At 45.5% G+C, this 144,179-nt stretch overlaps 2 protein-coding genes across 2 annotated transcripts; one reads left to right on the forward strand and one right to left on the reverse strand.

The window, feature by feature from the left end:
• The first annotated feature begins 3,370 nt into the window (after positions 1–3,370).
• On the forward strand, positions 3,371–16,675 carry LOC116636765 (5-hydroxytryptamine receptor 5B). Its single transcript, XM_032411871.1, has 2 exons — positions 3,371–4,519; positions 15,702–16,675. Exons 1-2 carry the CDS (start codon positions 3,740–3,742, stop codon positions 16,032–16,034), a joined length of 1,113 nt encoding a protein of 370 aa, XP_032267762.1. The 5' UTR covers positions 3,371–3,739; the 3' UTR covers positions 16,035–16,675.
• Positions 16,676–25,129: 8,454 nt separating this feature from the next.
• CCDC93 (coiled-coil domain containing 93) lies at positions 25,130–113,932 on the reverse strand. Its single transcript, XM_032411886.1, has 24 exons — positions 113,751–113,932; positions 109,287–109,400; positions 107,750–107,844; positions 100,069–100,180; positions 95,344–95,442; positions 94,502–94,558; positions 85,173–85,273; positions 77,440–77,476; positions 74,309–74,401; positions 73,972–74,022; positions 73,031–73,117; positions 57,848–57,964; positions 54,940–55,002; positions 51,323–51,396; positions 50,045–50,126; positions 49,474–49,545; positions 48,166–48,219; positions 46,714–46,776; positions 43,757–43,865; positions 39,929–40,011; positions 37,898–37,935; positions 36,411–36,495; positions 31,612–31,725; positions 25,130–26,824 (listed from the first exon to the last, which is right to left on the reverse strand). The coding sequence occupies exons 1-24, from the start codon at positions 113,790–113,792 to the stop codon at positions 26,771–26,773; spliced, it is 1,896 nt and encodes a 631-aa protein (XP_032267777.1). The 5' UTR covers positions 113,793–113,932; the 3' UTR covers positions 25,130–26,770.
• Between the last annotated feature and the right edge of the window lie 30,247 nt (positions 113,933–144,179).

Below are 144,179 nucleotides of genomic sequence, written 5' to 3' on the forward strand. Positions count from 1 at the left end.
GGCGCCCTGAATACCCAACTTTTACATCAACATGGATGGGACTGGAGGAGATTATGCTAAGTGAAATAAGTCGAGCAGAGAAAGTCAATTATCATATGGTTTCACTTATTTGTGGAACATAAGGAATAGCACGGAGGACATTAGGAGAAGGACGGGAAAAATGGGCGGGGGGAATTGGAGGGAGAGATGAACCATGAGAGACTATGGACTCTGAGAAACAAACAGGGTTTTGGAGGGGGGCGGGATTGGTTAGCCCGGTGATGGGTATTAAGGAGGGTACGTACTGCATGGGGCACTGGGTGTTATACGAAAACAATGGATCGTGGATCACCACATCAAAAACCAATGATGTATTGTATGGTGACTAACATAATAAAATTTAAAAAAAAAAAGGTAAAATTAGGATATTTAGAATCTCCTTTTTTTAATGATAAGCCTCTTTCCTGTTGGAAGTGATATTTTGATTCATTGATTCTTCGTTGCTCATTTCTTCTTCCTTTTGTTTATTTTCTTCATCCGAAAGTGTGTTCCTCTGTGTTGTTCACGCTTTACATTCCTCCCACATATTTCAGAGTTACTTTCTCACTTTGGTTTTAAGCAGATAGAACACCTTCAGAGAGAGGAATAGATGGTTGATCGATGGTCAGGGGAGGCCCGAAATGGTGACACTGGAGCAGAGACCAGAATGGAGTCAGACCAGAATGAGCCTCGCCTGAGGGAAGAGCATCCCAGGGACAGAGAGCAGCACATCCACCAAAGCCCTGAGAATGGAATGTGCTTGACCCGTTCAAGAAACCTGAGGCCAGGGTGGCTGGAGTGCAGTGAGCAGGACGAGAGGAATCTGAGATGACGGGGGAGAAGCCCAAAAGCCCAAGCTGACTTGTAATTGAGACAATAGAGTTTTCTTTCTTTTTTTCTTAGAGAGAGAGAGAGCCTGAGAGTGCACTCAGGGGTTGGGAGGGGCAGAGGGAGAGAGAGAATCTTAAGCAGGCTCCACACCCAGCATGGTGTGGGGCTCCATCTCACAACCCTGACATCATGACCTGAGCCGAAATCAAGAGTCGGACCCTTAACCGACTGAGCCACCCAGGTGTCCCAGAGACAATATAGCTTTCTAACATAACAAACAGACTTTTTATATAAAGTAATTTCTAGAAGAGGGTTAAAGGAAAACAATCAGACTGGACCCCAGTCCAGTGTATAGAGGGCAGCTTGGCTTCATGGACACATGGGGTGGGGGGTGGGGGAGGAGTCGGAAGAGCTGAGTCCCAGCTGTGAGGCACCAGGCAAGTCCACAGACCTCTGTTCTCCATCTGCAAATGGGAGTGAGGCCTAAAAGGGGTGTGGGTAAGATCAAGTGAAATAAAATGCGTGCAAGAGTTTTCTTGTTACAGATGTTCGAGGGATTGCAATTGTGCAAACAGGATCTACATCAAAAGATCACAAGAGAGCTGAATGGAAGGTTTAAACTCAAAGTTAGATAGTCGCAACTAGTCACCACGTACTGAACACTTCCTCAGCCCTCTGTAACTATACAGTTCTGTGATCCTCTCCCGACAGATGAAATGAGGAAACAGAGTCTAAGTTGCTCAAAGCCTCTTAAGTAATAAATGGTACAATATAAAAAGCGCAACTATGAGGAGAATATATAGCAACATGGAAAGTGTTATGAGAAATCTACAAAAGAAAAAAATTGATTTTAGGCTTTAAAAATGTATGTGGCTGGGAGCAAAGGCAAGAGAACAACAGCGAGCCAGGCATCTGACTGGGGCAATATGAGTACTTTTACATTTTTGATATTCTGTGTTCTCGTTACAATTTTGTCCAGTAAAATGGGGAGAACATTATTGTGAAACTATTTCAAAGGCTAGTCCCCATTTTCTGTTAAAGGACTGTCCTCATCATGTGAGTTTTCTCAAAACCATCCAATATCCAGCTTCTTCCAAGACCAAATGCAAAAACCCTGCTCCTTGGCATTTGCACCTGCAACTTTGTCTCGTTGACCCCAAACTTTCATGCCAGGTGCAACCCTCCATTCATCTTGCCCAACATCCACACTTCCTCCCTGCGTTTCAGGAAGTGGGAAGCCTTCTCCGACCACAGCACCCCCATCTTTGTGACCCCTGAAAAGCCCATTTCTGGGGTTGACACTTACGCCTGTAAATACGTCTGTATGTATTTTTGACTTCTTTGCATGTTGCTTTCTCTGCCCTACGAGTGTGCTATCAAGTCTGAGTGTGTAAGCAAGGACCGCCGTACACAGTATGCAGAAAGCAGAAAGTACCTACTTAGCAAACGGATGAAGAAGGGAGAGCAGAGGAGAAGGACATTCTGGGGTGTCCTTCCTGCTGGGTCCAGATCCCCAAACATTGCCCCAGGTGCCAGGGGTGGGACTGCTTAGGAGAAGAAAACCCTTCCACCTGCTACAGCCTCAGGGGCCCTTCCAGAAAGCGCCTCTCTGAGAGCTGACTCTCATTGCGCGGTGCCCACTCTGGCTGTTCTAGGATGTTAGCAAGAAGCCAGTGGATGACTTCCGGTCTGCTGCAGTGAAAAGAAAAGGGCCCTTTTGGCTCTGCGTTCATGTTTCTATCCTACGCCCAGGAACAGAAGTAATGCAGCCTTGGGTTGAATTAATTATGACTGAACTATTTTTTAAAAGCATGAGACTGAAAATGGGGGGCCGGGTGGAAGGTTAGGGTGATTTCGCCTCCTCCAATTGGTTTCTACCTTTGCCTAAGGGTCAACAAAAAATAATTCCAACCTGGATGTGAAAGCCTGGAAGGTATATAATACAATCAGGAAAGCTAGCAAATGCAAAGGCGGTGTGGGGTGGGGTGGGGAGGTCGGTGCGGCAGGGTTAGGGATGGCGAGGACGGGTTGTAATCGCTCCCTCTTCTGGGACCTCGGCCAAACTGCCTAGAGGCTGCCTTCTTTCTGCCCAGAGCCAGAGTGAACTTGTCAAGGCACCGTGAACCCCTGTGTCGCGGGTGAAGCTGCAGGATGGGGCCGGCTTTAGGGGCGTCCTGTTTGGGGTACCTCAGTACCCAAACCTCCTCTTTCAGGTATACGTGGGATCGTGATTCGATGAAACTAGAACTCCTCCGTCCAGGAGAGGGGTTGGGGCGCGCCTCCGTTTCTCGATGTCAAACCGAGTCCGAGGGATCCGCGAAGGTGGCGGCTACGGAATGGCTGCGCGATCGTGAACCTTCTCCGGAGACAACCGCAGTTAGGGTTCTCTCCGCAGGGGGGAGGCGGGGAGCCCGGCGGGGCGGCGTGAAGGCCTGGCTGGTGTTGTGGCGGGTCCCTGGGCCGCCAACCCCTCCCCCGCCCGCCCTCCCCTGTGCAGCCGGGCTGTGGGTGGGGGCACCTCTCCAACCCGCCCCTGCGCGCGGACACTCCGCGGCGCTCCCGGATTCCCAGCCCTGTGACAGCCCGTTGCCCCGGGGACGGCGCGGAGAGGTGGGAGGGACGGGCGCGCCGAGCCCAGCTGGACTCCTGAGGGGGTCCCACTCTCTTTTTTTCTTCCACTGGAAAGGAGGTCCACGAGGGTTCAGAGCAGAGGAGCCAAAAGGGGGCTGCGACCCAAGGAGGGACTGGGTAGGGCGACCTGGACCCCTCACTGTCCTCCCGGGGGCACGCAGCGACCCCTTCCACGCCCGCACCCGCCGGGTCCCCACGAGCCCGGGGCGGCGCGCGTGTGTCCCCTGCCGGGAAGCCCGGATCCCGCGCGCCGCGCGCCATGGAAGCAGCTAACCTCTCGGTGGCCGCCACCGGCGTCGCCCTTCCCCTGGGATCCGAGGCCTGCAGCATCGGCCCGAGCCCCGGCGGGGTCGTCGGGTCGACCCCCGGCGGTGCCGCCCTGCCGGGCCGCGAGCCGCCTTTCTCCGTCTTCACGGTGCTGGTGGTGACGCTGCTGGTGCTGCTGATCGCGGCCACTTTCCTGTGGAACCTGCTGGTTCTGGTCACCATCCTGCGCGTCCGCGCCTTCCATCGTGTGCCGCATAACTTGGTGGCCTCGACGGCCGTGTCGGACGTGCTGGTGGCGGCGCTGGTGATGCCCCTGAGCCTGGTGAGCGAGCTGTCGGCCGGGCGGCGCTGGCGGCTGGGCCGGAGCCTGTGCCACGTGTGGATCTCCTTCGACGTGCTGTGCTGCACCGCCAGCATCTGGAACGTGGCGGCCATCGCCCTGGACCGCTACTGGACCATCACGCGCCACCTGCAGTACACGCTGCGCGCCCGCCGCCGCGCCTCGGCGCTCATGATCGCGCTCACCTGGGCGCTCTCGGCGCTCATCGCCCTGGCGCCGCTGCTCTTCGGCTGGGGCGAGGCGTACGACGCGCGGCGCCAGCGCTGCCAGGTGAGCCAGGAGCCCTCCTACGCCGTCTTCTCCACCTGCGGCGCCTTCTACCTGCCGCTTGGCGTGGTGCTCTTCGTCTACTGGAAGATCTACAAGGCGGCCAAGTTTCGTTTCGGCCGCCGCCGCCGCCGGGCCGTGCTGCCGCTGCCCGCCACCGTGCAGGTGAGGGGCGGGCCGCCCAACCGGGGCGCGGGGGGCGGGGGGCGCTGCGGGAGGAGGCGGCTCGGCCTGCCGGAGAGTCGGCGGCGGAAGCTTGCACACTTGGGCCGCGCACCTGGAGCGCCCGACGAGTTTGGCATCTGCTGTCCTGGAGCGCGCCCCGAGGGGCGCCTCCCCTGCCGCTGGCGCGCACGCGTGGGGCTGGCGGCCAGCGGACCTGGCGCGCGGGGGAAGGGCTTTCAGCACCCGCGCACTAGGGCTGGCGGGGGCGCGGGCGCCGCGGAGGCACGCGGCTGTAGGGGGTCTGCGGGGGCAGCGTTTCTGGGGAGTGGTGAGGGCACCACCGATGAGCCGAGCCCTTGGGGCTTGCCCCAGGAGCGACTGTGTCCCTGTGACACCGGCAGCCGCCAGCTTCCGGGTGACGGGACTGCGGCGGGCTGGGAGCGCGTGCAGAGGACCACATCCCTGCGTTTTCCTTCGCCGCCGCACCCAGGTCCACCCTCTGCAGTCCAGAAACGGAATCTCCAACTCTGTCGGCCAGCTCCCTGCCAAAGAGGGAAGTGAGCGGAAAATAGAGCCCAAGTATCATGTTCCTCTCACTTACCCCAACCTCAGGCTTTTCCTCTAGCGGCTTTGGAAGGAGATAGAACCGTCCGCTCAGATCCCAGCTCGGGACATTGGGGGCAGTTGCTTAACCTCTGCGGGCCTCTTTTCCACGTCTTTAAACAAGTTCATTCCTGCTTCATAGGGCTCTTGGTGAGGAAGGATCTCACGAGATGGAACATGTGAGGCCCCAGCACAGTGCCCGGCACCCCGGGGGGGCAGAGCTGGCTGGGGTAGGGATCACCGGGGTGTTGCCTGGCAGTCCGCAATGGGCCAGAATCAAACCCTGGAAATGAATGAGACAGAGGAACACGTATTTGGCAGAACGTCTCTGATTGCATTTAGAACTGGAGCTTTCTGCCTTTTGGCAAGACCCTAATAAATATCAGCTCCCTCCTCATCCTAGAAGCCCCAAACTTTCCCTTTTTTGGGGGGGGGGTGGTGGTCAGGCTCCAAGTCCTGGAGAATAATAATAGGACTTACTGCCCCTTTCCAAATACAATAAAATAGTTGCCCTTTGTCCTCAGGCATACCTTCCAGGACCCACAGTGGATGCCTAAAACCACAGATATGCTATTTTTTCCTATACATACATACTGAAGATAGAGTTTAATTTATAAATTAGGCACAGAGGTTAACAACATACCTAATAATAAAATAGAACAATTTTACCAATATACTATAATAAAAATTATGTGACTGTGATCTCTCTCTCAAAAATATTGTACTGTACTCACCCTTCGTCTGGTTATGCTATGAGATGATAAAATGCCCATGTGAGGAGATGACATGAGGTGGTGACGTAGGCATCGTGACGTAGTGTTAGGCTACTACTGACGTGGATGAATCAGGAGGATCATCTTCCAGACCTCGGTTGATCACAGATAACTGAAACTTCGGGAAGGGAAGTGAAACCATGGCTAAGGGGGTGGGGGTGGGGGGGTGAGACCACTGTGCATGGCCCAAGGAAGGACTGCCGGTGGGCGGGGGCAGGGAGAAAGAGACAGTAAGTTTTCTGTTGTTAGTTTTGTTTTAATTTTGGAAAGTTAACTCAGATACGTAGGCTACGCAAACATATGTGTTTTAAAAAGGCAGGATTTTTCCTCTTCATTAAATGGCAGAGGGATTTTGTAGCATAAAATAGGAATGTCAAGACTAGAATTGGAAAGTGTTGGTAGGGGAGAGCTTTATTCAGAATTAATGATGTTCTTTGAAAGGTCCCTTGGAAATGCCTGGGGTGATTATAGCTTTTCTGTCTGATTGCGGAGGTAGGACTGATTTTTAATAGCTACATCAACCCAATGTGCACCTAGAGAAATCATGGCGGAATGGATGCCAGAAAGGCTTGCCAAACCTGAGTTGGGCGTTCATTTTTGAAAGACCCCATCCAGGCAGGTGATACCGAGAAGAAGACAGTGAACAGGAGCCTGGCCAATCCGGGGTGGCCGTGGGTGGGGAGAAAGAGCTCGGGGAGGCAGGGCCAGTGTTGTGATTTTCCACTTGCTGGCAGTGGGACCCGGGGCAAGCCCTTCCCCCGGTCTGGGCTGCAAGTTCTCTTCTCTAATACACAGTATGGGTCTAAGCCCTGGCTGGGCCTCTCCAGTCATGTGATGCTGAGATTGTAGAGGGGATTGTGTTGGACAGCATCCCGCTTCCTTAGGCTTCGGCCAGCCCTCACTCAAATGCCTGAGTAATGCTGCTCCGTCAGCATCTACAAGGTTTCTGACCACAAGACACCCAAATGGAAACTTAAAATAATATGTCCGGAATACTATCTACCTTTCCCCGGCCCCTCCTGCTGTTTCCTGCACTCTAGGGAAAATGAGTTGAATTTAGGTCCTGAAACGTGTCTGTACTGCTTTCTGTGGGTGATGGAAGCACTTACGGAGTCTGAAGGCTCTGGTAATGGGGCTGTGTACATCCTTCATCTTTTCCGCGATTCTGTGGCCAGGTCCCAACACTGAGATATGATCAGAAAGGGACCAGCAAGAGTTCCTGTGCAGTGATTTAATTCTCTGGGGCAAAATGCAGTTTTTGAAAGTAGAGCCGGAAACCAACGTTTACTAAGTGAGTCCTATAATCCAGACACTGTGTTTGATGCTCTACATCCATCTTCTCTTTCATCTCCATGACCCAGCTGGGTTGACCCTATCGTCTCTATCAGTCTGGATCAGCTGAGACATGCTCAGCCACATATGACCGCGAAATGGACAGCTTATCTCACTCTCAGAGTTCAGTGTGGGTCCCCTCCTGCAGAGCTCTCCACCAGGCAGCAACTCATGGATCTGGACCCCTTGCCATCTTCTAGCTTTGCGGTCTGGAACGACTGGCTTCCAAGGTTGCCGTGTGAAGGCAAGAGATAGATGGAAATATAGCAGCTTTTAACTGCCTTCCCCCAAAGCGGACACATGTCAGCTCTGTCCTCGGCCCATTGGCCAGCCACTGGCTGTGACATCCAGGGAAACACGTGGATTATTTGGTGAACACTGTCTTTAGCACCAACCCTCATTTTCCACTTGATAAAACTAAGTCGCCACAGAGTCAGTTCATTTAAGACCACAGAGTTAAAGTGTGCAGAAGCTGAGGTCACTGTTCTTTACTTTGTCATTCCTCCACGCTGTCTGTCTCCAGGGATTTAACTGCTGAGCACTGTTCCACTGCCCTCAGGTACCTCACCTTCATAGGAAGGAGGCAGCCATATCTCAGTCAAGGTGGGGCAGCATGGGATCAGGGTCTCAAAACTCTGCTCGTGAACTCTGTCCTTTCCAGGAGAGCTGACCACAGCTGAGCACGGAGGCACTCCCCCCCTTCTCTCAGGAGACAGGGTTCATTCCTACCCTGCCCTCCTTTCTTTCAGCTTTCTAGAATGAGCACCACATATAGAGTATGTCCTGCTCGCCCCCCCCCCGAAGCAACCCCCATGGGTCATGATTGTTTCCCATTGGCCTGTGCCCTTTACTATTGAGAAGAAGAAAAAAGCAAAATCAATGGAGATTATGTAGTTGGCTTTTAAAATGTGACATCAAAAACTGTTGTTTTTTTTTTCCAATTGTTTGATTACCGTGCACAAGCTGATAAGCAGGGTCTGATTATTCATTAGGCACAGTAGGTGCACTACCCAGAGCCGCAGTACTTTTAGGGGTCCATGGAAATGGTTCAATTTTAATTTCTTTTAAAATTAGGGGAAGAATGAATATAAGAGCAATGAATATATAATAATGTATCCGGCCTCAGTTATATTAGTCTTCATAATAATATGGTCATAAAATATAATTTTTAATATTTTTTAATGGAAGAAGGGGCCCACAGAGGCAGAGATGCCTAGGGCTCATGAATGTGATAATGCAGCCCTGGCTGACACCCTTCACTCACTCACTCACTCACTCAATAAACATGTGGTGGGAGACAGTGTGCCCAGTGGTTAAGAGCATGGGATTTGGAAGCAAGGAGACCTGGATTTCAATTCTTTTTGTGCCACTTATTAGCACTGTAGCTGAGTGACTCAGTCTAAGCCTGCATTTCCCCATAGGTAAAATGGAAATATTGCCACCTGCCTCATAATATTCTTGTGATGAGTAAATGAGATAATGGTGTATACAGAGTCTCTAAAATAGTAAACCATAAATGCAAGCTGCTAGCATCTTCATTATTGTTCTCTAAAATTCCTCTTGTAAGTTCTAAAAAATGAATGATGATTTTATTCCTCTTACTGCTATTACTCACCATCCTAATAGGGGAGTTACTTTTCACTTGTTTAACAAATTAGCCCAAAGCTTAGTGGTGTAAAACAACAAACATGTATTAAGTTTCTGTGGGTCAGGCTTGGGAATGGCTTTGACCTTCTGGGCCCAAGGTCTCACGTGGTTGTAGCCAAGATGTCGGGTGGGGCAGCAGTCATTCCAAGGCTTGACTGGGGCTGGAGACTGCTTCCAAGGTGGTTGACTCACAGGGCTGTTAGCAGGAGGTCTCCCCAGGGCTGCTTAAGCGTTGTCACAACATGGCGCCTGGCTTCCCTTCTTCCCGGAGAGCACAGTAAGGAGGAAACTGCAATGCCTTTCACAGACTAGTCTCAGAAGTTACATGAGATCTCTTCCCCTATAGTCTAGTCACTAGAAGTGAGTCGCCAACTCCAGCCCACATCCAAGGCAAGGGGAATTAGGCTCCACCTTTGGAAAAGTATCAGTGAACTTGTGAACAGATTTTAAAACCACCACCGTAAGACACACAGATGGTGTTCAGAATTATTTGAGCGACTGTTACTGACCTGCATATTAGGCACTGTCGTAGCCTCTGAAGTTTCAAAGAATGAGTGAGCAAGGTCTCTATTCTCAAGGGATTAATTTTAATAGACCACAACTATATAATTAAAAATTCAATAAAATCTTATAGGTGCTCTGCTGGAAGTCTGTCCAGAATACAGTGAATGGTCCTGAGAGCCTGAATATGGGAAAGCACTTTGTACATGGTCAAGGGCAAAATAGATGTGTAATATTGAGCTGTAGGGTTTGCGACAACTTCGATCTGAGTGTTAGATAATGTTACGTTATAAAATATTGGCCTCTCTAAGCTAACTCTCTGTATTAGCATAAATAAGTTTTTGTGTTGTCAGAAAAAAAAAAAATAAGTTTTTGTGTTGTAAGCATACAGTACCTAAGCCTTGAGTGACCTGAAATCTGTACAGAGCCCTTTATGTTTTTGTCACTTGTCCAATGTTTAGTTGTCATCTGGACCACCCCAAAGACTAAGCTGCTGGTGGGCCTGCGGGCTTGTCGGAGACAGGAAGAGGGTGGTGGAAAATCACCACCCTCGTTCTGATTCCATCTATTAAAAGAACTGTGGGCTCAAACACATTCTCATGCCAGACTGCAAGCTTATTTTAACTTTAGGAAAGCACATTTTATGAATCAAATTGTATCAGTGGTAATAAAAAATCTGGTTTATGGTTTGATTCTTTAAAGATTGGCACCTAAGAGTCTGCGAGTTTCCGGAAGTACTTGGATGTGTCAAGGAGTGTTTTTAAAATCTGCACCTTCAGAAATGCCCCTGGCCTTCCCGTCCCTACAAACTTCTCCCTTGCTGTTTCCTTTACATTGTTATGTTCATTCTGTTTCTTTACCTCTGCTTCCATTTCTCTTTTCTCTCTGATTGGATTGTTGGAGAAGAGTGGAGGGGGAGAAGGAGAAAGGCGGGGTGGGGGGTAGGCAAATACGGTGCAGGGACCATGTGTCTTCACCAATGACCTTGCAATGATCTACTCCTCAAATCTGTGTGGTTCTTGGAATAGATTGAGCTTCTCAGTGGAACACTGAGATCCAAACTCCATGGTTCTTAACCTTTGGGTAGGTCGCAGATGCCTTGGGCTTGCTGCCCAGAAAGGTATGTAGGTGCTTAGTCACCCGATTTGCATAGGGCAATCCCTGAAGCCCATCTCTGAAGACTGATGCTGAGCCTTCCTTCCCCTTGGCTTTTCTGAGAGATGGAACCCACAGTGTAATAGTAACTGTGACTCTCTGAAGCAGGGCTGTAGTTGTCAGGGCATGGCCCCCAAGGGGGGCAAATCAGAACGCTGAGTCTGGACAATACATGTGCAAAAGGCAAAGCCTCCCTTCTTTCCACTACTCCCTCCTCCCTACCCCCCGTGCCAAGAATCTTTGGCTTGGGCTTCCAGGGATTCCAGGGTATGAACTCTTGCCTCAACAGAGGCCCTTCCATTGGCATCCACTCGTAAAGTGGGGATGACTTCGGATCAGATGATATTAGAACAGAAAACACAGATGTATTCCCCTTCTCCGAATTAACTCCAGTGGATCCTTAGCCAATCCACGGTAACTAAACTCCCCACAAAAATCCATGTTCTCCAAAAACAAGAAAGATAGCAACTGTACCTTATGTTATGATCACACGCAAGAGCTCAGCAAAACTATACTCTATACTCTGTTGTGAATATAATTACACTGAAGGAAAAGTTATTTTTTTTTCAAGCCCAGCATGCTCTGCTTTTTTTGTCTGTAAGAAAACTTCCTGAATTTCATTTCTTTTCTCTTCTTTTCTTTTTTCTTTTCACACAAGAGAAGCAGCTGAGAAAATTTCCTGATCTAGTTTGTCAGACATGCCAGACAGATTCTGTTCACTTTGAGGGGCTATTTTGGTTAGTTAACTTCTTAAAGTGCCTTTGGGAAATGCACCGTGGAGCTTGGTTATCTCAGTGAACCCTGGGCAGAGAGATTGGAGCCCCAGCTGTCCCAAGTCCTGACCTGCCGAGCTCTGGATAGAAACAGGGAATTCCAGTTACAATCCAGATTGCCTTCAGCCCGAGTCAGAAATCTCTCTGTGTCCTCTCTCCCTCTCTCCCTCTCTCCCTCTCGGACGTTGTAGGGCTCAATTCATCGCTAGGATCAGTATGGGCGCCCAGACACCAGGCTTAGTAAAGAGTCTCATTGCCATACTTGCATGCCTGACCCGATGGGTCGCAGTGGAAACTACTGTTTGTTCCACCAGTGATTAGGACCCATCTTTCTTCTTTTTGCTTGTCTCTCCTATTTCTTATTAGGATGTTTAATTGACAACATTAGAGGATTACAAATGTTTGTGGGTTCTTTCTGTGGCAGCTGGGATTTTTTTTTTTTTTTTTTTTTTAGAGAAGAAGGAAGGGACAAGGGGTCGGGAAGTTGAGGTTTCGGTGGGGCTCCCGTGTGTTCCTCACAGTAAGCCCGCAGCCAAGGCTCTTCACAGTTAGAGGTGTAGAAGTGAGGGCATGGCGGGGCTCTGGTTAGAATCCTGTCTGGCCACTGACTTGCTCTGAGCCTCGCTTCCTTGTGCCTTCCTTACTGGTTGCTCTTCTTACTGAGTAAGATAGCGGGGGGAGCCACCCAGTCACGTACCAGACCACTGTCAGCAACCTGGAAGTCGGCCTGCCACAGCTCACTGGGCACTGGCAGGAGCCAGGAGACTCCGAATCAGAGTCAGAGGACTTTATTACGCTCGGCACACAGGCCCACACGAGCGTCATATGGACACTGGTTCCCCTTACCCTCAGACTCGCACGGGAGTGACCTGGAGCGGCCCAGATGGATCTGCATCACGGCAGAGAAACTCCTAGGTGAGAGGGCTCAACTCTGTATTGCCCGGTGTTGGACAATCGATAAACCTGCCTTGTGCTCTTAGGAAACCTGAATCTTTTGTAGGGGGCTGCAAGCTAAGCTGCTGTTTTTCCACTGGGAGACACTATCTCTATCTTCCAAGGTTGTTTGCTTTACAAACATCCTCGATAAGCCGGTCTAAACTTGGGCTGTCTGCCTTCGTTAGCAAAATGTGCATAAATGCAAGAGACCTGCGAGAGAATTGTCTCCCCGAAACATCTCCCAAGTCAATAAATTTTTACTGTTTTTACTATATGCCATTCATGATACTAGGTGCTAGGGACTCTTCAGGGGACAGGACACTCATGGTCCCTGCCCTGCTGGCCTGTCCGTGGTGACTCAGAATCCTTGCCCTGACATCGGAGTACTGATGGGGACAGTGGGACAGAATATTTCAAATTGGGACTTGATGGGAAATTCTACTACAGAGTCCCCAGACACACAGTGGGTGGTAAATAAATGTTTAAGCATATATTGTATGGCAGATTTGGTCCTTAATTAATCTTAGATGAAAAAGCCTCAGATTCTATGGAAGGTTAAGGTAAACTCATCCTTTAGGTCGCGTCCCAGCATGGCAGAGAGAGGCCATAGAGGCCTGGAACCAGACTGACCAGGCAGGCGACTTGGTTCTGCGTTCGTCCCTCCGACTTGTGTGGTCTTGGCCAGGGCATTTGGTGTCTCCAAACTTCTGTGTATTCAGAGCACCTTTCCTTTTACAGCAGGACCCAAAAGTGCCAGGGACTACTGGCTGTGTGTATCCAACAGCCTGGACTCTTCCCTGCATATTGGGGAGCAGGGGGAGGTTTCTAGCCAGAGGTCAGAGGCCCCTTAAAGCCTGAATGGTCAGTGTTAAGACAGGTGTGCAGACGGAAGTTGGGGTGAAGAGGTGAGGAGAGAGAAGACCAACGAGGAAAGATGGAGAAGCTCAGGGATGGCTCCAGAGCTGGTGGCTAGAGACCCTAGAAATCGCCAGGAAGACATACATGTCCATTCTGAAAAAATCTCAAGCATATGTATTCTTAAAATAGATTCTACTGGGGCGCCTGGGTGGCTCAGATGGTTAAGCGTCTGCCTTCGGCTCAGGTCATGATCTTGGGGTCCTGGAATCGATCCCTGCATCGGGCTCCCTGCTCAGCGGGAAGCCTGCTTCTCCCTCTGCCTCTGCCCCTCCTCCCACTCATGCTCTCTATCTCTCAAATAAATAAATAAAATCTTAAAAAAAAAAAAAAAGATTCTGTTGGAACCCATCCAGATCAATCACCTTTTCTAAAGGTGCAAAACAGGTAGGGATTAAGAGTGTGGTCTCTGGTTCAAAATACTCCCGTTTGACCTCCAGCTCTTACCATAAGCAACTGGGTGATCTTGGACAAAGTATTTAACATCTCGGAGTGTTTTCTCAACTCTGAAATGGAGATAATAATACTCCAAATGTTGATGTAAGAATGAATTCAAATCATCCCTTACAAGACTTAAGCATAGTGTCTGTTTATGTCTGTTTTACAAGACTTAAGCATAGTGTCTGTTTTATGGTTAACTTCTCTGGAGCTGTTCTTAGCCTCTTTTGGCTTTCTATTGGATATTACATTTCAAACGACAAAAGCCAAGGTAGTCAGTCTCCTTGCAAACCGGAATCATCATCCCAGGCTGTATGGCCTCTCTCTGCCACTCCGTTTCTTTGAAGCCGTTTCTGGAAAGATTCCACGGTCTTCCCGCATCTCTCTCTGTGAGGGGTGTAGCAGGCTCAGGAGGAAAGCTGGGAACACGGGCTTCTAGCAAACAGATGCCGTGGCGGAGCGGAGCTGGATGCTGCTAACCGCCGCAGTGCTGGAGGCCAGGTCCTTTAAACCAACTTACTCCATGAACTTGCCTTTTGTTTCTTTCCCCCAGGAGCCCCTTTGAGCTGAATTCACCCCATTTCTTTGCATCAATAGCATACCAAGGATTTGGAATTTCCGTTCCCCAGGGGAGGGACTCAAGTGCCTGGGAGGCCATTTAGGTCAGCAGAGAAGTGGTTGGAAAAGTGCCCAGTCCTGAGCCCGGAGGGAGGAAAACGACCACGCCACCTTCCACTTCGGCTCCTGCTCGGATAAGATGGTTCCGTCCCCAAGACACGGCTCAGTATTCATGAGGTGGTTTCAGGATGGCACGTCTCTGTGGCTCAGACTTGTCTGGTGACTTGAGGATGGTCCGCTATGAGGGGATGGGTCAGCGCGGTCTCTTCTAAAGGAGAAGGGAGACGCAGGTGCGGACCTTTCTGTTGTCATGATCACTGGTTCACTGAGCAGCCGTTTCCTGAGCACCGGCCAGGCACCAGGTGCTGCTGCCGGACAGCTGTGTGTACAAGGGGGACAGTCCCAGCGCCGGTTCAGCTTGGCCCAGGGTGGGTGGACAGGTGTAATCGCCATCGCTGCAGAAATTGCTACAGAAGAGGAGAAAGGGGTGCCAAACAGGGAGATGTGTTTGAGTTGAGAGGGTTAGAAAGGCCACTCTGAGAGGCCACTCAGCCTCCAAGCTGAGACCCGAGAGGTGAAGAGGAGCTGACCAAAGGATGGGGGTGACAGGGTGGACGGTGCACCAGAGGCTCCTGAAATGGTAGTGAATTATTACCACAATGGCATTTACAGTTTTTTGTTTGTTTGTTTTTTTAAGCTAGGCAGTACACAACTACTCCAGAATCTAAATCTGGAATCCATTTAGCACATCGTTGTATAATTTCTTGCAATATTGATGTTTATAGGCTGCCTCGCCAGCTGCGAACTTTGTGCCTGGGCTGGGCTGGGATCTGTTCTCTTTGGGGTCCAAGTCCCAGCCCCCAGCCCACCCCATGATTGTCGAATGGGTGCATGTGCCAGGAGTTGTGCCGGGCAGCCAGCACATTCCCAGTTCACGTCATCTCCCCGGTGGCCTTACGATGGGGGGAGAGGACTTTGTCACCCAGCTTCACAGGGGGGAAAAGCAGGTTTGGCCACTGGGGCTGGGACTCAAGCCAGAGTCTGACACTGAGGCTCCTGCTCTTATCTGCCACCTTCCCTTTTTATATCTTATTATCTGACATCGTGGGGACCACCACTCTCACTCCAGGAAGAAACTTCAGGACTTATTATTTTTTTAAGATTTTATTTATTTGTCAGAGAGAGAGCATAAGTAGGCAGAGCAGTAGGCAGAAGGAGAGGGAGAAGCAGGCTCCCCGCTGAGCAGGGAGCGGGATGCAGGACTCGGTCCCAGGAAGGCAGATGCTTAACCGACTTAACCGACTGAGCCACCCAGGCACCCCCTTCAGGGCTTATTTTAACCTACAGTTTCAGGAACGTTTTCACCTAACATTTTGGATGCATTCTGGTATAAGCGCATCTTGAGAGGCTGCAGGAGAGGTGTTGGCCACACTGGATTTATCATCCCACGTCAGGTTTTATGTGTTAATCGCACGTTTCCCTTGTTCCAAGGTGAAGGAGGCCCCTCAGGAGGCTGAGATGGTGTTCGCGGCGCGTCGCCCAGTGGTGGCCTTTCAGATGAGCGGGGACTCGTGGCGGGAGCAGAAGGAGAAGCGGGCAGCCGTGATGGTGGGCATTCTCATCGGCGTGTTTGTGCTGTGCTGGATCCCCTTCTTCCTGGCGGAGCTCATCAGCCCCCTCTGTGCCTGCAGCCTGCCCCCCATCTGGAAAAGCATATTCTTGTGGCTTGGCTACTCCAATTCTTTCTTTAACCCCCTGATTTACACAGCATTTAACAAGAACTACAACAACGCCTTGAAGAGCCTCTTCAGCAAGCAGAGATAAACCCAGGGCTCGGGGAGACCTGCAGGTAGGGCCGTGGGCAGGGAACTGGTATTTCTCCCCGCCCCAGGTATCTGGGAGCCTGGCCCCACAGCAGAGTGCCGATGACATCAGAGCCGTACCATCGGGCCTGGACGGTAGGAGCAGCAGTGCCAAAGGCTCGCCGGGAAAGACAGCGCATGCGTGGCAAGCGTGCAGCTACGCCCTCTTCCCGGGTGTGTGGCAGACATTGCTAATCGATCGTGGCACGTTTCTCCACGGAGCGGGACCTCTGCCTCAGGATCCTTATCAGCGCTCTAGGTACTGCTAACTGGCTGGAATGGACACAGGAGTCGAAGCTGACTTGCCTTTCCTTTATTTAATACCCTATTCCTCCGAGGGGATCCCTCGGCACAGAGCCCCAGGTGGCCTGTTTTGGGGCCCACTCAGGAGGCTGTCTCCTTTGTGAAACAGCCCCCACCCCGTATCCACCTGATTCAACTTACCTTCCTCAATCTCCAAGGCGGTGTATCCCAACTGGGGAGATGGGAATCATCTGAACGTTGGTTTTTTATAAAAAAAAAAAAAAAGTGTCTGGTGCAACCCATATCTACTGAATCAGACTTTCGGAGAAGTCTGATAATTATGAGTTCTTTTTTCATCAGTGAGAGACAGTGCTAGATGCTTAGATTGTTCTTTAGACCAATTAAATTGGCCTTTGGCGGGGGGCGGGGGGGGGGGAGACTCAGGCAGGAGTGCTTTTTAAAGCTCCCCAGGGGATTCTAGCCGGCCAGAGTTGAGGATCCCGGTGGGGTCCTTGCTCTGCTTCTGAACAAGGGAGAGCAGCTATGAGAAATGTTCCCACCACTTCACCATACACACTTGTATGTGTAATAAAAATACTATTGAAGCATTGATTTCTAGGCTCAAAATCATTCATATGTATGACTGATCACACACACACACACCTTCACATATGCCATCGAAACAGGGATGACTGCAGTCTAAGACACAACAATCCCAAACTGCCATAGTGAATCTTGGCCTTCCTGAAAATACCAAATGTGGCCCAGGTATGTAGGGGTCCGAGGGCCTGGATGAGGCCCTGGACATAGACTAAGTCATGCTGGCCACAGTCCCCCTGATTTTGGGAAGGGCTGGTTGCCTACTGATTAGGTTTTTTCAATGTACCCAAAACAGTACACTCCCCCATCGGCTCACCAGATGTTTGAGGTATGTAGACATTCTTTAAGCTTATACTATAGGAGACCTATAGGAGACCCCTTATACTTTGGGGTTTATCAGAGAATAGAGGTCCACAGTGCCTTTTCCAAAATCTTTGGGGCCAGATGGGCTTTGGAACTTAGAAGTGTTTTCAAGTGTTAGAAAGGCAATATGGTGTATATTGCATAAATTAGCTAACACCCCCAGCTCGGTTTGGGGCAGCAGTCTCTACTCAACCTGTGCAGTAAAATGTATGAATATTTATACTGTGAGAAAAGACTAAAAATAGCTAGCTAGCACAGTCAGATCAGATTTTGTCACTGAATGAGTTAGAAACCACCTCTGGTTACCAAACTTTGTGTTTTTGCAATTGAGGGCCTGTACCTCAAACCATCCACAGTCCCAGCTTTGCTGCATGTCAACCCTGTTGAGGGGAGGGATTCTGAAGGCAGTCTGGGGAGAGTACGTGGTTCAACTATTCCTTTGTGGCTAGCGGTTGGGACACCACAAAGGTGCTTTGTATGGCTTTCTATGACAGCTTTCTTGGAGTCCTATTTTGGAATTTTATTCTTTCATTGGAAGATACTTGAAGAAACACTCATATGAAATATGTCAATGCACTTCACATAAAAATGTGAAGTCCTCTGTTTGACTCTTTGTGAAGCATGTTTTCTTATGATAATGAGGACTTTTATTATGTTTCCATTTTTCCCTTGATCAGGAAGAACAGAACCACATTTCTGGCCTAACTTTGGAATCTGTGTAGGAATTGGCATCCTACTGATTTGTGTCTAAGGTTTCTAGCCAGTCTATAATTCCAGTTCTTACTTAGGTTTTCCCTATCCTAGTGTTTTCTGTTCTATTTGTATTTTACTATCCTAGTCTGTGCATTTCCTACAAGCCACCTCAAATCCTCTGTGAACCAAGCCAGGAAAGAAAGGAATGGGCACATTGTTGTGTTTGAAGGGTTAGAGCTCAAGCTTGGGGCTAACTGGGGATTTTGCCCTATCCGCTGAAACACACTAGGTGGTGTTAGAGATCTTCTTCCCTGTCCCTCTCTTCATACTGTTTATCAAGCATCCACCATGTGTTGCTGCTGTACTAGGTTTTAGATACAAATGCTCATTTGATCCTACATCTATCCTGCGAGGTAGGTTCTGTCCTCATCGAACCCCGTTCCGAGGGTAAGTAGCCTGCCTGTGGTCACACATGAGTACATACATGGCAGAACTGGTATCTGGACTCAAGTTGACCTGTATCCAAGCATGGGGAAGGACGGGAACTCAACGGAAGTCGGCCTGGACTCCATGTTTCAATGTTTGCTTGCGTTTTGCAGCATGAACACTGTACCTGGTGTAGTGGGTCTGCTTGCATTGTTCTAGTTGGATTCCAGGCAGGAGCCTTAGAGGAAGAATCTAGGTAGAGTTGGTGAGGGGCACTTGTGGAATTTTTTGGTTTACTCTTCCTTCTGGGTAGGATGCTTTATGATCGTGTTCATTTGCCTGGGCTTTGGCTTAATGTAGGATCGTGATGGAAGCATCCCAGGCGGAAGGAATTACGTATGTGGAGCCCTTCTTAAAAGGAGGTTGCTTGCTTACTGATTTGGTGGCAACTTCTATTGGACCTTTCAGACTTGACCCTTTTCTTCAGTTAGGGAGACCTTCCCTAACCACCACTATAATTACAAAATGCTTAATTTCTGAAACAGATCAGTTGATGACTGACTCTCTGTAAGGCTGCACCTGTAATTCCTTTTAATAAGAGTATCAGAATAACAGTCTATTGACAAAGTATCTGATTTATAATGAACATTGCAGGAACTGCTTTAATAACCATAATGTCTCTGCTCTGCCTCAAATCTCTTTGCTTGCAGTACCTAAGACGGGGGTGGGAGGATGTAAGAGGAATTAGTCTCTTCCTTGTCGAGATTCATTTGCTAAAGTATCTTCATGTCAGAATCCAATTTCACAAAGTTCCAGGTCTGTAGGATGGATGGGGCTAACCCAATGGTATTCTTTTATAATGCAGTCATGTACAATGGATAAAGTATGCTCCCTTTCTCCACTTTAGCATGGCCTCCATGTTTCTTCATGCCATGTCGGACGGGAATTTGGATTCTGACCATGATTGCTGTCCAGCATGAGCATCTATCCCCACGTGGGTACCATCCCTAGAAGCCTGCTCTTCTGGCCCCTGACCTGGTCCCTCTACACTAACACTGGGTAGTACAGAGAAGTGTCTGAGTCTATGAAATGTCTATGAGTTGGCTGGGATCTCACTGATCCAGGCTGGGCTCTTCTGGGTCCAGCTTCAAGCAGCAGTTTGTTTGGGTCTAGGTCTGTTCCATGTGTCCCTCAACCTCCTTGGGCCAGCACGGTATGTTATTTTCAAGAGAGGTGAGCAAGTGGGCAAGCCCGACCACTCAAGCACACTTCCAAACTTTTGCTCATAGCAAGTCTGCTAACAACCCACAGACCAAGTAAAAGCCCAAAGTCAAAGGATGGGGAAGAGCATTCCACCCACCAGGACGCCACGACAAAGGTGTCTGTTCTGGGGGAGTGAAGAATGGCAACAAATAATTCAGTGCTCCATATGTGAAAAAGGCAGAACATAAAAAATCAGAGTGTGGTATAAAAAGGGTAAGCACAGTGTCTAAGACTTTTGTTTCTGGTATATGTTCATCTGGATTATCAGTCATCTCTTATCTGGGCTCCTTGCTGTTGCCCTTGCTTCCCTGGTCTGTGGTCAGCACAGCTCCCAAAGTGTCTCTGTTGAAATCTCCAAAGCCTCCAATGATTCCCCACACAGGTACCCTTCACGTTCCTCAAAACTCACCTGCTGGGCCTGCTTCTACCTCAAGGACTTTACACTCAGTAACCCCTCCGCCTGGCATCTCCCTCACACAGGTATCCCTCACCAGGTGGCTCATTCCCTCACTAGTCATCAGTTTGTTTGTATTTATTTAATGCTAAGAACACAGATATCCTAAAGAGACAATGGAGAAAGTTTTTTCTAGGCTGGATTTTGATCATAAAAACACTAATGATTCAAACTTCTGAAACAAAACAGCACACAAATCTAGAAAATGCAAAACACATTTTATTTCTTACCTGAATTAAGTTGAAAACATGTAAACGTTATCTTTAAAAAATACCAGTATTAGGGGCCTGGGTGGCTCAGTTGGTTAGGCATCTGCCTTCAGCTCAGGTCATGATCTCAGGGTCCTGGAATCGAGCCCCACCTTTGCTCCCTGCTCAGTGGGGAGCCTGCTTCTCCCTCTCTCTGCCCCCCTCCTGCTTGTGTGTGTGTGTGCACGCTCTCTCTCAAATAAAATCTCAAGAAAAAATAAAAGTCATCAAAATTAAATTCATGCAGAGAAACTACCCATAGCTTTTAAACCATAGAACACCTGGTTTTCTACATGACAAAAATAAAAGGATGTAAAATAATGTGCAGTTTGTAGAATTCAAAGAAAATTGGGGTGGCTAAGAGTCGGTGAAAGAGGCAATTAGGGACAGGAGGCATTTTTTAAGGTAGACACTCTGGTGACATCTACGACAAGCCTGGAGGGAACCAGGAGGCTGACACCGAGCAGGCCCTGACAGGGGGTACACCACTGGGTATGTGCAGTGGCCAGCAAATTAACTGGTGCTCTGGTGAAGTTTCCGGAATGACAACCAAGGTAGTTCCCAGTAAAGGATGTGAAGGTAGTCCCTAACTATTCATTATAAAATTGCAAATCACCACCAAACCAGACACTCCCGATCCTTCTTCCTTAACCAGTACGCTGAAGCAACACGTACAACACATGTAAGCTGTAGCTTACACGGTCTTACCTTGCTTGTAAGTCTTCCCCGCTGGAATGTAGTGAAGGCAAGTTCTTCTGTCTGCTTTGTTCACTGTTGTATTCCCAGGGCCTGACCCACAACAGAAGCTCAAATATTTGTTGGTTGAATGAAGGAGCTATCAGGGATTTATTTTTCTCATGGAACAAGAAATATGGGGGCGAGGGGTCCCTGGGTTGGTTCAAGAGGCTCGCCATGCCTTCAGGGAGCCAGGCTCTTCCCATCTTTTCACTCTGCCAAGCTCCCCGTGTTGGGATGTCTCTTCTCATGGTCTCAAAATGGTTAAGGCTGCTCTAGACACCTTGTCCTTCCCCAACAACTTGCACGAACAGAAGCTCTCTTAATGCATCTTGTGCTGATTACCAGCAGCAACGTCTCCTTGGCTCAGGGGTACCATCTCCATCTTTTGCACCCCCAAAGCCAGAGGGACAGGGGTGGTGCTGTGACCCTCACGAGAGAGGGGCAAACCGCTTCATGGTCCACTGCCCCCTTGCCGTTCCCTCACTGCTTCCTCTCCCTATAGCTGCTCTGTCAGAAGAGGTGAGCCCCCTTTCCACTTCCCTATTTCCCCCCAAGACCCAAGAAAAGGAGAGATTAATTACTTTGGGCGTAGGGCTTTAAATTCCTAAGGAAAGCAGATTTATCAAACATGAATCTTCTGTCATGTTTCTGTTTGGTAGAAAATCAAATCAAATTAAGATTTAAAAACTTTATTTTTTTTTTGAATAGATAATACATGTACATGGTATAAAATTCAAAAGGTACAAAAGGTATACAGTGAAAAGCAAATCCCATCCCTCTCCCCAGAGGCAACCGAAGCTGTCAGGTTCCTGTGTACCCTCCCAGAGATAGTCTAGGCACACGCTAGCAGGTACGCATGACGGATGTGTGTGAATGTGCCACGCACGTGTGTATACCCATCGACACACGTTTTCCCCAACCCCTCCCCTCTTTCAAAAACAAGCACTAGTATACCAAGAGCCTCTTGTCCCCCACTTAACCATGCGCCTTAGGGATCATCCCACAGCAGTACATACAGAGTGACTCTGTTCTTCCAAATTTAACAGCCCACTGGACGGATTCACCATGATTCACTTAACCACTGCCCTATGTTGGTGGTGGTTTCCAACTTCTTGCTATTACAAATAATGCTGCAGTAAAAGTCCCTGTACATGGGGAAAACTCCTAGAAGTAGCACTGCTGGCTCAAGCGGTCTGTGCATTTGCACTGTTCATAGATACTGTCGGACTGCCCCCGTGGATTTGTACCGTTCGTACTCCTGCCAGCACGGCATTCCACGGCTGCTCCCCACTTCCTGGTTTCATGTGGCTGAGTCACTTCGACCAGTCACGCGACCATTAGGTTCACGACATACTTGGAGCCAAAAGAGACTCATGACCTAATCTCTGACACTGGTGTGTTCCCTTTCTCTTTCCCCCTGTCTGGGAGAAAAAAAACCCACGTGAAAGGTAATTGCTTTGAACGGTTTGAGACCTCTGACCCCTCTGTCATCCCGACCTTTGAGGTGCGAGTCTAACAAAGACGCTCTGAGAGATTCTCTCAAGCTGCTGAGTAAAACTGTCCACCTGTATGCAAACAAAGCATAAATCAGACGAAAGTTTCAGTCTAGACTCTGCTAATTAACAGGGATGCAAAGTTGTAATTTAGAGAAGCTCTTTTATGCGGCCAGAATCTCCGGGCCATTGACCCAAGCCAGGCTCTGGGGAGACTGCACGGTTCCTGCTTTCACCGCTCTCCCACTCTGGGGGGTGAGCACGCAACAGACTTCGCAAAGGACGAAGAGATCAAACAGTAGCCTGTGCCACCAAGAGAGACAGCAGGGCAAAGGGCAGGATGTGAGCAGGGCTGCAGGCAGACACTGAATGGGTCTGTAGCAGATCAGGCTGTCCCGGAAAGCCACTGCCGTGACCTTGGACGGATGGCGGACCAGGCGGAGGCAGCAGCAAGGACCACAACCACGGGCAGGTGCGAGCTCGGCGCATTGGAGGAACTGATGTAAGGCTGACGCGGAAAACCCACAGTATTCCCCACAATGTCAAATGAGCCACACACCAGCTACTAGACCCCCTCAACGCTTTTACACATTTATCGTGAGAAGAGTGGGGACCGTGACAACATGATTTTTTACAAAGCGTTTTTGAGCCCATCGCCATGTGCTGTTAGAAGAAATGCTCTGGACCTGGGGAAAAGGACTGAGAGAAGGCCCGGGGGGCTCCGAAGATGGCTTGCATAAGGCACGCCGCCTGACCAGTACCCAGCCACACAGATGGACGGCAGCTACCTCCCCTTGCTGGGGCTCTCTGCGGGACTGCCGTGCAGTAAGATGTGCTTGTACCGGAAGCCAGCACTGGACACAAGGACAGCAGAAAGCGCTTCCTTAACGTTCTTCCCCAAAGCAAACTTCAAGCCGGCTCTGCACCTCAGGCTCAGCCAAAGTGCCTGCTGAAGTTTATCGCTAGAATGGCTGCTTCCCTCGTACACTGATCATCAGTCACGTGCAGACAGGGCAAGACGAGGCCATGCCCGAGTGACAGGAATCAAGGTGGCCCGGGTCACAGGCCACTGCTTGCGGTCCAAAGTGCCTTTGCTGTCAGGCCTGCTTTGGTCACTACAGACATGATCAAGGCCAGCAGTAGTCAGCCTGAGGTCATGGGGATGGCGCTGCGTGAGGCTGCAGAGGGCTGCCTGAGGCCTTCCCCGTCCTCTGCTCCTGGTTTCAGGAGCTTCCAAGAGCTACGCTGTTTGTCAAGAAGTACTTCCTCAGCCTGAGAAAGGCCTGCTATCTGTCGCAGCCCCTCGGCCTTCTGGTCCTGCTTCAGTAGACACTGGCAGGACCTGGCTACCCACAGAATATGGGCAATGGACCAGAACCCAGTGAAAACCATACACTTGAGACTCTAACAAGAACTTAGGCCTGACAAACCTGGAATGAGCTTGCTCTCTCTGTTCAAAAAGGAAACACCCCAACATGTCACTTTGGCAGCATTCTCTAACATTTGGCACCTCCCTCTAGTGCAATGAGCTGACCCCAGGGACCCATGGGACCGAACCCTGGCCAAGGACAACAAGAAATATGTCCAAATGTCTCCCCACATGCCTCACGGTCCTCTAGTCTGTACTGCTCAGCAGCTCTGATTTTGGTTTAGACCAAGGCAGCCCCATGTACTCGGTGAGATGCATGTTGGGGAGGGTGGCGCCCCACCCCGAGACTGGTGGAGAATGCCAGGGTACCGGGTGGTCAGCTCCGGGAAGGCTGCCATGTTAGCAAGCTCATGGCTCCGACCGAAGAGGGGAAACTGAATGCTTCCTCGGGAAGCCTCATTCCTCCAGAAGCACACATTTCATAAAAGTAACGTAAGCATGTTTCCTGCTGACTTTTTTTTTTTTTTTTAAACTCCAGAAAAGTCTGTGGGCTTAGCCCAATACCCAGCCATACTCTGGGCACACAAGATATCCTGGGAGGAACGCTCCTGAGTGGCTTCTGAAATGAAGTGGGCCTTGGGGCATCACGTCAGACTCTAAGGCCCGACTGTAAGGCACGCTTACGGTCCTAATTCCTCACAAAGGGACCATCCACTCTGTGGGGCATCTGTAGGAAACACACAGTTCTCAAAACTGGCTCCTGCAGTCTAATCCAAGATGTGTCCAAGGAATAGGAACGAACTTGTAATCTGTACTAGACCTTGTGGATTAAAAGGGGAAAAGAGATCTTCTGATACCTCCCTATACCAAAACCAAATCAAATGAAATTCTTTGGAAACATACCCAATAAACGCCTCTCACTTTTAAAAATGGTTATTAATTAGTTGCTTTGGAGTAGTCATGCCATACTTTCCCCGACAGTATGGAGACGGGCTACGGAACCCCAGAATATAACCTCCCTACCACCTTTGGACAAACAGACAATTTCATAACTGCTCAAAATGTTGTTAGGGGGCGGGTCCATGAGCTTCTCAACAAGAAAACACAGATGTTCCCCTGAATCTGAAATAATCTGCAAACTGCTGTTCCCCGCCCCCCCCCCCGCCCTCAGAGTGCCACCTGCTCTCTGGCCGTCACTTGCTTCAGCTTCATGGGGCCCTTTCAAAAAATCAATCTGCAGATGACCGTGGCCACCGGAGCAGCCGAGGGGAGACGTACGCGGCCCAGGAAGGACACACTTGGCACAGGGGAGCATCCCTCTGGAAGCAGCCAGCCTCATCGGACAGGCCTCGCTGCCCGGCCACAGAAACCAGTGGCTGCTGCTAATCTGGCATCAGATTTCTAAAGGGTCGCGTCCGTACCTGCTGACCAGTATGTGTGCAAGGTTCACGCAGAATGAAGCGCAAACCTCACGCTGGGGTTCACCGAACACGGCTGAGCTGCCGGATCCCTGACGGCCAGGGCAGGAGGGGCTCCGCGTCTGGTCTGCTCTGCTCACTTCCAGAGGACAGTGTACTGCTCTGCCTGCCTTCAAGGCCCCCCCGAAGGCTGGTCCCAGCCTGCCTGTCCTGCAGAGACAGGCCCGTCCACTCCCTGCCCAGCAAGCACGCTTGGATTCTCCCTGCACCCTTTCAAGTTTCTAATTACAGTCGTGCTTTATCCAAAATGGCCTTCCCACCTGTGTCTGCCTATTAAAATGCAACTCCCCGCTCTGATCTAGCCCCAGTCCTACCTCGCCCACGAAGTCTCCTGGATCTTTGCACGCCCCACTGCTCTTCCTCCTCCAATGCCCTCTGCTTTCTGCTCGTGGCCAGTCGCTCTGGCATTTACCACATGCTGCCCTGGAGCTCAGCGACTGGTGCGTGAGTCTCATCTCTGTGCGTGGCCCAGGACCTGTCCAGAACGTGGAGCTCATGGCGTGTATGCGTAATGGGGAGGGATGCACAAGACCAGCCACGCCTGGCTGGTACTCATGTGAGAACTGGGCATATTAAGGTGTCATGCTTGTGTAGGGGTCCTCAATATGAGGCCCCTGTTTTCAATTTTTGGTGAAATAAACTCGAGTCGTGTGTACGAGTTAAACCGATGGCAGCCACTGAGCTTTCATTCTTGTGGTTACACCATTAAGACTGCTAGCTGGTGTCTCGAGGAGCCAGGAACAAAAGGCACCAAGGGTAAGTGAAGGGCCCACGTGACCAACACTCACATGGGCTGGTCATTCAGCTAAAAGCCTTTACTAAAAAAAAAAAAAAAATCTCAGGTGACCAAGCTCTGGGGTCCAGTGGGCTATTTCTGCCCCGCCGCGGGCCACTTGCTGGCTGCCCGAGGTGCAGCGCCTGTGTTTTATACTTCCGTCTCCCCCAGTGCTTACTTCTCACTGGTTGCTCAATTAACATTTGCTGAACAAATGAATTCCTTTTTATTCAGAGAGTCCATACAAATACAGGTACCTTTATGTGTGCAATGTTACTGGAGAAATTCAAGCTGACCCGACGCAGAACGAATACTGCCCGCATTTCCTCATAGGATGACGGGTGTTATCCAAGCCATCATGTTTACACCGTCTGATTCCATCAACAACAGAGAGATGAAATGGAAGCAAATGGGAGAAAGAAAATATCCGGGTGCTGAGATTATGACCCCTGCATCTCTCTACTGTAGTGTTCAGAACCATTTCACCATCTTGCAGTTGATACATGGCGTAAAGGAAAAAAAAAATCAGTGACATACGATGATGTCCGGGAACTTTCAGGAGGCCTTGGCTTTTACCTTGGACAGCAGCACCTCATTCTTGCGGCCCTCCTGGAAAGGAAGCAGAGAACGTGTGCATGAGCTTTCCCAGTCCCAGGAGACACAGTGACTGACGAGTAAACAGGCCCCCTTGCACGCTGCCACCAGCATGACAGAATGGCCGGGACGGGTTCACCTGATCTTTGGTGCCAAAATAACTGTAACGACAACGGGCTTCTGGACTGTAAGGCCGAGAACTGGATGAGGATTAGGCACTGTCATTCCACAAGACTTCACGAAGCCACTGCAATCCTCAGGGGCCAGAAGCAGCCAGCAGATACTTAGGAACCCATGGACCACTATGATAAGGAAGGGGAAGGTCCTTGGAGCCCGCGGCCAAAGGGGTGACGAAAGGCACACCTCAGCAAGCAGAGCCCATGGCGAAGTCCTTACTCTGACAACAGTGGAGATTGGGTATATCCTTAGCTTTAAGAAAGAAACTCACCGAAGACCGGCTGAGAGACATGCACTGAGAGACACTTCCCCTTTTAAAAATGAGCTGTATGAAATCCATTACTGCAGGTGCCAAGGGAGGTCACTGGTCCCAGCCCATGTGTGTGGAATCTGGCATCCAGTGGGGCGAGGTCACCTCTGCATCACTCTGTATCCACCTCTTCAAACATGTTCCAGAGCTTCTCACTACGCCTGCTCCTTCCCTCTTGTTCCCACCAGCCTTGACAGCTCAGGATACCTCCACCTGCTAGCAAACAATGTCCCCTCCTTCCTTGGGCCATGTCACCAGGAACCCGGTTTCGGTTTAAGCTGAAAGGTGAACGTGGTAGTGGGAAAGGCCTGGAGAGGCAAGCTGGAGGGCCCCGGCCCAAGAGTGAGGCCAGGCCTCCAGGAGCCCTGCTTCCCTGGAGATGCCCTTAGTGTGGAAGAAATCCTTCCACCTTAACCCTCTGCATCCAAGACCCCCAAAGTCAGTGTTTCCATTTCCCTGGGCCTGGCTAGGTGCTCCTGGAGGCCCTCGGTTCTTTCTGGCAGTGCCATGGCTCATGGCTGCAGTGACCCTTTTTTTACTAAGTGCCAGTTCACCTGCAGGTACTTAGCCTTCTCCTCAGTGCTGGGAAATAGCTGGGCTCTGGGCCAGTGGGGAAGGCTGACTGACTGTCAGAAGCAAGGCACTCTGACACTTTTTGAGCACATGTTTCTGGAGGGGGAGGGAGTTAATTGTTCCTGGGCCATGGGAAGAGAAAGAGGTTGAGAGGAAACAGAGAAGAAAGTTGTCCTTTTTAAAACGAGTTATTGAAGAGAAAATAAAATAAAATAAAATGAGTTATTGCGATTTGCTTGGGGAGAAAGCCTCCAGCCAAAAACAAAGCATGGGTGTGGGGGTAAAGATGGAACAAGAACAGGCAGACAGTCATACTACTCTATTATTAAATTACCTTCTCTACTTCTGTGTATTTTTTGAAAATTTCCGTAATAAAAAAAGATAAAACAACAAAAGAATGAATAAATACATTCAGTTGTCACCCACTTGAACTTTTAAATGAGGCAAAAACAGCTCAGCAGCATCAACATGCTCCTGTGGTGGCGTCCCTGAGACTGGCAGGGGCCAGTCTATGTACACAAAGCTGAGATGGTGCCGGAACTTCCCAGTACGGGTATCCTGGGCCGTCACCTGCTCTGTGTGAGCGCTCATGAAGTTTCATGCAATCTACCGGAGGCCCTTGGGGAAATTACAGAATGATACTGTCCATCTGTTCAAAGCAAATGCAGAAAGGGTCCTTTAGGCATTTCTTTCCAGAAGAGAAGGGAAAAAACTTGCCTCTGTTTCTGTTACTGAAGACCACACGGGGCCCACCATGTGCCAGACACGGCACTTCAGCCCCCTCGAAACTATGTACTCAAAGTCAGCTTCATGAAAATGCACGGCCTGCATTCGTCAGTGCTAGGCTAGAGTTTAAAGCTCGCTTTGGTGACCTTATGAGAGACCGTGGTTTAGAGACGTAATTAATTAACGTAATACGGCAATTAAAGAGGTTTCAGAGTATGTGTTGTTCCCTGGCCGACTTGCTATTAACACACCTGCTGCGATGAGCAAGCCAGTGGAAACTCAGAGGTCACTGGATGTCTCTAACCAGTGCCTCGACAGCCGGGGAGGCTGGGGGTCAGGATGAGGGGGCACCACTGGAGCTGCTCAGTGAACGTGCAGTACGCCAGACCCGATGAAGGGAACGACGAAGGTGGCCAGGGCCGTGCTCTGCGATGCTGCTGCGCTCTGCATGAATAGTACCTGCAGCCACCACAAGTGCCAGAGACCAGGATGCGGCGGGGATTTAGAACTCAGGAGGAGACCAGGCAGGTGGGGGGGGCAAGGAAAGAAAGCAGACAGAGAGGGTTCTGGAAGAAGACCCTGCCCTGAGATGAAAGTCTGCTCCTTCAGACCAATCTACCACACGTGAGATCTTATCCAGTAACTGCCGTCTGTAAAACAGCACAATTACTCCGGCTGAAGGAATGGGGTGGAAACTGGGGAGCCGTGAGCCTCCGCCAGCGCTTCTTCCTCAAGCTGCGGTGGCCCCAAGGAGGGGCCGAGTCACCGCAGAGGAGCGGGTGGAAAAAGTTTAAGAATTTGGGACAGACACGCAGTTGCTAATTTTAAATTTTTGCCAAGTAAAATGTTAAAAAATAAAGAATAAATACTATCATTTTCATGTCAAAAAACAAGAAAATATGTTTTTTTTTTTTTTAAAGGTGAGTCCTTTATATGAAATCTATTCAGTTGTCTGAAGAACATATATTCCCCTTCCCTTTTTCCCCGACGAGCTTTGGACGGAGGGAAATGGCATGGGCAGGCACATGGTCTAGGGGTCTCAGCGGCCCGGAGGGACCCACGCGTGCTCTCTGACTCGAGGGTCTCTGCGCCTGGGGAGGCAGGATCACAGAAAGCCTGATGCTTACCGTCTCTGAAGGAACCGCTGCCTTGGGAGGTCATCTTTAGCCTTCAGCCCTGAGAGCGCGTAGTGCGAGAAGGAGCTTTTCCATTTCGCTTTTATTTGCTTTGATTTTGACAGCTTATACTTATCTTCCTCAACTTATCTGCTTTTTGTTTCTGCTGTCATAAGGGTAGTGCTGGCGTGTCCCAGCAACATTTAATTCCTCCCCGCTGGGCCTTTTTTCTGAGTTACTTGCATTAAAGGGGGAAAAGAGCTCTGAGGGGGAGCGGAGGGTCCTGTTGGATCCCTGCCAGCTCGCTCACTAGCCCTTCCGAAACTTCAGCTCCAATGCCCACTAACCACAAGGGGCTCCTAGACCCAAGCACTTCACTCAGTCACTCTTCCAGCTGCCTGGCCTTAGGTCTCACTCCTGCTGTGCCCAAGGCCAAGACCGCACCGAGAGAGACCTGCCCTGACCACACCATCTCCATTAGTGCTCCAACCCCCGGCAACAACTGAAATTAGTTCTCACTGGTTATTACTTGTTTACTAGGCTTTGTGTTTCCTAGCTTGTTATCTGTCTCCCCAACCACGACACAAGCTCCTTGACACAGGGAGTGGGTCTGTTTAACAACCTGATATATCCCCAGGGGCATGGTAGGAGCAGGAAGATCATTTATGGAAAGTGTGAGAGATTTTGAAATGTCCATGGGTTGTGGCCTCCACGAGTTAAATTTAAAAAAAAGGGAAGGAGGGCACCTGGGTGGCTCAGTCGTTAAGCGTCTGCCTTCAGCTCAGGTCATGATCCCAGGGTCCTGGGATCGAGCCCCGCATCGGGCTCCCTGCTCAGCGGGAAGCCTGCTTCTCCCTCTCCCATTCCCCCTGCTTGTATTCCCTCTCTCGCTGTGTCTCTCTCTGTCAAATAAATAAATAAAATCTTTAAAAAAAAAAAAAAAAAAAAAAGGGAAGGAGAAGTAGAAAAGGAAAAATCAGGAAGGAAGGAAAAAAGGAAGGGAGGGAGGGAAACAAGTTTTTAAAGATATACAGGAATAAAATTATTGGTATGAAAAGATTGTAATTTTTATTCTGTGGACCTAACACCAGGCTACAACCGACACTTCCAGCCCCTCTATATTTAGCAAAATCTCTATACTCACTGAAACCACATGGATTTGGGTTAGGAATTCCTGAAAATGAAGCTGCTGATATCCTAGTAAGTGACACAATCAAGTCTCTTTTCCAGAAAATCTCATAAGGAAAGGGCAAACACTTTTCTTTCTGGACCCATGGAGAGTAACCCTGTCCAAATGCAGGGAGAAAAAGATGGGGACAAACAAAATTCAGCTGAGCACAGGGTGTTACAGGAGGCAGACGGAGTGCTAGAAGCTTTCACCCCTCACCTGACCCAGCAGAACCCACCAACGAGGCAACAGGTTTGGGGGGATTCAGTTACTGCCCAAGTGCACAGCTGGTAAGTGGTAAAGGCAGGGCTCGAACCCAAGCCGGCCACGCTCGAAGTTCACTCTTCCCACAGGCTTCTCAAGGTCCCTCCCCGACCTCGGATGGGGGGAAGGAAAATTCCAGCTCTGAATGTGTAACAAATGCTGCTTCCAGGTGGCCTTTGATGCTATTTTACTTGTGAGTTTAATATGCTTACTAAACGTTAGGGGAATGAAAATAAAGTTGTGATGTCTCTCAGAACGTTCAATTCGAGACTCGAGATGGGCCAGCGAACCACGCAGTCCTGAACTACCTAGATGCGGTACTTCACTGTTGGATCACACTGCCGACCTGCTGTTACCCATTCCCAGACCAGTGGGAAACCAGGCAACCACTCTGGTTTTTAAAGGCTCCTCTTGAGACGAACACAAATCCCCCCACAGCCTTCCCTGCCTGGCCCCATCTCCCTCTTACCTCCTTGAACTCCTTCACAGTCTTAAAGTACAGCCTCTGCTTTTCTAACAGTTCCAAGTACTGGTCGTTCAACTGGTCTCTTCTCATCTTGTTCTCTTGCTTCTTCTTTTCCATCTGTTGAAACATTTTGGGAAATGGTGAGGAAGGGCATGTAGTGACCAAGGCCTGCAGGCAACACCCAAAAGGTACTATTACCAACATTTTCATGGACTTCTTTACATCACTTCTGAGATTGACCTATTTATTTGCATGATATTACATAGAGGTTTCTCTAATTTACTCAGCAATTCTATCATTGGGCACTAACTGTCCCATTTGTATGTGTGTGTGTGTGATTACAATTTCACAATCAACAGACTGGTGGTTCTCCACCAGGGGTGATTTTGCCCCCTGAAGGGCATGAGGTGGTGTCTGGGGACGGATTAGATGGCCACAGCTGTGAGGAGAGGGTGCTCCAAGTACCTTCTGCTAGGAGCCAGGGATGCTGCTAAACTTTCTACAACATGCAGGACAGCCCCCACACAACAAGGCGTCATCTGGTCCAACATGTTAATTGTGTTGAGGTTGAGAAACTCCTATGTAAATAACTGAGTCCTCTTTCATTCAATGTAAGTATTTCCATGCTATTTTACACTTTCAACAATCAAAACTTTAAAAACTCTACAATATTCCCAATCACACTGCTACTTTACCCATTTTTCTATTGGTGGAAAATTTAGAGTGTTTCCAGGACGGTGACCTCATAAACAAAAGGCTGGATTTGGGTTAAAGACTTTTTCCTAAGGTACCTGACAGCTTAGTCTTCCAACAGATATTGCACGGTCACCCTGAGGACTAAACACGGTGGTGACGAGGCGGTATCACTGCTCCCACAGAGGGTGCACGCTAGAGGGGCTGATGCTAACCAAGCACCTTGCACAATGAGCTCCATGTGCAAATTCCTATTCATGATCGCTACTGTGAAGAGAGTGACTGGGCTGGGGGACAGAGAGGCGGGTGGGTGCACGGCCTCTTCAGCTGGATGGTCATGGAGGGCTCTCTGAGGAGGTGACATCTGGGCAGAGTCAGCAGTGGTATGTGCACTATTTCCAGCAGCAAGCGAGAGCATCACCCAGATGGTGAGGGCAGAAAGCTGTGGGGGCCAGCTGGTGCCTGGCTCGCAGCAGGTGCTCAAGAGCATGCTGGACGGAATCACTGGTCTTCTGATGCCCGAGCAGGGCTTCTGAGTTACACGTTGGAAGGGACGGCGCAGTAAATCCAGGTTAAAGCTGAACTGGCTGCACTGTATCCCAGTCATCCGCCTCTCCAGGCCACAGGCCCATCACCTGGTGAACTGCAACCTGGTGTCCCCGCAGCCTATCCCACCCACATGGGCATTGATCTGCCTGGTCCACTCCTGACCATGTATCCAGCTCCTAAGTCACCTGGTGACCTAATCCTGAGCCCCCTGCCCTCTTCTTTCCACAGGTCTGCACATGGACACCGGTCACATGCCTGAGCCCAGGTCTGGAGTCTGGTAACCTGCCTGCCCCTGAGTCTCCCAGAGGAGGGCGGTCCCCCCGGGGACTCTGGTCAGGGCCATCTTACACTCATCTCTGGCTCAGCAGTCCGCCCTGCTCCCTTCTGGCAGGCTTCCTGATGCTGTCCAGATGACTATGGTTCCTGTCACCACTTCCCACAGCTGCTAGGAACCTTTTCTGCTGAGCTGGGTGGGACCTCACTGCTGGGTCCCTACCCTTTAAGTCACATAGCCTGGCGGATAGATCCCGGACCTTTCCTGCCTGCTCTGTCCTCCAGCAGAAAATCTGGCCATGAATGACTATGTCTTAGCAACATAAACAGGGCACTTTAATAAATTTAATTTGAATGTCCCCAGGTCCAACCGGGAAAGGTAGTGTAGCAACCCTGAAACGGACTGACCTCGAGGCCAGAAAGGCCTGGGTTCCAATCCTACTTCTGTCACTCACTGTGTATCCCTGGACAGGTTATTTCATCTTTTGGAATGACAGGTCCCCTAGTTACAAAATAAGGATAATATCACCTAGATCACAGGTTACAAGGTATGTATGACACTAGTTGTTAAGTGAATGACACATCACTTGGTTCAGGGTAGTACTCAATAAAGACTGTGTTCTGTCTTCACACTGGACACTTAGAATGCGCTTGTGAACAGGCGGTAAGAGCCCTCAGAATCAGGAGCTGACTCGTAGGTGTGAGTTTTATTTTCACACTGTCCTAGCAACCCCTTCCCAAGGCCCACTGTTCCCACTCCTTGCTCATCCCCCTTCACGCTCTAGGTCAGGAACCCTAGATTCTTTTGCGGAGCACTTGCTCCCAGTATTCCAGAGAGCCAGAGACTTCACCTCCTCAGGATGAGGTTAAAATGCCTTCCAGTGGGTGTCTGGGTGGCTCAGTCGGTTAAGCGACTTCCTTTGGCTCGTGTCATGATCCCAGGGAACTGGGTTCAAGCGCCGCGTCGGGCTCTCTGCTCTGCGGGGAGCCTGCTTCTCCCTCTCCCTCTGCCTGCCGCACCCCCTGCCCGTGCTCTCTCTCTGTCTCTGTCAGATAAATGAAATCTTTAAAAAAATAAAATAAAATGCCTTCCAGTATGTGACTCTCTCTTCACTCAGGAGGCCTTCTGTGCACTGTACACACCTTTCCTGTTACATGTACACCCTGCTGGTCTATGGTCTACTCCGTGTACGTCCCACACCCACCAATTCCGGGGCTGTGTGTGCTCCGTGAGGACACAGACTCCCCTGCCACATATACTCTGAGCAGGAACCACCATGGCATCCATAGAGGGAGGGCTATGGTTTTTTAAACAAACACTTCAAAAGACATGCATCCAAGCGAATGTTGTTCTGCAAAGACAGCCTTCTTGCATTTGAAATGCCGGCCAATAATCAAACGTGACCAGGAACCCTCTTTGAGAACTGCCTTTGCAGTCAATTGAATGAATTCATTCACTCAGCAAACAGGTCGTGAAAGCCCACCATGGGTCAGGTGCCGGGCTCGCCACTGGCGATGCTCACATGAGGAAGAGAACCCTCTCTGCCCGTGGGCATCTCGTACCCCACCATCTAGTTGGGGAGACAGACACAGAGCAGCCTCTTTCACTGGCCAGCACTGAGGTACCAACAGCATGAAGCCTGGGGGAGAATGGAGAGAATGAATGGATCACATCCACTTCTTTTCCTAGGAACGCATCTCCTGGTAAACAGGAAGGGGAAGCCAAAGGAAAAAAAAAACAACAAAATAATCAATTCCCAGTGTTCTTTACTATGGACAAGAGCAGCTCTGCAGGGTGCCGGGTGGCTCAGTGGATTGAGCCTCTGACTCTTGATTTCAGCTCAGGTCATGGTCTGGGGGTAGTGAGATGGAGCCCAGCATTGGGCTCTGTGCTGGGGGTGGAGCCTGCTTAAGATTCTCTCTCCCTCCCCTTGACCCCCACTTTCCAGCTCTCTTTCATTCTCAAAAAAAAAGAGCAGCTCCCTAAGGAGGAGCATGATGGCATGACAGCAGGGCGGAAAGGTCCGCCCCGCTGTGATCTGGGTTGTTAAAGGCTTGTGGTTAGCTAGGCTCTCTGTCCTCCTCCTCCTCCGTTATACCCTACCTAGCTCATCAAGAAGGGACCGTCCTGGCTGGGGTTTGTGTACGTGCACAAGGCAGATCACGTGCTGCCTCTTGACTGCTTTCATTTTTGGGGCTGAACAGTCTTGTCACTAGTGGTAATTTCTTTTTTTTCCTCCACTGACATCATTTTATTGAAGTCGTTAATGGAGAGATTAATATTTTCAACAGGGAAAGGGACATAAAGAGCTTTTGCCCTTAGTTCATCTCTTGTGAGATGAGATTATAGGAACCATGAAGGCTGGCCTTCTGTGAGTGGGTTTTTATGATGCCAAGTTCTACAGGCACCCTTTCCCTTGTGTGTTCGCATTCTGACATCACCCCTTGCACCACTCGAGCCCCAAGCTCGAGAGAGGAGATGCCGAGTCCCCAGAGTTTGACTGCCATGCCTGAGGACCACTCTGGTGTGATCCACGTTTTTAAAGGGATCGAAAGTAAGAGATTTGGAAGTATTAGCAAAGACTCATCTGGTTACAACAGCAGAAAACTGTAGCCACGTCTGGTTTCTAGACAGTCATCAAATCTTTACTACAGTCAAAATGGCCCAAGTGCAGAGCCACAGAGTGATGAAAACTCCACGCTGGCCCCAGGATGAATGATTCTCTGTAAGGCAATATCTGGAACTCTCAATGCTTTTCAATTCCTCTTTTCTCTTCTGAGGCATAATATCCTCTCACTTCAGAATTCAGTTCAGTAATTATTTGCGTCTTTTACGGAGGATTCCTGAAAACTAAAATGCTCTCAAGCATCCTAAGGAATGAATCTCTAATGGTAGAATTTCAGGAACCAAAGATCCAGTGAAGAAGAGACTGTGGGCAAGAGAAGAAGTCCATTGGTGAAAGTTGGCTTCCTCATCTATACAATGTGGGTAACACTACTCATTTAGGAAGGCTTCTAGGAGGACTAGCACCATGCTTGGCCCATAGTAGATGTTCAATCCATGGGGCTACCGTTAAGAGCTTCCATTAAACCACCAGCCTATGGAGCTGGTGCTGCCCGTTGCAGGGTCGGAGGTCTGCTGGGAATCCAAGCTGCAGACACTGAAGGTGTGTCTTCAGGATTGGGAGCACGTTCTCAGGATAGGCAGAAGAGGCCTGCTCTTCCTAAGGCCTTCTCCGTAACCAGTGTGAGATCCTGGCTGCACTATAGAAAACAAGTCCTCTCACCTTCATTCTGCTCTGCTTAATTCCTTCTACGATCTGTTCCATCTGACGTAAAAACTGGTCCCGGGCAGTAGGGGAGGCCATGGCTCTGAAAGGAACAATCAGCAGAGTGAAGACCAGCATGCAGGACGCTGAGGAAGGGGGAGGCATCAAGGAGTCTGCCCGGTGCCCAGATGATACCTTTGTGAGGCGTGGTGGACTCCTGGGGGCCCCTGGGTCCCAGGAAGTTAGGGATTCTAAACTCCGAGGAAGGCACGACAATTAGCCTCATCTCATAACTGAATATTAATATTAACCTTTTTACTCACTTTCTCTACAATTTGCTTAAGTATGTATTTTCTTAAAGCAAAACACAATGTTATTAAAATCAACAAAAGTATTTCTTACTTTGATGACGACATGCACTGCCTAAGAAATGAATTCCATTTAGTTTTTAGAAATCTGAGGATTTGGAGGTACTGCTTAAGACTGGTAGACATACTCAGATTTCCCTAAAACCACGGTCAGGAAACCTGGTTTCGTTTCTAAGGGCAGCAGCTAAAGGAGTGGATTTCCTGGTGTCCTGAAACCGTCCCCTTCACTTCCTGCTCTGTGCTGGGAACGGCGCCACAAGAATCCGAGCATGCGGATACAGGGACTGAGAATTCTGCCACAGGACGGGCTGACAGAGCAGAACTCATCACAGCACCATCACACACTGCAGCCTCTCTCAATTATCAGGAAATAATGATGAAGGCACCATTTTTAGAAATGTCAAGGCACTAATTGAATCTGAATCTTATCAGGGAGCTGTGGTTTCTTTTTGGTTTGTTTGTAGTTAGAAATGAAGCTTAAGATCTGGAGTTTGTAATCCATTCAGATCTTAGTCACCGGTCACCTGCCAGGGGCTGAGAGGTTCATGCTGGAAGCAAAGGGAGCCTGCTACATAGACAGCAAGCCCTGGGCTGCCGGACGGGGAGCAGGCCACTGGGCATGCTTGAGGGCTGGTATGACTTCAGTACAGGTGGGCTTGCCATACAATTTTTGGGGAAAAAGAATTCTTATCTGCATAAAGTAGTTTGGAAGATGCACACTCACCTAGAAATAAAACCTATCATTAGATTTTAAAAATCTTTTAAAAAAGTAGATTATTTCATTATCTAAATTGTGACGCATCTTTATGTGCTCAAGAACTAATGGTATTGATCTAATCTTAACAAGACAAAAGTAATATATGAAGAGATTACAGTAGTGAGGCACAAATTACTTGAAAGTTACTTTTTTCCCCCAAGATACTCCTTGGTGTTTCTCAAACTCACTCTAACGTCACTGTATTTTTGCAAGAACATGTAAAGCACGACACAGGTGCACTTTGCAGTGGGGGTGAGAGTGTAAAACCACCTGTCTAGCCCCGTCTCGCCCCTCGTACTTCCTGTCACAGGGAGGCGAGCCGAATGCACAGTGAAGGGTACAACGAGGTACTGACAGGAAGGAGGACGGCCAGGACTTACTGTGAGAAGTTCTCATGAATGGAGTTCAGCAGGCTGATCTGAGGAGGAAAGGAAGAGAAAAAGGAAAAACCATAAGCAAAAGGTAGAAAGAGCCCCGCATGGCCCCAACCACTGCAAGGCTGTCTTGTCTCTGACACTGCTTCTGAAAGCAGCACACCTTGTTTACGGAGATGAAAGAACGTGAGAAAAAGAGCAGCATGTGCTTAGTCCCACAGTTTTTCCCAAAGCATCTACCTTCTGACAGCCCATGACCCCAGGAACGGAGGAAGAGGGCTCCCAAGGGGCCTAAATTCCAGCAGAGAAGACACTCAGCTACCATTAGGGCCCTTTGGGCAGTTGCCACCAGTCCCTGCTTCCTCACCAAACAGTGTTCTTTATTTTCAGGGCTATCAGCTTAGGGGTGAAGAGCAAGGACACTGTGCCCATCCTGTAATTTCCCAATGTGGCCAGCTGCTGGGCGGCTCTGAGAGCCCCCTTCCCACGGAGAACGCCTTAGCCCGCACAGGAGGACCCTCTCTCTGCCCCAGTGATACAGTCCGGGGCAGGGCTCTGAGTTGAGGGCCAGAAACCTCATCTTCTTTCTGGCTGTGTCACTAACTCAGCTTGTCATTGACCCTACTTGGACCTGAGTCTGTAACACGGAAATGGTATTCTTGTCCTTAGGACTCCACAGGGATGCTCGAAAGCTAAAACAGCACAGGCGTAAATGGATTTGGAATAAAAGGCACAATTTATCCAAATACAAAGTTCTATGTTAATATGGCTTGGAATTAAAAGGCTCCCACCCCGCCCCTGCATACTCCTAGTTTTTAAAAGAATGCAATAACTTTAAACACTACTGATGAAGGAAGGTGATGGGCTTTCTCAGAAGGGCTGGCCTGTCCCTAAGTTAGGGTTGGTAAGTCTTCCCCTCACTAGGCAGAAAGACCCCAAGGCCACAGTGTGTGGCAGGGCTACCCCCCCAGGTCTGACATAAATCCTACCAAATGCACTCATCTCATACTCAAATATTTATCAAATGCCTATCATGTGCCTGTCACTGTGGAAGACCCCGGATATAGAGAAAAACAGAACTCAATGCCCCTTCTCAAGAAATGTCCTCTAGGGAGAGAGATTGATCTGGTTTGATTGACAATAGCCAAGAAAGCTGACACTAATTACACATGCCTCCATTTGGGGGTCACGTGAAAGATGCACCTGCGATATCATTCTTATTAAGGGGGCAATCAGTACAGGTGGCAAGGTGACGATGAAATGGAAACAAATTCTGTTGACCTCGAGGTGAGGGGGTAGGCAGAACTAGTATGTGTCTGGAGCCACCAGATACAAGGACCTTCACCATCATTTCCCATTCTGTCTCCATCACAGTCAAGCAAAGCGGGTGTAATGCCCTCTTTTACAGAATAAAACCCCAATCTGTCCAACTGAAAAGCGCATGCTCTCTCCATCCCCCTGTGTTGCTACTATGAAGACCACATTGTTCCTTTTCCTCCCTTAAAACATAGCTGCACACCCTGCCACCATGCTCCAATCATCTGTCATCTGATGTGAGGGAGCCCTGAATCATGAGTGGATTTAACCTGAGTGTCAGAGTAATGCGGAGGGGTGTCAGTGCCCGGGGCACCCCTTTTCACTCCTGGCGGCCACTGATGATTAGCTAGTTTCCCCGTGTCAACTCAAATGAGCCCACCATCCCCATTTTATGTAGCTATTCCTTTAAAACTCAAACTAAAGTTTTGCCAACCCAGGCCCCCTCCACGTGTGCCTTCTGAGTTTCTCTCTAGACATCATTTCTCACAAGGCACTACGAAACTGCGGTCCACCAGTCCCATGTCAGCCCATGCACCTGTGCAACATCAGCTCTGAAGCGTCTCTTACTCTCTACCTCTGTGACCCAGCATGGGGCACACAGCAGGCGCTCCTTCCACTCCCGCCCACTGCCTCCCACTCAGTTTGTCTGAGCTTCCTGGGGTCAACAGCCCTGTCTCTGCTCTTCTGATTAAGTTATCTGCTTTTCATACAGGTTCTTACCTCTTTTTCCAAATAAACCTTTTTATCATCCAGGGTATTATATAAAGTGAAGAACTGCTTGGTTTCTTTGTGCACTGCGGAAACTGTAAAGAAATCAACATACGGATAAGAAAATGCATCAGAACAATCCTAAGCTCCCCCTGCCCCAGGAGGCCCACCCACAGGAGCCCGGCGTGTCAAGGCGTCTGTGTGGAAGCCCCACCGTGCACACAAGCCTGTGCAGAGTTGCTTCGGGCTGGCGGGAGCCGGCCTGCTGTGACTGGCCCAGCCGGGACGAGGAACCTGGCAGCATGTGGGACGGGTGGGTTTCTCAGGTGAGGCACCCTGAGGGGAAGGTGGCAAGGATGAGGAAGCCACCATGCCACCTCCTCCTGCTTAGGTGGCGTCCTCCCTTCCCACACTGCTCCTGAGCAGGAGCCACAGGCTGCTCCCTTTTGGAATCCCTATGCTTAGCACGGGCCTCTACAGCAGGCCCTCCAAAATATCTACTAGATGAGTGTCATGCCTAACCTAGGGCAGAATATGTGCCTAAGGAGGATGAATTTTCTTCCCATTTCTGTGCATATGACTAAGGGGGGAGATCTTATTTACCAGGCTTCCAACATCCTTTCCTATAAAATTACTCTGCATCTCTGTCCACCTCTTGTTTTTCACTCTTCCCTATAGAATGACGTAGGAGGAAAGCACCAAAATCTAGGACTGGGACTGGGCCGTATTCACCAGAGGACGAGGTCAGGGGGGAAGGATTCCTGCCCCAGCTCGTCTTCCTGCTTTGTGGCTGGGTGCTTGGGCGGCCCCCACGTGGCTCTGCGCCTATGAGCCTTCCTCATCGCTCTGAGTTCTTTTAGCATACAGCGGGGGATAAAATCCCAAGACCTGGATTCACAATCAGGCTTTGGGCCTAAGCTGAGCCCTCCAATGTAGCCGTAACCAAAGATCCTGATGTCTAACAGTTACCAGGCACTGGCCGGACGGCAGCGGGGTCTGCTTTCCCAGGGGCTCTTGCTTGTTGAACGCAGGTCCCTCTGGAGCAGCACGAGTTGGGGAAGAGAGACAGGCAGAGCAGGCCATGGGCACTGGTGGTTTCCTTGGGCAACTGCCACTAACATTTAAACCCGAATCTTTAAGCCAATCAGCCAACTTTTAATCTGATTACCCAGTGAGAGCTGTGCCTCCCCACAGCGGTGCAGCTCAAAGATGAGCGGGGGCTGGAGATACTGCTGTACGTATTTGGTAACAGAGGTTAATAACCCGATACAGGTATTTTGAGGCAACAGTCAAAAATGCTCCCAATATCAAACTGTCTAATTTGTATAAAAATTACCACATGAACTACTCAGTATAAAATACTATTCTTTTTCTTTTTTTTTTTTTTTTAAGATTTTATTTATTTATTTGACAGGGAGAGACAGCAAGAGAGGGAACACAAGCAGGGGGAGTGGGAGAGGGAGAAGCAGGCTTCCTGCTAAGCAGGGAACCTGATGCGGGGCTCGATTCCAGGACCCTGGGGTCATGACCCGAGCCAAAGGCAGATGCTTAACGACTGAGCCACCCAGGTGCCCCTAAAATACTACTCTTGTTCAGAGCTTTAGAACAGTGGATTTCAAGCCTGGCTGAAACACAGAATAGCCTGGGAGCTTTTAAAATCTCATGACCAATTGAGATTTTATGGAGGCAGGATCGGGTGATTACAATGTGTAGCCAAAGTTGAAAATCACTGCCATAAATAAACCAATCAACCTTTAGCTTTGTTGCTCAGGAATGTGCCTGTCACCCTTCCTCTATTCAGATCAAGGACTGGGTGGGGACTGTATATATTTGACAATAATAATAATAATGAAAATGATACAGATATTTTGGTGTAACTGCTTGAAAATTTCTTTGGTATAAAAATATCCTATCGGGGCGCCTGGGTGGCTCAGTTGGTTAAGCGACTGCCTTCGGCTCAGGTCATGATCCCGGAGTCCTGGGATCGAGTCCCACATCGGGCTCCCGGCTCAGCGGGGAGCCTGCTTCTCCCTCTGACCCTCTCCCCTCTCATGCTGTTTCTCTCTCTCTCTCTCAAAAAAAAAAAAAAAAAATCTTTAAAAAAAAATAAATAAAAATATCCTATCAAAAGGACTTAAACATGTGTCAAATTTTACTCTGAAATATCCAGATGCAAGGTATTGTTGATTATTATTATTGTTAAAAGCTGGAAAGTAGGCAGGGATACAGAATTACGGGAAAAGATTTAACTTAGGGCAGAAACTATTTTCTGCTGAGAAGCTGCCACTGTTGATACTTGTCCCTGACCATTGGAATCAAGCTCGAGGGCCGTGTACAACACCAGGATAGGGGCAGGCGTGAAAGGAAGCATGACTCTGACCCTAGTAAGGACAGTGCTCTGGCCTGAACCAAGAAGGATGTTCGAGAGGCCAAGGGCCCAGGACAAAATCTGAGGTGGATTCTGGAAGAAGGGATGGAGTTTGCCAAGTGGGAGTTGTAGGACAGTGGCATTCTGGACTTGGGGACAAACTCACAGGCCAAAATGCAGATACCCTCACGAGAGGGGTGAGGCACTGAGGGACTGTAAGGGAAGCTGGCCTGACTGATGCAGGACTCTGATCAGTGTAATTAGGATCTGAAGAGCCTCCAGTAATTATGGAGAGCTATTAAATATTAAAGCTTTTAAAGCAAGAGTGTAAAATGATCAAATTTCTGTTTGGGAAAGACCTCTCAGACAAGAGGGCAGACTCTGGGCAGTGATGAGAAGGTGGCTACAGCAGTAGTCCAGAAGAAATGAACTTGACCATTACTTGGAAACAGAACCAGAAGAGCAGCGGGATCCAGAGAAGACTAAGGGGCTGTGGGTGCTAGACAGTGATCCCCGTGACCAGGAGGAGAAATAGGGTAGGGAGGCTGAATTCAGTTTTGTATCTGTTGGGTCTGACAGTTGAGAAGGGGTTCTAGGCATAGGTAACGAGAGGAGTCGTGGCCTAAGCTGTGTGTCAAAGTGCATGGTGTACTGAGGGGCCGTGTGTGGACCGGGGAAGCCAGAATGTGGGCTCAGAGAAGGAAAGGGGGCCTCCAGGCAGGCCGCTTAGACTGGGGAGGTTCTGGAGATAATAAGGAGAGACATTTTCTTCAGGAGGCCCGGTGAGCTCCTGAAGACTGGACAGCAGAGAGAGGGGGACATGATAGGTGGTGGGTGAGGGACTCAGACAAGGGTATACAGACCGGCTAACGAGCATGCAGCTGAGCTCTGACACAAGTAAGAACAGCTATCAGGGTGGCAGTGGGAACAGACAGGCAGTGACAACTTTGAGGGTCACTCTGAAGCTGACAAGGCCAGCTCGCTGATTCCAGCCAAGAGAGACCAGTCCTGGATTACTGGGTGAATACAGTGCTGTCAAAGTCAAGGATCACAAGGGCAAGAAAGTTCATCCAGAAGAACAATGAGTGAGGACTGATCCAGAGACGCTCTATCATGGAGTGCTCACGTCCCGTGGGAGGCTGGAAAGCGGATGGGGAGCTCAGTGGAGCCCAATGGCTGACCAGGAAGAAGGCGGGTTTAAAACGTCATGCTAAGAGCTCAATTAGCTCAGTCTGTCCACAGAGAGGGCGGCAGAGCACCCTAATGCTGCTCCTGGGGTTAAGGGTCACTTAGCAGTGGGTTATGTGGAATGAGGGCTGGGGGGGCCTGATGATGACAGGGAGCCCCTTCCGGTGGTGGCTCTCACCAATTATGCTATGATGCATGCCCTCCCACACTCACATGGGACAGAACCCTCGCCTCCCGTGCCTCCCAGGACCAGTCTTGAGAGTGTTTGTGGTCGATGCACCTACTCTGGCGGTAGAGTTCAATAAATCTCTTCTGATACTGTATTAGCTCAGCTCGGCTGGGTACTTCATCAATCTTGCGATGCAAAATTGCTATTTCTCGATTTCTTCGAGCCTAAATGCAAAAGGAAGGGGGAGACAATACTATTTGGTAAAAGGTCTTACATGTTCTCTGGGGAGCCAAAATACTGCCCCCACCTCCTTCTGAGCGTAACCACACACCCCACCCAAAAACCGCTATTGGCTTGAGGTCCCCATCTCAGATTCTGATGGACCCTCCTCCCACTTTGTGACACATGGAGAAGGTGTGTGTGTGGCTATGAACTAGAACCAGAGAAGGCAGCAAATGAATGGCTAGGGACAGAAGATCCTACGTGGGAAGGGCTTTTGTGGACAGTCCTCGGCCATCCCTCTAGGCCCCAAAGGACTCAAGAGTAGCTGATTCTACCATCACCAGGTGGGGAGCAGGAATGAAAAGGAAGGCTTCCCAGATGACGAAGAACCAAATTCCTTAGCCTATTGAAAAGCTCCTACAATTTACTCCTACAGTATCTTTCTCGCACTTTTGCCCTACCATGGACTGGGGGTCCAGTAGCCAAACTGGCCACTGACGGCACCTGGGGAGGCAGAGTGGTGCGGTGTGGATGGGCTCCCACACTGTTCCCTTTCTTCTGTGCCACCCTATCTCGCTCTCCCGTCTGCCCTGCTCACAACAGCGTGTGGGGGTCTCTAAGTACTGGGGAAAGACAAGCCTCCTGGGGAGAAACCCACCAAACCCAAAGTAGGGGCTCTGTGGCTCTGGTCAGAGGGAAAAATGTGTTTGTCCTTTTGGCCAAGGCTACCCTGTCCCTGGGTGCTCAGGCTCTGACTCCTGAATTTTTGTCTTCCCCCCCCCCAAGAATCTTACTGTTTTTACTGCATCTTTAACCTTTCCCTTTCTACTGGCTCCCCCTTCTCACCAGCATCTAGACAGGCTAAGGTCCCTCACCCCTCAAAAGCCCTTCGCTAAGTCCTGATCACCTTTCAGCTAGTAGGCTCTTTCTTCTTTTTTTTTTTTTTAAAGATTTTATTTATTTATTTGACAGAGAGAGACACAGTGAGAGAGGGAACACAAGCAGGGGGAGTGGGAGAGGGAGAAGCAGGCTTCCTGGGGAGGAGGGATCCCGATGCGGGGCTCGATCCCAGGACCCTGGGACCATGACCTGAGCCGAAGGCAGACGCTTAACGACTGAGCCACCCAGGCGCCCCAGCAGGCTCTTTCTTCTGCAACAGCAGCCCAACTTCCTGAGAGCCAGCACCCCCAGTGCCTGTAGCCGCTCCCACGCCCGCAGTCATCCTTCTCCCCACTGGCAGCTGGCTTCTCCCAACACCTGCCGCACTGCTCTCACTAAGTCACCGCAGACCTTCTCTGGGAGACAGTTCATGGATAATTGTCAGCTTCTAGCTTTCTTGATTTCTAGCAAAATTTACCATTCTCTCTGCTGAGCCTTCTGCTCAGCTTCCACAAGACCCTGGCTTCCCCAGGCCTCCAGCTACCTCACTGGGGAGTTCCTCCTTTTCCTCTGCCTGTCCTTACACAGGTTTTACCCCACTGTCACAGCTTTGGTTACCACCAACATAGTGCTGCCACCCAATGGCCAGCCCAGACTACCCTGAGCATCAGACCTGACACCCGATCACTTCTTGGACATTTCTACTTGGTTGAGTGCCCCAACTTTCAAGAGCCGCAAACAGATCTCAATAACACTCCTATTCACACACACCCCCTTGAACCCTGTTCTTTTTTTAATGCTTTTTCTCAATGAATACAAGTACCCACCCGCATCAGAAATTCAAGCACCATCCTTGACTCCTCTGTTTCTTTGACTCAGCTGGTGCTAAGTTCCATCAGATACGGCTTTTTAATCTCTCCCATGCCAGCTCATGTCCGCCCAGCCCCATGGTCCCCGCTCTGGCTTAGGCCCCCAGCAGGCTTATGGTTTGACTGTAGCTTCCCTCTAGGGAGTCTGAAGCTGCCCATGATTGGCAATTTGCATATCAACTCCCTTGTATTTGATGTATAGGGACATATCTTGGTTCTCAAATAGCCAGCCAGCTCCCAGAAGATGGGCCATCCCATTTACCATTCCTGGTGCCTAACACAACACTGAATATACATACAGTAAGCACATAGTCACCAAGTCTTCAGGTATGCAGTTGTCTATTTTCCTGGTTTCATTTAATTCTGTTTCTTTAAAGATTAGCAGTGTCCCTGTATCAGGGACAAATCTGATGCACCCAAATTTAACCAAACAGCTCAGCAAAGCAAGCAAGAGCCAGAGATAGGAGAGACAGGGGCTCACTAGCCCCTGCAGCCCTTTGACCATTCCCGTCAGAGCCTGGCTTTCTCTTCCCGGAGAACAGGGAGAAGGCCCAAGCCAAAGGACAACACGAGCTAACTCTGGGCTTCTGAGCTTCCATGAGCCAGATCCTGGCAATGCCAGGGATTTTGCAAAGAAATTTTGACTCTGTGTGACTTCAGCTTTAGAACCAACCATATTTGATGGCTTTCTTACAAATCTCCAAGGTTATCAAATAAGACCGCTAAAATGGGCACGTGATTTTAGAGGAAAAGTGCTAGACAAGAGCTCTGGAACTTGAAGGCTGGCTTTGGCACTTACCAGCTTCTTGACTTTGGACAAGTACGTAACTGACTTGAGTGAATTACTTCATATAGAAAATGAAGCTAATACCTACTCTCCACCCAGAGATCTTGATCAAATCCATCGAGATGACCGTGAAAGTAACGTACTGATGCGAGGTGTTACTGTCAACATCCTAAACCACACAGTTCCACTCCAGACAGAACACTGGCAAACCGCAGCCTCCGTACCTGTCGTTCTTAGATACTGAGACTTCCTAGTTCTCGACAGGAGACCCAGATAAGTGTATTTATGTGTTTTTTTGCTCTTGCTTTCACTTACCTGTAGTAAACGGATCTTGTAAAGTTTCTCTTTCTCCATGTTATACCGTCTGTCTAGGTCTTCCTAAAAATTGGAAAAGGACACAATTATCTAAGAGCAGGAAACTTTCATTCTTTGATAAAGTCTTTTGGAACTGAATAATATCTCTCCATTCTGAGGCCCCAAATTTCTTTTCTCAAATGGCCGAGTTTAGAGTCTGGGTCTTATGTGAAGTATCCCCCAAATTTATGTGCCCCCCCCAAAACTATGATGATAAGGAGATAATTATTAAAGAATCTGTTGTTCTAAGTCCCCGTGTTTATAGTGACACTGGTTTGCTTTCTATGTTTCTACTTAGAGCTACACTGTCCAACATGATAGCCACTAGCTGTGTGTAGTTATTTGAATTTACATTCACTGAAATTTAAGAATATTCAGTTTCTCAACTGCAATAGCCACACATCAAGTGCTCAGTAGCCACAAGGAGCTAGTGGCTATCATACTGAACAGTGTAGCCACAGAACGCTGCCATCAATGCAGAAAGTTCTTTTGGACAGCACTGAAGTACGAGAGAGGAACTAGCTCTCACTGAGCCCCATGAGGTAAGACATGGTTAGATGGTTTGCTACATCAAAGAAAGCTATGAAAGGGGTCAGAGCTGTCTTCTCCCCCAGCACATGTATGTACACGTGCGCACACACCCCACACTCAGTCTCCCCCACAGGGCCCAGCTGCACGCAAACCCCACACGACTGTACTACAGGACTCCTGACGCTCATTCTCTAGTCTGAGGGCACAAAGGGAAGAGGCAAACATTAAAGAAGCAAGTGTTTAGAGCTTTCCTGCTTTGCTCTTCTTCCTCTTTTTCTTTCTCCTGGATGTTTGTTTTGGAGGGTGGGGAGCACTGGTTTAACTCAGAACAGGGGTCAGCAAACTATTGCCCATGAGCTATACCATACAACCCTTGGGCCAAATTCACCTCACTGCTTCTTTTTGTGAATAGTTTTATAGGAGCGTAGCCATGTTCTTTCATTTCCAGACTGACTACGGCTGCTACAGCGGGGTTGGCACACCATGCTGAACATATTTCCTATTTGGCCCTTTACAGTTTGCTGACCTTGGAATGTAGTACAGTAGAGAGTTCTCCCCCTGCAGGACCCCACCCCTCAGAGCCTACGTGCTGTGACCAGCCTGTGTGGTGAAGGCACGCCTCTCCCCTTCTCAGCTGAGATGCCCGAGCAGACACAGAATGCCTGCACAAAGTGCAGGGAGAAAACCCACCAGAATGGCGGTCTTCAGGACCATCCTGCGGAGACCCTGCTTCCATCTGAGGGGCCCCCCGAGAGCCCGCACGGGAAGTGGTGGTCATAGAGAAAACTTCAGTCGGCCTGAGAAACTGTCAGGGGAGGGTACAAGGCTGGCCACCACTCCCGTGGAGGACAATGGCAGTGCTGAGAATGGGTGGGTACTTACATTATGAGTCATCCCAGGGGTTACGGCACCATGTGGCTCTCCAGCAGACAGGCTCTGAAACGATGAAAAGTAATGCACGCATTCCTGACTAAGGGGAATGGGACAGAAGCTGTGGGTCTGCATTGTAGGAAGGGGTGGGGGTGGGGGACCGTGTCCTTGGGCCCCAGATTTTAAATTGTTCTTAAATCGGTGTCACACCCAAACAAGCTAAACGGCAACTGTCTTTGAACGTCATAATCCCTCTAACAAGATGTGATTGCTAAGAAGAGAAATAGGATCCTGTAAGTCTGATTTGTACAAACTCAGAGGCTGATTGGGCTGACGAATTGAGCCCTAAAGGTTCAGTTTTAGAAACAACTGGAAAGGCCCGCTGTGTGATGACAGTCCCAGGACACCACTGCACTGGGAGGCCAGACTCTGCTACTCCTCCGCGCCAGTCCTGTGCCACCAGCACGGAGGCACCTCCAAGACCTACGTGCTACACAGCCGGGGCACGGTCCCTGAGCGGAGGGCACACGGACAGGTGCTGGTTGGCTCGGACCTTCCCCTCCCTGAGCCTTGAGCTGCCCGAGCCTGTTCTCAAGGGAGAGAGTGCAGTCAACGGACTCTGAGACCACATCCAGCTTGCGCATCCTAAGCACAGGGGGCCTCAGCGAATGAGCTTGGAATGAAGTGTGAGAAGGGGAAACACAAACAGCAATCCCTACAATCTTATTTGGTGAGAGAAACACTTTCTTTCTGGCCTGTGTTTTAACTTAACTTTTAATGGAAACTCACACTAGCTCCTCGGAGGAGCAAGTCCTCTGTCCTGAGAGCAGCTGGTCGGACGTGTTCCGTACGTCCAGCAATGTTCAGTGCCGCTGGGGCTCTGACGCTACCTCGTTTTCTGCTTCCCGCTGCCTTTTAGGGGTGGGGCCTGTCCCTAGGCAGGAGTGGAGGATGGGACCAATAAAGCCGTACAACACTTAGAGAACAAGTTGCCTGGGAAAGAGAGCTCAGAGTTCCTAGAAATACCCCTTCCCTAAATGGAGAGAGAGGCCAGACTTGTCATTTGGTTATTCCCGTCTGGGGTGGCTGCTTGGTGCACACCCACTGCTGCCTTTTACCCACCAGCGGAAGAATAAGGGAAGGCATGGAAATCTAAGAAAATCCTGTGCTGAAAACAGTTGGGAAGTGTGTGTTCAGAGGACCAGGTTATGGGAAACTGGCCGGTCCTTCTTAGCATCAGACTCTGCTGCAGTCCCCCAGAAATCCTTCCACTGAGAAGTCACAACAGCACCTAACAGGTCCTTTGGAGCCTGTATTTACCTTCTCCTCTCCGCCTGGCACTCTTTCGGCTTTCAGGTTTTCAATTTCCTGCTGCAGCCGTGTCATCTCCTCCTTTAAAAGTGAAACAAACATTTACAAAACTCAGACAAGCTAGGAAATGGACTTGTGCACGCACCGCCCCTCTGCTGGACCGCCTGGAGCTAGGGCTTATCACACGACACACAACCTACTTTTACAGGACAGCCCTGGGTTCACATGATGTTATTTTTTCACACTTTCTAAGACTTTATAATATATATATATATACACACACACACACACACACACACACACACACACACACATACATGTTTGTAAATTAGTGTTTGTTAGACTGTGCTCTCAATTTGGGGTTTGGCACACCCAGTTACTAATCTCACTCCCTTCCGGCACCCCTGGGGGGGCACCCACGGTAGCACCCTATTCATCTTACACAACTGACAGAACTGCTCCAGGATTCTACTTCTCCGATGGCACCCGAGTAGGACGCCACAACAGGATAAGGGGACGTAAGGTGAGAGATTTCACAAGAGTCCTGGTTCAAGGTCTGCTGACATCAAGCAACACTTACTCGACAATGTGCTTTAAACTCTTGTTCCTGACTTTTCAGATTTTCATTCATGGCTACAAGTGCTCTCAAGTTCTGCAGGATACTGAAGAGAGAAGACCAAACAATGACATATGGAAAGCTGTTATGATTTTCTGAATCACAACTAAAACCAAGCCCCCAGCTAAAGAGGGATCCCTTTTTACTTTCCCTTGTCTCTCCCAAGACTGTCTAATGGGTTCTCCACAAATGATAATGACTACCATTTAACTGACATTATTACTCATTTATATACCCAAGTCCATCAGGCCCTGTCCAAACAGACATCACAGAACCCAGAATTAAAATGTCAACTTCAGAAACATCAATGAGTTTCAAGAGTCCTGGATCTCCTTGGTACCAATTACTCAACAGTCCTCAGAGCATAGACAGCATCATAAACTGTTTCTAATTTCCATGAAAAGGAAACAAATTGCTTAGGGTCATAAAAGAATTAATTGGAAAATAAAAACATCAAGTATCTAACAGGACTTTGCTCCATATCATGAAAGAAGGGTTTCTAATTATCAAGCTACGTAATCTGTGGGTACTTCTTTGCTAAAAATGTCCTTCAAATCTGGGGCTGCTCAATCTGTGCCTGAGGCTTTTTATCATTCAAATGAGTGACACCTAGGGAGCTTTGACCACCTCACTGATTTGGTGCTAAAAAGGTCAAACGTAAGTGTATCTTATATGTAATTTAAATTGTTAAAGACAATTAATTTAAAATGAAAAAAAAAGCCCAGCAGCTGTTTCTTAGTTAATAAATAAATAAATAAATAAATAAATAAATAAATAAAATAAACACCGCACCTTTAATCCCAAGGAGGTGGGGCTGAAATGTTAACAGTAAAAATTCTGGTAGCCAGGGTTGATGCCAAGGAGGAGGACTGGGTGGCTGGGGTATGGCGGGTGGGAGGAAGACTTTCACCACATGCCTTTTTGTTCTGTGAATGTATTTTTTGGTTCTTAAAAACAGAAAAATCAAAAAAAGCAAAAGCAAAAATGTGCTGCTTCTGCTCCCAAGGGGAATCAGGAGAACAAGGTGGCCAGCTCCGTGCAGCGGCGCCATATGTCAGCACGTGCCCGAGCGACGGGGAGTCGCCACATTCTGGATCGGGCGTGTGGAAGGAAATGACCTGTGTGGGGCTGGAGGCAATGATCCTGGGCTCCTTGGTTCTGTGCTCAAACAAAATAAACCACCAGACACTGGCAGACTTACTTTCTTCAAGGAGAAAATACACACAGGCTGAAACCTCTCACCTGGGATCTGCTTTGGATTCTATTTTCTCCAGGGCCGCTTGCTCTTTGTCCAGCTTCTCACTGTGATGCTTCAGCTGCGAGAGAGAAAGGAGGTGCTGCTGCTAGGGACTGGGGAGGACAGCAGAGTGAGTGCGTCCTCCCTCCCCAGGCTCACATCTGCGCCCCACTTCTGGCTGCTGGCCCAGCCCACCGGACCTGGCTGTACGCTGGAGAAAATAGGTGGACGAGAGAAACAGGATGGGGTGGGGAGGACGGCACGGAAAGGTCAACACCAGACCCTTTTGGTACAAGAAACCTTGGCAATAGCTCTAAGTCACAGCAGCAGATGGGTGGAAAGCCAAAAGTAGTGCCGGCAGCAGGTGCCTTTCGGCAGGTCAGTGGGAAGGGGGAAATAGGAAGAGGCTACGAGAGACAGACCTGGTTGAAATGCCACACTACCACGGTCATGGCTCTGAGCAGGGGTAGGTTAAATCCATCTTCTTGAATAGCTTCACTTTCTTCTTCTGAGTCAGACAGTGAGGATTTAAAAATAGAAATTTTAAAGAAACTCAGATTTCTATTTATAAGGTGTACAGTTATATCACAGAATGTTAAGCTGCTAAAAAAAAGTAAGAATAAAGCAGCTCTTTTATGATGATTTATCTTTAGGATCTACTGTTAGCTGGAAGAAAACAATGTACAAAACATCAATGCCATGTCTTTCCAGTGTGTATAAGGGAATGTATACCCTGAATGTATACATGTATAAAAGGATATACATGTTACTTGTATATGCATGAAATATTTCTGAAAAGATTCATAAGAGACTAGTTACCCTCGGGTAACTATATGGTTGGGTTACAGCGGTACAACCTTCGTACTTTTTGAATTTTGAACTGTGTGAATTGTGTTACCCACTCAAAAAAAACCCAAAAAACCAAAAAACAAGTTAAAAAAAGTTCCAAGGGTACTAGCTGAAAACAGAAGAGCACAAGTTGCAATCAGCCCTTCTTGCCTCAAGTCCTAAAAAACCCAATTAGGCTCAACTACGGGAGCAGGTACCTCAGGACCAAGAAGATGGCCAACAGAGAGGCAGGGCTGAGGATGCCTGTGATGTGGGATCAGCAGACACAGGAAGGATGGTCTGCAGGGCTGGGATCACAGTGGGAGAGCCAGCTGGGCTAAGCAGTGAAGCCTGGCTCCCCTAACCTTGAGCTGGAGCTCAAGTCCCAGAGGCAGGCAGGCTCCCAGAATCAGCAAGACCCAGTTGAAAGGCAGAGTGCCCAGGTGCCAAATACCACTTACTACTGGCTGATCTCACCCAACAGTAGAACCCACCCTTCCAGAATAATCACACGAAGCAGGCTGCAGACAATGGAGACAGAATCCACACAGCTGGTAACGGCAAGTTTCAGAATCAAAGCTAAGCATACCACCAAGAACTATCAAACATGTGAAGGAAGATAAAACCACAAATGAGAAAGATAAAACCAAACAAATGAATTTTGATCAGAAGAAAGTTTATAGATCAAGAAAAACCTTAGACACAATTAATGCCCTTAGAGAAATGGGAGAGAATACTGCATATGCTACAAAGAATCAACCTCACACACAGGAAATTAAAGTCCTGATTGCCGAAATTAAAAAGTGGACAGGCTAGATGCGGGTGGCCCACCGCTGCAGGGGCGTGCAGCCTCCCCATGGGTGTCACGTGCTGCCATCTGTCCTTGACCTTCCCTGCCCTGCTCGACTTTACCCAATCTGCCAGAAAGACAGGTCTTCCCTGTTTTTGGGGGCTGCCAGGTTACCCTGGGAGGGCAGGTATCACTGAGAAGGTGAAACCAGGGCACATGGAGGGTAAAGGGGTCAGAGTGCTTGTGTTGGCCAATCCTTGAATGGAACAGATAAGGAGGCTGAGACCTTATAAGTAATGAAGTTCATTACTTATTCAGGGGTCTGGTCTTCAGTATTCTGAGCAGTCAGGCTTCTTCAGAAGTTGCTGAGTGCCAGGTTTGGTGCAGATCCCATTTTCCTAGACGGGACTTAGTGTGACTGCCCTACTATCCAAAGTGAGCCCTCAGACAGGTCTTTGGGGCCACACAGACAGTGCTGGAGTTCTGGAAGCCTCTGCACGGCTTCAGTGCCCCATCTGCAGAACAGGGATGGTAACAGCATTGCTAGCGTGGTCACGGAGAGTCAGGGGACTAGTACAAGGGAGGTGCCCAGAGCACACCCAGCACACACTGATGTTGGCTGTTATGATTATCTGAGGATAAGAAGACCACCCTCTATTATTGACTTAAATCACACTCCCTACCCTTCTAGCACATGAAAGTAGCTCAACAAATACCCGATTTAGTACAAAGAAAACGACTTCAGAGCCACTTAGGATTTGTATCAAGATGCTTTGCCTTTAATCTCGCCCAGATGGTTATACAAAAACTGATCCATGACTTGGCAAACTTCATGCCAGGGACTCTGTGGCATTAACATTTAGATAGCGGCAGGGTTCCACCCCAGGAGTCTGCCATCCAGCCCATAGGAATGCAGTCACTGAGCAGCGTAAAGAGAGCTCATCTGTCCAAATGCAACACAGGCATCTTTGGAAAGAATGAAAAAAAAAATTCATTCTAACTCTCATTCTTTGGCCTGCCCTTTTCAAACATTCCGACAATCACTGAAGAGACAAGCCCAGGTCAGAATTACAAAGTTTTGTCAGCATGACAGCAAGGCAGTGCCACATATGGCTACAGAAACAAGAATTTTAAGTGGGCAAATTTCATGTGAAATTTAAAGAAAAGGGAGGGGGGTTGCCTTAGTCTCAGAGAGGTCTCTGAGGATCAGTTCTGCTTCCACATGGTTCGGAAAGCACTGGGCAGGGCCCCCTGCATGTGGCCCTTGTAGAGTACAGCTAGAGCTCGAGCACAATCAAAATCACAACGAGGAGAGACCATCAGATCCAGATGAGGACAGCTTTCTATGGAAACGTGAGGGACAGAGATATTGAAACTCCCCTCATGACAGAGCGGGCATCAGAAGCGTTTGTTTTCCTGGCCCAGTTGCCTAGGCAATGAGAAGTGGGAGGTAAACAACACTATGGCTAATGGGAGATGGCACACTCGAAACCCAGATCATGTGGTTTGAAATACACCCATCGCCCTCCCCCTCCTCCTGAGACCCTGTCCCGCATCCCGCCTAGAAGAAAACCGGCAATTCTGAACAACGAATTACAGCCCTCTGCAGTTCTCTCATCTTATCAAAAGAAACCCTCTCAGTCTTTAGGAATTCAGGATTTCGAAGCTATTCTACAGCCTGCGGCTTGTGGAGGTTGTAGCGGAGTGGGGGCCACTTACCGTGAGGGGCCCTTCAAGTTCTGTGAGGCCCGTGCCCTGCCCGTCACCCTGGCCTTCGGCAGGAAGCCCTTCCCGATCCTCAGGGCCCACGACAATGTCTCCTGCCAAGATGGCTGAGGCTTTAGAACGTGGCAGCATGGGTAACCTGAGGGCAGGGGTCATGCACTACCATGTGCTTGTCCTCTGTCCCGAGATGGCCCCGAGCCCTGAGACCCCACACAGACTGACGATACAGGGCATTCCATTAGTGGTGCAGGTCAAAAGCGGTTCTGAAAATCTCCTCACCTCTGTCAGCGTTTGCTTTGTTTCATCGTATCTGGCTTGTAGGCTGGTATGACTTGCCTGCAGCTGTGAAAGAAAGAGAAAAGATACCTGCTCTCATTCAGTCCTCACAACAGAGCACAGGTGTGGGTGGGATCTCCGTCTCACAGATGGGAAAAAATGGAAATTCAACAGAGATTTAAACTGAGTGAATGTGGGAATTTCAGAAATGGTTGCCAACAACAAATGAAGAAAAAATTCATATAATTAGCACCAACCACACATCAGGTGACAAACCAGATATTCTGCATAAATCCTATCATTGAATCCTTACATTCAATGGAAGAAGACATTTTTCTTATTCTACAGATGAGGAAACAAAGAGTTACTGGCCAAAATTTTCACGGCTGCTAACTGATAAAGCCAGGATTCAAATCCAGGTCTGACTTTTCTGTATGGCTACAATCAGTTCACTTAACCACTGTGCCCATTCCCAGAATACAGACTGCATTTCACAACTCAGAATTCTAGCACAGATTATGACTGACTGGCAAACAATCTGAGATAGAAGAACGAATTCAGGATTCAACATGAAGAGACAGAAAATGAAATACCTTTCCTGTTCAAAGTTACATGATTGTAAACTTACATCAGGAAAATGTCATTTCTCTTTTCCTCCCTAAAAGGTATATCCTCGTGCTGTCTGTGAACTTTTAGAAATCTGAAAACATTCATCGAAAGCTCAAAGGGTTTGTACAATTCCACTTTTGAAAAGGGAAAGCGGCAGAAAATGACATCAGACTCTGGTGGTTACCCGCATACAAATTAGCAATGAGAAATTTTATCCTGTATCTCAATAATTGCTTCAAAATAACTTGCCCCATCCTTGAACATGTAAGCAACCCATTAAGAATTATGTCGCCTTCAGAAATCACTACTCCTAAATCATGCTTCTAGTCTTCATGACTGATGAATGGTTACCTTTCCAACAAGGCCTCTCAAGAAGCCAACTCAAGCAGAGAGCAAGAGTGATAAAGGAGGGAAGCAGGTGGGCTCTGGCTTTTCCCTTTTGAAAGGAAGCCATCTGTGCAATGACAACTTTCATTGACATGTTGTGTAACCAGGAGAGAGTATTTCTCGAGAGTTTGTTTTTCTCTTGAAATACTAATGACTGAACTCTTTTTTGAAGCCCTTTTGTGGCTCCAGGAAGGGGTCCTAGCATTCCCCAGCCTTCCTGTCCACCTCTCACCCATGCACCCACCCAGTCCCCCCTCTGACATTTACCCAATGCTCTGCTCACATGAGGTGTGTGGGAGGAGGTGATGAACATGACACAGTCCTTGCCCACAAGGATCTGGACCAGTGAACTGGGGATCAGAGTATGAGAATAGCTGGGGCACAGCCAGGCCCAGGGGAGGCCCAAAGAGAGTCTGGCTCATCAGGGCGTCTAAGGAAGGCTTCACAACAAAGACTCACGCGAGCTGGATCTTGGCAGGAATGTAGCTTGCTAAGAAGGGAAGACTCATCTCTTCCCTTTGATTAATTTAACTAATAAGAGCTCTCTTCAGCTGCTCATCTGACCATCTTTTCTCAAACAGGGGATGTCCCAGGAGCTTAGCCTACTTTTCATCTTGCTAGAATCCTTCATGATTGTCCTACCCTCATTTTCTTCTTCATCATTAACCCCTAGACTCACCCCCAAATTCAGCAGCGGGTTACCACCCCCTTTCTGGATTCCTCTTTCCTTCCTCAATCTCAGGTTTCTGCTCAGCTACCTACTAGCTGCGTTCCAGTTCTATGCCTCTGTAGTGCATTCCCCTGTCGGACCATGAGATGCTCTTTACTCCTTCTCTTGCTTTGCCCCTCCTTCCATTTCTCTGTTGGGCTAGGACTCTCCCCACGGTTGTCACCAAGGCCACGAGTGCATCCTGCTCGCTTTCCACCTGCATGATCTTGGAACAGGAGTTCTTGGATTTAAAGAGTTTGGATTCTCTCATATACTGTTGGTAGACATAAAAACTGGTAAAATGATTGGTGAATAATTTGATGGTTTCGAGCAAAATAGAAAATGCCTGTATTTTTGACCCAGCAATTCCACTTTCTAAAATCAATCTTACACAAATACTTACATATTTGCACAAAGATGACTGTACAAAGATGTTCATGGTAGCATAAATTTGCAATTGGGGGGGAACCCTGAAACAACCTACATACCCATGAACAGGGGACAGGTACAGTAAATTACAGTACGTATACACTATGTTGCACTATGAAGTCAATTCGAAACAATGAGGTAGATCTTTATATTCAAAATTTGGGCTTTACCATTAGTAAGCTGTGTGATCACAGGTAAAACGACTTCACTTCTCTGTTTCTAAGTTTCCTTATTCATAAAATGAGGATAAGAGTAGTATCTCCTCAACAAGGATGTTGTGTGAAAAGAATGAGTTAGTTCTTCATTCATCTCCACAGCCTAGTTTTATGCCTAGCACAGAGTAGCGCTCAGTGAACATTTGTCAATCAATAAATGCTATTCTTAAGTCTTGTGATCTTCTAGAACAAGGCTGGCAAATTTTTTCAGTTTGGGCCAGGTGGTAAATATTTTAAGCTTTGTGAGCCACATTTGGAAAGGGCCAAGTAGTCAATATTTTAGGCTTTCTGGGCCATGTGGTCTCTGCTGCAACTACTTAGTTCTGCCCCTGGAGCTTGAAAGCGGCCACAGAAAGTACGTAAACAAATAGATGTCCATGTATTCCAATAAAACCTTACTTACAAAAACGGGTGGCAGCTGGATTGGCCCAAGGGCTGTACTATGCTAATCCCTGTTTTAGAACCTCCATTCTAACACAAACATCTTCACTCCTTCCCCAGTTTCTCCCTTCTTGAAGAAAAATTTCATATTACTTGAATGAAATTATAAAAAGAAAACAACCTCTTCCAGATGTTTGGTCTTCTGCAGAATCTGCTTGTTCAAGGAGATGACTTTTCGACGATGAAGTTGGGAGGTTCCTAATTTTTCTGGACTTTCTTCAGCTGACAGCTCAGACTGCTGTGGGAAACAGGGAGGGCAAGCCCAAAGGATTTAGTAAGACTACCTCAGTGTACAAAAGACAGACCCATCCCTGCTCACCCTGGGGCAGAGCACTACTCGGCAGCCTGTCAAAACCAAGCCAGCGTGGCCATGGGGTCCTATGCAAATCCCAAGTCCAGAGAAGAAGATTCTGACACAATGATCAAGATCCTTACCAAGGGAATCTGCATTCCTGGCAGAGGGATCAGCATGTGCAGAAGCACAGGAATATGTAACTGTGGTTATGCTGGTATCATATAGGCAACAGGCACCATCAAAGGAAGAACATGGTCATATCAATATCTTTGTAAGACTGCTCTGGAGTTATCAAGAATGATGAAATGATTCACTTTCACTGAAGTATTGTAAATATACGGTCAAAAAGTTTAACCGTTTGGAAGCATTTATCATGAAAAGCAACAGCCTATTAACTTATTTCCCCCCATCCATGGGTCCATTCCCTTTTAACCAGTTCTTGTTTCTACTCTTGGTGTTCACAGAGGATAGATCTGAGAGGGATAGAAGTTGCTGACGGGGCAGTAGGAGATTCCTGAAACTGAATGTGAGGAGGGGAGGGAGAAAAAGGGTTGAGCAGGCAGCAGAGACCTGTCAGGCCTCGAAGTGAGTCAGGGAGAGATTTCTGGGTGAATGCAGCAACAGCACTGAGAAACCACACAGAGGAGGAGGTAGCTTGTTAAGGACACAGAACACAAACATCAGCCTCAGGACAAACAAAAGGTCAATCTTACTGTTTTTTGTTTTTTGTTTTTTAATTTTTGTTTTTTGTATTTGACAGAGAGAGAGAGAGAGAGCACAGGCAGGGGGAGCAGGCAGAGGGAGAGGGAGAGGCAGGCTCCCTGCTCAGCAGGGAGCCTGATGTGGGGCTCGATCCCAGGACCCTGGGATCATGACCTGAGCCGAAGGCAGTCGCTTAACCACTGAGCCATCCAGGCACACTTATTGTTAATAGGAGTCCTTCTAATACTTCTTAGATGATCATAAAAGAGCGTAGATGAGCTTTATTAAACAAATGCCTATTTCCACCACATTTCCTTTTTGACTGGAAGTATCCCAGTACCAAACTAAGTACTGACTTTAAGCCCAAGTGCAACACAACTATTTGGGTATTCAATTTTTCCTGCATGTTTTAGCAGTGATCATAAGCTTGAAAGTCTGGAAGATCTGCCCATGGGGAAAAGAGATGGGAAACTGAAGAGGAGGAGAAATTGGATGGAATAGTCACCATTTATTTTGGTTAAGGATTTCCCTGAATAATTCAGCAGTACTACTAACAGATGATGAGTTTTTGCTGCTTAATGGCTCCGGGGGTGGGGAACAACCAGCAGGATATGGCTGCACAAAACAGTAAGGAATATGGCTTTCCATCTCCTGCACTGGTGGGCCATCAAGGAAATAGAAAAACTAAGCATTTGGTATTGCTACATATCTAGCCTTGAAACCCGGGACTGCAGAAACTGTCAACTAACACACTCCAGCTTATCTGAATCTCTGGGAATTGGAGTTAACTTTTAAAAATACATTTGGTCATATCAAGATATTCACAACCTGTAGTCTAGGGAGGGAGAATTGTTTCTGAAAATGATTTGAGTATAAAAAAAGAGGGTGCAGGAAGGACCACTCCCTCTCAATTTCCAAATCACTTGTCAGAAACAGAATTATAATGAGCTAATTATATCTCCTTTACTTTGACGGTGTCACCCTGAACTATGCTATTAATTTGGCCACTTTTGTCTGCTATATATTTAATAGCTTTTTCTTATAGTTCATTTTCAGATTTGGGTTTTAACATCCAACTCAGATTCCTGGACACTGATTTCCTACATGTCTCTGGCATATCCTCAGAGCATTTCACTTAACTCGGAGAATTACATAAGCCTTCTAGCTCATGATTTATTGACATTTGAAATAGAACTAATTCCCTGTTCATTGGAACTACCCCACACGTTATATCCCTATGTTTGATGTCAGGATTATCTTGAATATCCTGACCTCCTCCAACTTGCCTGTGTGGCTCTGGACCAGATAGAGCTGTGGGCTGGCAGGCTCCAGGGGATCAGTGTTTTGCTTACCCCCCAGACTTCCTCCAGTCTTTGGGGGCAAGCACATACTCATTCAGTGCTGTTCTGCACCTCTGGCCTGGCTTGGATGGTGTCTCCAAGTTTTAGAAGGTTTGCTGATGAACTGCTTTTATGGCCAAGGTCCTAAGACCATGAAAAGTGTATTTCCTACCGAGCTTCTTTACCTACCTGGCATACATACAACTTTGTTTTAAAATCAAGGCCTCTGACTTCACTTCTAAGAATGCTTCTTACAGGAAAACCAATAGCTATCTTGCTATCTGGAAAGCAGGTTTCCAGGCTAGTTGGTTATCTCTCTCTTTCTCTTTTTCTCTCTCTTTTACTATCTATCTAGATTTAATTTTTAGCCACATGGTCCCTCAAGACCCTCACAGGGGTCTCTGGGGTCAAAATCTTTTTCATAATACTAAAATGTCATTTTTTTCATTCTTTTTTTTTTTTTTTTAAAGATTTTATTTATTTATTTGACAGAGAGAGACAAAATGAGAGAAGGAACACAAGCAGGGGGAGTGGGAGGGGGAGAAGCAGGCTTCCCGCTGAGCAGGATGCCCAGTGTGGGGCTCGATCCCAGGACCGTGGGATCATGACCTGAGCTGAAGGCAGACGCTTAACGACTGAGCCACCCAGGCGCCCCCATTTTTTTCATTCTTATTCTCTCATGATTATACAGTGAGGTTTTCCAGATGTTACATGTCATGTGATAATATCATTGCTTTGATGTTAATATATAAAGCATTTATTATTGCTCTTTGTAAATGAATTAATATGTAAGCTACTGAGACCTCAGTAGTCTTGAAGAGTTCTTAAAGGGTCCTGAAACTGAAAATTTTGAGAACCACTACTTTAATCTAAGGGGCCTGGCTCACTAGAGAATCATGTATTGGTCCCAACCATTGATTAGGGCAGCCTTATTAGGAAGGAACTCCAATCAGTGGAGTGGGCCCACCCACCACTTATCTAACATTGAGAGAGGAAAGTTCTTTCACTAGACAGGTGATTCAGAGAACCATACACATAGAGAGAAAATACTTACAGTGCACAGAAAGAACCTTGAAGTCACTCTACAAACTTACTATATCTGTTATGATATGCTCTAAGCAGACATGGGCTTTCAAAATCCTTTCTCTTACTGATAGATAGCAATTCTCATTGCTAAGTGCAGTCCCTTAAATTTGAATCTGCAAAGCATTAATACACGATAATATCAGAACACTAAATGCCATTTCCATATCTGACATTTCTCTAGCCCAATTAAAATGAATAATATGCACATAAACAGGCCCATAGTTCATATGAATTTGTAGGTTCCTCTGTTTGCCTTTGAGTCTAGAGATGGTGCTATGCAAAGTGCTTTGTTTAATGGGAAGTTATTTTTGTGCAGATATAATAATTATGCTAGAGCTGAATTGAAGAGTCTTAACCTAGGAAATGGAAAGCTGATAGCTCTATTTTTCAAACATACTTTTTGTTAAGCAATCTAGAGACTGATAAGGGCAGAAACAGGTCTTTTAGAGCAGACTGATGAAGGCAAAAACAGGTTTTTAGAGCATCTGGCATCCTGGTCACTGACAGTCACAGTGAGAAGGAAATTAAAGATGACGAAGTTGATCTGGAAGGATGAGACAAGGCTGGACAGATGGAGAACAGGAGAGGAAACTTTAAAGTAAATCCTTGACAGAAAAAATTTAAATCCTTGGGGCATCTTAACAGATTTCTACATGAAAAGTGCAATATCTCTCCACGAATGCCAATCATTCACAAATAATTCCATTTGTGTTTACACTGGAGGGAGGGCTAAAGAACCAATCTAATTTTGTTCAACAATTTCAGATTAAGAACGTGCTTTCAAAACCGCAGTGTGGATTAAGACGACTTCTAGTGCAGATTCAATGTTTCCTAACAATTGACAGATATTCACAACTTCCACTGTTAGGGGAACCAGATTTAAATGTCATTCGATAATATTAGTCTTGTTCAAAATAGTAAATTCCTAAGAGAAACAAAAAATGATTACTTTAGCTAGAACTATATACTTTTATAATGAAAGAGACCCCAAAGGTTATCTACATATCAACCTTCTTCCTAAAATAGGAATCTCTCCTGTATTACCTCCCTCCCTGTACTAAAATACCATCCCTAAGCTGTCAGTAAGAAAGATCCCTATCTCATGATATAGTTCTCTGTCCCGAACAGATGGACTTCAGTTTCTGGCACCCTGATAAACCCTTCTATTGAAAGCAAATAAACAGATGATATAAAATATTTTTATTTATTAATTATTTAGTGTGTGCATACACACAGGAGGTGGGGGGGGGCGGGAGAGAGACAGAATCCCAAGCAGACTCCCTGCTGAGTGCGGAGCCCAACATGGGGCTCAAGCTTAGGACCTTGAGTTCATGACCTGAGCTGAAATCATGAGTCAGATGCTTAACCAAGTGAGGCACCCAAACACCCCAGAATATTTTTTTTTTTAAATATTTTACAAAACCTATGAGCTAGCAAGAATGTAAGAAAACCTGCAAGGCCAAAGAGTTAGTGAAAGCAGAGCTCCAGGAAGGTATATATAACCACTGAGGTTGGCTTTTCTCTTGAAAGTACTTGCCAATGCCAGGTGATCTCAAGTGTTGATTTTTATCATTCAATAACCGCTTTGCATAAACAAGTGAAAGAAGAAAAAAAATCTGCAGTGAGAATTTGTAACAGATTGGTCCAGTTCTGTAATTTAAATGCACACACTACGTGGATGGTCCAAAAAACCCACAAGTCAAGACATGTATATGATGGACTTGGGCTGGGGTGTCTCCAGATGCTTGCCAGAAGTAAAAGCAAATCCCCTCTGGAAGAACAGAGATTCAGTTCTAGGCTTCAAAGAATTTCTATTGGTAAATTTCCAGGGCATACGAACTCACAATCAAAATTCAAAAGCATGTACAAAGTATGAGCAAAAAGCCAGCAGAAACCGACAGAATCAGACCTGCAAAGACTCAAACACGTGGGGTGCCTGGGTGGCTCAGTTGGTTAAGCGACTGCCTTCGGCTCAGGTCATGATCCTGGAGTCCTGGGATCGAGTCCCGCATCGGGCTCCCTGCTCAGCGGGGAGTCTGCTTCTCCCTCTCCTGCTCCCCGCTCTTGTGCTCTCTCTCTCTCTCACTCTCTCTCTCAAATAAATAAATAAAATCTTAAAAAAAAAAAAAGACTCAAACACGTACATGGCCATTCTTCCCTGAAGCAACAGAGATTGCTCTTTCACATAACAGATTTATCTAAAAGTATCCACAGCTCTTTCCTCTCCCCTTCCTATAAAACATGTCAGGACCCTTCCCCATCTTGGCTACTACCCTCTAGAAATACTCCAGCTGACAAGTGACCTTTTCAAGTACTCTTCACTGGAGTCTGAGCCCTGCAGATGGGATGGGACTATCACTCACCCTCTTTGCTTCCACTGACGAAACTGGATAAACATTCTTCAATATTCCTGACTCCCACTAATGAAATCCCATGAATCTCAAAGACCCATATTCATGTAACTGCTGAATCTAAGGCACAGCTGTGGGTTCCAAGGCAGGCAATATAGTATATCTGCCCAGAAAGCACTTAACATTTAGGAGGCATGAACAAAATCCAGAACTTCCCACTTTTATCTCCATGAACTACTGTCAGGTCGGATGGCAGGCTCACCAAATCCTGAATTGGTATGACGGATTTTTCTGAAATGAAATGAACAGTTCACATATACCTTCTTTAACAAATGAATTTGTTTGGGCTCATAATTTCAATCTAAGATATTTTTGAATGTTGATTCTTTTCTCCAGTATGCTAGTCACCTCTTCTTTTTTAGCTTTAAGTGATGTCCAAATCTGACAAAACTAATTCTATGCCTTTATCCAAATTGATAAAGACTCTGAAAGGTATAGGTTGTGCTATGCAGCTTGAGACAATCCTACCAGGTCGACAATTCATTAGCTGATACCATTGTTTTCTCTTTTTTTATTGTTACTGTGTATTGCATCAGTCCCTCAGATTTTAGGAAATCTTGGAATATTTTAGAAACCCCACATTTAGCATCATTCTCTCCAGATTTATAGGGTTCCTTAATCTCTAAATGCGGATTACAGTTTAAAATCTCTCTCTCCCACCTTCCTTTACTTCGCTCAATTAACCTTTACTCAGACCCTATCATGTGTGAGGCACAATGGTAGGTAGTGGGGACATAGAAAGAGACATAGACCTTACCCCTGGACCTCCACAGTCTAGTCAGGGAAAACCGACTCATTCACAAATAAAGGTGTTATCCTCCACATTCTCTCCAAGCCTAAATTGTGCCACAGAGGAAGAGAGAGTTTTGAAAGCTCTTCTTGTTCTGTCTTCTACCTCCCTCCCGTTTTTCTTCTCTTCAACAAATGTTCATGAAAACCCTATTATGTTGGGCACTGGGTATATACAATGATCCCAGCCCTCATTTACAGCAAACATCCTAGTCCTGGGAGACAGGTAGAGACAAATGATAACAGCGCATTGTTAGCAGTGCTTGGAAGGAGACTGCCAGGAGTGGAGCCACACAACATCACGGAAGAGCCCATCTTAGGAAGGAAAGTCACCCTTCATGGCCACTGGGTGCTTGCAGACACTTGTCGGCCTCTACTGAGCACTTGTTATGCGTTAGGCAACAGAGATACAGAGATGAAAGATGAAATCTTGGCCCTCTGGAAGTTTACAGACTTAGGGTGTGACTTGTCTAACACTCGTGACCTTGTGTGAAGAAATGCAGTCCAGAAGGAAGGAGTATAAAAATCAACCCCTGGAAAAAAAAAACAACAACCCTTTTTTCTGTCTGTGGTCACAGCAGGAGGTTCCTAAGAAGATAACTTCTCCCTTGCCCCATATTTCTTCTCTAGCTCACATGCTAATGCTGCTGGAAAAAATGGTAAAAATGCTTTTCTGTGGTGGGGCTGGCTGATGGGGTTAGAAACATTTTGTATCCAAGCTGACTAGAAACCACACTGGTTCTGACTCAGGCCTGATTCTTATAACAAAGTAGTCAGGGTCTCCCAGCTCCTAAGGTTCCCAAGATCTGCTAATCTTGGCAAGGTCCCTGGGGATCAGTAACTTTCCTCAGTCCCCAGCCCCCCTTAAACTATCCCTTTCCATTTCACCTCAACTGGGTATAGTTTTAAAAAGTCATTCATTGGGGCGCCTGGGTGGCTCAGTTGTTAAGCGTCTGCCTTCGCTTCAGGTCATGGTCCCAGGGTCCTGGGATAGAGCCCCATATCAGGCTCCCTGCTCCGCGAGAAGCCTGCTTGTCCCTCTCCCACTCCCCCTGCTTGTGTTCCCTCTCTCACTGTGTCTCTCTCTGTCAAATAAATAAATAAAATCTTAAAAAAAAAAAAAGTCATTCATTCTGCCTGTTTATTCCTGGGACAAAAAGTTCAATATCCACTCTACCAACCAGTTGGCTTTGGGCACATACTGACATTTCAAATGGCAACACAAACCAAATAGCAACTGGCATCCCTTTGAGATCACACAGGTTAAATTATTCTGTAATTTCTCTTTTTACAGGCTGACTGACCGCTAACTAGGAGCTCCTGGAGGCAGCATCCTCGTCTTCCTCGTACCTCTGCCCTGCCCCCCACACCTGACACTGTCTGGGACGCAGTGTGCGCATAACAGGTGTTTGCTGCAGGAGGAAATCATCCCATCTCAGGGTTCAGTTCTGTCAGTCCTCTGGCAGAAAAGAAGTCAAGTCAAAGACTGAAAATATCTCTAAAATGATATCAATTTTCTTTGTAACCGTTTGAAAAAGCTAACTGGAATCGCCCCACCTGGAAATACAAAACCAGGGTAGAGAAACAACAACACAAAGGCAGTTACCTCAAGAGGATGGATGACATATTAACAACTAACTCTTCTGGGTTAATCCCATCTGATTTAGACAAATTCCCCGAGGAGGCGCCAGCCGCAGCGTGTGCCTAGCATCACTTGGTTTCTAACAGTTCCTACAGGGGTCCACTATCACCCATTCGTTCTTACTCCAGACCGGCTGCCAATCAAGAGGCTGGCGGCCGCCTGGCCTAAACAATTGGTCCCCGGAGGAATATGTGACCTAAGCCATGGCAAACAGAGATTGTCCTTAGGACTTTACGCACAGAAGTGGGGAGGGTGCTAGAAGACTGACAGTCCGTGGTGAAGCTGCCAGGTGGCAACAGAGGAGAGAAACGAAGTGAAGCAAGGGCAGAGAGATGACAGACACAAGCCTGCTGGAGTCCCTGGGACCCCTGCATTCACAGACATCCCAGTTATGACAGCTGATAAACGTTCCCTTTTTGCTTATACCATTCTGGGCAGCTTCTATCACTTGCAAACAAAAGGCTCCTACACAGCATACTGTCCAGGTGAGCGAGTGCAGAACTTAAGAGGCAGCTTTCTTTGCTGGTTTTGCATCATAGTGGAATATAAATTATCACAGAAGAGAGGGACAAAGTCTAGCCAAACGTGGTTGTCTGCATTCTCTAGAGGAGACTTTCTTTCCTTCGTGCTTTTATATGTGCAGCCCTGACCATACCCTGGCTATGACCTCTTTTCGGCTATACCCAGCTCTAATTAGATAAAAGATAAAAAGAAAGATAGCTCCTGAAAGATAAAATTTCAAGACAGCCTGGGCTTCCGATTAACTGCCAGAGAATGGTCCTCAGAATCAAAAGTTCAGAAGCAACGGTGCCAGAATTTCTTAATTGCCGGAAAGGAACATTTCCGAAACCTATTAAGAAAAAGAATACCTTCCACAAATAAGTCCTTTGATGGCTGTAAATTTATCAAGAAGTTGACAGTCTTCTGGCCAGGATGTTACAATCTAGAGGGTTGTAGGAGATTATTTTCCAGTGATATGAAAAATCACATATGCACACACCCCACACAGAAACTTCCACAGCTTTTAGCAGCATAGATGTGATTGTGTGTGAGTGCCTGGGCCACACCATTTTCATTTTACGTATTTCTGTGGCTAGTTCCCAACATGACCTGGCCTCTTCTCTCTACTTAGCCCAAGGTAGGCAGCTGGATGGTGAAAGAATCTAATGAGGCTTTTTCACTGCAAGCCTGGAAGACAGACATGAAGGATGACGGCAAAGGAGGCCTTCCCTGCTTTCCCCTGTAGACGCTCTACCTTGCCAAGGAGACAGGTTTCAAAGTCAGACAGTCCTGTATGTGAACCTGGAACTTCTTAGCTACATGATACTGGACAAGTTACTGAACCCTTTAGTATCTTCATCTGCAAAATGGGTATAATATCACATACTTACATACTGAGCACCAACATTACCAGGTCCTTGGCAAGGCTCCGAGGTTACAGAGAGGAGTAAAACATGGTCCACATACACATAAACAGAGAGTTTCAGCTGCACATGAGTAAGTATAATGATGAAGGAAGGCAGAAGATTATATGCAAGGAGGCAGCCCCCTGCTCTGAGAATTAATGAGGTGATGGTATACAAGGCACCGAGCACAGAGAAGGCACACAGGATAGACTCTTCTGATTCCCCAAGGCACATGTGTGCTTCTAGATTTACAAAATGTTCTAAGATTCTGTCTCAGGGAGATGCTGACCAAGGAATGATTTAGCTGGCTGTCAAGTATGAAAGTGGTTGAAATGGTACATGGTTGGTTAACATGTGGCATTAGGGATAGTCCCTACTTGCCCTTCTAGGGACCTGGCACCTTCCCTGGGTCAGCTTCCTTCCCTTTCTTCTGGCTCAAGCTAGTGGGGGATTCCAGAGCAGAAGTGGGTTTTGGACAGTCAGGCTTTTTAGTGCTTTGCAAATCACAGTCACAGACTCTCCTTCCCAATAAAAATGAATGCTAAGATGCAGTGAGCATATTAGACATCAACACGAAAAAGCACAGCGGTGTCTCATCTAGCACATTCTGGGAAGGGCATTACCCTTCGAAAAAAGGGGAGATGGTGCTCCTTAGCTGAGAGCCTACATGAACTCATGAATTATATATCTGGGAGCTTCTTCACATTCCTCTTCCCTGCTGCTTTACAGGAACCATATTAAATTGAGTTACATATCTCAGAGGTTTGCTTTGAAACACATGGGCTACTTATCATGTTACACTATTATAAGAACTTGTGAACTTTACGAATCAAAGAGAAGCCTGCACATGTGTTTTACCACATTTTTATATCCCAATGCCTGTCAAGTTTCCAACTTGCACCAGGCCGGCTGTTCGATTCATTCCCTGGTCACAAAATCATTTTCACTCTTTCATCCTCCCAAAACTATCTTGTCCCTTTCCTTTTCTTCACGAAGCAAAACTCCATCCTGTTCACAGCCTAATTTGGGTTTCTTTCAAGTGCCTCTGATGGCTTCCCTTTGGGGCATCCCTCAATACCATCCCCACTTCCAAGGGATTCATTACTGAAACCCTGAAGGGAGGGGCATGGATTTTAGATAAATTGCCAGTGCCTGGTATCAGCCCAATTCATGGCAGTAAGATTAGATATATATATATATATATATATATATATGTAATTTATTTATTTATTTGACAGAGAGAGACAGCGAGAGAGGGAACACAAGCAGGGGGAGTGGGAAAGGGAGAAGCAGGCTTCCCACGGAGCAGGGAGCCTGACGTGGGACTCAATCCCAGGACCCTGGGATCATGACCTGAGCTGAAGGCAGACGCTTAACAACTGAGCCACCCAGGCGCCCCTCATGGCAGTAAGATTAAAGTGAAAAACAAACACACTGTGGTGGACAACCCACGAAAGCCCTATCCTTCTGCCTCCTGGTGTTCAGGCCTTTGTGTAAGCCCCTCCCCTGAATGGGGGTGGGACCTGTGACTTGTTTCTAATCAACAGAAGACAGCAAAGTGATGGGATAGATGTGAGTGCATGTACATAGCTATTACAGATAAGTGTAATGTCTAGCCTATGAGGAGGTGCTCTCCCTTGCTGGCTTTGATGAAACAAGTAGCAATGCTGGGGAAGGCCACATGGCAAGGAACTGAGGGCAGCCTCCAGCTGGCAGCCAGCAAGAGCTGAGGACTTCAGCCAACAGGCTGAATGCTGCTAACAACCACATGAGCTTAGAAGTGGATCCTGCCCCAGTTGAGCCTCAGATGAGAAAGCAGCCCCGGGCAGCACCTTCATTGCAATCTTGTGAGAGTCCTAAACAAAGAATCCTGCTAATCTATGCTCAACTGCTGACCCACAGAGACTGTGAGATAATAAATGTGTGTTGTTTTAAGCTCTATGGGCTATGCAGCAATAGATAACTAATTATATGAACAAACAGAGAAAAAGTAAGGTATCCTCTGGCATCTGAAAGCCGACCTGGCATTCTCAGCAAGGCCTTGATGTTGCTGGGAGTTGCCCTGCACATACTTGGTCTTGGTGTTAAACACAGGTAATTCCAAAGAATGTCAACATCACACAAGGTCTTGAAGATGAAGGCAAAAACACGACCACTCTGTAATCATGTCTGAACATGGACAAAACCTAATCATTGCTCAAATCACAAAAATGGACCAAACATCCCCCTATACTGGCTAATATGAGTACACAGCTTTAACCCTGACTCATTACCCCATCTTTTTAATTTTTTTTTTCATTCCTCCATCTTATAAAATTTATTTAGACACTCATCTATAGAATTGCCCTTCCTTAAAACATCCAACACAGAGCAAAGCCCTACCTTCTTGGTCCTTCCCTCAAAACCCCTAAAACAAGCCCAAATCCCATAGTAAGTCTTTTCTAATGCCTCCTTACTGAGATGCCGTATGGCTCCCCACTGGTGCACAGTCTCCCCCACCAGCACCAACAATAAACCCTACTGTTCAACTACAGTTGTGTTCCTCATGGTCTCTGGTGGGAGGCCACTGATAAAACAAGAGCAAACAATAATGCAAACAACTGCAACAAAGCCAAACATAACGTCACCATGGAACTTGCATAAAATTAGAGGAGTGTAAACCAATAAAGTAAGAAACAGTCCATATACAGTTTAAATTAGATCAAAACCACAAAAATACAGTAAGCTATCTCCAAGTAAGTATAAAGAAATTATGAATAAATGGTATTAGGAGAGTGGACAGGAGGAGGAAAATTAGCACGGATCCCATTTTAGACTAAATAAAAGTGAACTCCACATAAGTTAAAGAATTAAACATAATCAGTAAAAGATGAACTGAAATGTAATGGATTACTTTACTAGATCCATGGAAAAATGATGACCCTGTCACCTGGAAACAATAACAAGAAGATCCACTGATTTAGGTACAAATTCCTTGTTTATAATGAAAAGCAATTCAAAAATAAAAGAACAGCCAAGAAATACTTCTGTGATGAAATACATAAATACAGAATACAGACTATATACAAATTTACAAGAAAAACATCACATATCCAAAAGATAAATGAGTACAGGGAATAACAGACAATTTACATAGTAGAAAATAGAGTAAACAAAACATGGAACCATGGTCCAACCTCTTGGGTTCAAAGAGGTGCCATTTTATGGTACTAAAGTAGCAAGTTAGACAAATGAACAAAGTTGGAAATGTTGGGCCATGGTGAAGCCCCTGTATGTTGTTACAACTTATTTGTAAAGCAACAAAGAGAGGTCATAACCCAACATCCAACTCCTAGGAAACCTTTTAGTAGAAACTATCTGCTCAGAGTTTACGACAGCGTTATCCACAATGGCAAACACAAACAAAAGTCGAACAACAGGGAAATGTTTGAGGAATTGGGCTGTATTAACACATGGATTATCCAATATTCAAATAACTGCAAAGGCCAGAAACACAGAAAATGTTTAGGATTTGAAATGACATAAAAAAAAATGCAGACTATAAAAAAGCAAATGAAAGCGACCATTAGCTGAATAGCTATCACGTGCCAGACACTGTTCGAGGCATTTAGTCACATTTTACTTAATCTTCACAACACCCTGACAGCAAAGTAATATTATCCCCATTTTATAGGGGGAGATAGGAGGACAAAGAGGGTTTAAATAAACTGGTCAAGGTCATACAGCTGGGAAGTAGAGGAGACAGATATGAACCAAGATATAACTTCAAATGCTGTCTTTTTAACTATATCACCCTACCTCTTTTAGATATACATGATGGCTGCAACTAGGAATGACCATGGATATGTGGGACAGACCCTGGGGGGTAATATGTAAGTGTGAGATGACTGTGATATGGGAATAGGATTAATAGGATTTAATTTTAAAAATCATTACCTTTAATGCTGTATGATCTACATACATAATGCAAACAACACAGACAGTCAAGCAGTGAACTCTGGACCTCTAATTCTTCATGAGAAGTTTAATTATATATGTCCTTAGAAAGAGACCTGTCCAAAACTACCTCTAATGTCACTCTCTTCTGGAAGAATGGAATGTGGGTAGAGAGTGCAGCCACTGGTGTTGCGTATAGATCACTGTACAAGGGTGAGGAGGGCAAAGGTCAGGGGATAAGAGAACCAGGAGACACGGACATGCAGAGCTGACTGGGGAAAGAGGTAAGCTTCAGGACTCCCAGGCAAGGAGAGGCATACTACCATCAAAGGAGGGTCAGCCTGCTTGCTTTCCCTCTTAAAATAATCTGAGCTCCTATCTGCCTGCAGTGGGAAGTATGAAGACAAAAGTCAGGGCCCCTGCAGTGAGTGCCCCATCTTCTAGTTGTCTTTTTTTAAAAACTGGATTCAGCAATGCTATGTGGCAACATAAGGGCAAATGTAGACTCATACTCTTGCCATCCACGTGTGTGCCGACCACAAATCAAGAAACTTTCTTCTTGGGGCAATGAATGAATCATTCTCCTCAACTACATTTTCAAGGCTTTTAAGTTGGTTTGTACTTTTAGGATTATCTAAGTCCTTTTCCGGTCAAATCTCTGAGGACATTTTGACCACAGTCACCTTTCCTGGGTGGCAAATTGAAACAGAGGACACTTTGGACTCTATGAAAGTTGGATTAGAAAACCCATAGTAAGAAGCACTGACTTGTGGGGGGGGGGGGCATAGGGGAAACACGAGAATCGCACCCCCAGACATTCTAAGCCATTTTACTCACTGTATTGCTCAAAGACCCCTCACTTGGTGGGAGGTGACCACCTGCTGTGTTTACAGTAGGTCATAACTCTCAGTTTCAGGAGACATCCCTTCCCCAAGTACATCATCTGTGCAAAATCACTTCAGAAGAATATTGCACGGAGGGTCGGAGCAGAACTAATTTGTGGTCAAGGTTCTGAGACAGGGAAAGCAAAGCTGGATGTTTCAACAGACATCAACGTTTTAGGGGGATGGATTGAGTATGGCTGGGAAAGGAAGGATGTGAAACAATGCCCTGTAAATCTGATTTTACTGATACTACATCTCAGCCGGACCAGAATCAGTTACGTGCAAAATGATTAATCACTGTCTCCCTGAAATAGTCAAGGTCCTGCTGCCCATTCTTAGCATAGAAAAAAATCTAACACTGAAATATGACTTTCAGGCTTTAGTTCATTCTATACCCTTTTAATAAAGTGGAACAAAAAATTTTGCCTTGGGCTTGGCTGAGTTATGGGGTTTGTCTCCTAAGTGGCAAAGCTTATTCTTCGACCCAATCACCAAACTGAGCCCGAGTTATAAGAAGCCTGGTACAGAAGGAAAAATGTCTGTGCTATACCTCAGGAATCGATTTATCAGATGCGATCATTGCTCTGAGAGACAGGTTTTCTCTTTATATGTATAGAAAAATAGGCACTGCAGAAGAAAATTAACTGAGTTAAGGGGCAAATGCTGACGGCTTTGCATGGCATGCATGTTTCTGACAAATGTTGCTGCTGAATTACAACTTGACTCCATCGATGATGCAAAAGGGTGTAGGGACACAGAACAAATCCTGGGGGCATGACCTGAGGCAAAGACTCCAGCCGGGCCCCCACGTACCTTCTCTGCATACTCGGACACAATCTGCTTGATCTCAGCAGAGCAGAGTCCCACGATTTGGCCCACTGAGCTGGCGGTGAGGCGGCTCTGCAATCACAGGGAGAGGGGGTTCTAGGTCATGCTTGTCTTTCACAGAACTGCAAAATCTGAACGCTCTGAGTCATAGAGCAAAAACAGATAATATTCCCAGGGGGAAGAATACTCTGGCTTTTGTTTAGGTATCCATCAACAAGGAATGGGGAAACAAGCCTTGGGACAAATGTTAAGCCATCTCTCTATCTTCTAAGTCATTCGGTTGATTGTGCCAGATTCTCCCTGGTCCCTGGGTGCCCCTCGGAAATCGTTCTTTACCCCAAATACCCCATCTCAGGGTCTCTTCCTCAGCATCACTGACAGAGCCTGTAGGGAACATGGAGGGCTGACGACTCAGGGGAAAAAGAAGTACAAATGGGAGAGGAACAGGAATCTCAGAACTCTCCAAATATCTTTTAACTACCACAGGCCTTTCCTGCCCTAAAAAGGAGAGATCCTTTCAAAGCCCTTGGTGAAACCTTTTGGACAGGCCTTGAGCTCTGGAAGACCAACGATAAATGTGGTATTCTATTTTCTACCCAGATGGCGTGGGAAGGAAACAGAAGATGAGGGCTCTTCTGGCATGGGTGGTTATGGAGAGGCAGGGCTGAACCATGGCTCCTCTACAGACAGTAGAGGGACCCTCCTAAGGGTCCTTCCAGACCCCCAGAGGTTCCCAAGGATGGCAACGCTATGCACTGGTAGAAAGCTTCCTAAAAGAAAGACCCTAAGGAAAGAGGAAGCATTGAGTGCTGAAAAGACAGGGCTCTGATGAAGGGGGTCCCTCTGGGAGGAGGCCCCCCAGGGCAGCGCAGGGCGGTTCCACGTCCCCACCTCCACACCGCGCCCCCCACGCAGTACCCCCTCACCTCCTCATTTGCCATGGCAGTCATCTTGGTCATCAAGGACTGAATACGTTGCTGGAAGAGGAATGGGGAAAAGTAGCAGTGAGTGGACCCCAGTGCCTAAGGCTTCCGCGACCGGTCTACACAGACCTTTGCGGTACAATCCAAGGGTTGTTTACTTGCTCTCTCATAGTGAGGCTCATGGGGGAAGGGGTGAGAAAAGGAAACTGGAAAGAGTGTGAGAGGCCAGCTAACAGCAGTGTGGGAGGCAGCTAGCCATTTTGCAAAGCTGGGGATAAAGGGGCAATTTCTGCCCAGATGACTGAAACAGAAACCCCAGGGACCTATGTGGGCCACACACCTCTTCAGCAGCTTGAAGCTCATCTTCCTCATGGGCATCAGCTTTTTCCGCAGCCGAGAGCCCTGCAGGAAGTGCCGTCTTCTTGTCCTCGGCCTGGAAAGGAAGATGCAAAAATAGCTGGGCCCTGGAGACGAAGACTCAGTAGAGAAAGGACAACAATGCAAAGGGGCACAGATCTGTGAAAGACAACACGCAGATCTGGAAAGGTGAACCGGTCCCTGACAAAGAGTGGGGAATCCAGAGACCTGAGCTTCCAGTCCAACCACAGACCGAGCAGGTCGAGCTCCGGGCCTTGGCCCATGCCTCGCTCCATTGCTGCACTGCTTGCTGATTCAATTCCTATCAGGTCGCACACATTTGCCAGATTTATCCTTTGACTGGGGTTCCCCTTTGCTTTAACGCCTTCAAAAGCAAATCACTGCCTAAAGGAGTGTTTTACTCAAACGGCCAGTTGAGACCCATCAGTGGGACATGAAAGTCCTTTAGCAGGTATGACCAGCATCTACATAAATTAAGCAAAAATAAGAGAACAGGACACACCAGAGTGCTTTGCATGTAGTAAAGGGGTAAGTACTGCTGTGTGAAACTTTTATTTTGGAGGGGTGTGTGTGTGTGTGTGTATGTGTGTGTACTGAATCATGATGAAAAATAGAATTCTTAAAGCCGAGAGTGGTCAACAAAGTTTAAAAACCACTGGCCTGAAGGATAAACATCGAACTGCTTCACCTGGTGATCAAGTTTTTTGCTCTGGACCCAGCCTCAGGCTCTAAATGTATCCAACACCACACTCAAGACACCTGGATTAAACACTGTTTCTTAAACCTGCACTGCAAGTCTAGAGTGCTTGGTGTTAACTCCATCTCTGCACCCACCAGCTGGGTGACCACCGGCTTGCCTTCTCTGGATATCAGGGTCTTCTTGGGTTGAAAAAGAGAACTGGTGGTCTCAGACACCCCCCTTAGACCATCCCAATGCTAGAAGGCCTTTCTATAACCTGCCTGTAACTGACCCCAGGGAACACTGTGAGCTCCTAATTGCCAGGTATACAGGTATCCCCTGCTTTCGAAAGCTCGTGTTAGGCCACTTTGCTTTCACAAAAGACCTACATTGGTACCTATTGTTGCTGACCAAAAGAAATCTGAAAAGGATTTTTGTTTTTACAATAAAAGGTGAAAGTGAAAACAGTTTTCAGTGTTTGTTTAGCCGTGAGCCGTTAAGAGGGAGTGTGTAACCTGGGCGGTGAGGGTGCGCTGCCAAGCTCCTCCCCTGGGAACGACACTCAGCATCTCAGCATCAAGCTGCCAGAGCTTAGAGCTGTATCTGAGCATCTGTGCTTTATCTCAATTTATTCTGTGTGTCTGTTAGTAAGGCGTGTATCAGAAAAGCCTAAGAGGTTATTTTTTGGGTCTAGGAATGCTCAAAAATTTTTTCATATAAATTAATGGCAATTGCTTCTTTGCTTTATACCATTTGGGCTTATAAAAGGTTTTATAGGTACACTCTACTTTGCAATAGTGGAGGAAACCCATATCTGTATTTGTAGACAAGCCCGAGGTGAATACTATTTAATGGGCATCACATGACTTTTCCAATCATAATTAATACACCCAATACCCACACACACAGACATTCTTTTCAGACTAAATTACATACCAAACTGAATGTACACATCAAATTCTTATTATGTATCAGATGCCACTTGACATATACTCAAATCCAGAAAACACTTTGCTTTGGAGGAAATGACTGTTTAGTTCAGAATAAAAACACCACTGTGGAAAAAGTAAATGACGAGAAGACCAAGAAAGAAGCTATCCTAATCGATGATAAATAAATAAACGCCACTGATAAAATAGCTAGTGCTTATTAAATATCTCCTGTATGATGAGTCAGTCTTCCCACCAATGCTGCGAGCTAAGGCACGGCGAGTCGGTACACCGTCCGAAGTCATGCAGGGGAGGGATCTGAAACCAGCCAGCCTGGCTTCAGCACACACGCTCCCAGTCACCATCCGTGCCCTCCGCTGACTGAGACAGCAACCACCACGTAACGTGGTGAGAGGCTGGGAGCCAGGGCAGGCTTCCTGGAGGGACTGAAGGATAGGGGTTCTGGACAGAGGGGGGCGGGGGGTGGCCGGAGAACAGAGCAGAGGGAGGAAGTGTCCAATGCAAGAAACTCTGGGCGTCTGCTGGGGAATGAGGAAAAAAAGGGTACCCATAGATCTCGGACTCTAGGACTCTGCTTTTTAAGAGGCCACTGACAACTTTAGTTAGCACTTCATTATTTAAAAGGCAGTGGTGAAGAGCACAGGCTTTGATGTCACACAGACCTGCCTGGGTTCAGATTCTTATTACGGCACTTTAAGGGCTTACGTGATCTTGGACAAATCCCGGAGCCTCTTTGAGCCTCACAGCTTTCTGACCTCGGCTTTTCTGAAAAAAGGTAGTGTCTTCTTCATAGAGTTGTTCAGAGAAGTAAGTGAAAAAAAAAAAATACATGCAGAGCCCTGAACAAAGGGCCTGAGACACAGTAAGGGTTTGGCACTGTAAGATTTACATGACTGCCCTGCAGCCGACAATTAAGGGTCATCAATAAATACATAAATTAAGGGAGATTTCTGAGACTGCTCTGTGAAGTTAGAAACGCCACCTTGACTTACCTGAGTTTTCCACACTAGGTTGTCTTAGGGCAGGCCTGCAATACATGGCTGTGTTCTATGTCACTGGCAGCACCTGCTCACACCTGTCTAGGGTCTCCCTCATCAAGGGGGCAGTGCTCAGGGCCCTGAAGCAGACTTCATCTTCACACCTCTGGAGTTAGGAGAGCCCACCTGGTTGGCCCTGGGGCCATGATTCCCATCACCCTTCACTTCCAGGCCTTCCATGAGGCTGCTGCTCTCTACCCTGCAAAGGTAGCATGCCGCAGCTACGAAAGGGGAGATGCAGGGGCCCAGGGTAGCTGCCACATCCCCGCTGCCCCGGGTTGCCCAGGGACCGGAGCCCGGTGCGCCACAGTGCCGCCATCCCCCCGACTCTTGCTAGACAGGCGGCCTGTCAGGGTCAGACAGAGGCAAAGGGGAGGGGCGCTTCCATCTCTCCAATGTTCTCTCCCGCTATCCTTGCTTTTCTTACCTTCTCTGTTTTGCTCTGGCGGCTAAATCCGTATCTCCTGCAGGCCACAAAAAAGGGGAGTTCAATTACTATTCAAAAGTCACACAAATTTGGCCAATGCATTTTGCTTGGATTTTTATATGAAAAGCACCAAAGAAAATTTAGACCATATGGTAACTGGAGAAAAGGTCTTAAGTGCCTGAACCACAGACATATTCCACTGTTTTTGAATAAAGGGCCAGCCATTCTATTTGCCACACGAATACTATAAATGGGAACTCTCAGAGGGCGCAGAGTGCAATATTCTCTTTAAGTGCAACCATTACTCTTTGAATCAGGAGCTGTATTTCAGGCCCAAAGTTTAAGCTAAAAGCCTTAAAACTTTCTGTATAAACAAATGTGAGTGTATTTGCTCGGGCTAAGGATGCTCTCTAATGATTATGTTCAGAACCTGGAGTCTGGCCCATTTTCCATTCTCAGACGTAGCCCAAGCATGATGCCAACAATGTTATGTGTTCACTTCAGGCAACCTTAAATTCAAAGAAACTCACAAATGCACTTTAGTTTAAATTAGTTTATTTTTAGGTTCTTTTTTTTTAAAGCAAGTGTAACAATGCAAAAACCATTCGACCTAAAACAAAAAGCATGATGCAAAACACCACACCTCACTTACCTTCAAGTAGTTTCTAAAGAGATAAAGGTACATGCGGCCATTTAAGAAAAGCAAATGAAGGACCCCTGCTCTACCCTCGCTCACGCCATGCCTCACCCGCTGGGCTGGTGCGCTGGTCCCCAGCCTCACTGCACCCCCACTCTTCCTCACTCCCTCTCCAGCTTCCCGGTGGCCTCATCTGCACGCGTCAATGGAGGGCCTCTTCCCTCTGGGCACCTTCATTAGGGCTTCCCTTCCATGGCTCTGCCTAGCAACCTCCCAGCCTCACCTCCTCACCTGACAAGCTCCTGTGCATCCACGGTCTGACAGAGAGCTGTGCACACACCATGCCCTTCTACTTTCCATCCACGCCCACACCTCAGCTCTCAAGCCACCTCCTCTGCACGTGTTCCCCCCACCTCCCAGATGGCGATCACGTCCAACAGTCTGTGTGCCTGTCTGCATCCTTTTCCCAGACGGCATGGGAACTACTTTTTTTTACATTTTGTATTTCTAATGTATGTTGAACAAATAAACTCAACAGAAGTGGAAGAACATGCAGGAATCAAGAAGCCAAAGCATCACCTAGCCTTGCGGTAGGCTGTCATATAACTGGAGAGACCACAGAGTCCCACCCGGGCAGTGTGCCCATTCATTCAGCATAAATGTCCAGGTACAAAGTGCAGCCGACTGAAGGTAAATTCAGAGTGTCCATACACAGTTTCTAAAGGACCTTAGGACAGATCCTGCGCATTAGTTTCACAATGTCTACTGCATCTTCCTATACTGCAGAGGCTGGGAAACAAAAGACTATTTTCTTTTTCTTTTTTTTTTTTTAGTGGGGGGGAAGGGCAGAGGGAGAGGGAGAGAGAGAATCTCCAGCAGGCTCCACTCTGAGTGCGGAGCCCGAGGCAGGGCTCCATCTCAGGACCCTGGGATCATGACCTGAGCCAAAATCAAGAGTCGGACGCTTAACCGACTGAGCCACCCAGGCGCCCCAAAGACTCTATTTTCTCTACTCCCTTGCACCCAGGGCTTGGGATGCAACATAGGCCCCACCAATCAGGTGCACTTCCTGGCAATGTGAATGCGCAGTAGCCAGCTGAGCACACAGATGTGTTGTGCTGCTGTGGATCACAGAGATGACCTGGCTCTGGGGCCAGCAGCTGTGGTGGCAGCATCCTGATTTGGGCTGAGGTGGCATGGTTTTTTTGTCAGCAGCCGTGAGGCCGGCGTCCCCACCCCACAGGCCACCAGCTGGCTGCCCCACGGTGGAAGCAGAAGCAGCATCCTTGGGAGGCCCGGTTCCGATATGCTGCCTGGGAAGTGACCCCGGTTCAGCCTGGATCCCACCTCTCAAACCTTCCCAAGGATCCATAGAGTCAACCCCTGTTGCTGAAACTAGCTGGAGGAACCCTGGTTGGTCAGAACCCTGACCAGTAGAGGATCTTACCACAGTTCCCCACTCCTAGAAGTAACCTTGCACCTTGGGTGTTCCTTTGTTTTCCAGGTGTTTAGTCTGTGGAGACCCGTAGGGCAGACGACATACCCTCAGGCAGAGAGCCCTCATCTAAGGACCCAAAACTTTTTGGATTTTCCAAATAAAGCAGTAAACAACTAAATGTGAGTGACTCAGTTACTGCCCCTTCTATTCCTTTGTAAAGACACAGGTTGTGGGAAGACCCTTCTGACCATCCAAAGGCCTAGGTTAGGAACCAGTGCGCAGGTAAAATAATTACATCTAATCCTATAAATCTGTCTGTTGAGCTCCTGGAGGGAGTGCTTCACTCATTTTTTTTTTTTTATCGTTTTTTTAAACTGAGATATGATTTGTATCACATAAAATTTACCATTTGAAACTATATACTCCAGTGGTTTTTAGTGGATTCACTATTTGTTCAACCATCACCACTATCTAATTCCAGAACAGTTCCATCACTCCAGAAAGAAACGCCATACCTATCAGCAGTTAGTCCCAATTCCCCCTCTCCAGTCCCTGGCTACCACTCATTGGTTTTCTGTCATTTGATGGATTCGCCTATTCTGGACATAATCATATTTACAGAATCTTAGGTGGCCGTCTATAATTGGCTTCTTCACTTAGCATGTTTCAGACAGCTCCATTCGCTTTTGTACCCACAGCACCTAGGACAGCGCTTGGCACAATAGTAGGTACTCAATAAATGTATGCTGAATGAGTGGAGTCCATCTGATTTTTCTGAAGGCCTCCTTCACCATGTGACATGGTGAGAAGGCTTCCATGACAAAGAGCTGTCCTCGGTCGCCTATTAATGCCTGCCTCATTATGTTCACTGGTCAAGATGTCTCTGGGAGACTTCCATGTTGTTTGAGCTTCACCAGGAGAACATGGTATCCCTTTCTGGTCTATCATCCCTCACAAAGAACAAGGGGATGCTTCAACTTATTTCTATTACAAAGCATTTACTTCTAGCTTTCACAGGTATGCTGCTCTACCCTCCCACCTCCCTCTCCTCTTGCCCTGTCTGCCCTGCTCTTTCCTCACAAGTGCCAGCCTGATCAGTGCTGCCAGAAGCTTTAATCTGTTTCCACCTTTCCCCGTGTTAGCTCTGACCCACCAGCCCTGCTGATGTCCTACACTGTCAGCACTGACAGAACTCCAGCTTCTTACCCCCCCCTTTACTTCCTCATATCCTACACCTCACACTTGATCTTTAACATCAAGGATGTACATCTTCTAGAACAGCACAGTCTGAAAAAAAAAATGCTAACAAGAGCCAAATAGATAACTTTAAATTAGTAGGTTTACATATTCAAGTTATTTCAAACTTAAACTTTTCCAATAACTAAATCAAGCATGAGTCTTTAATTTAAATGTAACTTAATTAAAATTAAAATTCTGTTCTTGAGTCACACTGGTCATACTTCAAGTGCTCAAGAGCCACATATTGCTAATACTACCGTACTGGTAATTCTAGAAAATAAACTAACCTTCAAAAACAACTGCCACAGGGCAAATTAAGTCAGATATCAAACTATCTGGAATCCTGAACACAACAGGGGCATAAAAAAGCCCTAAATACTAAGGACTGTGGACTCCGTTCTTCGTTCATTCCACAAGCATTTACTGATTTACTAAATACCTTCTATAAGCATGTCACAGGCCTTGCCATCGCAGAGGATACAAACAGGTTGGGAGAGTCATGTCATATTTCATTTACTAAGTACAGAATGACTTCAAAGCAACTAAAATTAGGCCTCAAATAGTGTGGAATAGGCTAATGCCAGTATTCTAGTGGTTATGCTTCAAAATTCCACCTCCAAGTTGTTAGAGAAAGCCACAGGCCCAAGGCACAGTCACTTGCCCCTTGACAGCAAACCAAGACTCAGTTGCAGTGTCAACCCCTCCAGGAGTGGAATTTCAAGCTAATCAATCTGGAATTTTCTGGTCGGCACCAAAGAGGTAATCTGTCACAAGGGCCCTCTCCATCCTCCAAAGGAAGATGAGGTAATCACCTAATAAGACCCCATCTCTTCCCCCTAAAGGAAGGTGACCTTGCCTGAAACAATCCTTTGTTTTCTTTTGTTAATAACTTCTTACCCTACCCTCCTTCCTATAAAAACCTCCCATTTTGTATAGCTCCTGGGAGCTCATCTTTACTTGCTACATGGAAGGCTGCTGGATTCATGAATCACTTAATAAAGCCAATTAGATCGTCAAATGTACTCGGTTGAATTATGGTTTTTAACCAAGTCAAATATACCGCATATAAAATGCATTTCTCCACAGCAGCAATTTTATAGCATGGTTAGGTGTTTTAATTTAGCTCCTCAAAGCTGACTGGACCCGTAACAAAACTGAAATACGATAGACTTGCAATTTTGTTTAAGTCTAAAATCAAAACCATGAGTCTTGTTTTTCCAATACCATAACACTTAAACCAATCTATCCAAACATGGCCAGGCACACACAGACCTTAAGGCCTTCAGCATGGCTGACGGGGCTCAAAGTCCAACTTCATTTCAGCAAGTAAGTCAAAAAAGGTGGAAGATGCTGGAATGCTGACCTCAAAGCCAGATGCACTGTGGGCCTAGGCTAATGAGTAACCTTCAACCCCAAAGAGTCTCAGACCTTCTTACTCCAAGAGTCAAAATACTTGCCCTCTTATCAAGAGGTGAGATAGACAGAAAACCAGAGCCACTGACAAGAGATGGGGGATGTGGATTCCTAGGTGGGGATGAGTAATTAGGGGTGCCATGATGTTCACACTGACGGGAGAGACAGGACGGGGGAGGGTGAGTCCCAGGGCCAGTGGAGGCCCAGCCTTGCTTGACTGGGGAAGGGAAGGAGGAAGAGTGGGTGACACTTCTCGCAGGGCGGGGGAGGGCTAGTGCTAGGGGTACAGAGCACAGGGACAAGGAGAACTAAAAGGAGAGGCGCATTTGAATCTACAGGTCATATTTAAGGGCATTTGAGAACTGAAAACTGTTGCTGCTGCTGCTGATGACAGAGCCTAGCAGTCGACGTTTACTGTTTTCTGCACAGGACAAACTACTTAGAGTTCTTCACGTGTGTATTGGTATGTAATCCTCATTTAATGGGCAAGACCATTTGTCTAGGGGACAGTACTGACCGAACACTGAGGAGAAAGTCTGATGGCCAGAAAGGAGCGGAGGGCCTTCCCAAGGAGAGGGAATGAAACGAACACTTGCTGGGGCTTTAAGTTTTGTCCAATTTGCTCCATCAGTTTTAATAACCACTCTCCTCTTGTTCTGTGTCAGACCAAACAACAAAGACTGGGCCTGTGTTTCTAAAACCAGAAGCCAAACTTCCCCTGGAGACTCAAACAATACCTGGAGCTAATGATAAAAGCATGCTATGAGGGTCCAACGAACCTGAGTTCAAGTTCCAGTGTGAGGCTCTTAATAATTCTTAAGAGTAGTTAATAGTTGACTTTGGGCAAGTTACTTTTTAAATTTTCTAACGCTGTCTTTACCATTCTCAAAAAAGGGAGTTGAGCTAATTAAACTATCAGAATGTCCTAAGTACCCACTTCCCCACTTCTCACAAACTCAGCCTCTCCTCATCAGGAAAGCTAAAAAGAGAGTAAAATAACTTCTCTCCTAAAAAAACAAAATCCTTCATCAAACACCTACCCTAAGCTTGGAACTCAGCAGAAATCAGCCTGACCCCACCAACAGGAACCAAGATGGACGTTGACACACTCTGCTCTTTCTTGCACTCCAAATTTGAGAGGAGTCACGAAGAAAACCTGTGCATTGCTCCCTTCCCTAAAGAAAGCCCCACCAGGCTCTGGACTCCAACTGCACCAACCACTCGTGAGGACGGGCAGGGGCGTCCTGAAGTTACCCAGCCATCACATGACAATAATGACTACCCTCTATGACACACGCAAAAGAGCCAGTTTAAAACTGAGAATTTCAAAACAAAATAGGGAAATATTGTCAGCCTGGTCTCGGTAAGGTGGACAATTCACCGAATCTCTGACTCCTCTTCACCCCCAGGAGCGTCTGAGTATCCATGACAATGGGCAAAAAATGGAGCTATGAACAATACAAACTAAGAAAACCACAACATTCCCCTGAGTATTCTTTGGCCCTGGAACATGGGACACCCGGGGAGGTTGTCTCTCCAGCTGTGGCTCACCTGGAGCCGTGCGGCCTCACCTGCCCACCTACAGCTGGGGCTTGGCTGAAAAACCCCATCGCAGTGCCCAGGGCATACAGCTCAGAAGGGCCCCACACCTGGCTTTTGTTGCTGTCTTGAAATTCTTTTTTTTTTTTTTTAATTTTTATTTATTGGTCAGAGAGAGACACAATGAGAGAGGGAACACAAGCAAGGGGAGTGGGAGAGGGAGAAGCAGGCTCCCTGCCAAGCAGGAGCCCAACGTGGGGCTTGATTCCAGGACCCTGGGATCATGACCTGTGCCAAAGGCAGATGCTTAATGACTGCCACAGATGCCCCTTGAAATTCTTAATAATTAGTCATTACTAGTAATTCTTATTTTATCTTGGGCCCCACAAATTATGTAGATGGTCTGGTGGTGCCTGACTCCGAAGTGGAGTTCAATTCACAGCCGCGACTGGGGAGCTGTGGAGCAGCCATCGGACCCGGCTGAGGGCCAGCACTAACACCTTCCTCTGAATGAAACAGACTAGCTTTCATTCTTAGGAAGGACGGACCTGACACCACACAAGCCCCTCAACAAGAAAAAGAAGAAAAAAAAAAAAAAAGGTGGCAACTTTTTTGGGAAATTTTTTCCATTTGAAAGATGAGGTATTGAAGCCAATGAAGCCTAACTTCCTTCCAGTTGTGTCTGGTGCCTCAGAGGGGGTAAGCCTTCACATGCTCGCTCGGGGAGGCGAGCTGTTAGTCCCAGCCGCCCAAGGAGGGCTGGGTTATGAGGCAGAGCAGCATACAGCAACCACTCCCAGATTAAAGAAAGGAAGCACAAGGAGCCATACTCACATCCAGGAATCAGTTATCCTATGTAGAAAACGCAGGACATAAATGAAGGTTAATACCCAAGGTCAACCAAGAAATTCAATGAGGACAGCACTTCTTTGTGTGCTTGTTAAGTAAAAAATGAGGATAAAAGATAAATGGCTTTTTAAAAAATTAGGAAGGTTATTAAGAGGTGATAAAATATTTCTAAATTCTTCATCTTCCTGCTCAGGACAATCCCTCACGGGAAACCAAAACTATTACTCTAACACTTAGAACTACCGTAATTGTTTTCAATTCTGTAATTTTCCCTGAAGATTTTAACGAATGGCAGGGGCATGAAGGGCAGACCACTCCTGGCCTCTGCAAATACCCCCAAACACCTCAACTCCCCAGGAGGGCAGAACCAGGGCGCACAGTTACACACATATTTCCGGAGGGGAACTGCAAAGATCAGGCCTCCACCATCATCAGGGAAGCTACCCAGAGAGAAAAGTCCCTGGTGATGGAAATCTCGGGCCAAAAACAATAAACTGTCAGGTTAAAAAAAAAAAAAAAAAAACCCAACCAAATTAATCTCAATGAAGCAATCCAAATCAGTTTTTCTTCTCAAGGGTTTTATAAAATAGACACCTCAGGCTGGATCCCCTTCATTACCTGCCATATTCCAAAAGCGTGGCATGGACTCGAGATTCTTCATCAAGCAGCTCTTCTGCTCCCTGTTGGCGTTTGTATTTCCGACGGGGCTTGTAAACATCCTAAGAAGTGGATGAGACAGACGACTTACTGAGTGTGAGAACACTCTCCTTCTGAACTGCCTGCTGGGTGCATCCAGCCAGTCAGGGAAGCAAGTCTTTCCCCATCATGGTGAGTGTGCCCGCCTCCCGCAGGAGAACAGTGGGCACTCAGGGCGGCCGCCTTCAAGGAGTCTGCTCCTTTGACATTCATATAGGTAGCAATATTTCCACTCAAGATATTGCTTGTCAACTTTAACTTGGTGTTTCTTTTTTTTTTTTTTTTTTTAAGATTTATTCACTTATTTTTAGAGAGAGGGAGAGAGCGAGCGAGCGTGGGGGGAGGGGCAAAGGGAGGGGGTGAGAGAGAATCCCTAAGCAGACTCCCCGCTGAGCATGGAGCCCGACGCGGGTCTCAATCCCATGACCCTGAGATCACAACCTGAGCAGAAACCAAGAGTCGGACGCTCAACTGACTGAGCCACCAAGGCACCCCCTTGGTGTTTCTTTTGTCCTATGGCATTTTAATATTTTATGTGGTCAAACTTATCAATCATTTTATATCTTACTTCTTATTACCAGGGATTGTAAAAAAAAAAAAAAAAGTTCTCGTATGTTACTTGTATAGGTTATACTTAGCTTTTTAATCTATTCAGAAGCTTTTTTCCTGAATGGAAAATTAAGAATCCCAACATCATCAATTTAATAGTCCAGCCTTCCCCAGATCTGAAATGGCATACATATATAACATGTACCAATGTTACCCTCTTCAATTCCTCTTGCTTTATGAACCTTTATCCTGTCTCCACTATTCTTTTTCAAATTTCCTGGCTATTGTTAAACATTCTCTCTTTCAAATGAATTCTAGCATCAACTTGTCAGGTTCCTAATAAATAACTGTTGAGTTTTGATTAGAATCACACCAAATTTATAGATTATTTTGGAAAGAACTGGCATATTTATAATGTTGAATCTTGTCTTGAGAAGCAAGGTTTATCTCTCTATTCAGATTATTTTATTCCTTAATAAAATTTTCCAGAAAAAAACACAAATTTTCTTGTCACTGCATATCCAGACCTTTCCACCACCCAGGGCCACAAACCAGTTAAACAATCACAGGTGTATAGGTTAACCCAGAATCCTTAAAAAAAAATTCCTTAAATGGTAAAGGAGATTTCAATTCCTAGACTCTAATAGCAGAAAAGAAGAGTAGATACAAACCCTTCAGCAATAATATCTTTTTTACAAAAGTACCAGGCTGAAGTTTATTAAAAAAAAAAAAAAGTGTATAAAAACACAAAATGCTCTATCAACTTTCACTGACAAAATTTTAAAATTACTAGAGTGTGATTTAATTATAAATGTAGAAGCAAACATAGATCTATTTTGTATAGGACACATTCTGAAACATAGTATTTCTTGAACAAAGTATGTGGCATGTAGTAGGTGCTCAATTAATGTAGTTCTTTACCCCTAGATGACCTGATTTAGCATTCCACCCCAAATGAATGTCCTTCTTGAGTGTCGAGCTGGCAGTCAAATAATATCTTAGTAAAATGTGTTCAGGGCTCTGGGTGCAAGTAGGCAAATATTTATGCAAGGAAGGTATTCCAGTTGTTCATCCCTGGATCTTTTCTTCTCCACGACCAGAGTTCATCACAACCAACCTCTACCTGGACATCACTAGGACAAGCACTACTATCAGGTTTCTTCAGATAGTGGTATTTTTATTCCAGGTAGAATTGTACCTCCCTTGATAATTCTTGTTAACTTTGTTATTTTACTTTTTATTACGAAAAGTTTCAAACATACAGAAAAACATCCTTTTGTAACACATACTATGTAATTTTAACAATTCTGTAAAAGAAAAGGAATGGACTAGGGTCTGGGATGATGCTGGAGTGTTGTTCTTATGACTTGCTGCCAGAAATAATTCCTAGTTTGCTGCTGGTGTCTACAGGAATAGGAAGCTATAAATAATGTAAAACAGATTCATGGGGAAATGCAACATATAATGAATCCACATGATGTCAGTTACTACATATGATTTAATTCTCACTGAGCTCTATTATAGCAGTACTATATAATTGAGCTTAACTGCTATCTTCCTTAGTTACCACCAATAGAGTCAATGACCCAAGACAGGAAATTGGATTCTTCTAAAAAAAGGACTGACTCCAAAACAATAGCATACTGAAACCAACAGCTACAAGGACGTTTTATTCTGGGAAACAGTGACAATGTTGGCCTTTGTGTAATTATTCCTTACACTTGAAAGCACCTCATATACACCTCACCTTTGCATTTTATAACTGTTCCCAGAGGTAGAGACAAGGCAGATGCTGTTACCCCCACTCCACTACTGAAGAAGCAGAGATTAAATAATTTGTCCAGGATCTCTCAAATAGTATTAGGCCTGGCCCTAGGTCCCCTGGCTGCTGGGCCCAGGGTTTTTCCAATACCCTCACTTGCTTCTGGTGGGCATTCCCACCACCCTCCAGCCATCTCAAGTGAGTCCTCTCAGGAGACTGCCATATACCTGAGGCTGCCACATGGATCATTACAGTGGTTCGCTTAAATAACAAGGACCTAAATGTCAGGTTTTCAGGCCAACTTAAAGTAAGTCACCCTTTAAAGCAGCAGAGTCAGAACCACTGATGTCTAGTCTGGTCTCTGCCATTTACTAGCTCTATGACCTCGGGAATTCCCTTCAATGGGCCTGTTTCCGTCTCTGTAAAACCAGGGCTAGACTAATAGCCCTTGAACAGGCTCTTGTTCTCTGTGCTAAAGGACACATGAGCAGGGTGTGAGAGTCACAGATTTCTACCTTACAGGTCTGGCTACAGGACACCAGTTAGGAGAATTCCTGAGTCACATCTCAAATGGCAGGGAGGGAAGTGGAGAGCACAACATCAGGGCAGCGTCTGCAGCAGAGATTAATCACAACTGCGGCGGGTATCTCCTTTCTGAAATAATGAGCAGGCAGTGAGACAGCCACCACCAACTTGGCATTCTCTGGCTAAGAGCTCCAGTGGCCAGGCCACACCCAGGTCTGCCGGGAGTGACATTCCCCTGACCTGCCTCCACTGACGTCAACACATTCCCTCAGCGCTCAACCCTCAGACACGCCTCAGTCCAGGAGCCCCACGAACTAACTCTGCTTCACCCCACGGGCCTCCACAGATGTCTCCACCATCAAGACCAATGTCCTGAAAGATCCTGTAGGAAGAAGTTATTATAATTGGGACAAATACATTTGCTTGCTTTTTTTTTTTTTTCCCATTCTCATGCTAATAAAACAACAAATGAAACAAAGCCCCTGGGTACTAAGTGAAGGAAATGGGAGACCAATGGATGGCAACTATTTCTGGAGAGGGGACACGTCTGCAGGGAGGAGAGTGAGCTGGGGAGGCAGTTTTCTCCAGACTTTGTTTCCTTTCTATTCTCTTTCACATGAGCCCTGCTCTGCTCCTTCAGGACCGGCACACATCCCGCCACAGGGCTCCCTGAGTCGAACGGTATAATTTGCTGGTAAGACTAAGGTCACTGTATTAAGTAAAGGAGCCAAAGATGGCTTCTGCACGTTGGCTCTTAGGTTTATTTCCTCACAGCAGGCTGAGACCTAGTGGCTCAAAAGCATGCCAGGGCCAAAGTCAAATTTTTACACATCCAGTTGTTTCAAACATGGCCCAAAGAGGCAGATTTTTAGCCACTTACAGCCTGTCTATGTCGCATACTCTACAAAACTGTGTTTGCTAACCAGATAGGATAAGCCCTGGGACTATAAAGACCCAAAACCGCTGCTGCAGATCTCTTTCAGAGACCTCTGGCTAGAGATTCTCTGTGCTGTTGCTGCGTGACATCACCGAGGCACGTGGACAATCTCCAGGACCCCCTGGGGGGTTCCCTTGCTACCCTCACCTTCTGGATGCAGCCCTGGTGTCTAGAACTCTGGATGGTGGCTTGCTGTGAGGGACTGACTGCCCCATCTTACAAGCAAACCTGTCAAAGCATCACCCCAATAAAGCTTATGTGCGCTGCTTGCCCCCTCGTGGTCGTATCTTTTTCCTTGATGAGACCCCCAATTCCCTTGATTCCCTTACTACTTTTACCTCACCTCCTAGAGTGCAATCTGATACACAGTGAGTGTGCAACTAATATTACTGAATGAATACGTGGACAAACAAGCTTTTGGTCCTAACCCCATAACCTACTACCTGTCTGATTTGGGGCAAGTTACTTTAACCTCTGTGATTTTCCATCTCTAAGAAAGATACAAGTAGAGTTATTGTGAGGATTATTTCATGGTATCTGACACACAGTAAGAGCTAAGTTAGATAATATATATCTAAGCTAAGAGATATATATATCTAGGATAGATAGATAGCTATACATTTTTTTGGGGGGGGGGAGGGGCAGAGGAAAGGGAGAGAAGAATCTCTGAGCCGGAATCAAGAGTCAGATGCTTAACCGACTGAGCCTAAAATATACATTTTTAATATACATATGTATATATATTATTATTGATAAAATGTACTAACATTGTTTTATGTACGTAGCCACATTTATATTTTATGTGAATGAAAAGGCCTTCCTCATAGCATTTCCTGTGGAAGAACACACTGGAGTAATAACTTCAAATGACATGGTCTCCTAGGTGATCCCATTAAGTTCTGCAAAACATTTCTTTCAACTAAACTGGAAGTTCTAAGAGTCCTTTTCCCCCCTCTATTCTTATACAAAATTCTAAACATTACCAAAAAATGTTCAATGAATAGTAAACAATTACTTTTTGGAGCTTTGGGTAAAATTTGACAGGTACTCTTAGTCAAGGTTAACAGGGAGTAACAGACCTCACTGCACAGAACAGACACTTGAGGGATATGAAGGCTGACAGCTCAGACAAGGAGGAAGTAAGCTGTACAACAGCATGCTAGGTGAGACAAACGAGCGACTATGTTATGACACGAAAAGGAGAAGGTGGTAAGGGGTGACCTGTCCTGGGTGGCGAGAGTTTTGATTTCTTAGGTGCTTTGAAAATATACTTCCCATCAGCCTTCTACAAAGCAGCTAGCTATTCTGTAAAAAGGAGGTATGCAGAAGCCAAGAAGTAGCACAATTCAAGAAGAAAGCCAAAGTACTGGGAATAATCCCCAAGAGGAAGAAAAATGAGGCCAAGACAAAGAGAGAAAACCCCAAAGTGATGAGTGCAGAAATTCAAGTTCACAGCAGCCTTTCTGCCTGGCAATCTGCCAAGAGGTACTAACAGCCTTAGGCATAACCTCTGACCCAATTCCATTTCATCCAATGTTTCCTAAGTAAATAAAGATCAAAGGAAAAACTTAGCTATAAGAATGTCCTACATAATGGAAAAAAGAAAAAAAAAGATACAAAGTGAGCTAGTTAAATTAATACCACACAATGAATAATCTACAGCCCGTAAAAAGGCTATAGAGGTATTATTGGCATGGAAAGACAGCCTCAATTATATTGTTGAACAAAAAATAAAACAGAATATACAGTATAATGCCATTTTTAGGGATCTCTAATTCTCTGTATTGATATCCCTAACTTTGTATTTCCTACTTGGAATATGTATCAGTAATTATCCCTGGCTGGTGGTATCACGGTGACTTAGTCTTTGTAATTTTTCCCCATTTCTTCATTTTTTGTTACTATTACTAAAGTACTAGTACAAAATACATATAAGCTTTTTTAAAACAAAAAATCATGCACCCAAAAATGGCTGGGCTACATAACCAAGGACAAGTACAAAAGACTGGAACAGTCCTATAAGGAGGGCTAAGGATAAGAATGAGCTATATATTTTGAAAAATATTAAAATGTTTAATATTTATTTTCTAAAAAGAGGTTATATCTAAGCAAGAATAAGTAAAAGCCTGCTGGTATTATGTTCGTAGATGAAGAAAGACAACAGGATTGTCTCCACTTGGCAGACATTCTCTAGCTGGACAAAGGGTCTTCAAGTGGAAAAGACAGAGTAAACAACCCCGCAGGGGACTGACAAGGTGGTGGAAGAGCACCTCGCCGCTCTGGACACCTCTGAGTCTCTGGGACCTAGATGAGTAACATCTCAGAGTCCTGAAATAAGCCAGGATCATTGCTGTAAAACTGGTGCCAGGAGTATGTGGGAAATCAGAGTCCAGGTGAAGAGAGGAAATGGGAGGAGCACCACACCTGTCGTGTTTGAGGAGTCTGATGTAAAACCAAAATCTGGCTGCCTCTTCCTATTCTGCAAATATGGAGGGAATTTGTTAACCTTTGTGTCAACCTTCTGATTTATAAAACAGAAATAATAATATAGAACTCGCTGAGTGTTGGAAAGGCGCTTATGAGACGATGCTTGTGAAACGCCTCATTGGGTGCCAAACACACAGAAGGCCCTCAATCAGTACGCGGCAGCTACAGACACATATTATAAAAGGCTGGGTCCAGAAATTAGGCACCTACTGTGTGACCTTATTTGAATCTGTAAGTTACCTTTCACAATTTAAGTTTGGGATTCTAGATTCGTCCATAAGGAGCAGATAAGAAACACTGATGAGTCATGTGAAGGGCAGAACTGGGAAAAGGGTAGAAGGAGAGGGAAACAGCCTTCAGAACCTGAGACCTAAAAGAGCCACAGCTTCTGGTAGTTAAGGAAAGACTTCATTCCCTTCACGAAGGGACAGATTTCCCTCGGGGAGAGTGACGACGAATGAAAACCAGCACGCTGTTCCATTCCTTACAGGACTCACGAGGATAAGCCAGGGACATGCACTGCAACCCTGGAGTCTCCAGTAAGCTTCTGGAACTCGAATTTCAAGGCAAGGAAGTGACAAAGCACTTGCAGAAGTGGTGGGCGGGAGGGAGGGAAGTGAATGGTAATGGAGCTCAGCTAAGAATCCTAAGAAGACAGCATCTGGAAGTGAAGGGTAAGAAGAAAACAAATAAAACCCAAAGGCCAGCTCTGGCCATCCATCAAAATTCTTATCATTCCTGCTACAAATGTATTGACAGTCAACTAAGGAGTAAGTTCACACATAAAAAAGGAAATCAACTGAGCAATCTGAACTATTATCAAGAGACTTGCAAATTTTCCCCATTTTCCTTTATCTTGATATTATTTTTGAATTAGCTGTAAACAGCATTTTATCTAGAGGCCCACAGCATAGTAGTTACAAGACTGGGTTTGCATCCTGACTCCATCATCACCAATGTGACCTTGGGCAACTTATATAACCTATCTGTGCTTGAGCTTTCTCACCTATAAAAAAGGAAAGAAAATACTACTACTTCAGAAGATTGTTGTATGGACTAGGTAAGGTATACATAAATGCTTACAACAATGTCTGGGCACCAGGTATTTGTCATTATCATTACCTCCTTAAATCGTATGCAGTCACATTACCAAGCAGAAGAGGCGGATTTTCTTTAAAAACTCCATTACAAATAAGAAGAAAGAATGTGTCTCTAGAGGCCTGAAATGTTTAATGGGTATGGAGATGCCAGGCCCAGTTCCACTGATAGGATGACTGACAGCTATGCTGGCCTCTTCTTCCCAGTGATAAGGCTGAAAACTATTATTTCTCACTCTCTACCCAGGGCTCAGAGTGAGATTTACACAAGAAGATATTCAATTAAGCATTTAGAAAATTTTACTTTTGTTTACTGTTTTTGAATAAGTAACACACAGACTTGGTATAACATTCAAATAGGACAGGCTTTACAAGGCAAAGAGAATTTCCCTTCCTCTCCTGCCCCGGGCTCCCCAATTCCCTGGATGAGAGGTAATGCCATCACTTGGTTCTCCTAGCTTTCCAGAAATGAAGCATCATTTAAAACAAGAGAAAGCAACCACATAGCCAACAAACTGGTTAATATTTTTCATGACAAATGCAGTTAGGAGGAATCCTTAATAGCTTACAAAGACACTATATTGGTAAGTTAAAAAAACCACAATTTTATTTAAAGTTATGACTCCAATTCGGTATAAAAATGCACATTAAAAACATGGAAGAGGGACGCCTGGGTGGCTCAGTTAGTTACTTGTCTGCCTTTGGCTTAGGTCATGATCCCTGGTCCCTGCTCAGCGGGGAGTCTGCTTCTCCCTCTGCCTGCCGCTTCCCCTGCTTGTGCTCTCTCTCGCTCTCTGACAAATAAATAAAATCTTAAAAAAAAATGGAAGAAATATGTCCAAGCACCAAAAGAAACTGCTTCTTTGTTGTGAGATTAAGGTTGATTCTCTTCCTCTGTATCTATCAACCTTTAAAAAAAAAACAAAAAACTTTAGGGATGTCTAAACTGAACAACTATTTCATAACTAGGGGAAAAAAATTACTCTGATGTCATATCATGTCCTGTTATTATTATTATTTGATATCGCCACCGTATCTGAGAACAGTATCTGGCTTCAGAGTGTAACTATCTTGAAGGTTTTCCACTCCTTCCATTTCCAAAATGGAATTGTGAAGAAGATACAAATCACAACTCTAAAGTGACAAGATTTTTCTTGTTTAAAACGAGCACTTCATGTCATCAAATGATTGTTACTCTTTTTAGAGTGATCACCTTGGAAGATCACACATGTATTCTTAAAGTAGGGGGAAAAATGCAAAATAACACTATGCATTATTTTTGGAAGAAAGTGAACTTACCCCCAGGCACTGTGGCTTCATTCCCAGCAGCTCAGGTAGGAAGGCTGGGGCTGGGGTTGGGTGTGTGGCACCGAGGTTCTGCTGGGCTCTGGCCCAGAAAGGTTTGAAAAGCTCTCCTCTGCCCCTTGCACTGGGGGAGTGGGCATGCGAGTGCAGACTCCATGGTTAAGCTTCACTGTGTCAGTGACCAAGGCCATCCCAGTGTGTCCCACACAAAGCTCAGGAGCTGTTCTGCCTCTCCAGAGCCATCATGGGGTGCTAACCTCAATTTACCACCTCCAGTTCGAGAGGAGCTATTCAAAGTTTACACCTGCCACTCGCACAAATGAGGAAAGGCTATGGGTTTGGAAAATTTCTCCTGGAAAACTGGAACTAAGAAAAACACAGGGCAGTGGTTGTGGCACTTTCTACCCATAAATGCTGGCATCCAGGTACGGGCACTGAGGCAGGCGGGGCTTCCCTCACACACCCACCTGAGGTCAGCACCTGGGCAATCCCAGGAGGGACTGGGCAAGGGTTTGGGGATTTGAATCACAGGGCTATCTGGAGGCTATGAACTTATGCCCTTCCCTTACACAGGGGCAGGGGAACTTACTGCAAGGTCGACAACTGTCTTGATGGCCTTTTCTTTTCTCTTTATGAAGTCATCATCCTGCAAGACAAAACACAGGGATTAAACAAACCCTGTGTGAAGACTGAAACTCAACCGGACTTCTCAGAAACCTATCTTACAAATTGATTTCTCATCACAGCTTTGCCTGCAGAAGCCTCAATCTTTTAACAAAGTGGAATATATTCTACATGGGCAGAAGCTAGGGCCTCTGCAGATGGCTCCAAAACAGATCCCACAACAGTAAGAAAGACGGGGACCACAAAGCGTACTGGTGAAGCCAAGCATTCTTGGTCAAATCCTTATGAACTCGGACACCCTGGGCAAGCCACCTATCTCTAAGCCTCAGTTTCACCATCTGTAAATGGGGACACCACCACCTACATCAGAGAGCAGCTGTGAAGATTAAGGAGGAGAAGGCATGTGTTGGGCTGGGACTGAGTGTAGTAAGTACTCAGTGGCTATCTGTTGTTATTATTGCGGTGGGGGTGGTTACTATTAAACTGTTACCATAGGAATGCCCTAGGCAATGACCTAGGTGGTCTCTTGAAAAGCTTTATATGACTATTAAAAAAAAAATACTCATGTTCTTATAATTTAATAGAAGTTCTGAATCAAGTACTAAAATTGGGAGAAAAGGAGAAAATTGCAGGGCTTTACACCCAGGGCCCATTTAAAGAGGCAGTTCTGACGTACCAGGATGCTGCCCAGGCAGGGGCAGAGACATCACACAGAGGAGCCTGAGCTTACTCTGCTCCTTCCCGGGGAGTCTCTAAGTGTATACACATGCTTGCAGTTGGATGAGAAAAGAAAAGGAGAATACTGACCTCAGGGAGACTGTAGGTTTTCTGGAACTGGGATATGGAGTAGGAGCGGATGTAGTCACCCATCTCTTCCTTTGTTTCTATAGCTCGCTTCACCAGCCACTGGGAAAGAAAGTTAGGAAACATGAGGATAGGGATGAACCACCACTGTGGTAAAGGCCAGTTCAGGGATGGTACAACTCGTGAACCGAAATCACCACACTTGAACTGGCCAGGTGATGAGAAACTATCCACACCTACCGTCCTATGTGAAAAGCAGCCAGTTGGGCGTCTAAGACGCTGAGATCCAATGGGATCTAGAGCAGAGTGGCTGTGCAGGAGCCTTAAAGCCTCACGTCGGATGCTCAGGCCTCAGTTTCCCTCTGTGTAGAGGTGAGAATATTGTTTCTTTCACCTCACAGAGCTACTGTGGGAGCAAATGAAATCACAAGGACCAGAATGCTCTATGAATGCCTGAAGCACAACACAAATATAGTTACACAGACACCTGGTTCTCGTGGCAGATCTGAACGTTACTCTCTTTCTTGTGCTGCCTGCACCACAGGCCAGGGAAAGGGAAGAGAGCCTCAGAGAACATCTAGCACAATCCCTTGTTTCCTTGATTCCAACAACCTCCCAAGTATTCAGATGTGAGAACAGGCTTGCTGAGTACACAGCCCTAGGCTTCACGGGAGCCAGGCACTCACAGCATTTGCTCTCTTAATCCACACAACATTATAAGGTGACTGGTGCCAGCCACGTTGTACAGACCTGAAGCTCAGAGAGACTACACAATTTGTCCACTGCTCCGTAGGCAGCAAGCACAACAAGGCTGTAAGTCGCAACTCAGAGGCTCTTCCACACCGGAAGACTGGACATATGAGTTTTATGAAATGTTTTCCAGCTCTACTGGGCTGATACGCAGAACTAGCTGTTCTTCATTGCTCCCTACTTATAATTCCAGTTAATGGCAACACACACAGGCACACCCCCATAACCTGTGGAAGATCCAGGTGCTCTGAGAGTAAGAATGCAAAATACAGAAACACAGCCTCTGTTTCTCCTCCCTGGCTCTTCATGCATTCCCTTTATAACTGAAGAGCATTATGGAGGGGGATGCCATCTGTCAGAGTCACCATGCTCTGTCCAGAGAGAGCTACTACATCTCGAAAGCAGTTTGTGGAAGTAGTTGTATTTCCCCACGAGCACCGCACACTTGGCAAGGCTTTGCTACCTAGGAAAGCAGACACGTGGCATACGGCATGGTGCTCCTGCAGGGACGGACAGAATGCTTGCTCGCAGAGGGCAGCCAGCTCAAGTAAAGGACATGTTTAGGACATAGCTGCCCAAGATGGGGGTGGCTGCAAATAACTCTATGAGGAATATTATTTTGTTGTTAGTATCTTCCATTTATTTCCATCAGTCCACTCCACCCCACCTCCAAACAATGACCCAGAAGTCAGGACAGAAGATCAGACAGTATTCAGAGCTTTTGTAGCCCCTCTCTCGCACCCCGACCCAGCACCGTGGCCCAGGACAACTAAGGAGGCTGACTCCTTGCTCAACTCAATTTCTCTCTACTTTCCTTTGGATGGGGAGATCCAGTTTCTGGACTTTCAAAGTTGTTTCTTTTTCAGATGTTCCTCCATGAATTAGATCTACACTGAGTTGTTACTTGGCTGGATCCTGGTGAGTGTGATGAGATGAGGAAGGTAAGGAGTCTTAGGATTCAGAGAACTGGTCGCTGTTTTGGAGTTCCTAGAGTGAAGGGCTATGGAGGGAACCTCTTGGATAGCCGAGCTCTGCTGCGGGTCCCTACCATCCGAGGAAAGTACCTACCCTCACGGGGTTCACCTGTCTGGCGTGGGAGAAAAAGATGTGATCTAGAACTACCGGGGCCGGAAGTTAGACCCATTCTTCTCTGGGCTGGCATCCAGAGTGTTCTTAGAGCTGTGCTAAGCAGTGTGAACACAGGTGGTGAGCCTCCAGAGGCACATAAGGCAGCTAGCTCGACGACTGCTCTTTCACTGGTCTCCAGCAAAACAGGCAAAAACTACAAGCATGTGGTTAGTTTTTCATAATACTTTCATAGTATTCCATTGAAAGGACTGTCCTTTATTCTGAGATTGGGGGTTAAAAGGCCTTTCTTTTAGGAAATGCCAGAGAAAGATAGTTGTTACTTAAAACAACTTCTTTATTGAAGTATAATTGATATACAATGTTATATTAGTTTCAGGTGTACAACATAGTGATTTGACAGTTCTATACACTACTCAGTGCTCATCACCATAAATGCAGTCACCATCTGTCACCACACAATGTTACTATAATAGTATTGACTACATTCCCTTTGCTGTACTTCTCATGTCTGTGAGTTATTTATTTTAAAACTGTAAGTTTGTATCTCTTTACTATTCCCTTCACCTATTTTGCCCATCCCCCATCCACCTCTCCTCTGGCAACCAGCAATTTGTTCTCTGTATTTAAGATTCTGTTTGTTTTGGGCGCCTGGGTGGCTCAGTTGGTTAAGCGACTGCCTTCGGCTCAGGTCATGGTCCTGGAGTCCCGGGATCGAGTCCCACATCAGGCTCCCTGCTCGGCGGGGAGTCTGCTTCTCCCTCTGACCCTCCTCCCTCTCATGCTCTCTGTCTCTCGTTCTCTCTCTCTCAAATAAATAAATAAAATCTTTAAAAAAAAAAAAAAAGATTCTGTTTGTTTTGATAGTTGTTACTTTATAAAGATATTCTTGCCTGGCAAAATACAGGTGGCAACCATGGGTCAGCCTCCATTTTTGCTTTAAAATTTTACACATCCATGTAATTAAGAAATCTGGTAACTACTAACCTTGGTTCTCACATCCAGACAGGAGGCCCCCCCAGCATTCCATGTACAACACGGAACATTCAGACTTTCGAAATACCCAAACTAGCGACAAATGATCACTTCCCAAATACCCAAACTAGTGACAGATGATCACTTCCCTTTCGTCACCTTCTCCTACCTGGACCAGATTTTTTGCTCTCAAAGTTCTAGCCTAGGGCTGAGTAAGGTGTAATCACTAGAGATTCAGGCTTTGGGGGAAAAGCCAACAACTTCACAGCATGGTGGTGGTGGAAGTTTCAGTTATAATCAACACAGGGTCCCTATTACCTGTTTTCACAAAAAGGATCAGGTACCATCCCTGCTGCATCAGAGAGAGAAAGTCCAGTGAACCTAATGAATCAAATTCTGAGTTAAAGTCTTAGCTTCCAATTTACAAATTTCATAGGATTTGATTGAAAGTCTAATGCAGGGGGAAATCCCCAATAACAGTAACAAAACCAGAAACTATATAATACTTATAAAGCACTTACTAAAACGTGCCGGTCCGTACTTAATTCTCATTCTGTCAGGTAGGTACTATTATTGTTTCTATTTAACAGACGAAAAGTGAAGTCATTTGCCCAAGGTCATGCAGCTAAGTGGCAGAGCCAAGATCTGAACCCAGGAAGTCTCCAGAGTCCACACTCTCAACCCCTGCGCTATATAATCTTCTTTTTTTTAAAATTTTTTCATTGTTATGTTAATCCCCATACATTCCATCATTAGTTTTAGATATAGTGTTCCATGATTGTGCTATATAATCTTAACGCAGGACTGGCAGACTCTTCAAGCAGGGGCTGCATGAACAGCAGAGTGGGAACAGTACAAGGTTTAGTGACAAGGAGTTCAGACTGCAGTCTTGCTTGTCTTGCACACCAGTTCTCTGCCCTTGAGCGAAGCAGTTACTCTCTGCATCTCACTTGCCTCAGACGTAAAGACTGGGATTATAACAGATGCTTCAAAGAACTCTATTAGGATCATTTGCAAAGCGCTGTTCACACAGCAGGCCCTTTGCTCCTCCTCTTTTCAAAGTGCCCGGAGGAGGCTGAGACACCAGACTGCAAGGATGCAGAGGGCTGTACAGCATGAGCCACTTAGTCACAAAGCCTCGGGAAACAGCCAGAGTGGAAATAACCTCCCATCAGACATCCAGTCGTCCAATAAAGACTAACTGCCGACATGGTACCAGACTTCCCACAAGGTACTGGTGAGCAAGCCAGCTATGGTGCCTGCCCCCAAGAAGCTCATGGTCTGCCAGGGGGGGCAGAAATGACCAGATACACAGGGTGACAAACTACAGCTAGGAAGATCCCTACAAAGGAAAGGAATATGGTCAGTATGAATGGATAAAGCAAAGGAGCCTGTTCTAGACTGGGGGGCTGGTCAACAGAAGCTTTCTTGAGGAGATTTGGTAGAACTGAAATCTGAAAGATGAATATGGATTAAGTAGGAAATCAGAGAAAGAGAAGAGCTTTCCAGCCTGAGGGAAAGGCCCTGTGACAGGAGGAAGCATAATGTGTATGAGAAAATCGGAAAGAAAGTCAGAGGGGCTAGAACAGAAAGAACAAAGAAGAGCGAGGAATAAAGTTAGGCTGGGACAGGACCAGAGCATGGGGGGCTACAGAGTTCTATCTTTACCAAAAGGGCAACGAAAACCAATTAATGGGAACATTCAAAGATCACAACAGGTGGCGGTGAAACCAGGGTACAAGGGATGGAATACTGTCTACCTTCTGAGAATGACATCAGGAAGCATCATCCTGTCCTGCTCCCCTAATTCCACACCACACCCATTAGACCCAGGATCTAGGCCAGATGGCCTGCTAGCCAGACCCGCTGCAGGAATCCTGACGTGCAGAGGACAAGAAACCACAAAGAGGCTCTCACCTGGACAACAGGAAATATGTGAATAAAATCCATGCCCTGGATCTGGTGGGGCTCCAGCTGGTGTGGACACTTCATCCTTGGCAGGACTGAGACAATTTTTTCTGATAGTGCTCTGTTTGGAAAAAACAACAAGCAAAGAGTGAGAACACACTAAGTGGCCCTTAAGACATCTCTCAAGTCTGGGTAGCATTCCAGAAGACTCTGGGGCTTCTCAGTGCCAGACCATAACCAAGCTTCCCCTGGCTGCCTACAAAATGAGAAAAATAAGCACAATTTAGATGGTATGTATGCGTGCGACTGAGGCCATAATACTGCTTTCATGCTTTATTCCAGAATTTTTTTCTCCCTATCTTTTTTATGTTAAACTACACTGTTTCTTTATGAAATTGTGGTGATGTTTGAGGTAGTAATTATTATTGAACATCTTTACATGGTAAAATAGAAAGTTTTCGGTGCTCTATGTTCTTTTACGTTTTGTTTTATTGACCTACTTTTTCCAAAGATCTGGGAACCACTAGGTTACACATTAAAAAAATTGTTCTAAATATCATTCAGGCAACAAATAATTACCAGGCCCCGTGCCGGGTGCCCAGAATATTAAGACAAAACATGGGGCCTTATACTTAAAAAAAAAAAAAAAAAATGGAGTTCTTCACTGTCATATAAAAGTATTTTTAAAATAAAAAATAACCTTTCATTTTTTTAATACTTTAAAATTAATCCTAGATTTGGGGAAACCACATCCTTGTTCTTTTTTTCCAGAGAGCAGAACTTTTTTGCTTCTCACAAGGGGCACTCTGATGTCTCTCCAACACCTTGCTTCAGTCCTAGGAAACATCGGGGAGTTGGGGGGGGGAAGAACGGGGTTCCCTGAGACCCCAGAGAATCCTTCTAGCTCAGTCAGGAGGCCAGCATCCTCCCCCTGCTCCCACCTGGACCTGGGTGGGGCACTTATACGGCTGGAGTGATAGAGAGATCTGTGTGCAAGTCCACCCCACGGCAGACTTCAGTTTCCTTCTCTACTCAGCTGATGTTTAATCTCCAGATGTCGGGTTCCTGTTTCTTACATCTTAATTGGATCAGACTCAAGAGGAGAGAACAGAGGTTATTTAGTGGGTCTGCCTTGAGAAAGAGTCGCAAGGCATGTCCTTATGGGGCCATATGGAGAAATGGGAGCCTCTGCCTCAGCTTACATGGATAGTTTAGGTTATAGTCCCACCTAAAACCCTTTAAAAAAAAAAATCTTAGCTGGTTACAGCAGCTACTGTGGCTTTCTCTGCAAGTGAGGACTATTTCCCCAGGTCTTACAAGAAACTTCAAATTCAGCAAGTCTGGGTCTACCCAAAGTGTTCCTTGCTCAAAGAAACTTTTATCTTTCTGCAGCTCCATAATCCTTCCCAAGACACAGACACCCTTAAGACCAACATCTAACAAAGGCCTGGATGACAGCAATTATTGTCCTACCTATGCTGCCCTTAGTAGGTTCCATCCCCTTGGTCTTGGTGGGAACTAAGTAAAATTCAGGGAGAAAAGCTAAACGGCTCCCCAAGGAATGGTCCCTAGAGAATACACAAGAAAACTATGTTTATTCCTGGAAAGTATTAACGAACCCAATTGGCAGGATATTTAAGGCCCTCTCTATAACACACTTTATTTTTCATTTTAATCTCCATCAGACTCTCATGCCTTGTTTAATTTCTCTGAAACTTGTGAGGGGAAGAGACTAGTGCTTAGTTGGCCTTGTTCCCTAAACTCCAAGCTTAGCAAATGAAGATGACCCTGACTTGGCATCCTTGCTCAGGGCAGGTATTAACTATTGATAGACATGGGGCCTTTCTACTCAGTTATATTTGGGTTCAGTGGGAGGAAAGCTCCCCCTAGTGGCTACAGATCTGAGTCTGCACAGGGTTACTGGTTGCATGGGCAACTGAAGTAGCTTAAAAATAAGAGTCTCGGACCCCCAATACTATCTAGCCCAACCCTCTCTACCTTCAGACCGAGTTGTTTCTGGCCACTGATCAGAGACTGACTACCTTCCCAGGTCATAAGGGCCCTGAGGGAAGGATGCCCTGGGTCACCTCCGGGTTTATAAGCCTCTTAAACCTGCCTCCCAGAAATCACTGCCAAGACTGAGGTCTTACTCTGCAGCATATGGAAGCAGCTGGAGGCACAAACATTGCTGGACCGAGGGAGGGACGTGGGGGAGACACAGGCAGGCTGGGGATAGGCGGCAAAAGTCAGGAGGACTTCTTGTAGAAGCCCACCAGCCCATTTCTCCCTGGAGCTCAGGGTAGACTCTCTGACTTTCTGAAAATCTGGGAAAGTGACAAATGCAGAGGTCCCCAGTCAGGTTTCCTAGCCTAAGATTTGAACAATGGCCACTTGTTACTACAGGTGATTGGTTGGATTCCTTCAGCTTTTAAGAGTGTTCAGTACACTGTTTCCTCCTCCACTGCAAACAGTTTGAAAGAGAGTGAATTAAACCAGGCTCTAAATTACAGCTCCATCACTGGCTTTGGGACTTTTGGCAAGTCACCTGATCCCACTGGTCCAATACTCCCATCATAAAACAAGGAATAATGCCTATCCTACCTATTCAAATTTACTGTGAAGATGAAATAGTAAAATGCATGCACAAGTGCTCTGCACACAGGTGCCTCCTACTTGTGTGTTACTGAACTCAATTAGAAGCCTAAAATCTCATGACCTCTGGGCATAGGACTCTGCAGTCATGGGGCTTTAGGACAGGCTGGGAGGGTAGAAGGAGGATATAGACAGAAGGCAGAAGCTCTTGAAACCCTCAAGAAAAAAGGATCAACAAGAACAGAAAGGCCTCAATTGGGCACACACAGAAAACAGCCTGAAAGATAATGATGCCCTCAAGAGGCAAGTGCACTCCTCAGACAGTGCTACCTGCCCCCCCCCCATCGTATCAGCTGGGACATACTGAGGCACTGCAAACGTAAGGCAGTATTAGTCTAAATTGCACCTAACCAGAACATACTACAAAACCAAACAGAAAAGATTTTTGAATAATTCAGTACATTGCTAGGAGTCTTGGTGGATCTTCAGTCCTGCAAACCGCAGTCTCCAGCTTTGCCCACAATTACAGTTCATGGCTCTGAACTTAAAAGCACATCAAGTACTTACCAGAGAACATAATACTGTATATCCTCAACCCCTTATCCAAACCCTTTGGGGCCACATGTGTTTCAGAATTTAGAACTTTTTAGATGTTTGCACATTCCTGTACCTAAGAGGCATATACTGTATATTATGTAGGGCCCAAGTGAAATCTATACTTGAAGAAATTATTATTTCTGCAGCAAAACTTATGAATGTTCACCTAAGTGGGATCAGTATAGACTATAAATAGCCTTTAAAAAGTTCAGGTCATGTTTTGTTCCCAAATGAGTTTTGTATCCACACTTAGAAAGAAAAAGCCTGTTTTCATTGTTTTTTGATTTCAGATTAAGAATTTGTGTAAAAACACTGTACTCCAGTATCTATTAAGAGTACTGTCACTGATGGGAAAGTATCATAACCCCCAAGGACACCACGGTGAAAAAGGGGCTAAGAACCACTGTAAAGCACCAAGGGAATTTAGGAAGAAGGGACAGATAGAATCTAGGAAATGGTAAGATTGGTGCAGAAAGAGTGCAACTGAAAGAAATCCCAGCATATCAGGGGTGCCGCAGGTACCAAAAGCAATCACTTAAGCTGAAACAGAAAGAGGCTTCAATCAAGAGTGTCCTCGAGAAGATGGTGAATTTATGTTAATAAACAGACTAAGAATCTGGCTGATCTTAGCTACAGGTAAGGCTATGTGCTTCTTTGTCAAAAAGAAAAAAAAAAGCAATCAGAAACTCAAGGAAAATAAGCTGTATAATTATGGGACAAATTACAGTGTGCCTGATTTCCAGTGACTTTTCGTAGAGACCACCTCCACTTGCTCAGGCCAAACACCTCAGAACCATCTTGACTCCCCTGTTACTCACACCCAAATCCAATCTGTCATGACATCCTGTTGTTTCTACCTTCAAAGCAGATCCAGAATCCCTCCACTGCCAGCCCACTGTCCTGGCCACCATCTTCTCCCGTGAGCCTGGCTACAGTATGCTAAAGAATCTCCCTGCTACCAACTTCACCCCCTTAGTCAGTAATCAGATGGTTCCTCCTAAAACCGATTATGAACAGATTATGTTCTTCCTCTGCTCAAAACCCTTCAAGAATTTCCCATCTCACTTGGACTAAACTCAAAGTCTTTACTCTGACCTACAAAGCTCTACCTGATCTGGCCCCCACAACCTGTCTGCACCTTTTCCATTGCCCTTCCCCCCCTCCCCCCACCTCACTATACTCCAGGCAAGCTTCTGCTTGGAGCCTTCACACTCAGAGTCTCCCTTGCTTGGAACCCTCTTTTCTCAAGTCTTAGCTCCCATATCACCTTCTCAATGAGGCCATGCTGACTTAAAGTTATACAACTGCCTCCAAACCATGTCCCTTTTCATATACCTTCCCAGCTGTAATTTTTTTTTTCCATAGCACGTATTACTTCTATATATAATTATTTATTAAATTAGTTGTTTATGGTCTGTCTCCGTCTACGGCCATACCACCCTGAACGCGCCCGATCTCGTCTGGTCTGTCTCCCCCCTGCAAAGACTCTAAGCTCTGTGAGGGCAGGACATTTTTCATTAACATATCCAAAGTACCCAGAACAATGCCTGACCCAAAGCAGGGACTCAATAAATGTTTGGTGAGTCAATGAATAAATAAGGATTCCTTTTGACTGCAATATTTTGAATATTCTCCATCAAACAGCACCATTATGGTCCAGAAGACTACATTTCTTTTTCTCTGGCACCATCACAATTCTTAGTTCTTATTGTAAACACTGTTTATAGATTTACTTTTAGAATCTACCTGTAGATAAAGCATGGACAATTTAATTGCTATTATAGAAAACAAACTATAAATATTATGCCCTGAACATTGTAAGAGTAATGATATGATGGTAAATGGAGGCTGAAAGTAAGAAGGAAAAACAGATAGCAAAACATTTACTATACATAGCTAGGAACCAGGAAAAACCATCTTATGAAAATGAGTCAAGAAACAGAAGCTTATATAGGTTAAAGCTATTCAAGTGATCCTAGAAAAACAGATAATAATTACAAGACTGGAAGATGGGAGACAAAGGGGATGTAGTGAGTAGTACAGGTGAGCTAAATTCCTCCTCTTATCAGATCTGAATGAAACATACAAAGTTAGAGATGTGGAAGTGAGCTCTCTGAAAAATCTAAAACCTAAATAGGCAAAGATGATTCTTTCCAGGGAATAAAACCAGGGTCCTGGGAGAGACATTAGCTGTGTATTTTGTACCCTTTGGCAGTATTTGAACTTTTTTTTTTTTACTTCATGGATGTAGCACCTACACAATAAAAACAAAATAACAAACACACAAGAATAAAAATCTATGTCTGGATTAGCCCAGCCAGCAGAGAGCAGAGCCACACGCCTAGATTCCATCCCACAGATTCCCAGTAAAGGACTTTCCACAACAGGTCACTGGCTGCGATGCCCTGGTCCCAGAATGACAGACGCTACAGACGTAGAGCTCTGCTGTTCATGGCTGGGCACTGACGAGCACAGTGTCACAGAGGACAATATGTCCTTTAATGAGCAGCCCAGAGATGTCCTTTGTTTGGTCTTATTATTCTAAGAATTTTGGTGATTCTGCATGGAATCACCGACTTTTCTTCTGTATGGAAACTGTGACTTGGGTAATTTATCATGTTTTTCTCTTGTTGTTGGCTGCCAGAAAGCTTAGAACCAAATCTGTGGCCCACCCTTAGGAAAACAAGGCATGTTGTGGCCCATGACAAATGCTGTAGCCTTATCCCCAACTTGATTTGTTTTCCTTTTGCTTTGCTTCGCCTTTTCTCTATCACTGCTTCATACGCATATTTGTAAGCCACCTTTAATCCATTTGGAAGATTTTTTTTCCTGGGGGAGAATAAAGCTTCAGAAAAATGATTAAATAAGTCACAGATGCACACAGATCTGAAATCACAAATCCCTCTCCTGACAGATAAGGGAACTGAGGCTTGTCCAAGGTCACACAGCTGCCCACTGGCAGGGCTGGGCAGAACTGGGGACCCCTAGTGGTCTAATGAAATCCCCAAGCCCCTGGTGAGCTATGGGAGACTGGGCAGGCTACACTCAGGTGAAACCTCTAGCAAGGAGTCCATGCTGCCTTCTCTTGATGGCAGGCAAAGTGAGGCTCTGCATTACACAGAGGCAATGGGGAAGGAAAGATTCTCTCCTCACTCTCTTCAACTTCCATCAAATACGTTCCTTCCAGCTGCCTTTGGAAAGAGATAAACAAAGCAGTCACTGGAAATTCTTAGAGAGTATTAGAAAAAGTATTAGAGCTGCTGAACATCACTCATCATCGGGGAAATGCAAATCAAAACCACAATGAGATATTACCTTACACCTGTTAGAATGGCTAAACTCAAAAAAGACTAACTAAGAAGATAACTAACACTGGCAAGGCTACAGAGAAAAGGGAACCTTTGTCCACTGCTGGTGAGACTGTAAATTGCTGCAGCCGCTATGGAAAACAGTATGGATGTTACTCAAAAAATTAAAAAATAAAAAATTTTTAAAATCATAAAACTACCATATGACCCAACAATTTCACTTCTGAGTATTTAACAGAAGGAAATGAAATCAGTATTTTGAAGAGATATCTGCACCCCACACTCATTGCAGCATTATTTACAATAGCCAACCATGGAAACAACCTAAGTGTCCATCCATGGATGAATGGATAAAGAAGATGTGGTGTGTGTGTAAACACACACACACACACACACACACCCCGGAACATTATTCAGCCATAAAAGAAAAAAAGGAAATCCTGCCATATGCAGCAACATGGATGGACCTTGAGGGCATTATGCGAAGTGAAAGAAGTCAGAGAAAAATAAATACTGTATGATTTCATGTGTATATGGAGTCCAAAATAACTGAATTCATAGAAATAGAGAACAGACTGGTGGTTGCCAGAGGTGAAGGGTGGGGGGTGAGGGAAACGGGTGAAGGGAGCCAAAAAGTACAAAAGGTACTTGCAGTTATAAGATAGATACGTCCTGGGGATGTGATGTACAGCAAGGAGCCTCGAGTTAACAGTACTGTACTGTATATTTGAGAGTTGCCAAGAGAGTAGATGTTCATATCACAAGAAAAAGTTGTGATAAGAAAAAGTTCACATCACAAGAAAAAACATTTATTAACTATATGAGGTGATGGATGCTAACTAAACTTACTGTGGTGATCATTTTGCAATACATATACCAAATCATTATGCTGTACACCTTAAATTAATACAATGTTATGTGACGATAATCTTTCAAAGAAACTAGAAGAAAAGAGAGAGAGAGAAAGTGTCAGAAACAGTCTGAGCATCAAAGGACTTATAGGCTAGCTGTGTGACCGTGGCTTCTATCCACCTCCACTTCATAATCTATAAAACTGTGATAATACCTGTTGCAATGAAAATTAAAATGAAATATGTGAAGCATCTAGCACAACTTTTGGCACATAGTAGACTCTCAGAAGTCAGCTCCCTTCTCCCCTTTAGGCTCTTCCATGGCAAACTCTGATAACTTACATTTTTTGTCCTATTGTAGAGTTTTCCTGAAAAAGCAAATCAACGTCTATGTCAAAGCTGCAAGTGGTAATGCACCAAGTCATTCCTCCTACTACCTGCAAGACACAAAGAAAATATCTGTTTTCTCATTCTAGTTTGGGGAGAGGGGAAGAAATGGAAGGGAGAAAAAAATGTAAGTTTTATAGAATCAATGACCATACAAAGTATGTATCTTTAGAGAGAGAGTGCATGTGTCCTTCTGACTCCATCAACTACAATTCATCTAAAATAGCACCACCGAATAAAACTTCTGCAGCGATGGAAATGTTCTGTGTCCATACTGTCCAATACACATACAGCTACTGAACGCTTGAAATGTGGCTAGTGTGACCGAGTAGCTGACTTATATTATGAAATGGACATATCATTCACAGATCCTCTTTATACTGAGGGGGATGGACATTAATTCTCAGCCAGGAGAAGTCTTAATCCAGTTTCAGGTAAGTGCCAGATTCCAGAGGAATTATGTGTTTTGCAAATCAGACAGGTTAGTAGCAAGGCTGACATTTGTGGCTCATTACTGAATTTCCACACATCTTGTTTTTTTCATGTATCTAAAGGAGAGGAGAATCCCTGCTCTACTTTTCTCAGAGGACTTCTCAGAGATGCAAATGAGACCGAGGTTAAAAAACCACCCTGAAACAAAATCCTTTTCAGATATAGCTTGATGGGGACTCTGATCTCTGGCTGTGTTTAGACACATGTGAGATGCCTATAAATTACAGATTCCAGGCCCCAGTCTAGATCTAACCAAACTATCAAACGGTGAGCCCTCAACATCTGTATTATAAAATAGTCCACAGTGATTGTTATGCAAAGCCAGGCCATGGCCCACTGGAGCACTCAACACTTTCTTCCACCGGGAAGATTTCCTGGCCTGCTCTGTCTGATCTGGAAGCTTCATTTCTGCTGCACTTACTGCATCGTGACACTGATTCTATGTATGTTGCTTTACTTGTCTTCCTTCCCTATTCTATAGAAGCTGGGCTCTTTGAGTACAGGGCCTTGGTCTGATCTCTGTGCCCTCAACACTTATTACTATGCCTTGTGCATGATTCTTGAAGGTTCTGCTGAATTAACAGACTTTATCCCATAGTGACTTCTCTTTCCTCCAAATTCAAAATTTACCATCATTAGAATATGTGGCAATTGTGAGCACACTGACTTGGGACAGCTCCTTATTAACTCAGATTTTATCTTACATAACTTTTATCTCTCCACTCAAACTGTAAGTTCCTTAAAAGGAAGAACTATTTCTAATGCTTTTTTGTACTTCCCAAAGCTCTGTACACAGGAAAGGAATTCAAGGCATATCTACTGATACATTTTTATTTTCTTGTAATAGGAAATTGGAACATTTCTAGTAACAAACCTGAATCACAGAGAAACATGGACACCGGAGAAAGTAAAAACACAATCCCTCCCTCTTTTCTCTGCCCTGGTAAACCATTCCGTCCCAACAAAACACAGCCTAATGGTTAGAAAGGTTTCCCCTTACCTTGTCAAAAGGTGATAAGCCTTTAATTCTTGCCCTGAAATACCCAGCTGCAACCAAAAGCTCCAGAATTTCAGTCAGCTTGACATTTTGTTCTTCATCTTCTCTTGTTTCTACCTAAAACAAAAGTTAAAAGTTAGGCTGGTAAAAGCTAACTTAAATAAAGGAACACCGGGTGTATCCCCTGATGCCACAATTTAACAGCTAAGGAGCAGGTGACATTGGCTGTCTCACTGTTCATGCAGGAGCGTGGGGACACAGGGCTGCCATAAAGAACAGCGTCCTCAGGCCGCAATGAGCTGTGTTAATCGTCAGACGTAGTGGGAGAAGACACACACAGGTAGTACAGATTATTCATCTGGTGCTGAAGGAATCCAGGGATAGGAAGATTACAGCACATTACCTTCCTGTTCTCTAACACACTGTTTACTTGACAGGTTCCCGACTAAATTATAAACTCCTTACAGACAAAAAGAAGGTTTTTTTTTTGTTGTTTTTTTTTTAAAACTTTATGCACATCTTGGTCCCAGAAGCTACTGACAAACAGCGCAAGAACAAAGAAGGGAGTTCAAGTATGTATCTTTCTCTGCACTTCTCTTTTGGATCTCTAAAGCAAATACAAGGAGGGCTTTCAACCTAGATACACTGAAGGATGATTACTGCCACATAATGGGATTGCCTTAAAAATAATAAATTCATCTAATGTATGAATAGGGATCTAATTTTAAAAAGTTAAGTTGTATCTTACCTTCACTCCCAGGTGTTGATCTACAACTTAAAAACAACTGAAATATTCTAGTACTTTTGCCTCCATCTACTTTCATGAACGGTACCTTTCCTTTCTTCCGTTACTGTAGAACATAAAAAACCAGTTCTCTATATAAAACACGGCCAATGTGTAGCTGGCTCAAATTCTTGTACCCACCTCTAACTATCCCTCACCCAACAATGCCTGTAAACTCTTCCTTTATACATGTCACATTTACCCTCTTCCCTTTTAGTTACACTTCATGCCAGGACTATTGCAATAGCCTCTCAATCTTTCTTCTATTAATCCGTTTTCCTCACTCCTTCCTAAATCACAGCTTTCACATCCTCCCTCTTTAGCTCATCCCCCAGTCCTTATCATTAACACATCATACACTGTCTGTAAGATAAACTCCAAAGTTTTTGGTTTGGCATTCAGATCTTTGGCGGCAACCTGTCTTTTCAGCTTCATCCTTTACCTCCCTCCAAAACAATCCAGTTATGGCTATGGCCAACCTCAAGCATGGCTCATTCCCCTTTCTTCACTGTTCACACCCCTTCCCTTCTGATATTCTCTAGCCACCCAGAAACCAGCTTCAAATTCTAGCTCCTATTTGATGCCAACCCTGACAAATGCTGCCTGAAATGGTCACTCCTCTGCATTTCTATTTTATTTATAGTTCTTGCCATTCATACAATTAAGTTGCAACCTCTTCTGAGTAAAATGTCTGGTGTTAATATATATGCCTGTCTTTTGAAATGGGCTATTAGCTGGATCAGGAAAACCCATATATCATTCAGTTATGTTTAACACCTCTTCTGAAGTAGCTTTAGGCTCAAAGGACAATTAAATATGGAATGACATGTTCAATCATCACATAAAGTGCATGACCTATGCCAGTCATGGATTAACAAAATGTTTTCATAGTCATGACACTGATAATGGAAATTCAAGTTTATTTTGAAGTACAAATGCCAGGAGAGGGAGCTTACAGATTAACAAATAGTTGAACAAAGAATTATTAAAGTGATTGACAATCTCTTGCAATAGGAGGTGGTACAGGTGACAGCCTGTTTTACTCCTCTCTCAAATCACCTTGGTCCAGCCTATCAAAGTATTCCCTGGTTCTTAGGGGACATGAAAAATAAAGTAATATTAACTTTTTACACCTTCTCTTCCTTTGCAAAAGATGTGGGATAGTTAAGCAACATCTCTAAGTGGGGAGACTCAAAGAAATGAGAAGGTAAAGAGCAATATGGTTCACAAAGATGGAGTAGAAGAGAAAAATGGGATGATATAAGTATTTTCTTAAAACTCCTAGGATGTAAAACAGGAACCCTTCATTTGTTCAATCATCACTTATCATGAAAACACTTCCAAGAAGAGGACATTTCATCCCAGGAGGATCATTCCTGCTTTGCCTTGTACCTAATGAACACCCACTGGCCAATCCCAAGGCAGATGCATGGCCCATGTTTTTTTATCCACTCACCACCAGAATGGAGAAGTATGTACACTTTTGCAATATAACCTGTGAAATAACTTCTTGGTGCAAGACACTGAATGGAGAATGTTAATAAGACTCCACATTCACTTCACAGATTAATACTGAAACAAAATGAGAAAGGGCCACTGGTTAACACATAGTGACTGAAAGAATACCCTCTCCTGAGGGTATAAAAAGTGATCAGATTGGTTAATACATCCATTGTTAAAAAACTAAAATTCTGATAAAGATGAAAGACTGTGAGCTCTTAAGCCAGGCATGCTAAATTTTCATTTGCTCTGTACTGTAGTTCATGGAAGCTGGAAGGCAGGGCCAAGTCTAGCTATCTTCCTATCCTTCACAGACATACAGTAAAGGGTTTAAAAAATTGAATTTAAGGAATTAACTGGATTAGTGACAGCTTAATGACACAGACTATCCATAGTCATATGTACTAGTCTTTGAACTAAATGATAGTAATTTAACTATATCTATCCTGTATGCCTCCTAATTGCCAAGAACTGCCTTAGGTCCCTAGAAAAGTGACAAATCAGACCCAGCCTCCTGGCAGTCAGAGAAGGGTTAAACGAAGGACTCAGAGGATCATGTTGCTTTTTACTTTAGAAAGACCCCCCATTGGGGCGCCTGGGTGGCTCAGTCATTAAGTCTCTGCCTTCGGCTCAGGTCATGATCCCAGAGTCCTGGGATCCATCAGGGCTCCCTACTCAGCGGGAAGCCTGCTTCTTCCTCTCCCACTCCCCCTGCTTGTGTTCCCTCTCTTGCTGTCTCTGTCTGTCAAATAAATAAATAAAATCTTTAAAAAAAAAAAGACCCCCCCCCCCATTTATAGTACTGTGGGATACTGAATTGGAGGGATTTAAGGTGAAACCTGAGAGGCCAGACAGGAGTCCGTAGCAAAAGGCCAGGCAAAAACTTGATGAGAGCGTAAAATAAACAAGTGACCAAAAAAAGAAATATCAAATACCAGGATACAGTTCTGTCTTCACAATCCCCCATTCCATCGATGTAATTTGCATGTAAGGTTTTACCTAATACAAGGGTTCTGACAACATGACATTTCTTAGGTTTTCCTAAGATTACAACAAAATGGACTTACATTCTGGGACCATACACTGACAGATAAGTCTGTCCTTCCATCACTATATCCCCAGCCTTTATGCACAGAACAGTGATCCCTCAATTACTGGATACTTGTGGGATGAAAGAATTGAGGATTGGCAGGGGGTGGGGTGGGCGGGATGACAGGCAGTTGAAAGCGAAGGAACCACTCAGCATGTCAAGGTATCAGTCCTCCTGCCAAATGACTGCTTCAGAACTTTAGGAGGGGGGTAGAGGTGCAGTGTGGGTTCCATTTCTTTCCAGAATCTAGTACTCTAGACTTAGCTTTGGAGTAAATCGACTGGAAGAGAAGACACCTGCAAACCACCTAGCTATATGACACTTGCAGCCAAAAGGACATGCACGTTCCCTTTATTCCTAGCCAATGTGGAAATCCGAAAACCACTGATTATCCTATCCCTCAGGATCCAGTGAGTATTTAATAACAAACACCTCTGTAAGGAAAGGCACCCGCTACGTTCTGGGGAAGCAGCAACGCTTCCGCCAGGCGCTCTGCCGGGCCACACAGCCCCACCGGACAGCGCGTAGCCTCCAACACACAAGCCAATGCGTGCACGGTTCCCAAACTTCCTGCTGCTACAAGGGTCTGGCGTGCATTCCCTGCACGCACCGAGGCGAGTGGGGCGGGCCGTCGGGACCCCGCCGCCCCTCGAGGCGGCAGCAGGCGCCACAAGGTCACCGCCCTTTGCACAACCCGAGCCCGGACCGTCCCAGCACGCGTCTCGTGACTCCCAGGGCGCAGCAGCCCCGGGCTTCGAGGGAGCCCTGCGGCGCTAGGAGTCGGGGGACACTGCCTGGGAGAAGTGGGACCCCGGGCCCCGCGGCGTCTGGGGCTGCGTGGGGCTAGGTCTTGGGCTCAAAGACCACCTCCGTCCCGGGGGACCCGAGAGCGGCTGAAGTTTGTCCCCGCCCCCGCCCAGGCAGGGGGACCTGCTCGGTCCCCGGCGCACAGGGCCAGCTCTCCCCGCGGGGGACACACCTGAGAAGGGGGCGGGGCGCCCCAAACGTTGCCCGGGCCCCGCTCTGCCCGCCGCCCCGCGGGCTCGGCCCTCTCCCAAGAACCCGGACGTGTCAGGGAGAGGGAGGTCCTTACCTCCGGGAGACCCTGGCCCTCCGGCCCCTTGGGCAACCCCATGGTCCTGTGACAGACGTGCGGCGGCGGCAAAGCTCGCGGAGCGTCCGGAGGAAGCTGTCCCCGGCCGCGAAGCTGCTACCGGGGTGGAGGCAAAGCGGAAACTTCCTCCGCAGCCGCTGCCGCCGCCGCCGGCCGGGAGCTCGGCGGCCCGGCGGAGCATGCGCGCTGGGACGCGAGCGCGGCGCAACTGCGCCTGCGTGAGAGCAGCCCGGGGCAAGGCCGGTCGGCGGGGAAGTGGGAGCTACTGTCCCGCTGGGCTCTCCGGCAGGTGTTCGCGGTAGCCTCTCTCCAGAGCTCCGCAGTGTTCTCCGAGGTGCTTTACAAAAGGAGCGATTCCTTCATCTCGGGGAAATTTTGCATTTTGGCTCCCTTTCTGCGTTTCACAGGCATCGGATGCCCCAAGTGGGGGTGCTGTCAGCTCCGTGAGCCGGACTTCGGAAGCCCCCTCGCTCTGGTGTTGGAATTCCAGCATGAATGCGTTTGGGAATTCCAGACCCCGGCCCGGTTCTAGCTGAATCGGGGTGTCCCCTGCTTCACGCGCACTGGGACAAACTTCTCGCTGTATATCCGGACCAGGGAACGGAGCCCCCGAGAAAGGCTGCACGCCCGCTGCTTCCACAGTGTTCCAGCCAGTGCGTCTTGTTTCCCAGGAAGCCTGCTTTGGGATAATGTCCCCCTTCCCCCAACATCCCTAGCTCTTGAGTGTTTCTTAGGAAAAGGTCATCTCTGAGAGTGCAACTCGGTTTTGACGTCATTTTAGCTGCCACGTCGCTTACAAGATGCACCCCTTGTCTGTCCCAGAAGATGGATGGCAGTTATATTTTAAAAGGGTTGTCTCCCGGGCCACAAGACCCCCTCCAAACCCTCACTTGCTTCATAGGGGCTTCTCCAGCTTTTTAAAATTTATTTATTTCGTTTTAGCGATGAAGAAAGAGGTGACATGAAAATTTGCTGTATAAGAAATCGTTCCCTCTGTGTGTTGGGGGGGGGGATGGGGGGGAGTGGGGAATGTGAAGCTCCGAGCTCCTAGAGATCAAGAGGTGTGTGTGTGTGTGTGTTTCCTCTCTGCATACCTAGCATAATAAGTAGATACTCAGTAAATGTTTGTCCTTGAAGGAATTCTTTGGGCTTTTTGGTACTTTTCCTGGAGTTTGTCCTGACCCAATCAATACCCATGTGGTCTCAAAGGCCCTAAGAACGGCCATTTCCTTCTTAAATGCAGTTTGCTAATACTGCTAACAAAACTGTGCCAGGCAGCCCAAATTTGAGAAAATTGAATAAGGAAATTAAGGTGTTGAAATGGGAACTCTCTTAGCAGAGTTATGTGACATCTTGAACTCACCCATTGGGAAGCCAATGAATCTCAATTTTTAAGGCACCCATTCTCAACTTCCCAAATGTATTTATTTTTGTAATTTTAAAATCGCCCTTCCCTGAGGTGGTATAGGATGAGAGGGAATGGAGGGTAATTTGTGGCCGCTGTTGAATAACTAGAAAGTATTGATGCCTGGGGACAGATAGCAAACTCTCACATAGCAGGCAAGCCTAAATAGCTGTATATAAAGTAGTTCAGAGAATAGGGTCTGGAGAATAATAAAACTCAGGTAGGCCACACACAAGTTCTGTGTTGTAAATGCCTTTGCAATGTTTAAATAAACATGAGCAGCTAACTTTCCCAGTTTTACAGTCTGTGTGAGGTGACAGTAGCAGAGTTGGGTTGGGAGCATGCCTTTTTTTTGTTTTTTTTCCTGAAAGATCCCAGCAAAACGGCCATGGCAGCAGTCAAGAAAGCTTGGGCTTCCTGTGTTTGAGAGCAGAGCCCCAGTGCAGCTTTGGAGAAGACCTTGAACAGACAATGTCAGAGAAGGAGGTTTGTGAGGACTTTGGAATAAATGCATCTCTGTCCCTCTCCACTGGCTCAGGGTACCCATACACACATTTTGTCACCCTAGTGGGATCTTTGGGGATTAGGGATCATTCTCTCTCTCCTTTACACATTCAGTACAGAGCTGTGTGATGTTTTTCTAAGTGCAAGATTCTCAGGAACCTCACAAATAGTTTCCCTTTTTGGATAAAAAAAGGGGGTGGCATAGTAAAGAGCTTCCTGTTAGGATTACCTTTATCCTAAGTGAAGTTTTCTAGAAAGCCTCAATCATTTTGTTCTCATTTCTCCTAGCCCTTCCAACTTGGCTCTTGCTGTGACCAAGAAGGAGAATATGAAGTCTTAAAGAAGGAAGGGATCTTAAAGGCATCTAGTGTGTGTTTAGGGAAGTAGAGTGACACAGTTTAGGTCACATAGCATGTTAGTGACTGTGCTGAGACCAGAGCCCCAAATTTCTGATTCATGATGTCCTTTTATTCATCTATTAAACGTTCATTCATCCAACAAATATTACTTCTATGTCAATGGCTCTCAAACTTGCTGCACATTGGAATCATGTGAGGAGTTCTAAAAGCTACCAAAGTCTGGATTCTACTCCCAGAGATTCTGCTTTAATTGGTCTGGGGAGAGACATAAATATGGGAATTTTTTTCCCTTGGCGTGTATTGTTTTACATGCAGCACAGTAGTGAACAGTAACTTCATAAGTTTCTTTATAGATCACGGTGGCACACAGAATTTAAGATCCATAAATGAGCTAAGAGCCTTTAAGTTAAATGAGTTCTTCCTGAAAATTTTTAATCATATGCTAATCTATTCTCAAGCAGTAAAGTTTTACAACACACCATCCTATATTTAGCATATCACATTTCTATAGTAAAAAATGAAGGCCCGGGCCGTGCAAGCAAACCTAAACCTCCTCTTCTTCTGGACACGACCCAGCACGCACACACACACGCACACACACACACACACACGCATTCTGTATCTCCCGTAGAAAATGAGATCTCACATTTTCTTGGTAAAGTGATTTAATAATTAAAAATTTCTTATTTTGGGGGGGCAAGATTTTTAAAATTTGAAATGTTTAAAATTTCACAGGTGATTCCAATGAGCAGCCAATTTGAGCCCCACTCTTCCCTGTGCTGGAGAAATTGTAGTCAGCAAGCCAGACAAGATAGTTACTGCCAGAAATGAAACATGCCACTTAATAAGATAATATTGGCTAGATGAGTGCTCTTCAGGAAAAAAAAAAAAGCCAGTGAAAAATATGATAGGGAATAGCTGGAGCCCAAGGCTCTTCCAGATGGAGGGATGAGGATAGGACTCTCAGGCACCTTTTGAGGGGAGATCTAAGTCTCAAGAAGGCGCCATGAAAAGAGCTCAGAGAAAAGCATTCCAGGCAGAAGGAGCATCTGGGATGTTCTGGACAACCTCTGCCTCCCCTCCAGACCCACTGTTTCTTCTCTCACCTTGCTTGCCACCAGACTGGCTGGTAAAGGCTTCATCAGCAGGGCCTGGCACGTCGGCACCTGTAGTGTGAGGAGCTGGGGTGTGGGTCCTGGAGGGTAGAGTCTCAGGAGTCATTTGGCAAAATGTATCAAGAACTTAAAAAATATCCTTGGATGTGATGCTGCCACTTTTAGGGCTTATGTACAAAGATCTTCATCACAATGTTATTTGTGAGAGAAAAACCTGGAAACCATGTCAATAGCCCATGAAAGGGAGTGGTTAAATACATTTTAATGTGTCCATTTTGTGTGACAGGATGTTGCCAGTAAAAATGTTTACTGCAGCAGGCCATGCAAGAAAAGGGTGAGATGAAGCTAGGTAAATAGGAACAATGTCTGCCTGTCCTGTCAGAAAATCAGTAAAACATTTGAAAGGCAAACTGGAAAAATATTCATTACCTGTGACAAGAGTTCTTACAAATGAGAAAGAAAAATTTAATACAAAAGTGAGCGAAAGAAAAAAAATTGGACAAAAGACTTGAAGAGAGAATTTCTAAAAGAAATAGTCACTAAACATATGAAAAAAATTCTCATTAAAGAATTAAAAAATTAAAATGAGGTACCTTTGCATGAAAGTAATAATTACTGTTTAAAGGACATTAAACCGCCATCGCACTCCCTAGTCAATAAGTAAGTTTTTACGAAGGTTCTAGAGGGTGATTTGGCAAAGTTAATTTTTCGCCAAATATGCATCGAGTGCCTACTCAATGTGTGTGCCAGGCACTGAGAAGCAATTTCAGTGAGGGTGGCAGGAGTGATTCAGCATCCAAGGGGGCATTTGGAGTTTTCACAGTGACTGGGAAGTATTATCAACATTTAGCACCCAGCTGTTACAGATGTCAAGGCTCCTGCATTGCCTTTGGGTCATAAGAATTGCTGTGGCCAGAGGAATGTGGGAAGCTATGGGATTGTGTCAGTTTGGGCTGCGGTGCTAAGAACTCTTCTGTGTTTCCATCACTCTCTTATGGTCATTCCATCCATCATGAGAACCTACCCAGGCAGCTGCTGCTCCCCTGGCCTGGGCCTCTGACTGAGAAACAGACATGAGAGAAGGGAGGGGACCTGAAACCCCAGCCCAGCTCAATCCAGCCAGCCCCATGAGCAGGATGTCAATGTTTGTTCTGAGCACTGAGATTTGGAGTTGTTTGCTAAGTGTGGTCATCATGGCATCACCTGACTAATACACCATATGTACAAGGAAGAATTGTCCCTCCAAATACCATCCCCTGCCTGGCAAACACGGGATACAGAAAATGAACAGTGGAGTTGTGGGATGAACGTGCAGTCAACAAATAATCACATCAACAACTATATGTTTGCATGTTGAAGTCAGTGCTCTTAATGGCAAGTTAAAAGGTGGGATGAAAAAGAGGAACAGGAGGTATGATTTTGAGTGAGAAGTCAGTGAAAGTTTCTCCAAGGACATGACGTTGGAGACCTAGAGTTGAGCAAGAGTTAGACACAGAGTAGGGAAAAGCATTTCAGGCTGAGGGACCTGCATGGCCAAGCAGAGGAGCTCTGGGTGCCTGAGGGGCTGGAGCACAGAGGGCTCAAGGTGGTTGATGAGGCTGTGGGGCCCAGATCAGGCAGGACCTGTTGGACCATCAGAAGGGGTTTGGATAGGGGCGCCTGGCTGGCTCAGTCAGTTAAGTGTCTGCCTTTGACTCAGGTCATGATCCCAGGGTCCTGGGATCGAGCCCCACATGGGGCTCCCTGCTCGGTGGGGAGTCTGCTTCTCCCTTCTTCTGCCCTTCCCTCCCTCTCGTGCTCGTTCTCTCTCTCTCTCTCAAATAAATAAATAAAATCTTAAAAATAAAAGAAGGAATTTGGATCTCACTGAAGCACCAGTCAGATTGCTTAAGAAATTTGTTTGGTAAACATTTAGTCCTATCACTGATATCAATTCAGCCCTTGGTCTACAGAAATGGACTTTGAGTTTCAAACGTCCGCAGTGGCAAGACTGCTCATGTAAAATTCCTACTACTCTTCAAGTTATGGGGAGTTGGTAAACAGCCACAACCAAAAATCCAACCCTGACACTGTCTGGAAATGGAAAAAAAATGAAACAATGCACTCAGGAAATTAACATTGTAAGTAAATAAGAGAAAACCCAAAATTACTTTAGAAGAGATGACAAAGAATACTGTTTTTCTGGATCAATGGACTTCTTAACTAGCAATAAAGACATTATGCTTTCATTATCTTGAAATCAAATAAGATGGAAATAATTTACTCTTAAGATTCACACATATATTGTAGATTTCTAAAATGTTATCTTAAGACCCTTCACATGTCTCAATAGAGGCAAAAACTGCTGCCATGTTTCTGGATTATTTTTTGGACTTGTTAACAACAACAAAATTACTCTATCCACAAATAGAATAACACAGAAATCATGAGTTTATAAGATTGCTTTTAAGTAATCTAAAATTGTAAAACATCACTCTAAAAATTATAATCCTAACAAGCATTTATTTGAACCATTGTATCATCCCTTAATAGCAATAAAAGTAAGAGGAAAAGAAATCTGAATTACATTAATAGAGGAAAAAAATCTGTTGCTGTTCTTGATCTTCAGAAGTGGACTCATTACAAGTGGGATCAACTTGGAAGGTGACTCACTTCTGTTTTCGGGTTGTGTGGACAGATGACCGAGTCCAGTGCTTGGCATAGCAACTTTCTTGTTGCCAGAGGATGTGATGGGCCAGTGAAGACCCTCAGTGGAGACAATTCCTAGGGAGTTTCTTCCTCACTTTTTAGAATGGGGGGAAGGATAAAGGGCCCTCTTCTCAAGAACTACACATGCGAACAAAGAGATGTGCATGACACTGTCCATGGCAAGCATGGTGTGAGATAGAAAAGTACTTAACATGACCGAATAATCATCAGAAGAATGGATGTATGATTTGTGGTATCTCCATGGGTTAATATACACTAGTGAAAATGATCTAGAGTTACATGTTTGAATATAACATGATAACTATGAAAAATATAAAGGTGAATTTTTAAGAAGACAGCATTCATAATGATTTGCTAAGCTTACAAACACTCAATATTATTCAATGCTTATGTATACAGAAACGTGTGGTGAAGTTGTGAAAACTTGCATGAGAATTATACTCATGATTATGGTTTTCTCTGGAGAGGATGAAGGAGGAGGAGGAACAGAAGGGAGGGCATCAACTCTATAACGTTTTATTTTTAGGGGAAATAAGATCTGAGGCAAATGCGGTATAATGTCAATATTTGATAGAGCATATGATAAATAGATGGGCAATTATTACATTATTCTTCTGCATATATAAATTATTTTAATCAAAATATACTAAAAATAAAATAAAGAGAAACAAGCACTAAAGTGAATTAGAGGCAAGAAAGAGGGGACAGAGAGGGTGTTGACTCCTCTCTGGAAAGGCTTGACTATGATAGGAAGATGGTTGGGGTAGCATGATTGATGTAGGGTTTGTTTCTTTGGCTTTCTTTGGCAAAGACTTAAGTATCTTTTATTAAATTACAAGGAAGAATCCAATTGAAAAAAAGAGGTTGAAGATATAGACTTGAAGATATAGCCTGAGCTCTTACAAATTTCTCAAAAACAATTTTTTCCTCACAGATTGTCAGCTCCTCAAAGAAAGACAAGACTGTGTATGCTCTATTTATCTGCATGCCTAAATCCTGCCTCAAACAAGTGCACCAGGAATGGATGAGTGGATGAATGGTTGGATGGATGGATGGATGGATGGATGGATGGATGGATAATGGATGGGTGGTTGGATGATGGCCTGATGGGTGAATGGATGAAAAGATGTAGTGTGGGGATATTAGCATAATGTGTTTATCAGAGTGGCCACCAGATGGCAGATGTGACAGGCAATGATTATCCTTTCAGAGAAAGGAGTTCAAACAGTAGCTACAAGTTATAATTCTTTTCTTACGTAAGCTTATGTAAGTGGAATATGCTCAACATTTAAGTGGAAATTTGAGATTATCCTGCTACCTGTTAACCTCTCATTCTGAGTATCAGTAGGCCAACTTAGTCTTTCCTAGAAAAGAAGCTCTTGGGGCAAAGAAAAGTATAGTTGTATCGACTTGTGGTTATAAAAGGGACTGAAGACATGTGTTTGTCTTCTCTTTCTTTTGAAATCCAAATAAAAGGATGGCAAAAGTATGATTCTACAAAGGCCAAGAGAATGGAAAGGGAAATGAAAATGCTGTTATAACCAGTTGATTTAAACGGGTTACACTTGATAAGGCATAATCAGGAAACAACCAGGTTTTCTTCCCGTCCATCTTCTTTAAAGTTTTTCTGCTAGGTGTCCTTTCCCCCACACCTGGATGATATCTTGCGCAGATTCTAAGGCTCTTCTGGGTACTTGCAGATGAAAATAGTCTCCTTCTCAGATATTAAAGAGTCCCATCAAATCTAATCTTCAATTTTTCATCCAATTCATACCTTCTCCCCTTTCCTAGCTTGGATCCAACCTTGAATTCCGCAAAATGGAGGTAGGGGCTCATGGTCTATGCTTTTATCTCTCTCTCACCTCTGTTCTTGCCCCATTTACTAACTTATGCCTCTGCCCCTCCCATTAGGAGAGAAAAAGAAAATTGTATTTGATTGGGTTGTTGTACTTGGCATTGATGCCTCTGTGTGGCAAGTGCCCCAAAGCTGACCCTTTTCCGGGGGGGGGGGGTGTAGGATTTTTTCCCACTGCCTTGTGTCTTTTGACTTTCCCCTGTTCTCCTCACTTTACTAGGTGAAGCACCATGCACCTGACATCTCATGATGTTCCCTTAATTCTCCTTCCACATACTCCTGGTGCAAGCTCATTCTGTGGATGCAGAACTCTTGGGTGGGGTCCTTGCAAGCTCACTCTTCCTTTGCTGGTTCCTACTTAGTTCTGGGGGGGAACTTATGAATCTCTGTCTCTGACTATGGAAGTTTAGGCCATTCTACTCTGGTCCCTTCTTTGTTCTACTCAGACATCTCCAGGCAGCCTCAGGTGAGTAGAAGGCACTAATCTTCCTGTCCCCCACCCACCTGACCCCCCTAAATTCAGAGGACATGGGTCTAGTTCTCTCAAGGACACCCTTTCCCCCCACCCTCTTCCCAGGCTGCAACATAGAGCAGGCCTTCAGGCTTCGGCAGCTCAGCAGAAGCTGGCTGGTGGCTGAGACATTGGTCTCCATCCATGACAGGTCATCCCGGGGTTTTGAGTATGTTCATGACCCTTGCTTGGCCAAAGAGATGAAAAGAAATACCTATTTTAAATGTTCACTCCCCCACATGTAGCTCTTCAAAAAAATTCCCACTCTAAAGAGTCTCTAGCCTTATTTGTTTGTTTGCTTATGTATGTATATATGTATTATTTTCATATATGGGGTAGAGATAGGAGGTGGGCTAAGGGCAGAGGAACAGGATTTTATTGTCTCATAGTAAGTCCTATATGAATGATCTGGCATCTTCCTTTGGAATATGGGGGTGCATTACATTCTGGGCTTTGAGCCTTTGCCAAAACTCCAAATTTATTTTTAAAAATCTCATTTAACAGCCTGGCATACCTTAATTACATAATTGAAGTTATAGATAATTACAGATTATAATTAGTAATCATGAGAATATTTAAAAAGAGCTCTTGGAAATTTGAGAAAAATGATAGCTGAAATTAAAAATCCTATAGAAGAGCTGGAAGACAAAGCCATGGAAATATCCAGGAGGTCAGACATTGTAACAGAAGACAACAGGAGAGGGAATTTCCAAAGCAACAATAAAGGAGTGTCCAGATTGAAAAGGCTCTCCAAGGGCCATGTATAATGAGTGGAAAAATGATCCATACCCACACACATTATAGCGACATTTCAGGACACTAGAGATAAGGAGAAGATGCTGAGAACTTACAGAGAGAAAGACCAGGTCACATAACAAAGAAATGAGGATCAGAATGGCATAATTTCTCAAGAGCAGCACAGGAAGCCAGAACACAATGGAGCAATGCATTCAAAATTCTGAAGAAAAATTACTGTTAACTTAGAATTCTATACTCTGGTAAGATTTAATCAACCAGGATGATAGAATAAAAATATATTTAAACATGCGAAATGGACTTGCTAGTTGTCTACGTAATGTTCATTCTCACTTGTACCCTTTCTAGAATCTACTGGGCGTAAAAATGTGCTCAGTTAATTTCTACAGTTCCCAGCTTTTCGTGGAGATTAGTAGACACGTGACCTATTTCTGAGAAATAAAATGTAAATGGATATATCCTAGAAAAAGTTCTTCAGGGGGGTGAAGTCATAGCATACACACTGTTTACCCTTTTCCAGTCTTGTCTTCTGCTTGGAAAAGTGACACAAAGCTGGAGTTGCAGCATTTCCCCCCATTTCCTTACACGGTCTTGTTGATCTGTACACGCACATTGTTCTGAATCCTATGGTTTTCCACTTTATGGTTCTGTTAACTAGCCTTGAGTTCTCCTGCGTGAAGATGGTAAGTACCCTTTTGATTGAAGTTGGTGAGTTAATGTGTCTTATTGGTGTCTATACTCCCAGTGCCCAGCAGAGTAGGTTTTCAAAGACAGGTTTTTGAATGAATACATGAACCAAAGAGAAAAGAAACATCCTCCTCCTCTATCACCTTCTAAGACACTCCCATCCTCCTTGTTATCACCTTCCAAGACACTCCCATCCTCCTTGAGACTTTAACACTAAATTCATAATTTATTTTCCTCACCATCTCTTGCTCACAACCTCCATGACCTCAGCACCTATGAGATCCTTCCAAACTCTGATGTCAACGTGCCTTGACTTCTAAGGGGATGAATGAATGATTCCCAACTTCCTTCTTGCATCCTTATTTTCCTCTCCCACAGTTCTTTATTGGCTCTCATCAGAACAATTAGCATACCTTCCAGCACTCCTTCATCTCATGACACTGCCACCAGATGTATCATTTGACCAGCAGAGCCTGATTTAAAAACCAACTTTGTGCAAATAGTCTGTGCACTTGGCTCCCCTTTCACGATTTGATCTCAACATGTCTTCCTCTCTTAACCTCTCAAAGCCACCCTGGATTTCTTACCTCTTCTCAAACCCACCTGGAACTGTCCTAGTGCTTTGCAATTGTTCATACTCTTCTCTCTGCCTGGTATCGCTCTTGCATTCCCTCCAGCCCACAGCCCCTCACCCCCGCCCCAATTGAAAGTGTACCCATTGTCGTAGGACCAGTTCCAATGCCACTTTCTCCCATGAAGCATTCCCCAATGATTCAGGCAGAATTAATCCCTGGAGCCTCTATGGCTGCAAAAGCCCTTTGCTATTATGTCTATTATAAGCATTTATTAGGACCGTTAATACCGTACATGGTTACCTGCCCATGTGCACTCATTGAGGTTGCTCCATTTCTGTAATACTCACAGACTTAGCATACGGTGCCTGGCATGTAGCACACACTAAAAGATTGTTAGATGAACTGAATTGAGATTCAAGGAGCTTATCCCCGACAGTGATTTAAGTCTAGTGACTTGTGGAAATAGGCAAGGGCAAGGCGTATCTACTCCCTTAGGGACACTGCCTCATAATTATTTTAAAAGTTTTCTATTTTATCAAAGAGCCTTAGAAACTGCTCCTTTTCAAAGCTCCACCAAACTATTATTTTCCTAATTAATTATTGCAGTGGGATAACTATTGCATAAATCAATCCTCAACTTAGTTTGATCGTGATCACTAATGAAATAGATTGGAGATCTGGAGCCCCAAAGAGAATGTTTTCAAATGAATAATATATTTTATTTGTCAGCAGTCCTCAGGCTCAATTTATGGTGAAATTAACTGAAAGTGGATTGCAAATAATTGTCAGCTCATTGTCAGTCTGCATTTTCAAGGCCCTGAATAGATAGAATGACGAAAGGTAATTTCGTTTTTCTTCGTAATTGCTTCTGGATAATACCAGAGCCTTTGAAAGAGAGCATGAGGCTGTGCATTTTGAAAATTGCAAAGAAAATGCAAAGCCTGGGTTGAATACCAAAAATTCTCAATATGTCAGATGCAGCAGAATTAACATTTCTAGGGTTCTTGCAGTCTGTTCCGCTAAAATTGTCTACAACAGATAACATGATTTTGGACTTGAGATATGAAAAGCATTATTTCACGTGTCAATAGTGATCGTTAGGATGGGGATTTGAGCCTGAGTCGCTTTCTGGTAATTTCTGAAAGGGGTTAAAAAGCAATAAGCCTTCTTGCAAATGATATAAGGAGTTAGGGAAGTCTTTTAGGTACTTAAGATTACCAGAGAAGAGAATAATCTATAGCCAATGGAGACGAATGAGCTTCCCAAGAACAAATACAGAAGATGAGCAGATAGCGGTAAAGGAAGAAATAAAACTTGGTGAAAGACAAGAATAAACTAACAACCTCAGCTTTCTGTCATTTATTCTAAAAATTAATTAAGATGAAGGAGATTGTTGCTTGTCATCATGCCATAAATCCCTAACTAGTAAAAAGTACCTGACCCCTGTGCTGTCAGACTTCAGATCACCACTTTCCACAGTGTGTTCCACTGAATAATAACTTGAATTGCTCATATAGTTCACCCCATGAGAGGGCTGCACTGCTCAAACAAGTTTGGAAATGTTGCACGTTGTTTTCCCCTGTTAGAGGATCATAACGTTAACATAAGAAACCCCTTGAGAAATCCCGCCATAGAAAAACTGTACAACTTTGACCAAGTATTTTTTAAAATGTATCCGGTTGAATGTATTTATTTTTTTCATATGTACAAATGAACATCTTTATTACATCCCTCGATTTTTAAAATAAATTTCTTTTTTTTAAAGATTTTATTTATTTATTCATGAGGGACAGAGAGAGAGAGAGGGAGAAGCAGGCTCCCTGCTCTGCAGGGAGCCCGACGAGGGACTCGATCCCAGGACTCTGGGATCATGACCTGAGCTGAAGGCAGACACTTAGTCAACTGAGCCACCCAGGTGCCCAATATCTCTTGATTTTTTTAATTCTAGTATAGTTAACTTACAGTATTATATTGGGCTGCGTCTATAATTGGCTATTGTAAATAATGCTGCAATAAACAGAGGGGTGCATACACCTTTTCGAATTTGTGTTTTTGTTTTCTTTGGGTAAATACCCAGTAGCAGAACTACTGGCTCATACGGTAGTTCTGTTTTTAATTTTTTGAGGAATCACCATACTGTTTTCCACAGTGGCTGCACCCGTTTGCATTCCTGCCAACAGTGCATGAGGATTTTTCCTCCACACCAACACTTCTTGTTTCTTAATCGTGTTTAACTATAGGTACCAATTGGTGCTCCATGGAGCACTGGTGTTCCCAGGGGAGCCTGTTTGAGCAATGGCACACTAGCTGACCATGCTGGCTGGTTATGCATAAGGGTCTTGGTCTGTATATTTAGATGTAGTCCATCCCCTAGAGGTTATATCTGGGAGAGGAGTGTCCATGTTTGATTCTGTGTGTATGTCAGAGACTGACTTAGCTGGCACTGCTGTATTGTGCAAGATGGACAGAAAAAGTAAGGAGGCAAGTTATGGTCTCTATTAAATAAGTGGTTCCCCTAAATGCAAATTGGAAAGTTAAGTATTGCTACCGAGAGACCCTCAGTTGTCAACCCAGCCAGTAGGAAAAGTACCTGAATGGAACATCCACTGTCATCTAAGTAATCTGTGGTATGTTTCCTCCTTGAAAGCCTCTCCATAGGTCTCAGTGCCATGACCTTAACATAGGCTCCAAGTGGCTGCCGGCTTAGGCCCAAGCCCACCTCCGCATGCTTGCCTCACACCACTCCTTATTCCTGCTCCCTGTGCCCCAGGCCTTCTGGTCTCAGATCTCCCAGAGGCCCAGCTGTTCTCAACACCTACCGCAGGCTCATCTCTGTTGACCCCTCTTTGAAGCTTCTTCTGACTTCCCTGCAGAAGCCATCCTAGACCTCCCCCAGGTCAGATCAGTTCCTCTGTGGAACACTAGTTTTTCTTGCTAGCATTTTTAGCAAAGATTAATTCTATGTGGGGATATTTGTTAACATGGTATTGGGGTATAACATACACCCAGTAAAGTGCCAAATCTTGAAGAGTGTTTACAGGTGTATAAATCCGAGGAACTGCCACATAGATTGAGCTATAAACATTGCCAACATCCCAGAAGGCTGTGCCTTCCCTCCCTCCCCATAGATGATTCTCTTTTCTAACCTTTATCACCATAGCCTAGTTTTTCTGTTCTTGAACTTCCTCCAGATGCTCACCATTGTCGCTGTGAGGTGGACCCAGCTTGTTGTGTTTAGCGGCATTTTACTTTTACTGCTGTAGTATTCCATTGTATGAACGTACCACAACTTCTTTACTCCCAATATATGTAACTCTCCTCTTCTCTGTGAACTTCATGAAACTGAAGAGAATGTGCCTGTGTTGTTGGCTGGAATGTCCATGGGCCTTACACAGTGCCTGGCAAAGAGAAGGAACCCAGAATTTTTGTGGAAAAAAAACGGACTTTTTAAAAAATGTTATTGGTAGTGGTGTTAATTCTTTTTATAAGCTAAGACAATGGCTCTCATTTTATGGATAAGAGTCAGGACCTGAAACATAAGGAAGAGAAGCTAATGTTAAAGAAAATCCACAAATTCAACCACTTACAATTATGCAGATGCCTGTCAGGAAATGCCACAGATTGCCAGCAAACCAGAAGCTAGGAAGAAGCAAGGAAGGATTCCCCTGCAGGTTTCAAAGGGAACATGCCCTTATTGACACCTTAATCTTGGACTTCCAGCCTCCAGAACTGTGAGGCAACGAATTTCTCTTGTTTTAAGCCACCTAGCTTGTTGTACTTCATTATGACAGCCCCAGGAAACTAATACAGAGAGTAGGAAGAAGGAAAAACACAAGCCTCCCCATTACCCTATTGGCTGATGAGACCTTTGTGGCACCCTTGAGAATGTGCCTTTCAGATTTCCTACTACAATGAGTGCCATTGACCAGTGGCTCAGATGCTGTGCTCTGATCCATTGTTGTGTTTGTATCAGCCACGCTGCCCACGCTCCAGTGACTGAGCACTGGAGGGATACTTCAGATTCTTCTGGGCAACTTTGATGTGAGCACTTCCTCCTTCATCTCCCTAATTTCCTTTGTGAACTGGGGAAGTGGGTGGGGGTGGGGCTGCAGTGGCCCCTAGCACCCTACATAGATGTTCAGAATATAATGGAGTCTGCTTCCCTCCTTTCTTCTTTCCAAACTTCACACAGATTTCTCTTGTCACCCTAACCCAGAACCATACAGGGAAGGGGATTCTGCTAAATGTATCTCCCACTTAGCCAAAGTGCCACAATACAAACCACCATTGTTTGTACTCTGTGTTGTTTCTGCAGAGAAGCTAGTTCAATGTCTTGCTTGGGCATATACACCTGACTACTGGTGTTCTGGTAAAATGCAAGAGACAGGAGGGGCTGTAGCCCATAGCCATGATCCAAGAGCCATTCCCTAATCTCTCAGCTTGGGGCACAGAACCTCATCCATGACTCCACTCGGCTTAGGGTTCCAGAGTCAAGATTCTGGTCCTTTCAGGGTTTCCAGAGAATAATTCTCTGGTTTCTTGTGGCAGTCAGAGGGATAGTGACCCAACTGTAACAGATGGGGTGGGAGATTAGGGATGTGTCCAATTGCTCTAACAGAGGCTCGGTGATGGACACTGGGGAGGGTATGTGCTATGGTGAGCGCTGTGAATTGTGTAAGACTGATGAATCACAGACCTGTACCCCTGAAACAAATAATACATTATATGTTAATAAAAAAAAAATAACAGAGGCTCCAGACAGTTTTCCTATTGTCAGCCTGGAGCCTTCCTCCTGTTCTCCAGCTACCTGGCCCCTCAGCCCTGGGGTTTTTGGGGTTCTTGGTGGTAAATCACTCCCACTGCTACCCCAAGGGGGCTCTGAGGTGTCTCTCTTTCTCCCTTTTGTAAAACCAGATACCAGTCCTCCATTAGTTTTCGCATTTCCAAAATTCTGTGGGCCTTTTACGCTTGCAGGTGCCAGTTTTCATGCACTGTGGTCTCTCTTGTTCTCATTATCCTTGTCGGTTAAACTTTATTATTTTCTTATCATTTCAGCTGAGTCTTGGGAAGAAGTAGTGATCAATATGTGTACTCAACCTATCATTTTAAACACAAGATTTTTCCATTTACTCTTCATACCCAGGCCCCAGCCTTGTTTCCCACCACCCAGGGAACTCTTGGTATGAGTCTCCACTGACCTCCTAATTCCCCAGGTCAGGAGACTTTTCAGTCCTCATCTTGCTTAACTATTCTGTAGTGCCCAGTGCTGCCCATAGCCATCGCCTACTACTGCCTGATGGACATTCTGTTCTGTTCTGGGCCTCCTGAAAACTCCCGGATTGCCCCCTCAGTCTTCTTTACTGGCTTCTCTTTCTTTCCTCTCTCCCTCCTTGAGATTCTTTAGAGCTTTATCTTTGCTCCTCTTTTCACTACACCCTCACCAGAGTTTCAATGACCATGTTTACATGGGCGATTCTCAAATCTCTATCTTCATTTGTGTTAGGGCAAGACTCCTTGTTGCAGGAAATATAAACCTGATTCAAATTTGCTTAGGGCTGAAAGGGGACTCTATTAGCTCATTTATGTAATTGAGGGCTCAACCAAGACGCCCCAAAGCGATGCTTGCTCAGGAAACTGTTTCTCTCTGCATCTCTCCACTCTGCTTTCCTCCACATAGTCCTTGTTCTCACACAGTCCCTCTCTACGTGGTGACAAGTTGGTATAATCTTTATTTTAATTCTATGAATAATGGATACATAAAGTAGAACCTTGTAAAGGTGCCTCTGGGCACAGTCTGAGGGCAGTAAAGCATGGTGGGTAAGAGAAGGAGATCTGGATTCAGACTGCCTGGGTTCTGTATATGGCCATCACCTAGGGGGTCGGCTTCGTGGGTGCGTGATCTATGCAGTCTTGCGGGACTTCACGTGCAAAGAGCCTCCCACTGGGTTTCATGCTCTGCAGTCGCTGTCTTGAAATTCTTTTTTATTTTATTTTATTTTATTATGTTATGTTAATCCCCATACATTACATCATTAGTTTTGGATGTAGTGTTCCCTGATTCATTGTTTGAGTATAACACCCAGTGCTCCATTCAATACGTGCCTCTTTGAAATGCTTGATCGTTTTATCTTCGAGCTTGTGTTTTAGAAGTGAAGTCCGCCAAGACATTGTCGGAGCATGCACGTGAGTAGAGAAGATGAGTTCAGCGTGAGCGCCAACTGCTCATTGCCGGCTCCTGCCCTTCTGGGGTCCGCAGTGGTCCCAGGAGCACAGAGTTCTGGTGGGCCCACAATATGCGGGAGCTCGGTGAGACCCAAAGTGCATGTCAGGTAAAACCTGTTATGTCTGTGATTGACTTTCTGTTTGCACTTGGACTTGCTCTGAAGGCAGAGAGGAGGCAGGGGCATTCTAAGATACACGAATGGCAGGGAACCCTGCCGCATCCCACTATATATTATTTCTCTGTTTTAGCCACCCGTTTATGCTGCCCATGATGACACGGGAGGGAAAAGAATTCTAATTCCTTTTCCTTTCAGTCCTTCCTTACTCATCAGTAAGCCAAAGGTAGAGAATGTTGGTAGAATGTGCGCTTATCAAGTGAAATAAAAACAGCTGAGTTAGTTTTGTGCAGCGTTTCCACGGTTCTGAGAAGAAAAGCAAGACACATGTAGAAACTACAAAAGAACACATTGTGTAATTTCACTGACTTTGCATATGAGTTAAATGTTCTTATGTTTGCCTTTAAAACTGATATTGCACAATATAAAAATAAATGATACAATCCATACTTATAACATAAAAATAAAATTTTCTTTCCTTAGAATGATGTAAAATAGCAAATAAGAAATCATAGCGGGGGGCGAGGGGGAAGACTGGGAAGACAGGCAAAAGCTTTGTATGTATCCCAGTACTTTTAATGGCATTTTTCTCTCGCTACTGAAATGAGAGACCCCACATTTTCATTTTGCACTGGGCCCCACAAATTATGTAGCCGACCCTGCATCAGCAAATTATTTTACTCTCAGTGCCTCTGTTTCCTTATTTGTAAACTGGGCACAATAACAATGTCGCCATACCTGGACTGTTACAGGATGAACAGTGCTTGGCGTTCAGCGATCCCTCGACAAATGTGAACTTCCATTATACAGATGAGTTAGCGGAGAGTGAATCAGTAGGTCATTTGGTAATCAATTTTAATTTCCCCCCCTCTTATGACTTTATGTAAACCACGTCAGTTAGCTGATTTCCTCTCTTTCTTGACGTCGCTGGAGTTTGATATTTGACCACAATTTGTTAATGGGATCACTTAATTTACCACTTAGGTGATGCTATTGAGATTAGTCAGCAGAATACCTTAAAGTCAAGGAAAACATTTCGGGAGAGAACAGTGTGCTCCAAACTTTTTCGATTCCAAATAAAAGCTGAGGTGAGGATTAAGCTATTGTTTAGGCAGAAGAACCCAAAGAGGATGTTTTCCACTTCCTGACAACAGATGGCGATGTCGCTAAGCAAATGGAGGACATTGTTCCTTGTTAGAGAAATTCTGTGATCAAGTGTGCGGAAGGAAGCAAAGCTATAAACAACATATGGGAAACAATGAATATTTTAATTAGGTGTTAATAACTGAATATTGAATCCTTGTCTTCCACCTAACTCACAACACTGTTATGACAGCTAATTAATAAGTGATTGTAAAGGAAATGATTAATTATTTACAGTAATAATTAGAATAGCTTACATGCTTGTAATCATAAAACGGTTTTCAAAAGTAGATGGATGCAAAGCAAGTATTGTTCTGCTGTTGCAGGAAAATTGTGGCGCCTCTTTTGGGATGATTTCTATTATCATTCCACACTGTCTGGATTTATTAAACAGGTACCATTATGCATTCGTTCCATCAAGTCTCATTCCAGCCATGGAATAGAAAATCATGTATGTGTATTTTTTTTTAAAGGATCCCCTGTCATACTTATTTAAAATTATGTACATGAGGGGAAATGTGAAAGCTTCCTCGTGTGGGGGAACTCTTTGGAAAGATATCAACCATAGAACAAACCAAAACAAAATCCTGGACCAGAAGAATAAAGCTTCCCCCTTGAGTCTCTGTTTCTAGTGTCTGATTCTCATGTATAAAAACAAAACTAAAAAGCAAGTGTATAAGCCCAAACTTCTCCTCCTCCTCCTTCTCATTCCATATTTCAGATCTCTTTGAACTGCCTCATGTCTTCAGGATATAATGAAATCCCTTGCTCTGGAAGGAAGCCACGAAAGATAGATTTCAAGACCTTTTCCTTTCCTCTCTGCTAGTAGCAGAGCTAATGCAGTTTACTTATTAGATGAGTCACCATGGATACTGATATACTCAAGCCAAGTCTACCCAAGTGAGGGGAATTGGAGAATTGAGGCAATTATCCTCATAATTTAAATAAACAAAGCCCCTCTCGTTTTTGTTTTGGTTACCTGAATTTTTCAGGTGAATGTCTAATTTTAGTTTGGAATTATGAGAGGTGGTTCTTGCCTTAACTCTCTGATTAAATTAGCTAGCAGAGCGTGGGCCATCTTTGCTGGGAAGCACTTTAAGAACATGTACCCCAGGCAAATGTATTCCAGTACTCCCTGTTTTATCATCCCAAGCATTTCTACCTGGCCTTTGGATAAACAAGGGGACCAGCTCAGGTCTAGGATGAGATATTCCTGGAGGGTGGGCAACATTCAGGTCTGCAAATGGTTGCTTAGAGAGACCAGATATTTTCCATCAAAGACATTCATAGTACCATGTCCTTCCTGACAATATGGCCCCCAACATGTCCTGTACGGACCACGTGTTTCTCCCTTGGCCCCAGTCCAAGCCACAACCTGTACTGGCACTTTCAATTGGGATTTTACGGCTGGTCTCGGCTGCCTCTCCTAATCCTGTCTTCTCAGGCTGAGTCCCAACTTTGCCAGTGTGAATCCCCTCATCTCATTACTCCTACCTCAATGCTGATGAGGGTTCTAGGGAGTGCTCGGGGAGAGGAGTTTTGTAAGTGTAAGGCATGACGGTATTTCTAAGTAACATGGCATCATATTATTGTTACTTAATATCCATACTCAATGTCTTAATTATTTAGCACCTTCTGTCTTTTAAGCCACTATCGTCAGAGTTCAAAGAGAATCCTGGTGATGGTTAATGCCATGGTGACCCAGGATGGAGCCCCAAATGACCCTGATTCTGCATTTCTTTTCACATTGTGCATTTTTGAAGACTGATTCTCAACTGTTGGCCATCCGTTCGTTTGCTCTGTGACTCAGCACTGCGGGCTCCTAGGCTGTCTCATCTCTCAATTTCTTCCCCCACTCGCCGGTAGGAGATGCCTGTGGCGCATGTGCAGAGGTTGAGATTCTTTCTGATTGGTCAGTAATTTTGTGGGCGGAGGGGCTATAGGATCGACATGGACACTGGCAGCGGACGGACCCGTGATTGACTCTCATTCCTTCACTTCCTTGTTGTATCCTTTGTGAATATATCTCACCTCCCCTGAACTTCAATTTTTGTTTCTGTGAAACAAGGGTAAGAACACAGATCTTGCAGAGTAGTGATTGGAAATAACTTCTTTGAGGTGTCTGGCATAAGGTGAATGTTTAATAATGGTAGCCATTCTTAGAGTTGCTCTTTGTGCTGCAGGAGCACAGATATTTTTATCGATTACTGTTAATGCTTCATTCTTCTCTCTCCACCTTACCAGGGCTTTATCCATCAGTACTTACGTTCTGGAAACATAATGGGAGCCCAACACTGTAGGGAACACAGATGACACGTGCTTGGGTGGCTCTGCCTTTAATGACTTGCTCTCTTGTTAAGAAAAGGCATGAACAGAGTAATAATAATAGTGTCAGTAATCATCAGACCTAATACAGATTGAGGATTTTACTCTGTATCATGCTTTGTGCTAAATGCTTTACAAATTGGATCTCATTTCATCGTCACAGCAATCGATTACGGGAACACTCTTATTGTCACCCCTGCTTTCCTGGAGAGGAAAATGGGCTCAGAGAGGTTAGGAGACTTGGCCAAGGTCAAGGTCACACAGCTAAGGGTGGTAGAACCAAGACTTAAACTCAGGCCATCTGACTCCAGAACCTGAGCCTTTAACCTCTCTACTTACTTGTTCCTATGGGCAATATTAAGTGGTGCAGACAAAGAGCAGTCTACTTTCAGAGAACGGAGAGGCCATCGTGGGATGGAAGGCACCCAGGAGATTTTTTGGAAAGGGGTACCTTTATCTGAGTCTCACAGGGCAATTTTTAAAAGGTAATAGTTAACAGTAGAATGTAACAGGCACAAGAAGGTGAATGGGAAGTTCCCCCTATGAAACCACGTGTCCATCATTTTTCTGTTTGAATTTATGTCAGGGCCTGAAACTGCCCAAGTGATTCACTCCTGGTCGAGGTGTCCCCTGCATCCTGGGATCTCATTTCTCTTACATCAATCTTTAGGACTGCATTGTTTAAAAATCAAGGGATTTTGGTGCTGGAAGGGATGCCAAGAGTCCCATTGTGAACTCCAGAGAGAGGATCTGAATTGCCCAAGATGATACAGCTGGCCCAGCTAGAACTCAGGCCTCCTCACCACCATACTGGTCCTCCTTCCACTTTGCCACATGGGTGGGCCCCTGGCCTACTTTTGGCAACAGGGGTGGGGATGAAGGTTTTACAAAACTTCTGCTGGCTCTGTTTCAAGTGCTGAGCGTATGGCCCTATTGAATACACACATCCTCCCAGATACTTTTCTTCTCTTAATCAGGGTGGTAGGTGTTTACCCAAAGACATTATTGGTCAGTCTGCATCTCCCTCATCAAAATGCCACTTTGTGATCTTGCTTAGAACCGAACACAATATGCTGAGGGCCTCCTTTTCTCCGACTGAGAAGTCAGGCTTCCCCCCCCCCCCCCACCTGGAAGCAAGAGTGTTCACACGCAAAATCCTGAGGTTTTGATTAGATTTTAGAGTTGGCCATACACACTCTTCCTGCCACCCACTATATAATGTGTTCAGCTAGATACTCTTGCTCTGAAACTATGTCTTTATTTAAAACAAAAATTCAGAGCCTGGTTAGACAAATGCATAAACAGGTATTCAATTGCGAGTAACTTCTTCGAAGAGGCAGCCTCTTGCCCGCGGTCTGTCGGTCCCCGCTGATGCATTCACTGCATTTTATATTACTTAATGTGCCTTATGTATCTGCCAATAAATCTGAAATACAGGTCACAGAATATGCAGCTCAAGGAAATCCATAAAAGTAGTACAGAGAGGCTTCGCTAACTGCATCAGATTGCCAAAAGCTGAGGTCATTTCCTCTTGCTAAAAATGTAGAGCTTCATAAATTATTTTTATCACCTCCAGAGCCAAGCAAACAGTTTTGCACAGATGCCAAAGGGGTTTCATTGCTTTCTTTTGTCTCTTTAAGCTGAAAACATTTTTCTCAAGTCTTCTGCAAAATGATTGTGGTTTTTCTTGTTTGTTTGTTTTTGTTTTTGTTTTTAGCACATCCTAGCATATTGCATGTAGATCTAGGAACAAAAACACAATTGCATCTGGTCAGGGTCTTCAGTCAAAGGGACGCCAAGTACCTGAACTCAGAAGAGGGTTCCGACATGGGTGTAATTACTCCCCATGATTGGGGGTTGACGTTGTTTCCTTTAATACATTTTTAAGGAGATGTTAGGTATGCAGAGACAGTAAAAATAAGCAGCGAACATTCAGTGAGGAACTTTATAGAAAACACTACTGAATTAACTTACAGTACATTTGTTAAACATGAGCACCTCTAATAATGACATTTCATTTAACAATGCCCTTTGTCTTTTCAGTTCATCAGTTACCTATTTCAGTAATGAACTGCAGTCATACCATTCTGATTTTCTCCTAATGTAAAGGCTCAGCTCACTTCACTGCCAGTGAAGCATGATGCTATTATTCAGTTCCTGGCTTAGGAAAAAAGCTATAGAATATATCACAATTCTAATTGGCTAACAAATATTAAACCCTACGATTGTTAAGGGCACCCAGTGATTCTGTTTAGCTTTTGATGGGGATAAGTAAAATAAAGAAAGGGAAATGGTTTGAAGAAGAAAAAAAAAAAGAGGTTACTGTGTATACTTTATGAGCAGTAACCCAAGTATCCATTGAAAAAATATGAGCACACATTATATTTAATAGCTCAAATGTTATCTTAATTCTTTATCAACAATTCATGCAGATAGCTTAATACCGAATATTTTAGTTAGGATTAACAATCTGTGAAACAGAAGGTTTAGCAAATGAGAGGTGGAATTTGTTCTACCTGCAGCCACAAGCGGAGGCAAATGTAAGCTCCTGGAAAGCTGGGTCGTGCAGGAGACATTCTTTTTCTGCCAAGTAAATGCAGGCAGATTCGGAAAATATTATGTCTCTTGTAGCCCTGATTTATCCTTCCTGTGGAAGGTAATGAGGCCTGCGTCCAAACTTCTTTTTGTCCCTTTTGCAAAGCTTTGCTGAGAATGAAAGATAGGTGCCTCCCTTGTTTTCCTTTTTCCACGTGGCAGAATCCCCTAAAGCATCTGCCCCCCTCTCCCTTTTGAACTCACCAAAACATCTCATTAGTAAAGGCAAGATTCAGCTCACCATCATCTTTCCCCAGCTGAGGCGAAGCTGCACAATTTACAATAGATCTTTGGAAAACTGCTTTTTACCGAGCGCTGCTGCATCTATAGATCTCTCTCAATTACCCACAGTAAATTTAGGCATTGTACAAGAGCAAATTTTACAGTCCATGAAGAGATGAAGTGAAATCTAGATGAAATTCATTGTGACAGATTCCCAGTTAGTGCTCTGATGTGTCTGTATTACAGAAGATAGACATTCTATTAGCACGGAAGCTCCCATAATGGACTGTGAATCACCTCAGGTAATAGAGATGCCAAGCAGAATGACTGAAAAGCACTATTGAATTCCATTAGAGCTCTTTGTTTTTAAATCAGTCATTTCTTGTGAATAACCAACTATACACTTCTTGACCCTATCTCCAAGTGATAATTGTGGACTAATATTACAATACATTAATCTGAGTTACTGTGCAATTCGCATTTCAGTTGCAGGCTGATTCGGGGTTTCCTAAAATGTAAGGGCCCTTTCCTTTGGACGTTCTAACTTATATCACAAATTGGCAGTTTCGGAAATGGCCTCTTCCACGATCCCCTGTTCTGGTCTGTTTCGACATCGCTGGGATCGTTCCTCAGTCAGAGTGCATGCAAAGATGTTGTATTGTGACCCTGTGACTTTCTGTCCCTTTTCCTTTAAAGATTGCCCCTGCACCAGGTCGGCCATCCCGGGCAAAACAATTAGCACAGAGCTAAGCCTGTGAGGAAACCATTTTAAATAATCCAGGTTAGCGAGGTTTTTTGTTGTTGTTGTTCTTTTTTAAAATCTTAAGTGGGTAGCCAACCATTAGGAAAATAAAGAACATCACATTCTGCAGCATAAACAGCCCCACCTCATCTATCAATCAAATAGGATTGATCAGACTTAGTAATTACGTGGATAATTAGGACCAGGTTTAGGTTTGTGCAGTGCTCTGAAGCCTCGGGATGCCTGCATAATTACCACTTGTACAGTAGACCGAGTTATGTGATTTATTCTGTTCAATTAGAACATAAACATGAAGCACTTAGAATAGACAGCCCGAACACCACACATTTCTTAATTCATTGCATTTGATACAAATGCAAGAGCTTGTCACGAAGCAAAGCTCTCCCTGACCACAAGCTCTGAAGTTCACATCTATCCATGAACAACAAAAACAAATCTCTTCTTGTGTCTCGTGTCTCCCACCTGATTTACAAGGCAGGGGAGAGGTAATTTTGAAAGGGGACCGTGGGATCCAAAGTGTGGCAACGCCAGTCGAGTTGCTTCGATATTCTCCCATAAATCCCCCGGACATCTTTAAAGAGAGTCAACTTTACATCTTCTGTCTACGATCATCTGTTTTCACATCAGGATGAACAACATTATCCTCATCGCGGGAGGACCCGAGACCAGTGCCTCAACACGAAGCTCTCTCCTTAATGCTGTAATGACAGGTGTAAGATTAACTTTGTTAGGTGTCTAGCCACTCATGCAAACTAAATTAAATTAATGGAACAAATTTCTCTCATAATTAAGATAAAAATTCATGTCAGCTGTAACCTTGCTGTACACTAATTATATACAAATGATTTATCATCTGCTTCGCCCAGAATATTAATCCTTACCTCATTGATAACTGCAGCCAGTGTTAAGAGATGAGAGTTGATTAACTATGACAGATTGGGCAACCACAGCCCTCGGTGCAGGCAAAACCAGTGAAACCAATAACACTCAAGTAGCTCTCTGGGTTGAAAACGCATTCCCATGGAAACAGATGCATGCTTAATGAAGGATACTGAGATTATTTTCAATAATGACTGATATTGGAACAGTGGGCAGAGCTGATCGATAACAATTAACCACTTAGTCTGCTAAAGACATGGTTAGAGAAAGCAGGTTATTTACACATTAGTAGAACCTTATTCGAAGACGAGTACTCCATAATGTCTCTATGCTGCACCGTTCCTCTTTTTTTTCCTGCCTGGGGGGGGTGGGGGGTTCCATGGTGGAGAGATGGTAATGTGCCAAGCGCACTCCTGTCGCCTCTTAGCGCCTGCTTATGAAATGAGTGATTGATGTTGCCAGCAGTTCTTTGGATGCTCTCAAGATAGCTGCCAAATGTATCAAGGAAAGTCCAAAAGCAACTGCGACCATGAAACTCATATTGCTTTGTAGGGATTTGGTTTGGTGGAAAACTTTACTGCCAAGGCGTAACTCAATTGTACAGAAAATTCTTTTGATCTTTCAGTGTATGCTCTTTTATTTAATTTTAAAGAGTCCAAGACGAGTTGGGCAGATATTTAAGGAAACCTTCTGCTTTGGACTCCTCTGTCACACTGGCTGGAAAGAGCTTTAATAACAGAAATTTAATAATAGATAAGGCTTTCAAAGCTATTTGGAAATTTGCACTTTTATTTTGTATTAATTTGAATCACCCCAGGAGTCGAGATCTTGTAATGCTAATTACTAATATAGACTCCCAGAATCCCTGCCCTGACAGTCAGCTTGGAGAAATCCCAACTCCCTGGGCCAAAAAGTGTTAATAAAAAGTGATTAGCTACTTAGGCCAAGTCCTATTATAATAATGCATTATATTTCCCTTGAATGGGTTACGTGCATTCTCATTTCTCTGAATGAAGAAAATGGTTGAGGGAGATGAAAATCAGGCATTTTAGCTGGCATTGTGACTAAAAGAATCCAGCTTTAAAAAAAAAAAAAATAGGAGAGAATGCTTCTTTCTCCACACTTCTTAAATTTTGACTATAGATATGTAAATGCAAATAAACAGAAACATACTCGGCATATTTGCCAGTCTAGCTCATCTATTTCTTCTGTTATGCGGACCTAGATTTGAACTGACGCTAGCAGCTAACTCCAGCTCCGACATGCTACATGTGTGTTAGAGTTTTAAGTTTAGGTAAAGAAAAGAGCCTAGCAATCTTGCCCTTTAGCCCTGTGGGACAGACAGTCCCCGCTTAAATCTTCAGCCACAGGGTAGCTGTAGCTGGGACTCCACTCGGATGCTAATGAATTTGGAACAACATTTATGTGGCTGAACAAAAATGGATCCTAAACACCCCAAGTCAAGCACAGCAAACAAGAAATAGGCTGACACATTTCTATCAGGAAGGCAAACAGAATGTCAAACTCTTGAATGATATTGGGCGATCTCAGCTCTGTTTTATCATCTCAGTAAATAAATCTGGAGATGATAAACAACCATAAATACCTGTAAAGAATGCTCCATAAAAATCAAATCTTAAACGTACACCCCCCTCCTACATCCCTCCCATCTCATTGCCCCCTCTCCCAATGAACCTTTTGCTAAATCTCCAGGTGGGGATAGAACTACATTTAACACAAAGGTAGTGAGAGTAATAGTATATTTCCTACCTACAGGAACTAGAGTATTCGGAGGGAAAAAAAAAAACAACCCAGCATTCTTAGGGTACGGGCTCATTATTTTATTTAGCTGTCGTGATTGGACTCTCTGTTTACTGTCTTTCCAAAACACCACGATCTTACCCCAGTGCTGAGGACTTCTTTCAGTTTTTACTACAACTGAAAACAGTTACACCCTTATACCCTGGCTGGCAAAGCAATAGAGGCAATTACCCTATCCCTATCGTCTGAACAACACAATTATTGGGAAGATAATAAGATTATCCAGGCTTTTGCTTCTTAAAATTATACTGAGGCACACCGGCTGACTACTGTTTCTTATGCATTCATCTTTAAAACAAATAAGGGAAGTAAAAATGTGCCGCTAAGCTAATGAGGACCGTGAGACAGAGCCATAGATACATTTTCTCACTTGCCTAATGAGCAAAGTGACAGACAGTGAAACAGTTCACACTTGAGTAATTCCCTAGTCATCAGCAACTGCGGAGGGGCCCCTCCTGCCAGAGCTTTGGAGGGGGGTGCCCGGGAGATGTAATAAATAGACCCTGGCTCTGCTGGCCAGAATAAGTTATCACAAAGAGAGAGGTCTTGGGGTACACTCCCCAAGGAAATTTAACCAGGAAAAAAAAAGAGTCCATTTAAGGCATCTCCAACCATACATTCAATTAGAATTAAATTAAAACAATGGAAAAAAGAATCACCTTTTCCTCATCCAGCCAGCTGCCTGAAGGCAGTTGTGTGGCAAGGAATCTGGAAGGCAGTGACCCCCTCCTCACCAAGGTCTGAACACTGCTTTTAAATGGTCTTAAGCAGGCTTCATTTCTGGAGAGAGTGGGCAAGGTGGGAGAGGGTAGGTATTGTCTGGGGGGGTGGGGTGGTGGTGGTGGTGGTGTGTGTGTGTGTGTGTGTATGTGTGTGTGTGAGAGATCGTTAAAAATAATCCTTTTACTGACGAGTTCAGGGGCCTCTGTGAGAGTCCACGGGGATGGGGGTTGAAAATCCACCAGTTTCCCTGTTTGCTTGTTGGAAGGAAAGGAACTAAAACTTGGTTCATACCGACTATGTGCCAGGCCCTCTTTATCCTTATTTTATCCTCATGCTGACCTTGGGAGTGAGTGGGCCCTGTGCTGTTTCAGCCAAGGGAACAAACCGAGGCCCCCAGACCACCACAAAGCCATTTGCCAAAGCTCCCGTGGCCTATAATAGAAGCACCGAGATTCAAATTTCGGCCTACTGGGCTTCACAGCCCACACTCTTTCCACTCAGAAGAATCTTACAGGTCCCCTCACGAGAAGGCTGATGAAGGAGAAGGAGTTTGAGAGAGAAGCCAACCAGAGAAATGTGGGGAGCACATGGTCTTTTTAAGCCATTAAAACTTTGTGTCTAGAAAAATAATTCTTTGACCTGTGGATGGAGACTTAGAATTCTTGCACTTAAATAATTGTATTTACTTATGAAGGCAGTCCCCATGTTATGGAGAGTGAAACAGAGGTCCAGAGAATCTGGAAAACAGCCACAGATCACACAGGTAGGGGTTGATGAAGCCGGGACCAGGCCAAGTTCCCTGGGTCATTTGACACCACATTCACTGGCCTCTCTGGGCATAGAACACAAAGATTGGTGGACATGCTAGGACTGCCTAAAGCTGATGCGGTGTGATAGGAATAAACTATGTCCTGCAAACTGTGGTAAAAACTTTCTGTTGCTTATATATGTTTTTTAAGATTTTATTTATTTGAAAGAGAGAGAGAGAGAGAGTGAGTGAGAGAGAGAACAGAAGCAGAGAGGCAGAGGCAGAGGGGGAAGCAGGCTCCCCACTGAGCAGGGAGCCCGACGGGGGACTCGATCCCAGGACCCTGGGATCACGACCTGAGCCAAAGGCAGATGCTTAACCGACTGAGCCATCCAGGTGCCCTGTTGCTTATATTTCTATTTGTTGAAAATTATTGGTAAGGAAGCAGTACTTGGAACTCTTCCAACTAGGTTAGTGTTGGGGGAAAACCATATACGTAAGGAGTTCCACCTTGTTTGCATGAGATTAGCTGCCATAAATTTAAGAGTGTGAATTCTTTAAAAAGAAGAAGACAGGAGGGGCACCTGGGTGGCTCAGTCGGTTAAGCGTCTCAACTCTTGATTTCTGCTCAGGTCATGATCTCATGGTCGCGGGATCAAGCCCCACATCTGGCTCTGCGCTGAGCGCTGGAGTCTGCTTGTCCCTCTCCCTCTGCTCCTCTCCCTGCTTGCTCTCTCTCTCTCAAATAAACCAATAATTTTTTTAAAAAAAGGAAGAAGACAAGAAAAGCACGCCTGAAGTGTTTGACTCAGTCAAACAAAGGAGGGATGGTATTGATCTTATAATAATATTTGTTATTAACTTACGGGAGCCCACTATTGGCTAAAGTGAAACACATACATTATCTCTCATCATAATGACACCACCAAGGTGAGCGAGGGCACTACTATTATTCTGGTCTTACAAATGAGAAACCTGAAGCTCGTCACTGCCACTTTGTCCCTGGGCCCTGGCATGTTGGTATGACCCCAGGACCAAAGGTGGCTCCCAGGATACCAAATATCCAATATGTTCAGTCTTTAGCCATTTGTTCTGATGCCATTTATATCACACGTACATATGGCTTAAAACCTGTTTAAAATATTTAGCACATTCTGTATCTTTTCATCTTGGTGCTTTAATTACCACAGTATTTTCCACATCAGAGTGGACCCACTTAATATGTGCCAGTGAGCCATCTTTTAGAGAGGTTCTTTACTTTATTCAAATTACTAATCATTTAGAGCATCACTAAAAGCCTTTCTCCCTCGCTCCCCATGCATGCTTAACCTAATTAACTATAAATGAGGAAAATGCTATCCACATTAAAAGAAAATGTTAACGTATAAATTATCCCACTCTTTCTGGTGAGGCTAAGGACTCCTTTAAACAGCTCAACTGCGGGGGCAGACCCTCTGTTTCTGTGTTCTCAGTGCTTTCCTTTCATAGAATGGGCCACTGAATTTGCAGTTCATGGTGCGCCCCTTCCTCAGTATTGATTTTGATGTTACGTATAATCTCTCAAATTGTCCCTCTTTGTGTTTGCTTAAGTACTCTCAGGAAACTAGAAGGATAAAGTGAAAACCATCTAAAATGCTTTCAGGAGAGCCCCCTAGGGTAGAAAAATAGCAAGTGACATCCTAGACTTGTCCCTCAGTCCTGGAAATCCTGATCGTCACCTGCCTCTATAGACAGATCCATCTAGAGGAAGCCAGAAGTGTCTTGCAAGCCTCAGTTCACAGATCCCCAAAATATCCTCCCTCGGGCTGACACCACCCACCCCCTCCCAATGCTGCCTTCCTTTGGGGCCACTCCATTAGATGGTCAACACAAATGGGCAAAGGTCTTCTGAATACTCTTATTAGAAAGAGTGCCCATTAACACATGAATCTGAAAGCCCAGGTTAATTTATCAAATTGTCTTAGCTTTAACCTTTGAGAGATGAGGGCAGGCCTTTGGCAGAACAGAATGTGGAGCAGGAAATTGGCTATCAGGCAGGAGGAGAGGCTGGGACTGTAGATCATCCCTAGAGGAAGCTGTTGGGGAAAGGCCCTGAGCAACTAATGGACACCAGTGGAGGCCAAGTGGCAGGGACAAAGCAGTGAGGACAATGGGTGGCAGTGCCCAAAGCAGGATTCCCGACTCTTCAGCTTTGCTCGTATTTGTCCCTGCTTTGAATACAGGTGATGGATTAGGATAGACTATTCTGAGATTGTAGCAACTAAGAAAACGCAACTGGCATAGACGATTCCCGATTTTCTCTTCTATGATGCCCTCACTCCTGTCACCCTTTGCTCTGCTTGTCGAGTGCATGACAAAGCCCACTTCATTCCTAC

The sequence above is a fragment of the Phoca vitulina genome, unplaced genomic scaffold (genome assembly GCF_004348235.1).
Source record: "Phoca vitulina isolate PV1807 unplaced genomic scaffold, GSC_HSeal_1.0 scaffold1, whole genome shotgun sequence".
NCBI lineage: Eukaryota > Metazoa > Chordata > Mammalia > Carnivora > Phocidae > Phoca > Phoca vitulina.

Bases quoted from the DNA above. Each gene is read 5' to 3' on its own strand.
- CCDC93 (XM_032411886.1), bottom strand. From the start codon at position 113,792: ATGGGGTTGCCCAAGGGGCCGGAGGGCCAGGGTCTCCCGGAG. The intron at 94,559-95,343 runs GTCAGTATTCTC...TTTGTCTTGCAG, and splicing joins AAACCTACAGTCTCCCTGAG to GATGATGACTTCATAAAGAG. The intron at 40,012-43,756 runs GTAGGTGCATCG...ATTTCTTTACAG, and splicing joins TATTGAACTCTACCGCCAGA to TTTCCGCAGTGCACAAAGAA.
- LOC116636765 (XM_032411871.1), top strand. From the start codon at position 3,740: ATGGAAGCAGCTAACCTCTCGGTGGCCGCCACCGGCGTCGCCCTTCCC. The intron at 4,520-15,701 runs GTGAGGGGCGGG...CCTTGTTCCAAG, and splicing joins CGCTGCCCGCCACCGTGCAG to GTGAAGGAGGCCCCTCAGGA.